At 41.3% G+C, this 129,162-nt stretch overlaps 1 protein-coding gene across 4 annotated transcripts; it reads left to right on the forward strand.

Annotated features, from left to right (window-relative positions):
• The first annotated feature begins 62,578 nt into the window (after positions 1–62,578).
• On the forward strand, positions 62,579–119,360 carry LOC134207624 (uncharacterized). Of its 4 annotated transcripts, none has more exons than XM_062683357.1 (7): positions 62,579–62,737; positions 62,839–62,920; positions 109,650–109,766; positions 109,833–110,024; positions 110,109–110,184; positions 117,766–117,798; positions 118,272–119,360. In XM_062683357.1, exons 3-7 carry the CDS (start codon positions 109,676–109,678, stop codon positions 118,378–118,380), a joined length of 501 nt encoding a protein of 166 aa, XP_062539341.1. In that variant the 5' UTR covers positions 62,579–62,737; positions 62,839–62,920; positions 109,650–109,675; the 3' UTR covers positions 118,381–119,360. The 4 variants fall into 4 exon arrangements, with proteins under 4 accessions (XP_062539341.1, XP_062539345.1, XP_062539343.1 ...); XM_062683359.1 differs by lacking the exon at positions 62,579–62,737 and adding an exon at positions 62,743–62,761; XM_062683361.1 differs by lacking the exon at positions 117,766–117,798.
• The last annotated feature ends 9,802 nt before the right edge of the window (positions 119,361–129,162 follow it).

A 129,162-nucleotide genomic window follows, 5' to 3' on the forward strand; every position in this document is an offset into this window, starting at 1 on the left:
TGGGAGTCAGATAGATGTTGATAGTATGCTCGTTGACGGCTGCTTCGTGTGGACTGGCAATGTTCTGTCCAAGATTGTGCGTGCTGACGAAATGACGACCTATTTTTTCTAGATATCAGTAAGAGAGCTGTCAAGCGATTTATTGTCTAATGGGATCAAAGGTGGAATATGCCGAGGCATGGATTTTAGAATTTTGATCAGTATCCAGAACGGCTTAGCATAGAAAACGAATATTTTATTGATCCTCTAGACCGATTTAACTTAATTTGGTACACAAATTCTTTATCCGAAGGACACGATTTTATTGATTCTAAGGGTCATTTATAGAAAGAAGAGATTAAGGGTGGAATAATATACTTTAAGAAACGAACAATTCTCTAACCAGTTTTCTGCGAGCGGCAATGGTCGCCAGCTTGCCTGCGGGTTAGTATCTGATTTGACGTTTGTGGAGATCAACTGCACCCATAATTCCGAGCATTTGGATCAATGTGGTATATAAGAAGGCTTGAATTTACTTAACCAGCACCTTCTTATATGCCACATTGGTCAGAATACTCGGAACGGTAGGTGCAGTTGACCTCTACAAACGTCAAATCAGAGACTAACCCGCAGGCAAGCTGGCGGCCATTACCGCTCGCCGAAAACTGGATATTAAACAGCTTGTCCGATTTCAACCAAAGTCGATAATCGTCGCATTCGGTGTTTTGAACTGCCTTGACCGATTTCCACCTAATTTATGAAACAAACAGTTTTGTACAACTTTTTAAAGCATGGATCTATTTCAAACAATATTGGAACACGTATTCTCTTTCATAAAGAAATGATTATAGTGGTGGTGAGACGGCCATTGGAAAAAGGGCTAGATAAATGCATGGAAGGTATAGAGTGCGAGGCTATGCATAAGTATGTCATAGGAGAAAGGGTCATTTGGCCGAAAAGGTCATTTGGGCGAAAGGGTTATTAGGCTAAAAGGGTCGATGGGCGAAAGGGTCATTGGGCCGAAAGGGTTATTTGGCCGGAAGGGTCGTTTGGCCGAATAGGACATTTGGCCAAATAGGTCATTTGAAAAGTGAGAAATTAGAAGTAAGAAGAGAAACGTCTCAAGTCTCATTCCTCATTCCTCACTTCTCACTTTTTACAGCGAGAAGTGAGAAATTAGGAGTGAGAAGTGAGACGTCTCACTACTCATTTCGAGCTCCAATTTTTTAACAGTTAGAAGTGAGAAATAAGGAGAGACGTCTCAAGTTTCATTTCTCACTTCCCACTTTTTACAGCGAGAAGTGAGAAATGAGGAGTGAGAAGTGAGACGTCTCACTTCACACTCCTTATTTCTCACCTCACTGTAAAAAAATTGGAGCTCAAAGTGAGTAGTGAAACGTCTCACTACTCATTTTGCGCTACTCACTTCGCGCTCTTCTTTTTTACAGTGAAAAGTGAGAAATGTGGAGTGAGAAGCGAGACGTCTCACCACTCACTTCGCGCATCTCACTTTTTACAGTGAAAAAAGAAAAATGAAAAGAGAGAAGCGAGACGTCTCACTTCTCATTCCTCATTTATCACTTCTCACTTTTTACAGCATAAAGTGATAAATAAGGAGTAAGAACTGAGACATCTGTCTCCTTACTCCTAGTTGCTCACTTTTCAAATAACCTATTCGGCCAATAGTCCTATCCTATTCGGCCAAATGACCTTTTCGGTCAAACGACCCTTCTGGCCTAATGACCCTTTCGGCCAAATGACCCCTTCGGCCAAATGACCCATTCGGCCAAATGACTTTCGACCTAATGGTCTGTTTGGCCAAATGGTACAAAAATCCCACATTCTTTAGTTCATGTCGAAGTTTTTTGAGATTGTACAATTCTTCAAAAATAGCATTTATCCGAATATTACATTTTCCCGAAATGGACACTTCCACGGAAATACGATTTCCGAGAAAACGGGTTATTTCATACAGCTGTGTAGATACAAAATACAACCATGTATTGTTGAAAATTTTCAAATGATTCATGATTCAAATGGGGCCCTGTCTAAATAAGTAATGGTGACTGGAAAGCAAGTGACTTCTGCCCAACTTTAAACAATAAAGTTATGTTTAGAATCGAATCAAATTCAAATCACCAATTTTTAGAATTTTGAATCGAATCAAATTCAAATCACCGGCAAATGAATGCTTCGTAACCCGAGAACACAAATTGACGCAACGCAGTACAGGATTACATATGTTCATGGTCACAACACGATTAGTCCGCATTCAAGACTCAATGTGTTAAAAGTGAGCGATTATTTAATTGAAAATTTGAATAAAACGCCAAGACAATCATTTCTTCAACGCGATGTGCACTGCTAAGTAATGAACTTTGAACATATCTAAATAATCTCTATAATATACTTAAAAAATGCATTGTTCGCAGTTGAGGGGCGGTAAGTTAAATGTTCTTTGTAAGCCCTTGCTTGCTCACTCAAACCTCAGCCGGATGAGCACATACATATGCAAAATAGGAAAAAATGGGCTCCAGGTTGCATACGGTACTGGTCATCATGAAACAACGCAGTACATGACATGCTTTTTCCAGTTAAAAAGCAAAACTAAAACCATACATTTTGAGTTCGTGGAAGATGTCTGTTCTGCATGGAATAATATAGAATGGGAACGCATTTGGATTCCCTGGAATAAAATGGAGTTTTGGAGATTGAATGAATTACGTATTAATTTGGTTTCCAGTAAAATTTCTGTAAGTTGCGCATAAAAGGATATAATACTGATTCTGAACAATTTGGAAACTCTCTCACTTGACTTGTAGATTCTCATCGTGTACTTTGTTTGGCAAAATTATGTCAATTTATTCATATGGAAATATGTTTTGTGCATATGTGCACACAAATTGGCATCGCAGCATCGGTATGACCTTTTCTGTAAGCTGATAGGTTTTCGGTTAAAAAAATAAACAATTTCAAATAGAACGTATTTAAAATTTCATGATGAATTTCAATGAAAGATATTAAGGACATAGTTGGAAGAGTACCACGTTGGCAGTCAATAATCAGTCAAAATATTTTCACACTTCACCGTACATGAGCAGCCCGGAATATTGATAGAATGCAAATTAAATATCACTTTTTGAAATTAGTCACTTGTTTGAAGCAAAAACTTATTAAAACCTGCTATTTTTGCCCGAAAAAAACGACTAAAAACGGATCGCGGAGCGAATGTAAACACCGGGACCGGCTGCGGCAAACTAATATTTGGGGTGGCTCAAAAATTATTTTGCTCCGCCACGCTCAGTCGAATATGTTTCATATTCTGGGTGTCTTCCGATGGTTTGGGCTGGTTTGAATAGGGGCTTACCGTGCACAGGTCATTTCAGGTTTGTATGAGAGTTGATATGGCGAGGTTGCATTTTACATTATTCTGATTGTGGCGCTTCGTCATTGGGCCATGGCGAGGGGGCAGACCATATGACTGGATGAAATATTCAAGAGCTTTGACTCCATAGACAATGTATATTGAATTGTCGTTCCGATAGTTGGGAGTCGATTCTAATCGAGGTTGCGAATCCTTAGTATGATAAATTAGGCTTCTCAGAAGCATCAGTGAAACGTGTAATTCAACAAAATAGCCAGAAATTGTCTGTGATATCTATCGCACCAGGAGCAGATACTTCATACCAAAAGTGTGACATGGGAGTGAGCGGGGTATAAAAAGCTATTTTCGCGTTACGTAATCAACTTTAACCGGCTTGTGCTTAATCAGTTTTTGTTCAAATCGACTTTTAGAGGACACTCGGGGAATGGGACGGAATCGATTGAGCGTGGTGGAGCTGGGTCGTTTTTTGAACCACCCTACTAATATTCTTTGTTTTTTTTTTATAAATACGACACCAATACTACTACAGAATATGACAGTTTTTGTTGTACCTTTCAAGACTTTGTTTTGGTACTCAACCCACCTTCACCTTAAAACACCCTCAAATCATTTTCCTGATGCTCTCAGCTATCTTTTCGTGCGAAAATCTCGGAAATTCATGAAAGTTTTAACAAAAATATTTGTGGTGCCATTTTGACGCAATATAAACAGGTCACCGGGAGTGTTTTCATTGATGATAGCCGCCTGTATCAGCTGTATCAGGTTGCTTCTGATGAATGATGACGGACGACTACTACAGCAACGAATGTTTTAAATTTCGCCGGACGAACGCCGGATGGAAAGCCATTCACATTATTGCACAATGTCATACTAGGTATTTCAGGTGCAGTGCTGACCAAATTTCGTTGAATTGAGAAAAAAAAATGATTCCGGTTTTCCGTTGCATTAATAAAGGAGTTTAATTTGAATTGAATTGGAGTTGTATTATGATGGGATTGGGATTGGATTATGGTTGGGTTGGAAGAAGATAGAAATAGGATTGTATTTTCCTAGCCTAGAGTTTATCACTGGATTGGATTGGGATTGAGATTGGATTGGATTGGGATTTGATTGGGATTGTTTTGGGATTGGATTGGGATTGGATTGCGATTGGATTGGGATTGGATTGGGATTGGATTGGGATTGAATTGGGATTGGATTGGGATTGGATTGGGATTGGATTCGGATTGGGATTGAGATTGGATTGGATTGGGATTGGATTGGGATTGGATTGGGATTGGATTGGGATTGGATTGGGATTGGATTGGGATTGGATTGGGATTGGATTGGGATTGGATTGGATTGGGTTTGGATTGGGATTGGATTGGGATTGGTTGGGGTTGGTTGGGATTGGTTGGGTTGGGTTGAGTTGGTTGGATTGGTTGGGATTGGTTGGGGTTGGTTGGGTTGGTTGCGATTGGATTGGTGTTGGATTAGGTTGGTTGAAGTTGGATTGGGATTGTGTTGGGATTGGTTGGGTTGGGATGTGATTGGTTGTGATTGGGTTAGGTTGGTTGGGTTGGTTGGGTTGGTTGGGATTGGATTGGGTTGGTTGGGATTGGTTGGGTTGGTTGGGATTGGATTGGGATTGGATTGGATTGGATTGGGATTGGGATTGGATTGGGATTGGGATTGGATTGGGATTGGATTGGGATTGGATTGGATTGGGATTGGGATTGGGATTGGATTGGGATTGGATTGGGATTGGATTGAGATTAGATTGGATTGGATTGGGATTGGGATTGGATTGGGATTGGATTGGGATTGGATTGGATTGGGATTGGGATTGGGATTGGATTGAAATTGGATTGGGATTGGATTAGGATTGGGATTGGGATTGGGATTGGATTGAAATTGGGTTGGGGTTGGATTGGGATTGGATTGGGATTGGGATTGGATTGGATTGGATTGAGATTGGATTGGGATTGGATTGCGATTGGATTGGTATTGGATTAGGATTGGATTGAGATTGGATTGGGATTGGATTGGGATTGGATTGGGATTGGATTGGGATTGGATTGGGATTGGATTGGGATGGTTGGGTTGGTTGGGATTGGTTGGGATTGGGTTGGGATTGGATTGGGTTGGTTGGGATTGGTTGGGATTGGTTGGGTTGGTTGGGATTGGTTGGGTTGGATTGGGATTGGTTGGGTTGGTTGGTTGGGGTTGGATTGGGTTGGTTGGGATTGGTTGGGTTGGTTGGTTGGGGTTGGTTAGGTTGGATTGGGATTGGTTGGGATTGGATTGGATTGGTTGGGTTGGGTTGGGATTGGTTGGGATTGGTTGGGATTGGATTGCGGTTGGTTGGTGTTGGATTAGGTTGGTTGAAGTTGGTTGGGATTGTGTTGGGATTGGATTGGGTTGGTTGAGTTGGATTGTGATTGGGTTAGGATTGGTTGGGATTGGATTGGGTTGGTTGGGATTGGTTGGGTTGGTTGAGGATTAGGTTGGATTGGATGTGGGTTGGGGTTGGATTGGGTTGGGTTGGTTGGGATTGTATTGGGATTGGGTTGGATTGGGTTGGGTTGGGTTGGATTGGGGTTGGTTGGGATTGGTTGGGTTGGATTGGGATTGGTTAGGTTGGTTGGGATTGGTTAGGATTGGATTGGGATTGGTTGGGATTGGTTGGGTTGGTTGGGTTGGTTGGGTTGGTTGGGGTTGGTTGGGATTGGTTGGGTTGGTTGGGTTGGTTGGGATTGGTTGGGGTTGGTTGGGATTGGATTGGGTTGGTTGGGTTGGTTGGGATTGGTTGGGTTGGTTGGGGTTGGTTGGGTTGGTTGGGATTGGTTGGGGATTGGTTGGGATTGGTTGGGGTTGGATTGGGGTTGGATTGGGATTGGTTGGGTTGGATTGGGATTGGTTGGGATTGGTTGGGGATTGGATTGGGATTGGATTGGGATTGGTTGGGATTGGTTGGGTTGGGTTGGTTGGGTTGGATTGGTTGGAGGTTGGGATTGGTTGGGATTGGTTGGGATTGGTTGGGTTGGTTGGGTTGGTTGGGTTGGTTGGGATTGGGTTGGGTTGGTTGGGTTGGATTGGGTTGGTTGGGATTGGTTGGGTTGGTTGGGGTTGGTTAGGTTGGTTGGGTTGGATTGGGATTGGTTGGGATTGGTTGGGATTGGTTGGGTTGGTTTGGGTTGTGTTGGGATTGGTTGGGGTTGGATTGGGGTTGGATTGGGATTGGTTGGGTTGGTTGAAGTTGGTTGGGTTGGGATTGGTTGGGTTGGGTTGGATTGGGATTGTGTTGAGTTGGATTGGGATTGGGATTGGATTGGGGTTGGTTGGGATTGGTTGGGTTGGTTGGGGATTGGTTGTGAGTTGGATTGGGATTAGGATTGGGATTGGGATTGGGATTGGATTGAAATTGGATTGGGGTTGGATTGGGTTTGGATTGGGATTGGGATTGGATTGGATTGAGATTGGATTGGATTGGGATTGGATTGGTATTGGATTGGTATTGGATTGGGATTGGATTGAGATTAGATTGGATTGGATTGGGATTGGGATTGGATTGGGATTGGGATTGGATTGGGATTGTATTGGGATTGGATTGGATTGGGATTGGGATTGGGATTGGATTGGGATTGGATTGGGATTGGATTGGGATTGGGTTGGGATTGGATTGGGATTGGATTGAGTTAAGTTGGTTTGGTTGGGTTAGGTTGGGTTGGTTGGGATTAGGTTGGTTGGGTTGTGTTGGGGTTGGTTGGGATTGGGATTGGGATTGGATTGGGTTGGTTGGGTTGGTTGGGATTGGGTTGGGATTGGATTGGGATTGGATTGGGATTGGTTGGGATTGGTTGGGATTGGTTGGGGATTGGTTAGGTTGGATTGGGATTGGATTGGGATTGGATTGGGATTGGTTGGGTTGGATTGGTTGGGATTGGTTAGGTTGGTTAGGTTGGATTGGGTTGGTTGGGATTGGTTTGGGTTGGATTGGGTTGGTTGGGTTGGTTGGGTTGGATTGGGTTGGTTGGGATTGGATTGGGATTGGTTGGGGTTGGTTGGGATTGGTTGGGTTGGTTGGGATTGGTTGGGTTGGTTGGGATTGGATTGGGTTGGTTGGGGTTGGTTGGGGTTGGATTGGGATTGGTTGGGGTTGGTTGGGTTGGATTGGGTTGGGTTGGGATTGGATTGGGATTGGATTGGGGTTGGTTGGGTTGGATTGGGTTGGTTGGGTTGGATTGGGATTGGTTGGGGTTGGTTGGGATTGGTTGGGATTGGTTGGGATTGGATTGGGATTGGGTTGGGTTGGGATTGGATTGGAGTTGGATTGGGGTTGGGTTAGGTTGGGATTGGGTTGGGTTGGTTGGAGTTGGGTTTGGGGTTGGTTGGGATTGGATTGGGTTGGGATTGGATTGGTTGGATTGAGTTGGATTGGGTTGGTTGCGGTTGGATTGGTGTTGGATTAGGTTGGTTGAAGTTGGTTGGGATTGGTTGGGTTGGTTGGGTTGGATTGGGTTGGTTGGGTTGGGTTGGGATTGGATTGGGATTGGATTGGGTTGGTTGGGATTGGTTGGGTTGGTTGGGTTGGTTGGGATTGGATTGGGTTGGTTGGGATTGGTTGGGATTGGTTGGGATTGGTTGGGATTGGTTGGGATTGGATTGGGTTGGTTGGGATTGGTTGGGATTGGTTGGGATTGGTTGGGATTGGTTGGGTTGGTTGGGATTGGATTGGGTTGGGTTGGATTGGTTGGATTGGGATTGGTTAGGTTGGGATTGGGTTGGGATTGGATTGGGTGGGTTGGGGTTGGATTGGGATTGGTTGGGATTGGGATTGGATTGGTTGGTTGAGTTGGTTGGGTTGGATTGCGATTGGTTGGTGTTGGTTAGGATTGGATTGGGGTTGGTTGGGTTGGTTGGGATTGGGTTGGTTGGATTGGGTTGGTTGGGTTGGTTGAGTTGGTTGGATTGGTTGGGATTGGTTGGTGTTGGATTAGGTTGGTTGAGTTGGTTGTGATTGTATTGGGATTGGTTGGGTTGGTTGTGATTGGATTGTGATTGGGTTTGGGATTGGATTGGGATTGGATTGGGATTGGTTGGGTTGGTTGGGATTGGTTGGGATTGGTTGAGTTAGGTTGGATTGGTTGGGTTGGGATTGGTTGGGTTGTGTTGGGTTGGGATTGGATTAGGTTGGGTTGGATTGGTTGGGTTGGGTTGGGATTGGTTGGGATTGGTTGGGATTGGGTTGGGGTTGGTTGGGATTGGTTAGGTTGGTTGGGTTGGTTAGGTTGGGTTGGATTGGGATTGGTTGGGATTGGATTGGGTTGGTTGGGATTGGTTGGGTTGGTTGGGTTGGTTGGGATTGGTTGGGGTTGGATTGGGATTGGTTGGGATTGGTTGGGTTGGATTGGGGTTGGTTGGGTTGGTTGGGGTTGGTTGGGGTTGGTTGGGGTTGGTTGGGATTGGATTGGGATTGGTTGGGTTGGTTGGGATTGGATTGGTTGGTTGGGTTGGTTGGGATTGGTTGGGATTGGTTGGGGTTGGTTGGGATTGGTTAGGTTGGTTGGGGTTGGTTGGGTTGGTTGGGATTGGTTGGGTTGGATTGGGATTGGTTGGGATTGGATTGGGATTGGATTGGGATTGGTTAGGTTGGTTGGGTTGGTTGGTTGGTTGGGGTTGGGTTGGGATTGGTTGGGTTGGTTGGGTTGGTTGGGATTGGATTGGGTTGGGTTGGGTTGGTTGGGTTGGGTTGGGATTGGTATGGATTGGTTGGGATTGGATTGGGATTGGTTAGGTTGGTTGGGATTGGATTGGGTTGGGTTGGGTTGGTTGGGGTTGGATTGGGATTGGGTTGGTTGGGTTGGGATTGGTTGGGTTAGGTTGTTGGGTTGAAGTTGGTTGGGTTAGGTTGGTTGGGGTTGGTTGGGATTGGATTAGGTTGGATTGAGTTGGTTGTGATTGGTTGGGTTGGTTAGGTTGGGTTGGGTTGGTTGGATTGAGTTGGATTGGGGTTGGATTGGGTTTGGATTGGGTTGGGTTGGTTGGATTGAGTTGGTTGGATTGGTTGGGATTGGTATTGGATTGGTATTGGATTGGGATTGGATTGAGATTAGATTGGATTGGATTGGGATTGGATTGGGATTGGGATTGGATTGGGATTGTATTGGGATTGGATTGGATTGGGATTGGGATTGGGATTGGATTGGGATTGGGTTGGGATTGGATTGGGATTGGGTTGGGATTGGATTGGGATTGGATTGAGATTAGATTGGATTGGATTGGGATTGGGATTGGATTGGGATTGGGATTGGATTGGGATTGTATTGGGATTGGATTGGGATTGGGATTGGGATTGGATTGGGATTGGATTTGGATTGGGTTGGTTGGGTTGGGTTGGTTGGGTTGGTTGGGTTGGTTGGGATTGGTTGGGTTGGTTGGGGTTGGTTGGGATTGGTTGGGTTTGGGTTGGGATTGGAGGGGGATTGGTTGGGGATTGGGTTGGGATTGGTTGGGTTGGTTGGGATTGGATTGGGATTGGTTGGGATTGGTTGGGATTGGTTGGGATTGGATTGGGTTGGTTGGGATTGGATTGGGATTGGTTGGGATTGGATTGGGATTGGTTGGGATTGGTTGGGGTTGGTTGGGTTGGTTGGGATTGGTTGGGATTGGTTGGGTTGGATTGGGATTGGATTGGGATTGGTTGGGATTGGTTGGGATTGGTTGGGTTGGTTGGGTTGGTTGGGATTGGTTGGGATTGGTTAGGTTGGATTGGGTTGGTTGGGATTGGTTGGGTTGGTTGGGGTTGGTTGGGATTGGTTGGGTTGGTTGGGATTGGTTGGGTTGGTTGGGTTGGTTGGGTTGGTTGGGTTGGTTGGGTTGGTTGGGTTGGTTGGGGTTGGTTGGGTTGGTTGGGTTGGTTGGGATTGGTTGGGTTGGTTGGGTTGGTTGGGATTGGATTGGGTTGGATTGGGTTGGTTGGGTTGGATTGGGATTGGTTGGGGTTGGTTGGGTTGGTTGGGGTTGGTTGGGTTGGTTGGGTTGGTTGGGTTGGTTGGGTTGGTTGGGATTGGATTGGGTTGGATTGGGATTGGTTGGGGTTGGATTGGGATTGGTTGGGATTGGTTGGGTTGGTTGGGTTGGATTGGGTTGGTTGGGTTGATTGGGATTGGATTGGGATTGGATTGGGATTGGATTGGGATTGGGTTGGGATTGGATTGGGATTGGATTGGGATTGGATTGGGATTGGATTGGGATTGGATTGGGATTGGATTGGGATTGGATTGGGATTGGATTGGGATTGGATTGGGATTGGGATAGGGATTGGGATTGGATTGGGTTTGTGATTTGTTTGTTATGGGTATAGGATTGGATAAGTGATGCAGATATAGATATTTTGATATGTTGATGCATGATAAGTAGTTAATCCTCATTTTCAAGTATTTTAAGATGTTCGAAAACCTCCTGAAACTTGGTCCTGTGTTTTGTGTTTTATGGGGTAAGGTCTTAGGATCTACACGCGTAATAAAAGATCCATTGATTTTTTTCAAAATTGGTTCATGCCTTCTATGGAATACAGAATAGGACATTCGTGGTATATTTTTATGGCCATCTAAGAAAACCCTGAAGATTGGCCTTAAGGTCTACGTTCGTAACAAAAGTTTTAGTTCTTCAATAAATGGCTCCGTTCCGGAGCTTGATCGTCAGATCTTGACTCTATGGAATTCGTAAACTACCTAGAACCAATAACCAAAACAAGAACTACTTGAAATGCAAACTTATACCAAAATTTTAGTTCTGCCTGCGTAACGGAGGATGGCCGACAATTGTTTTCTCCATGGAGTTCTTAAAATAATTTTCTTAAAAAAACACCTGATTTTTTTTCGTCCTAAACGACGAGGAAGATAGAATGAGCAGCAAAAGAATCATTTCCTTCCGAATTTTGTGACTAATTAGAAACTCACCGAAACAACATGAATGGTCCAAGTAATAAGAATGTACAAAATAGTACACAAATAATACGTAGCAAAAGTTTTACCTTATTGTTTTAAAAGGCGACTAAGCTTACAACGATGCCGAATAAACAATCACTTCATCATATCTTCTGATGAACTGCTGCTCTTGTTCAAAGACCGCGCTCATATTTGATTTTCCCAAAAACCTCAAAAGTTCCGAAAGTCTTCAAATATGATAAAAATTGATTTTGGTAAGATTTGGTTTAACCCGTCTGTGTTAAGGACCTTCTGTTGAATTCCGTAGCTACCAAGCTCCAACGACACGTGACTTGTTTTTGGATTATTTTAAACCGTCAATTTTTTACCTCAACAGATCCCACTCGAGTCAAACCAGTTGTAGCCGCTTACACCGAAAGTGGTAGCAAACTGTCCGCTCTAAAAGTTCCTATATCGTAGAACGCACCTTATAGGGCCAAAACAGATTTGTTTATTCCGACACGGGGTTTGGATCGGCATCATCGCTGACAGAACGTCTGATGTCCCAAAAACAAAACAAGCGAGCAAAGCCAATTTACCGCGTACCAACCGAAACGAAAATAGCCATCGCCACTACAATTGCTGCCGTCATCACCATCATCGTTAACTTTCACAGAACATTGCCTTTTTCAGAAACGCTGGTACTGGTTGGCCACCTGATGTGAAATAAACCAACAACCTGCCAACGGAAAACAATCCTAAGCGGTTTCATGTGGGATGAAATGTATTCGCTCCTGCCATGTAAGGAAGGAACGTTTCACCGGAACTTTATATCGGACAAATGGGCTGATATGTACATTGTACATGGGTATACCCCGTTAGGCATAAGTACGTTAGGCATAATGGACGCTAGGCATAAGTACGTTAGGCATAACGGACGTTAGGCATAACGGACGATAGGCATAATGTACGTTTGGCATAATGGACGTTAGGCAGAAAATGACCCAAAGAACAGCCTATGACATAAAGAAGGCAGAATTATGCCAAACGTCCATTATGCCTAACGTCGCGGACCCATTGTACATACGTCACTGGAACTGGACGAAGGCATCTACTCAAATGAATGTTTTGACTATTGAGTGAGCTTCTTTGCCAATATTTCAATTTAACTTATTCTACGAATTAGGATAATTATTTTGTATTTCCCTTATTTTTAACGTAGATTTAGTTGCCCGTAGTTTTTTTATGCGGTCAGTTGCATCCAACAATTACAATTGAGTGACAACATGTCACATCTCGTTGCAGTTTATTTCTCTCGTGGTTCTTCGAAATTGAACATCCAAGTTATTTTTCTTTTTGTTTCGCTCTAGGATACGTACCTTTTGCATTAATCCGACCACCCTCTTGATCTAATTCAGTGACCTTCGCACATTCCTTTCGCGTTTGTGGCATGGGGCGAATCGTGTGAAAACGAAAGCAAACCTCCAATGCCCATCAGTTGTCGTTTTAGAAGAAGATTTCTGCCCCACCGTACAAATCTGGCCGTTCGTCCCTGACCGGAACGATTTTCACGTTTCTGCTGCTTGTCCAAGTTGGTCTTCGCCTGAATGGATATTGGCCAGTTGGCTGATGTGGCGCACACACTCTCTCTCGCCGGTTCTGTTCAAGCGTGGGCCGTTGAATGGAATGAAAAGTTATTTTTAGCATGCTTCGACGTCGATTAGGCAGTAACGCTGAACGTCGTCTTCGTCAAGAAAAAGGGTGGTCGGGAGCGGTACGCTATGCGATGAATCTGATCCTGTGGGAACCACTTCTTCAAGCACTTTCATGGTCGGTTCACGTGTTCGATTTGAGTGGAATATGCAATGGAATAAGATATGCAAAGATGAGGTTTTTCGCAGAATAACTTGTTCCTTCGGGATGTATTGCGCAGTTCTGTCGGCATGTGTGATAGAATTATTTAACCAACCAGACAGGAACTTCATTATTAATGTAGAGTATGCAATGGTTTATAACTGATATTGGATGGATGCACTTGAAATATGTATTTATTTGCAATATGCGATTCGATAGCTTTTCTGCGTATGAATAAATTCCTATAAAACCTACTTCCATACTAAACTATAGTGAAAACCCAAGTTAAAACCCAAGAAACAAAATTTAAAATGTATATAAAAAAAAGTGACCATTAATGTTTGAAAATGGAAAACATAAAATTCAAGCACTAAAATAAAAACTCAGAAATAATAATCTACTGGAACTCATATATGACCATATTCAGTCACAATCAAGTTGCTGCAACCATTTTTGACTGACTTGTGCTGCTCGGGGAACAGTAATAAAAAAATGACACAGAAAACAAGACGCAATATAGAAGTTTTGAGCCATTGGATGATAGATACTTCTCTATACAGAATCAAATATCCAATGAAAATCAGAATCCAGAACTCTGGCAGCGATTCGCTTGAAATCCTGTCGAGGATTCTTATCAAATCCTCACAAGGAGTCGCCTAGAACTCTAAATTTGTCTTGATCCTTGAATTCGTCTCGTATCCTGAAAAGAATTCAACTCCAATCCAGACCAGGATTCATTTCACATGCTGAACCCTGACAAGGATTTGTCTCGAATACTTACAAAAACTCACCCTACATTGATTTGCCTCGACTTTAGAAGAGAAATCAACTCAAATGCTAAGAAGGATTCACTTTGAATCCGGAAAGGTATTCACTTAAAATCCTTAAAAATAATTCGCCTCGAACCCTGACAAGTTTCTGCCTCAAAATAAAAAAACTCCAATCAAATTTAAAAAATAAAATACACCTCATATTCTATCAAGGATTTTCCTCAAATCCTGACGAGGGTTCGTCTCGAAATTTTAATCCATTACGTATCAAGGTATTGTGGCAAACCATTGCAAGGAACCCTGACACGGATTCGTTTCGAATGTTGACAATGATTCGCCTCGAATTCGGAAAATAATAAGCCACAAATTTTGACAAGGACATTTCTGGTATGCCGAAAATTGATCGCGTATCATCTAAAGGATTTGTCACGAATTCTAAAAATGATTTGCATAGAGTCCGGATTCAAAAGGATTCGCTGCAAAACTTGATGTGTATTCGATTCGATTCCTAGCATGGACGCGCCTCGAATCCTCAGAACGATTCACCTCGAATTGCGAGCAGAATTCACCTTGAACCTTGAATCTCGTAACTTGACAAGGATTTGTCGCGAATTCTAACAAAAGATTTGCCACGAACCCTGACATGGATACGCCTGGATCGCTGACAAATCCTGACAATCACTCGTCAAAAATCCTGACAAGAATAATTCGCCTCGAGCCCTAACGAAATTTGCTTCGAATCTTAAAAGGTGTTCGCTTCGACTCCTGACGAGATTTAGCTTCGAACCTTGACAAAGCTTTTACTCGAATCTAGAAAAGAACTCTTTTCGTATCCTTGAATGAATTCGACTCAAATTCTTTAAAAGATTTACCTCGAATCCTGGGAAGGAAACAGCTCGAATCCTGATAAAACTCGCCATGCATCCTGTTGAAAATTCCCCTCAAATTCTTTCAACGAACCTTAAGTTCGTTTCCTTACGTGTATTCCAGATTCACTAGATTTCATGTCTAATTCGGAATAAAATTAGCCACGAATTCTGACAAGGATTCTTCTGGTTTTTGAAAGATGTTGGCCTCAAACCCTGACAAATCGAATTATGACGATGATGTCTATATTCCTGACAAGGATTCGCCTCAAATCTTGATAAGAATTTTTTTTCTGACCAGGGATGTTAAAATTTGAAATGAAATTTTCAAATGATCGAGAATAAACAACATAGGTCTGTGCGCCACCGCCACCGTAAAAAAAGAGTCAGCGCGCTGCCGTTCAAAAATTTTCCACGCCGCGTATTTTTTTTACCACGCTGAAGGATTATTAAACCAGCACCTAGTTTAATGGATTTCGTACATTTTGTTGAAAGATCGTTTTACAAAGGAGCTGGAATTTCGATTTCCGTGCCCAAATTCCTTAAATCCCGCCCCTTTCAAAATGCATGGGGACCAACTACCGTGACACGTTTTCCAAACTGAAAACTAGTCTTTAACGCTATTCACACAACAAGATTACTTTTGACTACTTTATTATTTGACTTTTGAAATTGCCCAAGGGTCTTCCGGAAGAACTCACTGAGTAAGTTCGAATGGAATTCCTGGAGAAATTTCCGAAGAAAGCTTTGAAAAAAATTCCCGACGAATTTCAATGGAGCTTTTGAAGAAATTTTAAGAAGAATTCTCAGAGGAACTTTCCAAGGATTTCCTGGAGAAGCTTCCAGAAAAATGTATGGTAAAATATCGCTACTAATGTCTGATGGAACCTTCGAAAGAATTTTCATCCTGAAGAGGATTTGTGTCGAATCCTGACACCGATTCGCCTCAATTCCTGACACTGATTCGCCTCGATTCATGACAAGAAATTCTCTTGAATCTTAACAATGGTTCGCCTCGAAGCGAAGAATTTGCCTTGTATCCGGGCAAAGATTTGCCTCGATTCCTGACAAGGACTCGCTTCAAATTCTCATAAGGATTCGCCTTAAACCCTGACAACGATTTATCTCGAATTCCAACAAGGATTTGCCTATAATCCCTGTAAAGATTCACCTCGAATCCATAAAATTCGTCTTGATTCCTTCCAAATAGTCGCCTCGGATTCTGAAAAAAATAGACTCGAATGCTCGCTGGGATCCTCCTTGAATGGGAATAAGGATTCGTTGCGTATCGTGATACAGATACGTCTCGAATCTTGACTGGCTGTCTCGGTAACAGTGGCTTTCATTCAGTGCCCGAGCCATCCCCAGAAAGGATGCACTCAAATGGCCCTCGTGTACTTCAACACCTTTTTCACGCTTGTCGCAGCTTAGCTATATATTTCGGATTCCATTTCTTTCCCATCTGCTTTCGCACACGCTGCTCCCTTCCTCTATACGAGCAGCATCGAGACCGATATGCCAATAAAATTGAATTTAAAAAAGTTATAATAGTATTTATGGATGTTTTAGGCATATTTGATATAACTGCAACTTGACAAGGAGCAAATTGTGGCAAATCTCATGTGCATACGAACAGAGTAAGAGTAATTGACTTTTGATATTTGATTTGAATTTGATACCTAAACTGTCGAGTTGTTACCCGAGCAAAGGCAGATAACTGAAATGATAGCAAACTGATAACATGCTAAGTTATCCTTATTATCATTTTGATATTCAGTTATCAATCATGTGATTAACTGATAACTGAATAATAACAAATTTTGTTATCAATACAAATTTGCCATTTTCTTTAAATTTTCGCGTCGTTCAAATATCGTACTAAACATTCTATTCTTTCAAACAAACTAACTTGTGGGAGCAACTTCCCTATGGACATATTGCGAATCTTTCTTTAATCAGATTTACCATACAGATTAGGATTAAGGTTTATCCAGCTTTCCATTCTCACCATAATGGCGGACGCTAAAAAAGTGTGACAAGAACTGTTTCTTAACACTGAGCTGAAATGTTCGTCTAAGCAGACGATGATTTTCCCTGTTACCAACGATATCTATAGATTCTTTTATTTTCTGGAATTTGCGCAAGAGTTCAAGTTTTCTTATTTGTTTTATACTATGCTTATTGACTTTACTTTCATTTCAGGTGTCGTTGAATAATGAAGTATATATGTATCTGAGAACCATACGATGTAGGAGTTGAATTAAAACTTAACGTGGACTTTCAACTCCCGAAACATATGATCCAAGGGCATGTGCTCATTCAGGAATGGTGAATACTCTTGACCGCCTACTTTGCAGGACAACGTCTATATATAAAATGAGTTTGCATTTGTTTGAGGCAATATAATTCACTAACGGCAATATAATTCATCTTGAAATCCGCAGTGTTCAAATATATTGGGAAGCGAAGAATTTAACTGTCGGATAATCAAGAAATTGCAACGATCTGGTGTGATTTGGAGAAAACAATCATGATCGCACTGACGTCGATCTAAGTGCAGCGCTGCAATATGCTCAACTATTGACAGTTTTGAACTTAGGTTTGAACGTAAAATACGAATCCGGGCAAAATCGTTATATGCAGTCAAACCTCCACGATAGTTATGGGTCGGTCGACTCATGGAAATATCGAGATGTAGAATGGAAGATTATTAAGAAGGTGTACTGTCATCATAGTAACCCATAAAACAATTTTTAGTATTGAAAAATTTGCTTTTATGAGTCGATATTAAGTCATAGAACATCGACTCCTGATCCTTCACTGCATATAAATAAGAATGAGTTGAGATTTCTGTTGTCTACAAATAACAACATTTTTTCATGGATTAATTCTTTTTGGGATCAGCAGAGTTCAAACATGCATATGAAAACACAAACTTTAGACAGTATGCATAAATACTTAAAAATATTAGCGAAAAGCTACGTCGTATCTATGATGAAGTGATCAAACAGCCCTGATTGGGAAAGCATGAAATACAGTCAATACAGTCCACCCCATCTTAGGCAACACATGATTTCTGTCTTATTTAAATTCTTAAAAAAAATGATTGTTCAGTTTTTCTATTATTAATAGTTTTGGGCCCCCGTTTTGGTTTGTTGGCATTAGAATGTTATATGGTTTAAAAGTTTTCTAGAATCTGTAAAAAGTACAAATCAGATGTTCCCAAAACGGGGGAGCACTGTGTTTCAAAAACTAACAGACAAATGCCATAACAACCAAACTAGCAACCGCATCTTTGTTTGAGGAATATCATGGATACTAGAAATACCACACGAACACTATTGCTGGTCAATGATTAATACTATCGCGAAGTTTAGAGTTGCTTGCCCCTTGAGAAAACAAGTAACTCACTGCGACATACAAGATTTTGGTTTTGTTTGAATAAATCTTAGCACTGAAATCGATTTACAGTGTTGCACTGATAGCAACCTAATGATTGACAATAAGTGAGAAAAACTAACCTGAGGAAGATCGGGAACGATTGCCTAGTATTTATATATTTATTTAATTGGTCACAACTGACAAAAAGTGTTCAATAAAAGGACGATGAACTGTATTTATCCTAATTTATTGTCGACTTTCAATTTTGAATTAAATTCGGTTTTCATTTTTGTTATGTTAAATGGTAATTCAACCAAAATGATAACAATTCTAGTTATCAATATAATTTGATAATAAAGTTTGTTATTAATAAGTTATTCTGCTTTGCACTATGTCCAGCCAACTGTTATGGTCATGGCATCATGATTTGATTATAAATAGTCTTCAGTAAATACAAGAATGTAGGAAGCGTAGTGCTCTTCTCTTTTGCTCCACCAGAAAGCGTAATTGGGTGAGTGCCCAGAGATGTCGCCGTACAATCACGTGATTCGAGTTCGAACCCCAGTGAATGCCAACATTTTTTTCAATGCATAACGAAGTCGGCAAAGAAGATTTAACTATTTTGGTCGATAAAACAGTGATGAGTGATAACTGATTGATAACTAAGTTAGTTATTTGAGTCAATAATATGTATAACAAAATGTGTTATCAACTTGGTATCAGTGATAACTTAATTTGTTTTCATTTAGTTATTTCAGGAGCAAAATTCTGGTATCATTTTTGTTATGTTGGCTGTTAATTCAGCCAAAATGAAAACAAATTCAGTTATCAAAATGTCCGATAACCGGATAATAGAATTTGTTATCAATAAGTTATTCATTTTTGCTCGGGTAGTGAATGTAAGGTATGTTTAATCAAAAACCATTTCCTGCCGCTCAAAGCAGAAATCCTTATTCTTCTTCTTCTTATTGTCATTACATCCCCACACTGGGACAGAGCCGCCTCACAGCTTAGTGTTCATTAGGCACAATTATTAACTGCGAGGTTTGTAAGCCAGTTTACCATTTATGCATTCGTATATCATGATGATAACGCAATGATACTTTTATGCCCAAGGAAGTCGAGACAATTTCCAATCCGAAAATTGCCGAGACAGGCACCGGGAATTGAACCTAGCCACCCTCAGCATGGTCTTGCTTAGTAGCCGCGCGTCTTACCGCACGGCTAAGGAGGGCCCAAAGCAGAAATCCACTCTTCCGTATTCTGCCATTACCCCTGTTCAACTTCATGTACACCATAACCTCAGGTCAGGTCATTTTTGATCATAACTTGATACAAATGTGCTCTTACTGATATGCAGGATATTATCAAGCTTTCATTTTTTGCACAAAAAGTTTAATAACAAGTTGATAAAACGATGCACCTTGTGGTCGCAGAAGATCAGCATACTGGAGCGTGCGCTGACCACCAATCAACGCATGAAGAGTTTGTTGTAGAAGTCCGTACGCATCACGTACTCTGGAGCATTCAAAAAATGTGTGTTGAATCGTTTCTATGGGCATGCCACAGTGAATGCATTGTTCTCCGTCCGTCCGCCTCATGATAAACAGAAGCCGTCGATGTGGCATCTTCTGATTAACCCACATATATAAATCACTTCGCTGTTTGGGAGATAGATTACGTTCGGCGATATTCCTCCACACACCTTTTCAGTTGGTGTTATTGTTTGCTGTTTCCACTTTCGGTTTGTCTGTACCTCTTACGTAGAGACGATAGATGGCATCATCCGTAGGATGCTGGCGAATTTGAAAAGGGAGAATTGCTAAATTACTTAAAATTTGTTTCAGGCACGGGAGATCTGCAGTGGTATTCGCTGGAGTAGGATTGCCTCGGCTGAGGTAGGAGCTGTAAAACGGCATAACATTGTGTTCCCGAAGATGAGAGTTTAGTAGAAGGGCGCGGCATTTGAATATAGGAAGATGCAGATTTATTCCACCGTCTTCCTTGCGACGCGCTAGTTGAGGCATTGGGACAGTGCACTCATTCCACGAAATAGGTAGTTCCGCATGCTGCCCGTTATGTTGGGATATGGATACTTGGAAGTAGTGTGTAACGGTGTAAATCCGGCCATATCTTCAGGCTCAGTACAACACTAATAGGCGTCCCTAACCCCGAATCCCAAGGTGTCAGGTGGCCCATGCCGAGGGGATGAATGACCTGGGGAGTGAAACAATTAGCCAGGTCGTTAACGGAGCCTGTGGAGGTTCCACAGAGTGAGGGCTGCTTCGGCGGCAAGCGGGTGGCAGTGGGTGGTATCCACACACCCCCAAGTGGTGCAAGCGAATGAGAGTTGGGGGTATTACTCGTAATACTCCAACAGAGTGAGGGACCGAGTGTATGGGTGAGCAGACAAGTAAGACTCGCATGGTACGCATGGTTGGTGGTGTTAGAATGACTGAAGTCTGGTGAGGCCTGGCAAGAGTGTAGGGGGCAGATACCTCTGTAGGCAGGGGACAGACAAGTAGGGGACACGAAAGTCTCGCTACGACTGGCAGGAGTGTCGGGGGGTTGATGCTTCTGCGGCACCTCAGAAATCGGAGACTTGTAAGGTAAGTGGTGCTACCCCGTTGCAGGATGGGGAGACCACCATACTGACTGAGGATTATCTGGGCTTCGAAATATCAATAGGTGGGTGCTGCCTGCAAAGTACCTGACGGGTACCTATTAGCAGTATCACGGCCTGGGTAGGTGTGTGTTAGGCACGCGTGACGTGCTGGGTGTTCAACGCCCAAACGATGCACAGGTGGTGCACAGAGTGGATATAAATGGGAGATGGGGGTATTACAACTTCCAATGAGTGCGTGCCTGAATGGATTCATTCAAACGAGCGCCTGATATTCGTCCAAAGTCATTGAACAAACTCCGCATTGTGTTCAGCTTGTTGCCGTCGGTGATGATTGCACTGATGTCATCCGCATAGGCGACGATTAGGTCAGCACCACACACTTGTTCTAACCGCTTTATACTATGGGCAGACATACCGTTGTAAATGCATTGTACGCCTCAAATTGTTTGTCTGTCACCATTTACAACGCTGGAACCACGGAAGCAACGCGATACCTGTGTGGTTTCTGTACCATCATCGTACAGCTTTGTATGTCTCTCACCATTCTCAACGATAAAATCGTATAGGAATCATGCGCTACAACCGTTGTACCCGTACCAACCTCGATGTGCGTTGTACCAGCGTTGTTCTGCTTGAATCTCGCATTTTCCGGAGAAAATAAGCTTTCTTTCTCATTTGATTGTTGTTGGTTGGATACAAATTTGATTCATTGGATTTTAAAATATACAAGTTTATTTTGAAAATGTTCGATTCGCGTATATATTCATTTATATTTCATACGAACTTGGGGAACATGTATTCATGCACATATGTGCTGATAGGGAGCTTTGCACTCGTTTCAAAACTAAACAAAACTATAATTATTATATACCATATTATAAGTGGAAGATGTAGAGAATAGTATAATAATATAGTAATTCAGTTCAGTATAATACCCGAGAAAAGATTCTTTATCTATAATCCAAATTAATGACTATGTATCTATGTATTTTCAAGTAGAGAAAAAGAAAAGGACAAGAAATATGGACGATTTAAATGGCCTGAGTTTTTCTGACTTTCCAGACCATTCCTAGAAAAATTCCATGCATGAAAATATGATGATTCCAAAATATAGAAAGTATCATTACTTACAGAACAATATTTCTATTTTTTCATTTTCTTTTTGTAAGGCGGTCATAGAATCGAGACATATTTTTAACTCAAGCATGTAGGGTAGAATACGGCTTTGGCAGGGTGCGACAGTTGTTGGCACCCTCAACAATATTTGCGTTTTCCAGCAAACATACACTATTTATGAACATAATTTTGATTCAATCACACATTTTCAAGTCTAAGCTTTCATTTAAATAAGTTGTTTGTGTAGAAGTAGCAAGATTTGATGTGTTAATCACCGAAACAAATTTGCACCTACGAAATCCTTGCCATTATTGCATTGCCAAAGAAAGCAGCGCATGAAAAGCAAACTGTTACTTACTTTTTTGGATCGCCTGTTTCTCCTCTTTATTGCGTATGACACGACAAATTAGGTACGTAAACTACTTTTTACACTTTATCACCACTTGATTATCACAACAAAGAGCTAATTTATGCAATATTTGCTCTATGTTTCACTAAATAAAATCGAGACTGTTCGTTTTCTTTGGCAGCAGCACACTTCGGAATAAAGCGGGAGAATGTGTTTGTGAGCATATCAAACACACGCTCAAAAGATACCACGCACAATTCTTTGTGATTTGATTTTAGGAAAAATACGAACAAAAAATCCGGCAATGGCATTTATTAAAAAAAAAAAGTGTTAACATACAAATGCTTCTATTCAGATTTTTACGCAGACCATGAATTATATCAAAAGTGATAGCAACACCGTAGTATTTTTACCCTTATGTGGCTGACAGGACCGTTTTCCTTTTGCAAATTCAATACTTTCCAAGCTCATCAAAAAAATCATAACCATCCCCGTTCCTAAATAGCGCATTCCAATCATAAATAATTGCCTACTTTTAGGGTATTATCTATTATTCAACTGTGAAACGTAGTGTAAGAATGGGGTGGCTCCAGCGGCTGGATAGGACAGTGCTGCCCATTATTCAACATATGAAGACTCACGAGGTGGAATATATTGTTAATATACTATACTATTAGAACCGACGAGCTTCGTTACACCTAAAACTGATTAATCATATATTTGTTACATTATTTAAAAGACGGTTAAATATTCGAAATTCGGATTCCATTTTGGATTCCATTTTTTAGATTAATTTTCGATTAAAGCAGAAATTTGTACTTCATTTGTATGGGAGTCCCCCTTCCAGAAGAGTAGGGGTCTAATACCATCATAAGAATCTTCATCGTTTCCAAAAACCTTTACATACAAATGTTCATGCCGTTTTCTAGTCTATAAGGGCAGACAGACAAAAATTAATTCTTATGTGTATAGATTTGGCTTTACGTAGTTATGTCGAGCGGTCGTGTCTTGTATACAACCACCATGATTTTTTTTGATGAAACAGACATATCATGTAAGGACCGCAAAGAGCAAGTTGTTTATTTGAAACTGGCATTACAAAACTCTAAGACTCTAAGTCTCTAAGGCATTACAAAAGACAAAAAATGTAAATCTTGGCAGCGAACAAAAAGCATATAAGTTCCCTTCTCTAAAATGGCCAACAATATTCAAATAGGTTGAAAATGGTAAAAGTTATGAAACGGTCAATATCTGGGTACACGGGTGCCCTATGGGGCGATTCAAATATGACGTCCACCACTTTTTGGGATTTCTAGACCCCCTCCCCCCCCCCTTACACGCTTTTTTGTATACCTAGTACATGTACTGTCACAAAATCTTAGACCCCCTCCCCCCCTAAAACCTGTGACATCATTTTTGAACGACCCCTATCTGCCATTCACGTCTGTTTTTTGCTGGCCGCATAAGGGTTGAATTTGTTTTACAATGTGTTTAAATGCTTTTGCCTATCTGTCTACATGACATAAAATTGATGCCAAGGCTAAAAATTCATGTTTTGCTTTAAACCAGTTTTGATAAACAATAAAGTTTGTTCCAAAATTGAGTGAAGCGAGATGAGCGTGCGGCCGATTAATATGAATGAATTTTACTACTGGAGAATATAAACAACCAGCATTTGGCACCAATCCATTACCAGTTTTCTACTTCCATGTCTAGTTGCTAAAGGGAGCAAACTCATTGCTGATAATAGAAATTGCTATGCCAACAGAAGAAACGTTAACCTGTTACTTTATATTAAATTGACGGAGTTTGTGGTAAAAGCTGTTATATTTAGTGAACACCAACCATCAAAGAAAGAGCATACAAATGTATACCAGTTAAACTGGACCTGTGTTTTAGTGTAATTATTCATTATTTTTATCATTCAATTTGGCGAATGTCTTAGACTGCCAAGAATAGGTATTTTCCCCTACTATTAGTACTCATGAACACTTTTGAACACTTTTGGATCTCGTGAAATTCCTGAATTTTCAAAATTATTCTATGCGGAAGGGAAAATTAAATGTTAAAATAACTGGAACGAGATATAAACAAGATCCCAGTTATTACTCTCAAGCGTCCACAATGTAAGTTGGACTGAAAGTCAATAAATATGTTGTATAGCCTGATATAACGATCCTTGCCACTGATATAATTTCGCATCTAAAATATATGTGCACTGCACAGTGCACATATATTTTTGCAATCAAGCTTTGCATATGTACTTTATTAATGCTGCACATAAAATTAGAAATTCTGCTACCCTTATATTTTATGTGCAAGCATAAATATAATTTAAATGCATGTGAAATATTTTTCATTGGCTCCTTTTAATATATTTTATGTGCGGCAGCCAATATTAATCATTAGACCTGTTATAAAAACCGTTTCAAGCTGACTTAGTTTTTTTTCTCGAATTTTACAAAAATAGGAATTGCGCAAAGATGAAAATATTTATTTTAGATATTCGCAAATGTTGCAGTTTGGGAAACAAGATGTTTTTAACCAATTTTAATTTATACCACTCTCGGGAACCTTCCATTTACTGGGCGAAATACGACAAGCAAACCTTCTGGCTCAACGAGATAGTTGATGATTTTTCCGCTGCAGGAACCCGATGAATTCGAAGATGCTGCGCGATTATTCGCGTTTTTTTTAATTATGTTGCAAAAACCAGCCAATTTGTTGCTATTTTCAGTGATGGCCATCGTAGAAACATGCCCCTTTACTCTTGATATTGGCAACGTTTTTGGGCACCAAACACTATTTCGAATACTTTAAACTGAACCTATTCCACGGCTTCCGGAGATCCGAAGCTTCAAGCAGTAATTTCGAATCGGACCAACCACGATCGTGAAGCTTCAATATGATTCTTCAACTCATCTCGAATTATTTAGTTTGTTCTCACGATTCGGTGTTGATAATCCGAGAGCGCAAGTTAGCGAAGCGACAACAGCTGCCGGAGGAGGATAACTCTTTACTTTGTATAGAAACCTAGCTTATTTTAAGAAAAATGTAGAGAAAATTTAGTTTACGAAGTGCAGCATAGGCGTTTTGGGGCCTCTTCCCCTACCTGTGCTGAAGATGTGCGAAAAAAAAACCTGTACACTATAATGACAAATGAGAAAGAACGAAGTATTTTATCATAGCATGTGGGTGAGGTCTGCATATATTTCGAGAAAATTTTAATTTGGATTTGGATCAGGAAAAAAATCACAAAACCCAGAATTGAAAATTTATTGCTTTTTTGCACACTTTGTTCACAGTTTTAATGTCCCAAAATAAATTGGGTTTGCATATAAGTACAAAATATGCACTACTGAATTGAAGTTTATATTAGATTTTAAAGTGAATTAGAAATATCCAAAAGTGCCTGTAAAAGCTTGTTTCTAGGGTTAGAGAGTCTAAAAAATATTTATTATATCGTTCAGGTGTTGGCAGCATTTATTTCAATTTAAAATTTTTCACGTCAATGATTTTTCCACAATCTTCACGCAATATTTGTGGAGTTTATTCAAAAGTTTCTTATTCAATGTCTTCAACGATCCCATAAAACTTTCTGCTAAATATAAACAATCATCCTAACCCACAAGAAATTTACGAGTGCTTTCTCGATAGTTTTTTTCCAGAAGTGCTCAATGAATTTGTCTAGAAGATTGTTTCCGAAACTCCAGGAATTTCTTTGAAAATATATCTATCTTCCTGTTTCTCAAATTACAATATTAGATAATAATTCTTGAAAGCCCATAACACCATGACATAACATCGATGACTCAAACTTGCAAGTTTAAGCAAACAATATAATCCTATAGGATTATATTGTCTATGCGAGTCATCGCTGGAACGTCGCTGAACCGTCGCGTCGCTCAACCAGCGAGCGCTTTCCAGTTTGGTGCTGCGGCGACGCATTAAATTTGCCTGCGTCGCTGGAGCACTTACTGGAAAGGGTCACCAGCGAACAGCGACGTTTCAGTCGAGCGACGTAGTTGAGACAAGTTCATACATGTTATTGATTAAATCATCTTTTTCATCTGTATCGACAATATTGTTGGCACGGCAAACGCTGGTGTACCATTGGTTCTTCGCGTACCTGAAGGAATAAAATAGACCCCATCTCGCGGTCCTTAGCCTCTTACCCAGCAACTCCTATCCCTACCTCCCCGCGGTGCTGGCCGGGATACGAGCAGCCTTAGGGAAGATCGGGTAACCAACCCTGGTGGGAACTATGGTCGTATGCTGACAGGGAGGGGGGGGGGGGTTTGCAAATCTTATTGAGCGTCTGTTCACAACAGCGTCTGTTCTCCATGTTAGGGGCGGCTGATCATCGTCCGAGTGCCAGCGAGGGACTCTCAGTGAAACTGTGCACCATGGTCCACCGGAAATATGGAGGAATGGTCCTCCGGAAATTTAGGGGGTTTGGCAAGCCAGCCAAAAAAAACTCACGCAACGAACAATCAACAAGAGAGTACGGACCGGAACCATCGGCGAAGACCACTGCGACGAAAAGGGACTAGCGATTGGAAACTCGGTTCGTGGAACTGCAAATCTCTCAACATCATCGGGAGCACACGCATACACGCCGATGTGCTCAAGGACCGTGGATTCGGCATCGTAGCGCTGCAGGAGGTTTGTTGGAAGGGATCAATGGTGCGAACGTTTAGAGGTAATCATACCATCTACCAGAGCTGCGGCAACACACACGAGCTGGGAACAGCTTTCATAGTGATGGGCGATATGCAAAGGCGCGTGATCGGGTGGTGGCCGATCAATGAAAGAATGTGCAGGTTGAGGATCAAAGGCCGGTTCTTCAACTTCAGCATAATCAACGTCCATAGCCCACACTCCGGAAGCACTGATGATGATAAGGACGCATTCTACGCGCAGCTGGAACGTGAGTACGACAGCTGCCCAAGACACGACGTCAAAATCATCATAGGAGATTTGAACGCTCAGGTTGGCCAAGAGGAGGAGTTTAGACCGACTATTGGAAAGTTCAGCACTCACCGGCTGACGAACGAAAACGGCCTACGACTAATTGATTTCGCCGCCTCCAAGAATATGGCCATTCGTAGCACCTACTTCCAACACAGCCTCCCGTATCGGTACACCTGGAGATCACCACTGCAGACAGAATCACAAATCGACCACGTTCTGATTGATGGACGGCACTTCACCGACATTATCGACGTCAGGACATATCGTGGGGCTAACATCGGCTCTGACCACTATCTGGTGATGGTTAAACTGCGCCCAAAACTATCCGTCATCAACAATGTTCGGTACCGACGACCGCCGCGGTACGACCTAGAGCGACTGAAGCAACCTGATGTCGCCAATGCATACGCGGAGCATCTCGAGGCAGCGTTGCCGGAAGAGTGTGAGCTCGATGGGGCCCCTCTTGAGGAATGCTGGAATACAGTCAAACCAGCCATTAACGACGCAGCGGAGAACAACGTCGGGTATATGGGACGAAGTCGACGGAACGATTAGTTCGACGAAGAGTGCAGACAGATTCTGGAGGAGAAGGACGCGAATCTGTGTCAAAAGGTCGAAGGTCAAAAAATCTAAGGTCAATAGGTCGAAGGTCAATAGGTCGAAAGGACAAAAGGTCGAAGGGTCAAAAGGTCGAAAATGTGTCATAACGTCGAAGGTCAAAAGGTCGAAGGACAAAAGGTTGAAAGAACAAAAAGACAAAAAATGAGATGAGAGTTGTGAATAGTGACAATTGAGATGCAAGATGGAAGTAGTAAGCATAGATAAATGAGAAGTGAGAAGTAAAAAGGGGAAAGGAAGAAATAAGAAGTGACAAGTGAGAAATGTGATGTGAGAAGTTAGAAACGAAGAAGTATAAAGTGAGATGTAAATAAGAAGTGGAAAAGAAGAAAGAGGAAAGTGGGAAACATATATAGTAAAAAAGAGAAAGGAAGAAACAAAAAAACAGAAGAGGAAAAAACAGTAAAGAAAGAAGGAAAAAGGAAGATGGAAGAAGGAAAAAACAAGGAAGGAAGAAAAAAGGAAAATAGAAAAAGGAAGCAAGAAGGAAGGAAGAAGAAGGAGAGAAGACAACTGGAAACAAGAAGGAAGCAGAAAGAAAGAAGAGAGAACGAGAGAAGGAAGAAAGAAGGTAGAAAAGAGGAAAAAAGAAAGTAGGAAGAAAGAAGGAATAAAGAAGGAAGAAAGAAGGAAGAAAAGAGGGAAGAAAAGATAGAAAGTTGGAAGAAAGAAGAAAAAAAAAGAAAGAAGTAAGAATGTGGAAAGAAGGAAGGAAGAAAGAAAAAAGAAAGATAAAAAGAAAGAAGAAAAAAAAGAAAGTAGGAAAAAAGATAAAAGAAAAACGAAAGAAAGGAAGAAAGGAGGAAGAAAAAATGGAAGAGAGAAGCAAATAAGAAGGAATAAAGAAGGAAAAAAGGAAGAAAGTAAAAATAAAGAAAGAAAAAAAACAGGAAACAAAAAGGAAGAAAAAAGGAGGGAGAGAGAAAGAAGAAAGAGAGAAGAAATAAGGAAGAAGAAGGAAAAAAAGAAGAAAGAAAGAAGAAAGAACGAAAAAAGAAGGAAGAAATAAGGAAGAAAAATGTGGAAAGAAGGAAGACAGATGAAGGAAAAAAAAGTAGTTAGAAATAAAGAAGATGAAATATGGAAAGAAGAAGGAAGAAAGAAGAAAGGAGGAAGAAGAGTTGAAGGAAGGAAACATATGAAGTAAGAACGAAAAAGGAAGGAGGAGAATGGAAGGGAAAAGGAAGAAGAAATAAGAAAGAAGGAAGAAAAAAGAAAGACCTTTCGTCCTTTCAACCTTTTGTCCTTTGACCTTTCTGCACAGTTTTTTTGTTTCGACCTTTTGACCTTTCGACCTTTTGACCTTCAACCTTTTGACCTTCAACCTTTTGTCCTTCGACCTTTTGACCTTTCGACCTTTTGTCCTTCGACCTTTTGATCTTCTACCTTTTGACCTTCGACCTTTTGTCCTACAACCGAAGGACGCAGCGCGGGCGATCGCGCTGCAGCAAGGTACCCGGCAGAACGAAGAACGTTATAGACGGAAGCGGAGACAGAAGACCCGCCTTTTTCAGGAGAAGAAACGTCACCTGGAAGAAGCGGAGTGCGAGGAGATGGAACAGCTGTGCTGTTCTCAAGAAACACGCAAGTTCCATCAGAAGCTCAACGCATCCCGCAAAGGCTTCGTGCCGCGAGCCGAAATGTGCCGGGATAAGGATGGGAGCATCTTGACGGACGAACGTGTGGTGATCGAAAGGTGGAAGCAGCATTACGAAGAACATTTGAATGGCGCTGAGAGTACAGGCAGTGAAAGTCAAGGCAATGGAGGAGATGACTACGTCAGTTCAGCGGACGATGGAAGCCCCCACCTTGAGGGAAGTTAAGGATGCCATCCAACAGCTAAAGACCAAAAAAGCAGCTGGTAAGGATGGTATCGGAGCTGAGCTCATCAAGATGGGCCCGGAAAAGCTAGCCACTTGCCTGCACAAACTGATAGTCAGAATCTGGGAAACTGAACAGCTACCGGAGGATCGGACGGAAGGGGTTATATGCCCCATCTACAAGAAAGGCGACAAGCTGGAGTGTGAGAACTTTCGAGCGATCATCATCCTTAATGCCACCTATAAGGTGATATACCAGAACATCTTCCGTCATCTGTCACCATTAGTGAATGAGTTCGTGGGAAGTTATCAAGCCGGCTTCGTCGACGGCCGCTCGACAACGGACCAGATCTTTACTGTACGGAAAATCCTTCAAAAATGTCGTGAATACCAGGTCCCAACGCACCATCTGTTCGTTGATTTCAAGGCGGCATACGCCAGTATAGACCGCGTAGAGCTATGGAAAATTATGAACGAGAACAGCTTCCATGAGAATCTTAACCAGAATGATCAAAGACTTGGTAGATGGTGGGCAAAACTATGTGAGGATTTCGGGCGAACACTCCAGTTCGTTCAAATCACGCCGGGGACTAAGACAAGGTGATGGACTTTCGTGCCTGTTGTTCAACATTGCGCTAGAAGGTGTCATGCGGAGATCCGGGTGTAACAGCCGGGGTACGATTTTCAACAGATCCAGTCAATTTATTTGTTTCGCGGATGACATGGTGGTACACCAGCCTGAAGCGTGAAGCAACAAAAGTTGGACTGGTGGTGGATGCGTCAAAGACATAATACATGCTTATGGGCGAAACCGAGCGCGACAGGGCCCGCCTGGCCAGCAGTGTTACGTTAGACGGGGATAACTTCGAGGTGGTCGAGGAATTCGTCTACCTCGGATCCTTGCTAACGGCTGATAACAATGTTAGTCGTGAAATACGAAGGCGCATCATCTGTGGAAGTCGGGCCTACTACGGCCTCCAGAAGAAACTGCGGTCAAAACGATCAGTAGGTAATGTCTGTGACATAACCGCTAAGTGAACGTAGGACTCGACTTGACCATGCCTTTAAGATACATAATATGTCCGAATTTCTCACATCAACTATTTTGGATAAATAATCGGCGTTGCATACCATTCCTTGGCAAAATCTTCTAATCAAACCGACACAGAAAACAAATCTACCTCGAACAAGAATCATCAAAAACAATTCAGGAAGTACCTGTCCGGTCACGGAATATTAGCTTCGACAGTGGCAACATTCCTACTGAAGGACTGCCTGAAATAAGCCACAAGTTGGCCCAGCAGGGGATGTAGGGCCTCCTAATCCGTGTGATAGCGACTGAAGGAGAACATTATTTTTAACTCTTAGAGCCTTGAAAAAGGCTGTTTGCTTCGGCTAAGTCCAAAAAGTAAGGAAACGATCTTTTCAAATAACCGCGAATTTCTAGTGGTGGTATAAAAAAGACTGAATGCTCTGCGAGCGAATGCACTTTTCTTTTATAATTTATTTTGAATCTTCTCTACTTCCCAATTGGTGGGCCAATCAGCCAGTGTCTTGTATCCCGCTTCTTTGTCAGCCAAAGCGTCATCATCATCAACGCGTTCGAGAAGGGCTTCTTCTTTTTTACGCTTGTTGCTCGCTGCTGGCGTCTATTTCCTAACGGGACTTTTCGCTTGATACAGGCCAATAAGTCGGGCAAGCGAGCTTAGAATTGCAGTTCAGGTGAGAAGTACGTGTTCTTTTCTGAGACAACATTGTTAGTAGTAGATGGAAGGAAACACCGGGACATGGGATTTCGGGTGATAAGATTTAGAATTGGTAACATGAGACGATCATTCAGTCACGTTCGCTTTGTGTGCGGTCAGTATCAAACAATGTTTATCTAGATATTTCTTGATCAATGCCAAAAAATCCAACATTTGATAAAAAATCGATTGATAGTTTATTAATGTTTGAGCTGTTATCGGTGTTTTTTTAATCCAATTATCCAAATATTATGTGAGAGATTTGGACATCTTATGTTTTTTTTGGCATGGTCAAGTCCTTCGTCCACTTCGCGGTTAAATCAGAAAAATTATCTACTGTTAGTTTTGACGCTATTTATGAAAATCACGCATCAATTTTTATCACTAGAATATTGGATTTGGCACCCAAGTACAATTTCTATCCCGAAGGGTATTGAAAGCTTTGATATTGATCTCTATCATTGGCTCTCTGAAGAACCGTTTGTTTTTTGGACATACATGCTGCATCATGTTGCTTTTCTTCAGCCTGTCTCGGCTCATCACCGATGCCGGCCGGTCTCAGCTCGATTCTGCAGACCAGGTGCAAAACGACTTGGCGAGCGTGGGGCGTATTCGAGGATGGAGAGATGCGGCCTCGAACCATATTGTGGCGTCAAATTGTTGATTCAGTGTTATCTGTTTAGATTTAGACTAAATAAATGAAATGAATCAATGAATATACATAAGCAAAGCTCGAGAGAACAACCCATGCTTGAAAGAAGTAAAAATTCAATTATGACATGTTATCAGGTGAAACACAAATAAATATATACATGCGAAACTCGAAAGAAATGCCTACGATTAAAAGAAGAAAGAATGCGCATTAAAATATTATAAGACGTGAAACACGAATAAATATAAATGTGCCAACTCCGATATAACAGCCTATGACTAAAAGAAGGAAAAATTTACAAATTTAATATTATCATGTGAAACACAAATAAACATAAATGTTCACAAGAGTGGATTATAAACGCTCGACGTTTTTTTTTTGTGTAATTTCGACCTTTCATCTCATATCACCTAGTGATTGTTCGACCTTTTGACCCTTGGACCTTTCGATCTTAGACCTTCGACCTTTTGTCCTACAACCTAAGTAATATGTTTTGTGTTTTCGACCTTTCGATCTTTTGTCCTTACAACCTTTTGTTCTTTTGACCTTTCATCCTTTCGACCTTTGGTCCGTCAACATTTTGTGCTTCGACGTTTTGACACAAGTTGTTTGATTCAACCTTTCAATCTTTTGTCCTCTCGACCTTCTGTCCCTTCCGTCCTTTTGTCATAGATTCGATTTTCAATCAGGGGGGCACATTATACATTATACATTATACCATATGTGTAATTTTTGTTTTCTTTGTTATTTTGACATCACTTTTATCTACTCAGTGACTGAGTAAAATTGTATTGCCGTCTCTTTTCTGGCTACGGAAATTTTACTCAATTTCCGTCAAAAGCAGCACTACTCAGTTTGTTAAAGTAGAATTTGAGTAAATTTCCGTGAGGAAAAAAGAGAATTTAGAATTTTGCCCAGTCACTGAGTAGGTGAATGTTAGCGTGATCACAAATAAGTCATTTGTTTTGCATTTATAGTCACTCCGATTTATGTTGTTTCGTTTCTAGTTCTAGCAAACCATGGTAAAGATAGTTTGGTTCGAAATCCGATTCGACCTAAACAAATTTCGGGTGAAAACTTTGTCTGCTTCCTAATATAAATGCATTCGTGCTAGGCACGGATGCACAATTGATAAATCGGCTTAAAAACCTCGCAATCAATATTTATGGAAGTGCTAATAAATACTGAACAATGAGGGGACAATGCTTCAATTGCGTAATACGATGCCAATAAAGAGAGCTACTAGCCTCCAGCAGAGTGCTTCCTGCTGCTCGTTCTGCAGAAGTACCGATATTTGTCAGCCAATCAAGTTGCATGTCATTTGCTTTGTGAGAATTCATGTATCTTGGTTCCATGAAATCAAAAATGTTGGACAGACAAATTTTATTGGAATTGTTGTGAACACAGGATGAGGTTATTCATTTCAGCATTCTGAGAAATATCTCAGAGAAATGTTTTCTTGCATTCATATATGTGCAGCAGATTTGATTACATGCTTCGAATCTTTTCCCAATTTTCCGCCTTGCATCTCCCACAAAGTTCTAAGGCAGACTACACAGCCATTCAGCCGTTCTTATATTCATACCCAATTAGATTTCCATAAAACTAAATTTATTGCCCCGAATCTCAGCAGGGCAGTTTTGCTAGATTTATTGTTGGCTGTGGAGGACACCCCAATAGTTTGGAAATAAAAAAAAAATCGTCGCTCCAACAGTCACACTACAACCGAGAGGTAAATTGGAAATATATTTGAAGAGGTTGTCATCATTCAGTAATTGCTGTTGAATTGTTCGTAATTAGTTGTGTAGTTCATCATATCATGAAAAAGCCAAAAAGCATGCTATTTATCGACAGTATCATAACGTTCTCAAAAATTCACTAAAAAAGTTGCATCTTCAAACTAAGGCAATCGATGGCTACACGGCATAGATTGTAAGGATGGATAATTAGCACATTACGAACATACCTATAAACTGGATTTATAGACAGCAGATAAATTATTTCAAACTGTTCATCCATGAACTCATCTAGAAGATTCTTTTCTAAAAATACCCAAAGGTCAACCGTAAATTAATCAACCAACTCGTTCGAAAATCATCACCTTCAAAATAATTTTCCTAAAACCTCGTCATCGCTTTCACTAGAAACACCTGAATACAGAGCTTCGCCTTGTTCATCGATCACCATAAATGTGTGCAGGAATATAGGGAGGCCAAAAATTACGCCACACTTACGAAATTTTAGAAGCATAAAGAACCAAACAAACTTTCCAGATACTACAAGAACGTGCTAAAAGAGCAAGATTGAATTGCAAATTTGAGGATGACTTACTATTATCTAAATATTGGAACTCCCCATGGAGTTTTCGGAGCAACCCACTTTCCATACAGATCTCCATTGAAATAATTCCACACACAGTTACACAGATCCCCGAACGATCCCAACATTTCCCCTGCCCACCGACCACCACCCGCTTCATCGACGATCGCGTCTCCACCACGGAACACATCTGGTCCCTGCGCGCGTCTCCCGTTTCGCCTGCTGCCAGGCCGTCGATTGCCGCGCACTGCATCTGGGGCTTCCAAAGCGAGGGCAAATAAAATAAATAAACGAATCTTGTAATATAAGCAAATCGTTTGGGAAAACTCGCACACTACATGGGGCGATGATCGTGCCACAGCACAGGCCAGGCCGCCCACCTTCACCGGCACTGTGTCCATCAGCTCGGCGATGGATGATGGTTCGTTGGAGTCTGGCCAAGTTTGCGTCAATTCCAAGCCGTGGCATCCCGAGGAAAAGTATGTGGTTTGAACATGTTCTATTTTGCTAAGAATCATACATTTTTTATTAGGAAACAGTTTAACCTTTAGCTGGTGTACTTTCTTGTACTGATTGAAAAAGAGAAGGTACGCTTAAAACCCATTTATTTCCACCATTTGATTGTAACTTTAACAGATACGTATTACGACCTCAACAGTAAGGCCGTCGTTCCATATGTGACAGTTTAAGTTTATAAGTCTCAAGTGGCTGATCTGGAAATGGTCCCCGGGACACTCCTCCGGACCATGGTTAGATTTGACAGTTCGATAGTTAAACTTTGTTCGCGAGAAAATTGGCGCCAAATCCATTTCGCTCCAAATAACTTTCAATCTGTCAAAACTCAAATGGGTCGGCTTCGGAGTAAAATTTTAACCACGATGGGAAAATAACCATTGAACTGTCAAATTTTAACTAAAAGTTTAACGAATCGGTGGAATGGTTCACAGCCTCAATATCAGGTATTCGTGAGGGCCCATCAACGATGGATCAAAGGTTTATCATTTGCTCCTGGGATTTGCGGACGAAATCGATATTATCGGGATTGATCGTCGTGCCGTGAAAGAAGCTATTGTGCCTTTTAAGAGGGAGACAGCAAAAATTGAAGTCACGATCAATACCAGCAAAACGATGTATGTGGTCGCTGGCAATCAACGTGGGTTCATTAGTGGTGGTGGTAGCGAAATGGTGCTGGATGGTGAAAAGTTTGACGTGGTGGAAGAATTTGTGTATCTTGGAACACTAGTGACGTGCGAGGTGAAAAGGCGTATTGCAGCTGCAAATAGGGCTTATTATGGACTTTCTAACCAGCTTAAGTCCCGTAGTCTGCAAACGAAAACAAAATTCGCGCTGTTTACTACTCTGATTCTTCAGGTGGCTTTATAAGGCCATGAAACATGGACGTTAAATGAGGCTGATTGGAGAGCTTTCGGAGTGTTTGAGGGTAAGGTGCTGCGGACATTACTCGGCAGTAAACAGGAGAACGGTATCTGGCGGCGTCGCATGAACCACGAGTTGTACCAGGTGAATAAAGGGCTGGATATTGTTAAGCTTATACAACACGGCAAACTACGGTGGGCTGGACACGTTGTTTGTATGCCGGAAGAACGTCAAGCGAAGATAATATTTAGTAGAGAACCTGGAAGACACCGCAGGCTTCGTGGAAGGCCGCGTACAAGATGGCTTTTTGCAGTTGAAAAGGACCTGAGGGCGCTCAATGTTCAGGGGGACTGGAAGCGATTGGTCAAGGATCGAGTCCAGTGGAGGAAGATACTCCATTCGGCGTAGGTTCATCGAAGAGCTGTAGCCCATCAAGTATCAAGTAAGTATCTCAATATCGACAACGAGCATGATCTGTTGCTTTCTGGATTGCATGGCAATTGATCGGATGTCCTTCTGCACGGTTGGCCCAACCATGAGTGCGTCGTTCAATGATGGGCCTAACGGAGTCTTGCAAGAGTCATCCAAAACAGCTCTATAATGCTGCCATCCTTGCGGAATACACGTCTGTAAAACGTCTGTTTTAAACGTGAGACGAACAACATGGCGACCCTCTGGTGTACGTGATACAGTTTTCTTGGAATGCTCTTCACAAGCTTGTACCTTGTGCTGATGCGACAGTACTTTGAGGCTCTGTAACATGAGGGGTGATGAAATGACCCGACTGCTATGTATGTATGGGCTTGGAGGTTGATGAATTCGGTGACTCAGTATGCCAAAGTTGGCTGTGAAGTCGTCCGCGACACTTGCGGCAGTTGGTAGAACAGGAATACTCCTTTAACTGGTGATCTTTCCGAAGACAATTTCGACAAAGTTGGTGACGACGAACTTTCTTTTCCTTCTCATCGTAAGACAACTTCGCCCCTGAATAATTAAATCGAATGCCGAAAGACGCAATCATTAGCGCAACGGGTGAATTTCCGGGACACCTTCTTGCCCAATCTTCGGACCGCTGATGGATGCATTGCATAAATTGGAAGATATCGAAGAAGGTAAGGTTCTGTTTACAAATTTCGTAGTAAATATAAAGACGCGTGAGAATTTTTACGAATAATTTACATGCCTTATCTTCCATAACTAAAATAAACATTTTTTCCTCGTTTGTCGGGTGAAGATCACTGCGTCCAGATTTTAGGACTATTGTGATATACCCTTTTACTGTGAAATACGCAAGTTATCTCAGTAACATGTTTGTCACTGAGATACCTTGGTATCGACTGAACTCAAGACCATCTATTATTGATGAATAGAGATCCTGAGTTACAGTATGTGACTCCCCCATTCTGGCGAGACTAGCTTTATGAAGCCAACCACGTCCTTGGGGGATAAGATCCATATGTCAGCAGGCCCTAAAAAGGGCTTGCTGAGAACTTTGAACCTACGTTGGGTGAGTGCACTGCAATAGCAGAGGATGTGTTCTGATGTTTCTCTCTCCTCGTCACAGAAGCGGCAATTTGAGGTTTGGATTGCTCCGATCTTTTGTAGATGGTATCTGCAGGGGCAGTGTCCAGTTATTAGACCGGTGTAGATGTTGAGATCCCTTTTGTTGAGACCTAATAGTTGTTGGGTTTTCTTGGGGTTAATCGTTACGAGCCTTTTGGATTGGCTCGTATGGGAAGTGCATTCCAGTTTGATGTGATTTGACTGACCATATATTTGTTCAGTTCCATTTTACAGAGCAGTCTGAGATCCCGCAGAAGGGCTCAGGGCCAATGAACCTTTCATTAGATCCATTCCTGGCTAGCTCATCAGCAATCTCGTTTCCCTCTAGACCCGTATGTCCTGGGATCCAATATAGGTAGACTCGATTGCGTATGGATTTTCAAAGCCAGAATGCATTCCCACACTAGCTTTGAGTTACAAGTGTAGTTATTAAGCGACTTAAGTGCCGCTTGGCTGTCAGAGAAAATACATATTTTTGCAAATCTATACTTTCTCCTCAGGCATAATAACACGCATTCTAATATTGCATATATTTCCGCCTGAAATACTGTGGGCCACTGTCCTAAGTGGACAGAAATTTTTGTTGTAGGGCCATAGATTCCGGATCCTGTCAGATTATTCATTTTCGAACCATCTGTGAAGAAATTTATAGAGCCTGTTGGAACGCTGGGTCCACCTCCTTCCCACTCCTGGCGGGAAGGAATGAACACATCGTAAGGTAAGTCATAATTGACTACCGTTTCCATCCAGTCACTACAAATTCCTATTGCGGGATTTATGGCAAATTCATTTAATATGCTGAGGTGACCCGTAAGGTCTCCTGACAGCAGTGTTTTTGTTCTCTTTAACCTTAGAGCACTTTTTTCCGCTTCCAGCTTTATGAATTGATCTAACCGGGGCAGGTGAAGCATTGCGTCGAGGGCCAAAGTGGGTGTACTACGAACTGCACCAGTGATGGCTATGCAAGCGGTGCGTTGGATTTTGTTGAGCTTAGCCCTTGCAGCAGCCTCATTAGTTTTAGGCCACCAGACAAGGGAAGCGTAAGTTGTCCTGGGACGGACAATGGTTTTATATATCCACATGATCATACTTGGTTTTAGGCCCCATCTTTACCAAGGGTTTTTGAACAAACCCAAAGTATATTGAGACCTTTCTGCACAACTGATTGGAGATGAGAGTTCCAATTAAGCTTTGCGTCGAGTATGACACCTAGATATTTTACTTCACTTGAATAAACTAATTGTGTTTGATTCAAGAAAAGGGGTTTCAGTTGTACCTTTCTCCGTTTGGTGAAAGGGATAATGGAAGTTTTGTAGGATTTATGCCTAGTTGATACTTTTGACACCATGAAAAAGTGTGATTTAGGGCAGATTGCATTCTTTCCACGATAACACTTTCGAATTTGCCTCGTACAATAATGACAACGTCATCAGCATATCCAACCACTTCGAAGCCTCTTCTCTCTAAGCTGTCTAGAAGCTCATCCACCACCAGTGACCACAACAAAGGAGAAAGCACTCCGCCTTGCGGACACCCCTTGTTGCTTTAACAGTGATGTATGAACCGCTAAGCTCAGAGGAGATTTTCCGATTAGCTAGCATAGCATGTACCCAGGTAACAATGCATGGGTCGAATTTTCTCCTCAACATTGCTGACCCTATAGACGAATAAGAAGCGTTATCGAATGCGCCCTCAATATCAAGAAATGCTTCAAGAGCAATTTCTTTTGCATTAAGTGTTTTTTCGATTTTTTGAACTACCGTATGTAGTGCCGAGATCGTAGATTTTCCACTTTGATAAGCGAATTGGTTTTTTTGACAAAGGCTTTGCTTTCTTAAATTTGTGATTTATGTACTCGCATAGTACCTTTTCCATAATTTTGAGCATTACAGAGGATAAACTTATCGGCCTGAATGCTTTGGGGTTGGTTTTATCTCTCTTGCCTGCCTTCGGAATGAAGACAGCCTGGATTTGACGCCAATCGTTAGGTATGTGCCCCAAAATCAGACTCGCCTTAAAAATCTCAACCAAGGGTGGAACCAGTGTTTTCTCCTCTTTTTGGATCAACGCTGGAAATATTCCATCTATGCCAGGAGACTTAAATGGCTCGAAAGATCTCACAGCCCTCTCAACCCTGGCCCGAGTGAAAGCTTCCTTTGGAACCTTTATTGCGTCTTTTTTAGACCCAGAAACCCATGATTGGATCTCTTGTGGATCTGAGACAGCAATTCCAGTGCCTTGGTCGCCGATGCTCGACTCAGGGATTGAATCAGGGAAGTGGATCTTTAACAATTCGCTCAGTGTATCGCTAGGCTCTACAGTGAGCGAACCATCCGTCTTTCGGAGGCTACCCACACCATTGGAGTGGTCTTTTGAAAGAGTTTTGGAGTCTGGCCACTACGGGTGTATTCTCTATGCTTTCACACATTAGAATCCACGATTTCCGTTTGGCTGACCTTATTTCTTTGTTGTAGTTTGTCAGGGCCTTTCTGTATAGGCTCCAATCGCCGGTTCGCTTAGCACGATTGAACTCCCTACGCGCAGTTTTCCTAAGCTTCTCAAGAGTTTTATTCCACCATGGAACGTCTCTACTCGAACTAGTTGATTTAGTTGGACAGCTCTCTTGGTAGGCGTTAAGGATTTTGTTTTTAATGGATTTGGACGCATCTTCCAATTGTGTTATGGACTTGATGTGACTTTCTATGATGTACTCTTCGGATCGTAGGATAGCTGAGTAGGATTCCCAATCAGTTTTCTTAGGATCTTTAAACGTTTTTTCCATCGTTAGACCCCTTCCCATTCGAAGATGATGTGTTTATGGTCTGACATTGATATTTCTTCAGAAACATGCCAGTTTTTATTTTATCAGAGATAGACCGACTACATAGAGTCAAGTCCAAAACTTCCTGACGAATGGAGTTTTCAAACGTGGGCTTGTCACCAACATTACAAATGTCAATGTTCTTGGAAGAGAGAAACTGTAACAGGTACTCACCTCTGGTGTTTATATTGGTACTTCCCCATACGGTGTGATGTGCATTTGCGTCGCACCCTATGACGAAGGGGATGTTGTGTCGGTGGCTGTAGGCTACGAGCGCAGCTATTTCTGGAGGAGGGATTTCGTCCACGTCACCTGGGAAGTATGCCGAGACCACCAAGATCTCTCTACTCCCTCTGGCGGAAGGTACCTCCATCCTGACCGCTACGATGTCCCTTTATGAATTCTGAAATTGGAAAGTATTTACAGTTGTTATGTAATAAAATAGCCGCTCTAGGAGAAAGCTGGCTGTCATCATATACCAACTTACATGAGTGTTGTGGAATACCTTGTATTCTGGATTTATTGACCCATGGCTCTTGAATGAGGGCCACGGTTAAATTCTCTTTGGTGAACCTCCGACAGAGCACACCCGTGGCGCTCTCAGCATGGTGGAGGTTCACTTGCAGAACTTTAGTCGCCATTTCCGGGGTTCCCGCTTTTTTCCGGACGACGACTGTCCGGCTTTGGATGTTTCGGATCATCAGGATGTCGTTTGGTATTACAGTCTGGGTTTTCTCTCTTCCCTGTAGCAACCTGGCCCGCCAGTTTCGCCTCTGTGGTCAAACTGTCGCTTTTTGCACCCCCTTTGCCCTGTTTAGATACCTTTAGTTTGGTACCACTAGAGCAGGGGGTCGCATGTAAGCTTCGAGCTTTTCCTTTAGAGGCGGACAGACTAGCCTTTATGGTGCTTTTGGGGTGAGATTTACTAACCTCGCCCGAACCGGAGGCTTCCTCAGATTTCTCTTGGGTCGGCCTTCCAGTTAGCCGAACCTCGCCCGAACAGGAGGCCTCCTCAGATTGCTCTTGGGTCGGCCTTCCAGTCGGATTGGCGGTAGCGGCAGTCGGTTGATCTGTAATCTTCCTTAGTTGGATTTCACCAAATCGGTAGTTGAGGGTGTATTTGGACTTCTTCAACTTTTCCATCGACGCACCCTCTACTGTGAAGATCCATTCAACATGAATATCTTTCAGAATGGATCGTTTCACAATACGCCAATTAGTTGTTGTGATGTCATTTTGGCTTTCTATGAGAGCCTTTATTCGGTCGTCATCATAGCTGGAGCTTTGTGGGAAGAATGCTCGGATCATCTCTGGACGTGGAATCGCCACTTCGTCCATTGCCATCAGCTCTGCACCTTCCCAGGGTTTCATGGATGGGGATATTCTCTTTAACCACTCAGCAGTCTCTTGATCCTTACAGATTAGAACCATGTAACCGGACTTGTAGATGAGGTTGTTGAATTTGGGTTTTATTGGCTCGTTTCGCTGTTGAACTACTCTGAGCAGGAGTGCTTCTTGTAGAAGGTCTAGCTGGGCTGTAGTGAGTTGGACGGTGGGAAAGTCTTTGGGTATTATCCCGACCTTCACGCTTTTGGCCATATCACTGTAGCTGATACCAGCTGTTTTCCTCATGGGTGGGTTTTGTTGTCCAGACACGTTTTTCTGAGGCGCGCGGTTTGAGGACTGTTGGGCGCGCTCTCTCGGATCCAGATGGTGCTTCACCCTTTTTGTTTGGGGTCCTCTGTGGCGGATTTGTCTAGGTCGTTTCTCGAGCGTTTTGAGGAAGTGGGCTCGCTCTCCTTATTCAGGATTATGGACAAGGCCTCATTCCGGTCTTTTCCCTTCTCCCGGAGAGTTCTAAGCTGCTTCCTCTGCGAGCGTGTGAGTGTGGGGATTTTCTTTCTCAGAGCACCCTTGGCTTCCGTAGAACCCTTGTTATCTTCGGATCCTTTGCTACTTGCTAAAGATTTTTGGGGTTGATGATGATCCTTATACCATCATCTTCGTTATCTTCCATGTCCAACAGGTTGGAGTCGGTCGATGAGGGGGGTTGTAGATCTGGATCAGCTTTGTCGAAACATGTGCTGCTCCGGGAGATAGGCGTTGAGAGGCAGGATATTTCCATCTTCTCCTGCGAACTACTGAGTAGCTGGTCTTCGGTAAGGCCAAGCTGACTCAGAGTATTCTCCACTTCGCTCTCACACGACTGAGAGAGGCAGTCGTCACCTTGAGGGTTGTTTGTAGAATTTGTACTCATTTTTGGACCCACGAGTAGCTAGGGGAATAAATGTCCGCTGCACCAGTGCCCCGCCGTAGTGCAGTAAGGGCTGCTTACTGGGGTGTTCGCCCTGGTGCACCCCAGGCTCCGTTCGCGGTTGAGCATGTTTAGAACCCCCTCAACCATTCAGCCCTCGACACGGGTCGCATGACACCTTGGCATTGGGGTTTATCCATTTTTGCTTTACACGATGGCCATGAATAACAGCCATCGCAACCTTCCTCCTTTACCAGGGCTTAGGACCTAAATAAACATACAAAGAAATGGAAGTGGATGTAAAATTGACAAATTTTGAGTTACGTAATTTGTGAACAGACACCTATTTTGACCCAACATTTTAACAACAAGGTAAGCAAAAATACTTCATTAGTTCTATTCAAACATCAAAAGACGTTACAGCATTCTACTACTGCCTACTGCTACGTACACACCAGTCAAGCAGTTTGACGAACATTGACTCCGCCCCCAAGAAATCGCTTCGGTTGCTGCTTTGCTTGAACGTGTGTGAAGTTGTTCGAACAACCATTTGACAGTTGGCGGCTCGGTTGGAAAAAATTAAAACGGTTTGATTTTGGTTTGAGTTGTCGGGGGTGGAGTCAAGGTTCGCCGAACATGTTTGAGCATTTGTAGTGAAGTTGCACAAACCCCCATATATTTTTTGATGGTTGATGCTCAAGTTGGCGCTTTGGTCGTTCGTGTGTGATATTGTTGGTCGAATAAATTGATTGTTCGTGCCGCTGTTGGTAAAACTTGATGGATGTTTGAATAAACGAGAGGTGGAGTCAATGTTGGTCGAACTGCTTGACCGTGTGTACGTTCCATAACATCTTTCTTACTTTGTATCCCACATAATCTGCCCGCTACACTGGGAATATAGATACTTTTGAGCAGTGTATAGCGGTGTAAATCTGGTCATATTATCAGGAGCACTTCAGTGCAGCTAATAATATGACGTCCCCTAACCCCTAATCCTACGGTATCAAGCGACCCGTGCCAAGCGGTATCAAGCGACCCGTGCCCTAATCCTACGCTTGATACCGTAGGATTAGGGGTTAGGGGACGTCATATTATTAGCTGCACTGAAATGCTCCTGATAATATGACTCTGAGGGGTGAAATAAATAGCAGGCCGCTAACGGAGCCTGTGGGATACCTGGGCACCCCCCACAGTATAGCGTTCCATTACCGCGATAGTAAAATGATACCGGAGCGAGCAAGTCTCCGAGGCATTTTTTGTTTATTCCGGAGCGAGCAGGTCCTCGAGGCATTTTTTTTTTGTTTATTCCGGTGCGAGCAAGTCTCCGAGTCATTTTTTGTTTATTCCGGAGCGAGCAGGTCTCTGAGGCATTTTTTTTTTGTTTATTCCGGAGCGAGCAAGTCTCCGAGGCATTTTTTTCTGTTTTTTTTCCGGAGCGAGCAGTTCTCCGAGGCATTTTTTGTTTATTCCGGAGCGAGCAGTTCTCCGAGGCATGTTTTGTTTATCCCGGAGCGAGCAGGTCTCCGAGGCATTTTTTTGTTTATTCCGGAGCGAGCAGTTCTCCGAGGCATTTTTTGTTTATTCCGGAGCGAGCAGGTCTCCGAGGCATTTTTTTTTTGTTTATTCCGGAGCGAGCAAGTCTGCGAGCCATTTTTGCCTTTCTCGTACACTAAGTGTACGTAAAGGCTATAATACTGCTTCAAAAACAAAATTTTGATAGGAGGCCCGGAGGGCCGATTTTTATATACCGATCGACTCAGCTCGACGAATTGAGGTGATGTCTGTATGTGTGGATGTATGTGTGTGTGTGTGTATGTGTGTATGTGTGTATGTGTGTATGTGTACAAATTTTGTAGACACACTTTTTTGAACTTCCCATTGTCCGATTTGCTCGCAACAAGTTGCAGTCGACGCGGAATTCAGTCCCATTGTTTGAGTTATGGCCAAAAAACTGTTTTTGCGTATAAAAAAACAGCAAAATGTTCTACACTGAATTTTCCAAGATTCGAACTGCTGACCTTTGGGGTGGAAAGCGCTTACTATACCACTAAACCATCGGGACACACATGGTATGAGTAAATATAAGTTGTACAGTATTCACCAAATTGGTATACATTCATTTCTTTTCAAAGCCACAGAGTTCACTCTGCTAGGGTAACGATTCCAATATTGGAAGTATTATTGCATCAATGAAAGAAAATATATTTGATAAAATCAATAGTGGTTCTAAATTGATAGTTTTAATGCATTAACTGATAGACAAACTTTGAATTTGCTAGACATGAAATTGGATTCATTCGCCTTGATAATTAATCTAATTTTCTTGGAGGTAAAATGAGCTCCATTATACTGCCGTCGCAAGCATAATCGTCCAATATTGATTTTGCATGGCGGCAGTATATAGGGGAACTGTTCCGATCTCCATCTCAATGTACATATATCCATCTCATCGCTAAACAAAGAAATACGGCACCAAATTCGTCGCTTCTTTTTGTCAACATGCGTGCTCACTACTGAAAAAAATCACAAAAATAATAATCAAACCAAATTCCTTTCCATTGCTTTGTTTTTGATGGGATGGAAATAGGAGCTATGAGATGAAGTGGCGAACCGTTCCCCTAGGTAGGAAAGCCAATTTGTTGGGGAAATTATTGTTTTCAGTTAGTATTCATAATGGCATAATTACAACGTGTCGCTAAGTAAAGCAAGTAAAGCAAACGTTAAGAAATGCAATGATGAACAATATTATTAAGAACCCATTGTCTTCACTGAAGGCATGATCGCCCTATAAGTGTTTATTTGGGTTACCTCTAACGAAGAGAAAACTGTTCAATAATTAATAACGTTTCTTTTTACTAAACGTAGTCAGGCCCATTTTTTCTATTATTTTGCTATCATGCGCTCGCATACCCTATATACGAGTGAACTTCTCACGTGGCATCTATTTTTGTAGCGTTCAATCAGCGTATGGGAGCGCAACTGGTGTACGTGAGGACGCTATGCAAGCACATTTCGGCGGGAGCGAACGGCACTGCATTCGCTTCAGTCGCTTGCCGTCGGATGAATATTGCAGAAGGAAGCATCACCAACACACCGCTTTGGCCCTGACGGAAGCGAGTAAACAAAACGGGGGCCGGGTGATGCTTTTTTATTTCACCCGGTAAGGGATATAAGGCGACATTTTTAAAATAATTGTTGAAACGTTAAAACACATTTTAGCCGAAAATAGTTAGATTTTTCGGGTTCGAAATTTAATTTACTTTTAGATTGGCAACATGAAAGTCTAATTATTTCGATTAAAAACATCTGTAAATATGTAGCCTAACATATAGGTGAAGATTTCGGCTAACTGTTGCTGGTGTTGGATTGCGTGGGAGTGCTCTCGGCTCTCAAATTTGACAAATCGATGTTTCAATCTTTAACGCAGAGAAGTCGTTTTAAAAATTTGGTATTGAGTTATAGAAAAGAAAAATTGTTTATAAATATGTTTTCGACAAAAAAAGAGAACCAAACGAGCGTCGAACATAGATTCTCTGAGTGAGAGGCTAGAACGTTCCCCTCAGCTATCTTTACTTCTTGGATGAGTGGTGATCGAAGTATAACAGGTTATACGCAATTTGCACTGATCATCGGCTGCTTGTGCATTCGTGCGGCAACGCACCGGATGCTGTGTTTAGGTTCCGTGGCATATTTAAAACATCTGACGTTGAAGAACATATACGATTGAGTCTACGTCATGTGCTTTTGTGTCAATTCATTCAAATATGTCACCTAATATTCATAGTGTTTTGATGTGCAGGGAAGCAACATCAATTTCAACGTTTAATTTGAATCCTCTGTAATGCATTCTTCCTGGCGTTACAGCAAATAATCTTTATTGGCACAGTATATGTAGAACATGGCTTTTCTAACAATTAGTTTGTAAAAAAAAACAATTTATTTTAGTAAATGGTTTTGATTTTCTACAAATATTAACTTACTATATTCCTACCTTTTCGCTTGCATATCTTCTGGGTGGTTTTTATAGTTAATTAATTCATGCTATACATAAGTCCTAAATCTTGGACTTCGCTAGACCAATTAATTGGAACCCCATTCATAGTGATAACATATATGTTTGATGTTTTTAAATATCACTCGGATTATGTGGGAGAAGCTGAGTTTCGGAAGGATTCGGAGAAAATGTTCCATTCTTGCAAGTCAACGGAAAATGTATCCAAACTTTTCTACAATCCAAGCATGTTTTGGATCATGTAGTAATCTCAGTTCGATCATTTAGGTTGTCGATGACTCATCCCGGAGGTTAAATTTCAAAACGTGTTTTATGGTGGACTTCTGGTGCGAAAATTTTTCGACAGCTCTGCCCTACAGTTTGTTGTTTTAATTTAACTAATAATCGATTTAAAGCACTAGTTTGTAATAACTTATACTGAATGATAACAAAAAAAATTTTTTTTTGTTAGTTATTATTAGTCAGTATAAGTTACTGCAACTAGCGCTATCATTTTGTTATTAGTGCAAAAGAAATAACAATAAGGCAGAGTTGTATAAACCTTCGCACTAGAAATGGTGGACATCACGTTTGAAATTCAACCTTTGGAATGAGTTATTGACAAACTACTAAATGTATAGGTTTGATAATTATTAAATTAATTAAGTATAATATTAGGTATGCAATCAGTATGATATAAAGTATTACACATTATTGGCCCAAGTATGCTGATTAAGGTAACACCAGCTCTGTCACGAGTAATCTATATCAGATTGTGTACATGGATAGTTTACCTGTATGGAGTGAACTGAAAAATAATTTTGGATCTTTTGGATTTTGGATACAAAAGCAAATTAAAATTAATTAGTTCTAATTCAACCTTCGTACCATCACTGTGAAATGCTCTCCATATGAAAAAAAGCAACCATAGTAGAATTATCTTCAGATTTTATAAGGTCGGATCTAATTCGTTAATTTTAGTTGAAAGTGGTTGAATGTCTATGACAAAAACGAAGCTGCTATCAACAAAAAATGAATTCTTACCAATATGAAGAATCATACTATTCAAAACAATAGTTTTAAAAAGGCTAGCTTATTGATTGGGTGACAGAAGCCTAAGCTGGATTCTGACTTCAAACTGGGAAGCACTCTCGAATGTTTGCCAACTGGAAACATTTTTTGTTCTATATCCCGGGATTTTTTTCTAATACCGTCAACTGGGGGGAAGATGATCATTTTTAAGACAAAACATGCAATAACGATGTGTGTTTACATTTTAAATCGAAACAAATATTTTCAAAACATGTACTGCTATAAGTTGCAATATTCAACAACTTTAGTTTTCTGAAATGCGTTCGCATTTATTAAAATAAATTAAATTATCACACATTTTTTGAGTAATCTGGTTTTGGGGTGAAGTTGATCAAGACAGCTCTACTAAAATCATTATGACCTAGTAGTCAAAATACACTAGGTTATTTGTATGAATGTTGAATTTACTACGCAAAGAAGTCTACGAAGTCAATATTTGAAACGAAAATAGCGTCATTTATGACTATCTCTCTCCTTCTTCCACAAAATACATTTTCATGATTATAATCGAAAACTCAGATTTCTACCTAGCGGTAACATTACTTGGACGGAGAATATTGTTGGCTACCGTTTCTTAAAAAATTTGGCACTTTGACTGACACATCAAATGATCATCTTCACCTCAATGATCATCTTCCCCCCAGTTGACGGTACTAAAATAAATGCTAATACTAAAATAAAACGTCACTGCATTCGCTTCAGTCGCTTGCCGTTGGATGAATATTGCAGAAGGAAGCATCACCAACACGCCCCATTGGCCCATCACCCCGGCAAGGGTGAAGGGCGTCAATTTTAAAATGATTGTTCAAATGTTAAAACACATTTTACCCGAAAATAGATTTTTCGGGTTTGAAATTTAATTTTCTTTTAGATTGGCAACATGAAAGTCTAATTATTTCGAAAAAGAAATTAAAAGACATGTGTAGATATGTAGTCTAACATATATATGTTATACTTCGGCTACCTGTTGGTGGTGTTGGATTGCATGGGAGTGCTCTCGCCTCTCAGATTTGACGAATCGATGTTTTAATGTTAACGATGTTAAAAATGTGGTATTGAGTTATAGAAAATAAAAATTGTTTATATATATGTTTTTGAAAAAAAAAAAATTAGAATCGAACGAGCGTCGAACACAGATTCTCTGAGTGAGAGGCTAGAACGTTACCCCTCAGCTATCTTTTCCTCTTGGATAAGTGGTGATCGAAGTATAACAGGTTATATGCAATTTGCACTTATCATCGGCTGCTTGTGCATTCGTGCGGCAACGCACCTGGTGCTATGTTTTAGGTTCCGTGGCATATTTAAATCATCTGACGTTGAAAAACATATACGGTTGAGTTTACGTCATGTGCTTTTGTGTCAATTCATTCAAATATGTCACCTAATATTCATAATGTTTTGGTATGCAGGAAAGCAACATCAGAATCAATTTCAACATTTATTTTGAATCCACTATAATGCATTTTTCCTGGCGTTGCAGCAAATAATTTATATTGGCACAATATATGTAAAACATGGCTGGTCTAACAATTAGTTTGTAAATAAAACAATTTATTTTAGTAAATGGTTTTGATTTTCTTTAAATACTTACTATATTCGTACTTTTTCGCTTGCATACCTTCGGTGTGGTTTTTGATAGTTAATAAATTCATGCTATACATAAGTCCTAAATCTTGAACTTCACTAGACCAATTGGAACCCCATTCATAGTGACAACACATCTGTTTGAAGATTTCAAATAGCACTCGGATTATGTGGGAGAAGCTGAGATTCGGTAGGATTTGAAGAAAAATTTTCTTTTTGGCAAGTCAATGGATAATGTATCCAAACTTTTCTACAATCCAAGCATGTTTTGGATCATGTAGTAATCTAAGTTCGATCATTTAGTTTGTCGATTACTCATACCAGAACTTAAATTTTAAACGTGTTTTATGGTGGACTTCTGGTGCGAATATTTTTCAACATTTATTCTCTGGAATGAGTTATTGACAAACTACTAAATTATCGAACCTATATTACTAAATGATCGAAAACATCCTTGCTATAATCCATAACAAATTACTCTAAGGCAATCAACGATTTTTGATTTCGTGATAGAATAATATCAGGTATGCAATCAGTATGATATAAAGTATTAGACATTATTGGCCCAAGTATGCTGATTTCGGTAACAACATCTCTGTCACGAGTAATCTATCAGATTTTGTACAGTGATAGTTTACTTGTACAGAGTGATCTGATAAATAATTTTAGATCAGTTTATTATAATATATACAAAAACAAATTAATATGAGGTTAAAAGACTATTATTCTTCCATTTACTTCCACTATTAACTTTTTTATGTATCAACAATCAGATACGCATTTCGTTTCCTACTTGGAAACTTCTTCAGTGTTTGTTATCGACTAATATGAATCAATTTCAATAAAACCTTCCGTTAATCACTCCGAAATGCTCTGCATATGAAGAAAAGCAACCATAGTAGAATTCCCTTCAAATTTTATTAAGTCGGATCAAATTCGTAAATCTTAGTTAAAAGTGGTTGAATGTCAATGACAAAAACGGAACTGCTATCAGCAAAAAATGAATTCTTATCTATATGAAGAATCATACTATTCAAAACAATAATTTTAAAAAGGCTAACTTATTGATGGGTGCCAGAAGCCTAAGCTGGATTCTGACTGGAAGAAACACTCGAAAGTTTGTCAAATGACCAACATTATGGATCATATATCCAAAACTATGGATCATATTACCGAAGTTTTGGATCATAATCACGATAAAAATTGCGCAAAATTGTATTTTTATGGATCAAAATGTAGTTTTCTATGGATCATTTCCAAATGGATGATGGGAAAATAGCAGGAATGATATTGTTTTTCTTGATCATGTTTGAAGGTACATACTTATTTTCCAATTATTTGGTTTATTTTTTTAGCTTAGTTATGCTTAGTTATGGATCTTGAAATTAATCTTTATGGATACGCCTGAGCTATTTTTTGGATTTAAGGTAGCTTTTTATGGAACATTCAGATGCTATTTATGGACCGTTTTTCATTTTTCTGGATCGTTTTTGTGCATTTAACGGTACAAAGTAAGGCTGCCATAAACAAATGTGAAAAATATGTTTGTCAACCCTTTTGAACGAGCGAGAAAGGCATCATCACCGCTAGGTGGATTAATCAGGGTTTTTTTTTGTTTGTTTCGGTGCGAGCAAGTCTCCGAGGCATTTTTTGTTTATTCCGGAGCGAGCAGGTCTCTGAGGCATTTTTTGTTTATTCCGGAGCGAGCAGTTCTCCGAGGCATGTTTTTGTTTATTCCGGAACGAGCAGGTCTCCTAGGCATTTTTTTTGTTTATTTCGGAGCGACTTCGGTAATATGATCCATAGTTTTGGATATATGATCCATAATGTTGGTCATTTGACAAACTTTCGAGTGTTTCTTCCAGTCAGAATCCAGCTTAGGCTTCTGGCACCCATCAATAAGTTAGCCTTTTTAAAATTATTGTTTTGAATAGTATGATTCTTCATATAGATAAGAATTCATTTTTTGCTGATAGCAGTTCCGTTTTTGTCATTGACATTCAACCACTTTTAACTAAGATTTACGAATTTGATCCGACTTAATAAAATTTGAAGGGAATTCTACTATGGTTGCTTTTCTTCATATGCAGAGCATTTCGGAGTGATTAACGGAAGGTTTTATTGAAATTGATTCATATTAGTCGATAACAAACACTGAAGAAGTTTCCAAGTAGGAAACGAAATGCGTATCTGATTGTTGATACATAAAAAAGTTAATAGTGGAAGTAAATGGAAGAATAATAGTCTTTTAACCTCATATTAATTTGTTTTTGTATATATTATAATAAACTGATCTAAAATTATTTATCAGATCACTCTGTACAAGTAAACTATCACTGTACAAAATCTGATAGATTACTCGTGACAGAGATGTTGTTACCGAAATCAGCATACTTGGGCCAATAATGTCTAATACTTTATATCATACTGATTGCATACCTGATATTATTCTATCACGAAATCAAAAATCGTTGATTGCCTTAGAGTAATTTGTTATGGATTATAGCAAGGATGTTTTCGATCATTTAGTAATATAGGTTCGATAATTTAGTAGTTTGTCAATAACTCATTCCAGAGAATAAATGTTGAAAAATATTCGCACCAGAAGTCCACCATAAAACACGTTTAAAATTTAACTTCTGGTATGAGTAATCGGCAAACTAAATGATCGAACTTAGATTACTACATGATCCAAAACATGCTTGGATTGTAGAAAAGTTTGGATACATTATCCATTGACTTGCCAAAAAGAAAATTTTTCTTCAAATCCTACCGAATCTCAGCTTCTCCCACATAATCCGAGTGCTATTTGAAATCTTCAAACAGATGTGTTGTCACTATGAATGGGGTTCCAATTGGTCTAGTGAAGTTCAAGATTTAGGACTTATGTATAGCATGAATTTATTAACTATCAAAAACCACACCGAAGGTATGCAAGCGAAAAAGTACGAATATAGTAAGTATTTAAAGAAAATCAAAACCATTTACTAAAATAAATTGTTTTATTTACAAACTAATTGTTAGACCAGCCATGTTTTACATATATTGTGCCAATATAAATTATTTGCTGCAACGCCAGGAAAAATGCATTATAGTGGATTCAAAATAAATGTTGAAATTGATTCTGATGTTGCTTTCCTGCATACCAAAACATTATGAATATTAGGTGACATATTTGAATGAATTGACACAAAAGCACATGACGTAAACTCAACCGTATATGTTTTTCAACGTCAGATGATTTAAATATGCCACGGAACCTAAAACATAGCACCAGGTGCGTTGCCGCACGAATGCACAAGCAGCCGATGATAAGTGCAAATTGCATATAACCTGTTATACTTCGATCACCACTTATCCAAGAGGAAAAGATAGCTGAGGGGTAACGTTCTAGCCTCTCACCAGAGAATCTGTGTTCGACGCTCGTTCGGTTCTCAATATTTTTTCAAAAACATATATATAAACAATTTTTATTTTCTATAACTCAATACCACATTTTTAACATCGTTAACATTAAAACATCGATTCGTCAAATCTGAGAGGCGAGAGCACTCCCATGCAATCCAACACCACCAACAGGTAGCCGAAGTATAACATATATATGTTAGACTACATATCTACACATGTCTTTTAATTTCTTTTTCGAAATAATTAGACTTTCATGTTGCCAATCTAAAAGAAAATTAAATTTCAAACCCGAAAAATCTATTTTCGGGTAAAATGTGTTTTAACATTTGAACAATCATTTTAAAATTGACGCCCTTCACCCTTGCCGGGGTGATGGGCCAATGGGGCGTGTTGGTGATGCTTCCTTCTGCAATATTCATCCAACGGCAAGCGACTGAAGCGAATGCAGTGACGTTTTATTTTAGTATTAGCATTTATTTTAGTACCGTCAACTGGGGGGAAGATGATCATTGAGGTGAAGATGATCATTTGATGTGTCAGTCAAAAGTGCCAAATTTTTTTATGAAACGGTAGCCAACAATATTCTCCGTCCAAGTAATGTTACCGCTAGGTAGAAATCCGAGTTTTTCGATTATAATCATGAAAATGTATTTTGTGGAAGAAGGAGAGAGATAGTCATAAATGACGCTATTTTCGTTTCAAATATTGACTTCGTAGACTTCTTTGCGTAGTAAATTCAACATTCATACAAATAACCTAGTGTATTTTGACTACTAGGTCATAATGATTTTAGTAGAGCTGTCTTGATCAACTTCACCCCAAACCAGATTACTCAAAAAATGTGTGATAATTTAATTTATTTTAATAAATGCGAACGCATTTCAGAAAACTAAAGTTGTTGAATATTGCAACTTATAGCAGTACATGTTTTGAAAATATTTGTTTCGTTTTAAAATGTAAACACACATTGTTATTGCATGTTTTGTCTTAAAAATGATCATCTTCCCCCCAGTTGACGGTATTACAAAAAAATCCCGGGATATAGAACAAAAAATGTTTCCAGTTGGCAAACATTCGAGTGCTTCCCAGTTTGAAGTCAGAATCCAGCTTAGGCTTCTGTCACCCAATCAATAAGCTAGCCTTTTTAAAACTATTGTTTTGAATAGTATGATTCTTCATATTGGTAAGAATTCATTTTTTGTTGATAGCAGCTTGGTTTTTGTCATAGACATTCAACCACTTTCAACTAAAATTAACGAATTAGATCCGACCTTATAAAATCTGAAGATAATTCTACTATGGTTGCTTTTTTTCATATGGAGAGCATTTCACAGTGATGGTACGAAGGTTGAATTAGAACTAATTAATTTTAATTTGCTTTTGTATCCAAAATCCAAAAGATCCAAAATTATTTTTCAGTTCACTCCATACAGGTAAACTATCCATGTACACAATCTGATATAGATTACTCGTGACAGAGCTGGTGTTACCTTAATCAGCATACTTGGGCCAATAATGTGTAATACTTTATATCATACTGATTGCATACCTAATATTATACTTAATTAATTTAATAATTATCAAACCTATACATTTAGTAGTTTGTCAATAACTCATTCCAAAGGTTGAATTTCAAACGTGATGTCCACCATTTCTAGTGCGAAGGTTTATACAACTCTGCCTTATTGTTATTTCTTTTGCACTAATAACAAAATGATAGCGCTAGTTGCAGTAACTTATACTGACTAATAATAACTAATAAAAAAAAATTTTTGTTATCATTCAGTATAAGTTATTACAAACTAGTGCTTTAAATCGATTATTAGTTAAATTAAAACAACAAACTGTAGGGCAGAGCTGTCGAAAAATTTTCGCACCAGAAGTCCACCATAAAACACGTTTTGAAATTTAACCTCCGGGATGAGTCATCGACAACCTAAATGATCGAACTGAGATTACTACATGATCCAAAACATGCTTGGATTGTAGAAAAGTTTGGATACATTTTCCGTTGACTTGCAAGAATGGAACATTTTCTCCGAATCCTTCCGAAACTCAGCTTCTCCCATAATCCGAGTGATATTTAAAACATCAAACATATATGTTATCACTATGAATGGGGTTCCAATTAATTGGTCTAGCGAAGTCCAAGATTTAGGACTTATGTATAGCATGAATTAATTAACTATAAAAACCACCCAGAAGATATGCAAGCGAAAAGGTAGGAATATAGTAAGTTAATATTTGTAGAAAATCAAAACCATTTACTAAAATAAATTGTTTTTTTTTACAAACTAATTGTTAGAAAAGCCATGTTCTACATATACTGTGCCAATAAAGATTATTTGCTGTAACGCCAGGAAGAATGCATTACAGAGGATTCAAATTAAACGTTGAAATTGATGTTGCTTCCCTGCACATCAAAACACTATGAATATTAGGTGACATATTTGAATGAATTGACACAAAAGCACATGACGTAGACTCAATCGTATATGTTCTTCAACGTCAGATGTTTTAAATATGCCACGGAACCTAAACACAGCATCCGGTGCGTTGCCGCACGAATGCACAAGCAGCCGATGATCAGTGCAAATTGCGTATAACCTGTTATACTTCGATCACCACTCATCCAAGAAGTAAAGATAGCTGAGGGGAACGTTCTAGCCTCTCACTCAGAGAATCTATGTTCGACGCTCGTTTGGTTCTCTTTTTTTGTCGAAAACATATTTATAAACAATTTTTCTTTTCTATAACTCAATACCAAATTTTTAAAACGACTTCTCTGCGTTAAAGATTGAAACATCGATTTGTCAAATTTGAGAGCCGAGAGCACTCCCACGCAATCCAACACCAGCAACAGTTAGCCGAAATCTTCACCTATATGTTAGGCTACATATTTACACATGTTTTAATCGAAATAATTAGACTTTCATGTTGCCAATCTAAAAGTAAATTAAATTTCGAACCCGAAAAAGCTAACTCGTTTCGGCTAAAATGTGTTTTAACGTTTCAACAATTATTTTAAAATGTCGCCTTATATCCCTTACCGGGTGAAATAAAAAAGCATCACCCGGCCCCCGTTTTGTTTACTCGCTTCCGTCAGGGCCAAAGCGGTGTGTTGGTGATGCTTCCTTCTGCAATATTCATCCGACGGCAAGCGACTGAAGCGAATGCAGTGCCGTTCGCTCCCGCCGAAATGTGCTTGCATAGCGTCCTCACGTACACCAGTTGCGCTCCCATACGCTGATTGAACGCTACAAAAATAGATGCCACGTGAGAAGTTCACTCGTATATAGGGTATGCGAGCGCATGATAGCAAAATAATAGAAAAAATGGGCCTGACTACGTTTAGTAAAAAGAAACGTTATTAATTATTGAACAGTTTTCTCTTCGTTAGAGGTAACCCAAATAAACACTTATAGGGCGATCATGCCTTCAGTGAAGACAATGGGTTCTTAATAATATTGTTCATCATTGCATTTCTTAACGTTTGCTTTACTTGCTTTACTTAGCGACACGTTGTAATTATGCCATTATGAATACTAACTGAAAACAATAATTTCCCCAACAAATTGGCTTTCCTACCTAGGGAACGGTTCGCCACTTCATCTCATAGCTCCTATTTCCATCCCATCAAAAACAAAGCAATGGAAAGGAATTTGGTTTGATTATTATTTTTGTGATTTTTTCAGCAGTGAGCACGCATGTTGACAAAAAGAAGCGACGAATTCGGTGCCGTATTTCTTTGTTTAACGATGAGATGAATATATGTACATTGAGATGGAGATCGGAGCAGCTCCCCTATATACTGCCGCCATGCAAAATCAATATTGGACGATTATGCTTGCGACGGCAGTATAATGGAGCTCATTTTACCTCCAAGAAAATTAGATTAATTATCAAGGCGAATGAATCCAATTTCATGTCTAGCAAATTCAAAGTTTGTCTATCAGTTAATGCATTAAAACTATCAATTTAGAACCACTATTGATTTTATCAAATATATTTTCTTTCATTGATGCAATAATACTTCCAATATTGGTATCGTTACCCTAGCAGAGTGAACTCTGTGGCTTTGAAAAGAAATGAATGTATACCAATTTGGTGAATACTGTACAACTTATATTTACTAATACCATGTGTGTCCCGATGGTTTAGTGGTATAGTAAGCGCTTTCCACCCCAAAGGTCAGCAGTTCGAATCTTGGAAAATTCAGTGTAGAACATTTTGCTGTTTTTTTATACGCAAAAACAGTTTTTTGGCCATAACTCCAGATTGCGATGAGCTATTGATCTAATTTTCAATAGCAAACAATGGGACTGAATTCCGCGTCGACTGCAACTTGTTGCGAGCAAATCGGACAATGGGAAGTTCAAAAAAGTGTGTCTACAAAATTTGTACACATACACACATACACACATACACACATACACACACACACATACATCCACACATACAGACATCACCTCAATTCGTCGAGCTGAGTCGATCGGTATATAAAAATCGGCCCTCCGGGCCTCCTATCAAAATTTTGTTTTTGAAGCAGTATTATAGCCTTTACGTACACTTAGTGTACGAGAAAGGCAAAAATGATAATAAAATAATAAATACTGTAAATCTGGATTTTCAAAACAATATTTTCTCCGTGTTCCTATTTCCTATTTTGTACAAATGTCAAAACAAAAAAAGGAGGGAAAACCATACGACAGATACAAATGTCGCATGCATGTGCGACGCTACAAATTTTGCAGACAGGGGGTATAAATAGAAGTGCCCATGCCATACTTCGTTCACTTTTTCGACGGACGCGCAAGCAGACGGAAGCAGTCAGTAGCCCAGCGGATAATCGGCAGCATCGGAAAGAGACGGCACTCCAGGCTCGAAGTAGCCTCGCTCTCTCTGTGGAACAATTCGGGCAGCACCGGAAGAGACGGCACTCCAGGCCCGCAGTGGCCTCGCTCTCTCTGTGGATCACCAGCACCGGCAAGAGACGGCTCTCCAGGCTCGCAGTTGCCTCGCTCTCTCTGTGGAATAATTCGGACAGCATCGGCAAGAGACGGCACTCCAGGCCCGCAGCGGGCTCGCTCTCTCTGTAAATTACCAGCAGTATAGGAAAGAGACGGCACTCCAGGCTCGCAGTAGCCTCGCTCTCTATGTGGAATAATTCGGACAGCATCGGCAAGAGACGGTACTCCAGGCCCGCAGCGGGCTCGCTCTCTCTGTAAATTACACAGGGGAACAAAATTTAACCTTTTGCGGGTCCTCAGAACCAATTGATGTGTCTTCAGTAGATTTTGGCTCGCTGAATCCGAATATGTCCTCAGATGTGCTCTAACACGTCCAAATTTTGAGATATAGCTAGATTAATATCGCTAATTTGATAAAATTGGCATTTTTCGAAGGACTTTCATGAAGTATATAAACATAATTTTAGGTCAATCAATACCCGAAACGGTATTAGCACATTTTATCTAATGAATTTTCATCAGATTTGCACGTTACAATTGTTTTCTATTCGGTTTTCCTTGAATTTAAGTTCAGTGAATTTAATTTAAAAATATTCCATGCAAGTCCGTTTCAAAAACTTGCATGCAAACGCCATCACTACCAGTTCGAAGCCGCCAAAAATTCAACAACATGCGGCCAGAGGAACTGGGATATGAAAGTGTTGAATGAAGTATAGAGATAGTCAGTTTGTAAATATATGTTTCATTCGGCTTTTAATAAAATATCCATTTTTTTTTTCATTTTATGCTCAACATTTCTCCTCCTCCTAAAATGTTATTCTGCTCGATTTCCAGTTAATTTTTTTTTTTTCAATCTATAAACTTCCAATAACCACACGTAATCTGTTATCATGTTGCAATTGTGTTGTGCTACACACTTAAATCTAGAATTTCACCTCGGTAATATTTTTTACTGATTTTATCCTGTAAAAAAATATTTATTCCGAAAGCTCGGTTATTAGTTGGGAAAATACTGACATCTGTAATATGCTTTACCGATCTCTCTGTAAAATGAAATGTCAAAAAATGTTCACACTTAAATCTAGAATTTCACCTCGGTAATATTTTTTACTGATTTTATCCTGTAAAAAAATATTCATTCCGAAAGCTCGGTTATTAGTTGGGAAAATACTGACATCTGTAATATGCTTTACCGATCTCTCTGTAAAATGAAATGTCAAAAAATGTTAACTACCGAGCTTCTCGATTTCTATAGATTTTTCTATATTTTTACCGTGTTCTGTAATTAGGCTTACCGACATTGTTAAATTTTTAACCGAGTTCTCAGTTAGCACTCGTCTTATACGTAATGGTTCAGAAAGTGGTTTTTTATTCAATAAGTTTGCGTTTGCAAAACGCCTGGGTGGCGGAAAAAAATTAGTCCAAATAAAGTGCGAAATTAATATCTGAGTTATCAACGTTATTTGTGGTAAGTAATGTATAATTAGACTCTAAATTTGTTTTAAATACATAGTTTTCATAATATTTCCAGAAGTTTCCTCTCAGACAATGTGGTCTCGATTTCATAGCGACGAAGGGCGCTACGCCCCACTGCGGTGCACCGCTACACATAATTTTCAGCTTTTCGCCTATATCACGTGGCATCTACACTCTATTCGTTGTGTTTTTCCGCAAAATGTTGCCCTAAATGATCGAATTTCGTGCTGAAGGAACGGGATTTACGAGACTCTGGGAGAAACGTTTTCCTTATGTGAAGGAACATGTACCTACATGTGCACGAACAAATATGCCCATATAAATTACTCTTATTGTATAATAAAAAAATAGTTTGTTTTGTGTTTCAAATAAAACTACGACTGGAAAACCGATAAAAATAATATTACAAATCACTCGTTTTTTTTACAGATGCACCGCAAAAAAGTACCGAATTACTGTTCAAAAAGTACTGAGAAATCAGTGAAACTAATTTTTTCCCACGTGCAAGTTACCGGAATGTTCGGTATTATTTTACCGAGTGCTCAGTTGATTTTACAGATCATTTCAGTAAAATTTGACATTTAATCAGATAGAATGCAGTACCGAGGGCTCGGTTGTCGATTTAGTTTACCGAGCTGACTACCGAGAGCTCAGCTGTTGAGAATTCGGTAATTTGATAACCGAGCCCGTTAATAAAAATTAAGTGTGTAGAATATAGTGCGAACATGGTGATCCGGAAAGTTCCTGAAGGAGTTCGGTCGTAGTAACCAAAGCAATCGGTTGTGTTTTTTTGACGTTACTCTTGATTTTTTCGCGGATTTTCAGCTGAAAATTTTCAAATAGATTAAGTATACACTATTATATTGTTTGATGTTCTTTAGCTAAAGAAACGGTCTGTGATCTTCAGTTCGCACACTTAGCACATCCTAGCGTTAGTTTATCTTGTCCTGTTCATAGTGAGTAAAACCGATACTCAGCGAATTGGTAGTGTCACTGTGGTGTTGGTAGTGAAAAAAAGGTGCAGAAGATTTAATTCACGACCCAAACTATGGGCCGGCATTGGTGTAAATTTTGACTGCTGCAAAATCTGGGCTCCAGGAACGCCGTCGGATGCGACTGTGTCCGTGGACTGACAATACCTAGGGAAACAAAATAAACGGCCTTCAATTAGTAAGATGATAGCGATGTCCAGTAATTACTCCCGAATCGGAATGGGATATGAACAGCAAAACGGCAGATAAAATCGGTGAGAATGTTCCAGTTATCTACTTCAATGCTTAATTATTGATATTATTGAAAACTAAATACGTGCAGGACATCGTGGGAGTCCCAGGTATCCGGTTCAAGCTTTAGTTAGCAACGGTGGCTCTTCTCGACCTTCTATTCCCTGAGTAGTCAGTACGAATAAGGGCGTCCTTGTGATGTTTTGCTGCGCCTGTTGTGAATAGCTAGTACATCCCCATTCCCTGCACTTCATGAGAACAACTTTTTAGCTTCAGAAGTGAGTCCTTTTTTACAGTGCTAGTATTCATAATAAAAAGGGCACCATTACGGAGTATGAGATAAGATCAAATTAATCGTAATGCTACTTGATCAACGCCTCCGGATGGGTGAGGGATAGAGGATGGCACACACACACACACAACATGATGATCCGGAAAGTTCCTTTCTTTTAATCAACAAGGAAACAGATCGAATTGCAATTTGAAAAAAAATAAATCCTCCCCTACCCAGAACATTCAAGCCACATTGACTAATAAAATACATTCCAGCACTCGGAAAATAAGTTGAAACTTAAACATTTTGTAACTACATTGTAAATTTTCTTATTCATGCCGTTGTTTTGTTGAATTAGAGAAATATCAGAGTGCAGAATTGGCGGATCATCCAACCATATGCTCGGGTAACTGTAACATGCTGAACAGCACACAAGTTGAGCGGAGCCCAAGTTTTTTTTTCTGGCCCAAAACTTTACGTTTTAGCACAAAACAAAGCTTGATAAAACTAGTGAACTTTTTCCCGTTTCACTGTTATAAACTGACCATAGATAAAAGAAATTGCTTTGGGATTATTGCAACATCCATGCAGCATTTTCAACGCGAATCAAAAGTCCCCCGCGCCCGTGCACGAGTAGGTTGTTGACGTTTTCCGGTTTCTGTTGCGTAGCCGTCATCGTCGTTTCAGCTTGTATGCAATCATACACAAGAACGATCGAGTGCAACTTATCGATTCGTTGATTGATTTTGCTAATTGAGGCTTGTATACAAGTCTTCGAAGGTGGCTTGCATAAAACATATTTTTAAATAACTTTCACTTACTAAAATTGTAGATAAATCACACTTAAATTGTTCAAAATGCACCACATTTCGAAAGATTAGATGTTTGTGATCCATTTTGGACCTTGATTGACTAGTAATTCTTTTTATATGGTTAACGATGGCTGTTCCAAAATGCTCAAAATCATTGATTTTACGACATTTATTGAGGTATATCTCAAAATCTCGACGTGTTAGAGAAAATCTGAAGTCAGATTCGGATTCAGCGAGCAAAAATCTACTAGGGACACATTATTTGGTGTTAGGGACAAAATCTTGTTGAGCTGTGTTATGTATCAATAGCAACAACAATTCACAGACTGTCAAACATCAGGAAAGTTAAATTATATATTTAACCGCGCAAGTTTATTTATGTTTAGCTGTGAGAAATAAGAAAAGGTGATCAAGTCTCCGCAGTCTTCCCTACTTTTTAAGTATTATTATGATAAAATTCATCAATCATTTGTTTACGTAGTATATTATTGGGTTATTATTATACCTATGGTGAAGGTTGAAAACTCTATACACCCAGATTTTTTTTAAGCGGTTTGAATTCATTAATTTCTTGGTTAACCTAAACTTTCATAGCTTTTTAAATACCCCCTGAATTTTTTTTTTGAGATTTTTTCCGTGGGATTAACTCATTGTTTCATTGACGCTGAACGTCTTAAACGACCAAAACCAAACAATGTAAAAAAAACTGGGTGTACAGTATTGTATGGTAAATAGCATCTCACTCACTGGTCATTATCAAACTGTACAAAAAAACCATTTCCACGAACGTTCCTGATTTGCGGAGAGGCCATCTGGTAGTATGGAAAGGCCATCTGGTAGTAATGACCTGCGGTCATTGCAGAGTAAGAACTATGAATTAACACTAAGATCTTCGTCTTAGGCTTAGAATGGCTTAGAAAAAAAGCCACTCTAGGACAAACTATTCAAAATCACCATTTTTACGGACGTTCTGGATTATTCGGAAGACCGTCTGGTGGCCACCTGTGGTCGTAGCAGTGTAAGATCTATGCATAAGCTCATATATCACCATCAGAAATGGTTTAGAAAAGGTTTTGTTTGGTTTCGTTCCGGATTATCCGGAAGGCCATCTCTTGATCATCTGCGGTTATAGCAGAGTAAGAACTGTGTATTAACTCAAAGGTTAGTGGTCCCGCTAATGTGGATGCACATTTTTCTTACCCGGGCTCTCACCGCCTCCCGAGCGAAGGGCGTGTGGGCGTTTTCAACCCCCAGTTAAATAATAATGCACACAAATGTTCCGTGATCGCGTCCCGAATGTAGCCGGTCCTGCAAAGCGCGAATGTATGCGTTGCCCCGCGATAGTTGCGATTTGAATTTTCATAAACTTTTCATTGGCCAGATCGTGAAAGGGGGCCAGAATCGCGATTCAGTACTGCGATAGAATCCGTTTGTGTCTGGCCAGCCAGTGAGCACAGCCATCGTGAAGGAAAGAGGCGGTCAGTCGGTTTAGTACGAGCCAACACCCAGCGAAAGAAGAAGATCGATTGTTAGTGACCTTTCAGTAATTGAAGTGGGAACGCGCGCGCGGGTTTCTGCTGTCCGGCCGAAATCGAGTGATTCCAAAATTTTGATTTTTTTTATCCCCAGGAGCTGTGAAGTGATTGCGTGGAGTGACGACCCCCCTCGGAGCTTGATTCGGGATCGTATCCTTCTGTTATCTGATAACACGGTAAGTGGGCGTATGGACTGATATTTGGGACGTGATTCAATTCTGGTGAAGAACCAAAAAACTGGGACTGTGGAGTGCGCTGATTTACGGGACGCACCTTGATGGAACAAACTGACGGTGAAAATGACCGAATGCCCGTAATAAGTCGTCAGAGGCTATTTTCGGAAGATCTCGTCGAGTGGGAAATCCAGCCGCGCAGTGAATCTCTCAAGTTCAAGACTGGGACTCGGCAATTGTGTGTGAATGAAAATTTTCCTCCAAACGATTTATAACAACAGTGAGTGCGAGTCTTTCTTCTTCTCGGAGCCGTGCGCAGTGAATAGTTTTTCGTTCTAAAATTAGATCTGCAGAGAGGTGCACTAATTGTGATTTTTTTTCTCTGTTGGCTGGCGGAATTTTGAATCGGTGAACGTAGGTGTTTGTGGCGTAATAATTTAAAACAATCCGATGATGAAATGTGCCGTGCGAAAAATCAAACGCTCGTTTTGGGTATCGTTGTTGACCAGTAATGGGCTTTACCACAGCAATGAAAAAAATATGACAAGCAAATACATTTATGGATGTCGATGGGTGGAGCTGAAAAGGTGTCACCATGTTTTAATCCCGGATTAAACGCATGCACATAAACTCTTTGATGTAGTCAATAAATTCGATATTATGCACTGCTGACGCTGGATAAGATATTGATATTTTATTTGATTAATGTCCGATTCGATTTCAATTTAATTCTCAATTACAACCAAAAATATATTCCTGTGATCTGTTTTGAAGCAGCTCAGAAACAGTTTCATTTGGAAACAAATATGTGTGATCGTTGATAAATTAACTCCGAACTATATGATTTTCAATAAAATCATACTTACGATGTATGTATCCTATTCTTACAATTCTTTGTAAGTACCTACCGAAATCTGTAGACTATGTCGAGTTCATATGCGACAAAGTAATAGTCTCATACAAATACTGTATAAGAATTATTTTTCATGTTTTTTACACCATACCTGTACCATTTTGACCCATATTCCGAGCACTTTAGCACATTTTTGACTTCGGAGTTGTTTATGGCACATGAATTGAAATATTTTAATAGATTAATCGTTTCCATTGGGTAGCGAAAGAATAGAACTGTCATATAAGTGCTAGATAATCATATTTTATTGATTATAACTATCAATACTAAATGTTTTCATTCTGTCAAACGTTGTCTTAAATGGTAAAGAATCAGATGAGCACTGTGGAGCAAAAACGATTTTTTGAACCACCCTAATGACTACATGTATGACTGTTTAAACAGTTTCCTAATGCCGACATTTGAGAGGTGTCGAATTTATTAAAAAAAAACGAATCATCTCAAGATTATATGCAAGAAAAAGATGGATGTAGAATTAAAGACTTTTCTCTGAATAACTAATGTTTAATAGAAAGCGTTGTTTAATCTTTTGTTTGGTTCTCTTGAACTGAAAAGAAAAATTAAATATCAGTCACGACAAGTGTTCAATTAATTTGAAGGCAGACAATAATGTATGAAAATTAATAATTTACACATAAAAAATAAATATAAAGTTTGTTTTGCATGTTTATTCTCTAATCATTATTCGGTTTAAATGGCAACGATTTTTGGAATGATTCTATTTCTATTGCAATGAAGTTGATGCAAACAAATTCAAATCCAAAATCCATAGAAATGTAAAGAAACATCTTATCATGGATTCGCATACGTTTATTCTTTATATTAAAAACCTCAAGAAAGTAGACATTTATTATTTAGACTTAACAAGAAGCACTTCAATCCAATGAAAAATAATTTTCCAAGACATTCAGATACACCTTGAATTAATTTAACAATAACTCTGTTTTGTTCAATATCTTATCCTCTGAATAAAGGGGCTTGCAAGCAAATTAATCAGATTCAATGTGATATTTGCAACAAAGATTTCGCTCGTTGCGCAGAAATCACAAATGAATTACCACAACATTGAGTAACCCTACGTTACACGAAGCAATGTGTTAAAATCCATTTAAGTTCATACAAAATTAGAGAGCATTAATTAAATGCGGCAGGCAAGCAAATCCAAGAATATCTACGGTTATCTTCATAATCCTGAAAAATTGAGAAAACATGACAATTTTAGAAAACAACGTCCTGTTCGGGCAAGACCTACTTCAAAGCTTGTAGGTCAATTTAAAATGCTTTTGAAAGTCACAAACCCAGTTATTGCTTTTCTCACCGCAGAATAGACTACCAAGCACCAAAACAAATGCTAAGACATCATCTTTTTTTACACCCCAAAAATAACTTTCTTACAGTTGAGACGTCATCCATATATGGATGAAACGGATGGGAACATATTCCGATGAGACAATATTTTTTTTAACGAGAGTTGAACACGGCGCAAAATTGTTTGTATATGGTATGGTGGTGAAGGGTCGTTTGGCCGAAACCCATCTGGCCGAATGTCATTTGGCCGAACGATATTTGACCGAAAGTCATTTGGCCGAACGACATTTGGTCGAATAGGTCATTTGGCCGAATGAGAAATTTGGCCGGATAGGTTATTTGGCCGAATAAGATATTTGGCCGAATAGGACATTTTGCCCAATGAGACATTTGGCCGAATGATACATTTGGCCGAATAGGACATTTGGCCGAATATGACATTTGACCGAATAGGACATTTGACCGGGCCGAATAGGAAATTTGGCCGAACATAACTTTTGGCCGAATAGGTCATATGGTCGAATAGGACAAATTGGACAAATTGGACATGACCTATTCGGCTATGTGATCTTTTCGGCCAAATGACTTTCGGTCTAATGATCTATTCGACCAAATGGTCTTCTTCTTCAATGGATCTACATTTCAACTGGAACTTGGCCTGCTTTTCAACTTTTCCAACCCGAAAACATCCTAAACCGAACCGAGAATCGAACAAATTTTCTCGGCAGGCGTACAGATCAAAGACATTAGAATTCTATCATAAATTTTGTATGATTTGGCATTATTTAACAATGAAGGGTAATTAATTTACATAGAATGCATTAATACATATTAGACGATTTTTGGAAGTATTTATGGACAATATTTTTCATTCATATTTGTCTAATACCAAACAAAATGTTACCGAATGGATATCATAAAGGGTGTACGGAATCAAATTGCATCACTTTCAAAGGTCGATAACTTTCCGCCTCCTGGGTTGATTATAATAAAATTTTGTGTACGACCGCTTGTGCTATTTGCACTGCGTGAGTTTCATTGCGAAATTACTAGTAGTTTCGAAATTACAGTCGATTTAACAGGACGTGTGCGATTTATTCTTGTGCAGTCACCTCAGCAATCCAAACCTTCAGAAAAGATGCTAGTAATCCAATTTTGTGCCAATGGACCGAAAATCACCGGAGCTGCGGCCGATCGAAAGATACAGGGCTGAAATAAAAATTAGATCTTTGAAGGTATCCAAAATGTTGCATTATGGAACTAAAGTACTGTATTAGTCTCGCGCGGTAACATTTTCTATTGGCTAATAATACAAGTGTCAACATTTTCAATTGACCTTTCCCGTCTAAAGTTTTTATTCACTCAATTGATTGTTTATTTTATAAATGTGCTGTTTTTCAAGATTTGCATAACATCCGCCCGATTTTGAAAGAACATTGGGTGAATTTTTCAGACAGGTTCAAACGTGCAGCAATTTTTCCGATTATATTTTTGATATTTGATCCTTTCGGCCAAATGATCCTTTCGACCAAACGACTCTTTCGGCCAAACGACCCTTTCGGCCAAACGATCCTTTCGGCCAAATGACCCTTCCGGCCAAATGACCCGTTCGGCCAAATGACCCTTTCGGCCAAATGACTTTCGGTCAGATGGGTTTCGGCCTAATGGTTTGTTCGGCCGAAAGGATTTCTGCCGAATGGGTTTCGGCCAATCGACCCTTCCCCAGCATAGACAGCAAAACAGCAATCACTGCTTCCATACAGTACATTTTTTTAAATTATAAAAGTAGCCTTGTCCGGAAACATTGATTCTCTATGCGATTATCTTGCGACTACTGTTTCAACGATTCCAAATTAATTGTACAAATGTTTAGTTTTCACACTGCGCAATTTAAAGGAATTGTAAATTTAGTTTTTGAAACCGTATTCACGCCACGTACTTGAGAAACTGTGCCTCAATCAATTTAATCGAAACAAATTATACTCAATTCTGTCGATGCATCACCACATTTAAAATTTCATTTTTCCCCCAGAACACTTCTGGCACTGGAGAATACTCTCGCATCCACGAGGCCAATCACTTCCCTTCTCCCAATCCTCCACGTCACGCTTCAATAACGCCGACACAAATTAATCAAAAGCTCGCAATTTGAAACGCAAATTGCGTTCTTGAAATGCCTACCATGCGGCTACTCGTTTACGTTCAAGTTGTTCGAAAGCATTCAGTCAGAGTCAGGCAAATACTGGTTGATATTCAACACGTTGCTAATAATGACGCACGCACGGAAATTTGCGGCCTTCCCGCACACTACAGTTCAAGTTAATGAAAATGATTTTTTTTCCGCGAATTTTAAAATAATAATGAAAAATGCTGGTTTTTGTCACAGTATTTTTTTAAGCCTATTAGAGAACATGACCCAATAGTGGAGGAACTAAACACTTTCCCTCAATGTTTGAGCTCTGATACATATTTTGTTCCGCTTACCTTGTGGATACACAAAAGCGGTTGAGCTAAGTTTTGACGTAGGACTTACGTCTCTCTTTACTATACCGGGTGTCATTTCAAAATTTCTAAATCGGCCGCGTTACGCTGTGTTGAAAGATTTCAAACGTTAATAGCTTTTACCCTAGTGAACAGATTTCTGCAGTTAACCCCTCAATCGACAGCTTTCAAGTATGCCTTTCATATTAATGCTTGATAATATCCGATAACTTGTTTCAATAGGCCTAAAACTGTTTTCAAAGCAAAACATTGAATTCACGAAAACCTATAAATATGGGTACCGCATCATTCTTGCATCATTCCATTGCCACGTTCTGATTGGTGCAGACGTCAACGAATGAGCTCACGCTAGGTCTGCTAAGAAGGCATAAAATAGCGCAGCACGAATTTTTCCTCTCAATCTGACCGAAACAGGCAAAGCAATAACAGCATCGCATCGTCGGAATTTTTGAACGGTTGCATCATCGTCTCAGCCACACATTCGCAAACCTAAGCCTTTTTATGAGCAAAGGCAGAATCGTCAGCATTCTCAGGTCAGCATCATCGGCATTTTCAGCCCGGCATTGTCGAGAAGCCAACAGTAAGCGCGGCACGGCGGTGTGTGACGATAGAGTGTCGACGACAACACTACTGATCAAGTTTTCTCGGCGGATCGCAGCAGCGGTTAAGCGATTGGTATTCCTGCAGACATCGATTCATAATGTTTTAAACAATCATAAACTCCCAATTGAACCGCTCAAGAGGAAATTTACATCTAACATTGTGAATGGATCTTTTCAGAACCACTAATATACTTACTAAAGAGTTTTTCGCAATAGAATCATTTTGAAAATGTAGTACAATCAACTAGTTAGAGAGCGTTTGCGTGACAATTTAATTAATTTGCGTTCATGGCGATGAATTTTTACAAAATTCTGTCTTCTCCGCTCACGACAAAAGAAAATGCGTTTCTTATTCTAAGATTTCAACGAAAATTTTTGAAATTTCTCCATTAGAATTCCAAAAATTGTCACTGTTTTGAGTCTAAATATTTCAATTTAAAATTTGATCTATTTGTTGATGTGAATAGGTAAATAGCTACTGAATTTTGTGTATTTTTCAAACGTTGGTATAAAGCTTTTGAATATTCTTGGTTAACGTTATTTTGTGTTTCAGCAAGTATACTCTATTACCACTATTACCACTGAAAATCCATTCTGCGCCAAATCCACGCGACCCAAAACTAAATTCTAAGCAAATACACGTTAAATATCAATGTTAAATATTACGCTGAACATTACAACAATTTAGTGAACGTCTTTTTTCGAGTTCGTTTTTATAATATTACTGATTTTAAGTATATGTTTTAACTTCAACGTTACACATGTTTGTACAAAATTGAAAATAGGATTAAGGAAAAAGCAGTTGATATAACAACTCATCTAGATGGTCCTTCTTGGAATTTCTGAAGAAGTCGCTCCAAAATTGTCTGCAGGTGTTTCTCCGAGAACATCTGTGTAAATTTCTTCATTCTTGCAAAAGGTTCCCGGAAATTTATGCAGAATTTTATTTTTCCATAAATTTTTGTGAATTCCTCAAAAACAACATGCAGGAAATTTTCGGAAACTGTATGTGGACACCCTTAATTAATTCCAACAGAAATCGCTTGTGAAATTCTAACAGAAATTGGTTGGTGACTTCCTGCTGGAAAACTTCCGAAAAATCTGTTGTTAAATTTTCAGGATTTTTCACAGAAATTCTTGTGATCATAGCTAAATAAACTTCGAAGGAAATCGCAACGTGAATTCTTGCGGGAGTTTCTCGGGAATCTCTGCAAAAACTCTTCCGGGAAAACATTTTCAAAAATTTTCAACAAATTTTTTTTCAAAGTCAACATCAAAAACAATTTCTGCGGAAGCACTTAAAAGACGGGTGTTCATGTCCTTCAACAGACATGTTTTTAATACGCCATGCTTCAGAATGGTTTAAAAATGACAACAAGTGGCGCCCCTCTCCTCATAACATTTGTTTAATCAATGCTCAAGAGTGTAACCATGGAATTCAAACAGGGTTTGTTAATATCCGAAAATTGATGTTAGTAAATAACTACAAACGTTAATTTTGTTCTCGAAAACATTTGCTAACGAGAATAAAGCCCATCTAGATAGACATAAAACTAGTTTTCAAATAAACGTCCTTAGATATAGAATTTCATTTGTTTAAATACTCCTGAAACTAAATCCGCACAAAGTCCTAAAATCGTTATGTAAATCCGCGCCGAGTCCGCGAAAACGGCAAAATCCGCGAAAATCGCGAAATCCGCTTAGTCGTAACAACCCTGAAATTGTACTTGGGTGCCAAATCCAATATTCTAGAGATAAAAGTCCCCCGTGGCTGGGGACTGACATTCTAGATGAATTGAAAACGCTTTCAACTAACATCATGGGATGCCACAACGAGAGCCCACTGCAATCGCTCGAAACGGAATTGGCTGCCGAACCTAAAAACACTAATGGTCTACAGTCCCTCGAATCAAATAATCAACCTGATTTGAATCTGCCTCGCCCCATTCCAGAAAAGACACGTGACGAATTAAATTTCCACGCAAAGTACAAGGAACCGCGCGATTATGACCCACTATGGCGCTGGAAAGGGAGGTGGATATGGAAACGGGACTGGTCGAAGTTTGATGCATGCATTCGTCGACAGAAGCAGAAAAAACAGACAGATCGCGTGATAAGCAGAAACATAAACGGAATTATTGTAACAATAAGACTGATCAACACCACCATACTACCCACCGTGGCGCAGTGACAAACAAAAACAGCCATACACCTATACTTCCGCGCGATAGAGAGCTGCTCGCGGCGGCTAAGGAACACTTTTCGCGACCGCCACCACCATCAAGCCAACACCCGTACCGCCCAACCATCGCTTTTCGGAGAGGAGAGGTGTTAAATCCATACTTTGCTGCTAACCATTCAAGAACAACCAACGCAATATCTCCATCGCCGAGGCCCTGTGTCTGTCAGTGTTTTTGCCAGAATTGACGAACTCCTTAGAGGAAAGCAATGGATGTACACGTTTAAATTGTAATATTCTTAGCATAAGTGACGATGGCAAAAATACTGATGTGGATGAAACTACGGAACTGATGCACTCGGAGAATAGCAATAATCTGAATATATCAAGTTTCCACAACGGAGAGGTACCTAATAGTAGTGAAGGAAATGAAAAACTAACTTTTGAGGATAATAGTGTTAATAACAATCAGTTACAAGCTCAATTGAATCATAACCAAAATAGTTCTTCGCAAAATTTGCATGCATCAAAAGAAATATCAATCTATTTTCAAAACTTTAATCGCATGCGAAGTGCTTCTAAAATTAAGGAAATACAAAATAATATTTTGAGCTGCTCTTATTCAATAATTCTAGCAAACGAGACAAGCTGGGATATGAGTGTAAGAAGTGAGGAAGTTTTTGGTAACAGTTATAATGTCTTTAGAGATGACAGAGATTGCGAATGGTCCGAAAAGAAATCAGGTGGTGGTGTTCTGGTGGCAGTTTCCACAAGTTATAATTCAGAAATCATTGCAGTAACGAAATTTAAAGAATTCGAGCACGTGTGGGTGAAAGTTCAAATGGCAAATGAGAATCATATTTTCGCTTCGGTATACTTTCCTCCAAACAGAGCCAATAAAGATCTATATGATAAGTTTTTGACGTAGGACTTACGTCTCTCTTTACTATACCGGATGTCATTTTAAAATATTCAAATCGACCGCGTTACGCTGTGTTAAAAGATTTTAAACGTTAATAGCGTTCGTCTCAGTGGACGAATTTCTGCGGTAAGCCCTCAATCGACAGATTTCAAGTATGCCTTTCATGTCCATTCTTGATAAGACCCGAAACACTTGTTTCAATAGGCCAGAAACTGTTTTCAATGGAAAACATTGAGCTCAAGGGAACCTATAAATATGGGTACCGCATAATTCTTGCATCATTCCATTACCACGTTCTGATTGGTGCAGACACCAGCGAATGAGCAGCCGCTGGGTCTGCCGAGAAGCCATAAAATAGCGCAACGCGATTTTTTCCTTTCATTCTGACCGGGACAAGCGAAGCAACTGCATCATTGATTGAACAGCACTTTTAATAGGGAATGAAGTCTGCACCGACCGCTTTTTCGGCTCGTCACCATCGAAGCGACCATCATCATCCGAAACCTAGCCAGCACATCAGCAGTCCACCCTACAGACCCGACAAAGCAGCAATGCTGAGCAGATACCGGCAGCAGCAGCAGAGTCGAGCCGAGACCGGCCGGCATCGGTGCTGAGCCGAGACAGGCTGAAGAAAAGCCACATGATGCAGCATGTATGTCCAAAAACAAACGGTTCTTCAGAGAGCCAATAATAGAGATCAATATCAATGCTTTCAATACCCTTCGGGATAGAAATTGTACTTGGGTGCCAAATCCAATATTCTAGAGATAAAATTTTATGCGTGATTTTCATAAATAGCGTCAAAACTAACAGTAGATAATTTTTCTGATTTAACCGCGAAGTGGACGAAGGACTTCGCTTGACCATGCCTTTAAAGATTCATAAGATGTCCAAATCTCTCACATAATCTTATTTGGATAAAGAAAACACCGATTACAGCTAAAACATTAATAAACTATCAATCGATTTTTCATCAAATGTTGGATTTTTTGGCATTGATCAAGAAATATCTAGATAAACATTGTTTGATACTGACCGCACACAAAGCGAACGTGACTGAATGATCGTCCAATGTTACCAATTCTAAATCTTATCACCCGAAATCCCATGTCCGGGTGTTTCCTTCCATCTACTACTAACAATGTTGTCTCAGAAAAGAACACCCTACTTCCCACCTGAACTGCAATTCTCGCTCGCTTGCCCGGCTTATTGGCCTGTATCAAGCGAAAAGTCCCGTTAAGAAATAGACGCCAGCAGCGAGCAATAAGCGTAAAAAAAGAAGAAGCCCTTCTCGAACGCGTTGATGATGATGACGCTTTGGCTGACAAAGAAGCGGGATACAAGACACTAGCTGATTGGCCCACCAATTGGGAAGCAGAGAAGATTCAAAATAAGGTATAAAAGAAAAGTGCATTCGCTCGCAGAGCATTCAGTCTTTTTTATACCATCACTAGAAATTCGCGGTTATTTGAAAAGGTCGTTTTCTTACTTTTTGCACTTAGCCGAAGCAAACAGCCTTTTTCAAGGCTCTAAGCGTTAAAAATAATGTTCTCCTCCAGTCGCTATCGTACGGATTAGAGGGCCCTTCAGTGGAAGGGCTGAGATACAGTCTACATCCCCTGCTGAGCCAACTTGTGGTTTATTTCAGGCAGTCCTGAGTAGGTTGCCAGATACTTCCTGATTTTTTTTTTGATGATTCTTGTTCGAGGTAGATTTGATTTCTGTGTCGGTTTGATGAGAAGATTTTGCCAAGGAATGGTATGCAACGCCGATTATTCATCCAAAATAGTTGATGTGATAAATTTGGACATATTATGTATCTTAAAGGCATGGTCAAGTCAAGTCCTACGTCCACTTAGCGGTTATGTCATAGACATTACCCACTGTTCGTTTTTTCTGTAGCTGATCAAATTTTGTCAGGCCAAACTCCTGAAACAAAAATTCACATTTTCGGTGATTTCAACCAACGCAATGTAGATTTCATACCAGATATTGATAATGAAAACATTTTGCTTCCAATAGTTGGAGAAAGTGAAATTCTGCACTTTATTTTTGACAAAATCTCAAGCTTGGAACTTAATCAGGTCAACCATGTAAAAAATCAACAGAACTGTCATTTGGACCTATTGCTAACTAACATTTATGATGACTTTAGTGTGAACGAATCACTCACACCATTATGGAGAAATGAAGTGTTTCACACGGCAATCGAATACTCTTTGTTTTTACACGATGTTTCCCCACCTAATGACTATCAAATTGAGGAAGTTCTGGATTATCAAGCAGCTAATTACGAGAACATTAGAAATAAATTAAACATTATTGATTGGCAAACAACTTTGAGGAATCAAGATAATATCGAAAATGCTGCTAATTTATTCTACAGTAAATTGTTCAAAATAATAAAAGAAGAAGTTCCAGTTAAAAGACGTAGACGCTCTTTTTCTACAAAAGAACCAATTTGGTTCAATAGGCAAATAAAGAACTTGAAAAATCGAAAGCAAAAAGCGCATAGAAATCACAAAAAAATAATAATTCAAGTAGTATGGAAAATTATTTGAACATTTGCGATCAACTTAATACGGCTATGCACACAGCATTTGATGAGTATAATGCAAAAACTGAAGCGGAAATTAAATCTTGTCCCAAAATATTTTTCCAATATGTAAACACCAAACTAAAGACTGACAATTTTCCCTCAATAATGTACATAGACAGCAAAGTGGGTACTAATTCTGATGAGATTTGCAATTTGTTTGCTGAGTATTTCCGTGAAATTTACTCTGAACACTCAGAGGAGGACCGTGATCGCGCGTTTTTTGATTTCTATCCTGAGTTCTCAAACGATATAAGCGTCGACCAAATTAATGTTCTTGACATCTTGGACGCGTTAAAACAATTGGACGTAACCAAGAGTACCGGTCCAGATGGTGTTCCCCGTATTTTTGAAAACTATGGCAGCTGAGCTCACTGCTCCTTTGTTTTGGCTTTTCAATATGTCACTAAAATCTGGAGAATTTCCTAAACCGTGGAAAACTTCCTTTCTGGTGCCGATTTTCAAGTCTGGCAAAAATCCGACATCCGCAATTACCGCGGAATCGCTCTTCTCTCCACCATTCTAAAATTATTCGAAACAATTGTCAATGAGAAAATATTCAACCAAATAAAACTAGGATCACTACAAGCCAGCACGGATTCTTTAAAGGTCGGTCGACAGCTACGAACTTACTGGAATTTGTGAATTATTCTCTTGAAGCCATGGACAGAGGAAATCACGTTGAAGTTTTATATACGGATTTTAGTAAAGCATTCGATAGAGTTGATATACCAATGCTTCTCTTTAAACTGCAAAAAATGGGAATCCAGCCTGGACTCCTTAAATGGCTTGAAGCATATCTGACCAGTCGCAATCAAATAGTTAGGTTCAAAGGAAAGCAATCTGTAGCTATTCATTCCACATCAGGAGTCCCTGCAAGGCTCTCATTTAGGTCCGCTATTGTTTATTTTGTTTGTAAACGACTTGTCCTTCATTCTAAAGCATCTAAAAGTATTGATTTACGCTGACGATATGAAACTTTTATTGAGATCAAAGACGCTGAAGACATGAACACATTCAAACACGAGATCCAGATATTTCATAACTGGTGTATAAAAAGTTTGTTACAGCTCAATATAAAGAAATGCAACTTAATTACTATAAGCAGAAAACGAAGTATTCCAAATATGACAATCACTTTAGGTAGCCAAAGGTGACAAGATGTGATAGAGTTAGGGATCTTGGCATAATTATAGACTCTAAGCTTACGTTCATTGACCATTATAATACTATTATAAACAAAGCTAATAATATGTTAGGATTCATAAAAAGGTTTGGCTACAACTTCCACGATCCATACACTATAAAAACATTATATATTGCTTATGTCAGATCGATACTTGAATATTGCAGCATAGTTTGGTCACCTTACACAGTCACGCATGACACAAGAATTGAGTCGGTACAAAAGCAATTTTTATTATATTCACTACGCAAGTTGGGGTGGACTCAACTTCCACTCCCGTCTTATAAAGCACGATGCATGCTAATTAGTATACAAACATTGAAGGAACGACGGGAATATGCGATGCTATCTTTCATTAATGATGTTATCTCGAACAAGGTCGACTCAGAGGCAATATTATCTAAATTAAATTTTTATATCCCACAAAGACCTTTGCGAAATCGAGCTTTATTTGCCTGTAGTAGTCATCGTACAAACTATGCGAAATTCGGACCCATAAATCAAATGATGGCTGCTTATAATAAACATTGGAATGCTATTGATTTCAATACATCTAAGACTAAATTGAAACAATACTTGCGTACTCAGTAAATGCTTGGTGTGTATAATTTTCATATCGGATAAAAGTGTTTAGTAATTTTAAGTAACGGAGAACTATATTATAAGACTAAATCTGTATCAAACGGTCTACAAACATGATTGACGACAATAAATAAATAAATAAATTTGAAAGATCGTTTTCTTACTTTTTGGACTTAGCCGAAGCAAACAGCCTTTATCAAGGCTCTAAGAGTTAAAAATAATGTTCTCCTTCAGTCGCTATCGCACGGATTAGAAGGCCCTACATCCCCTGCTGGGCCAACTTGTGGCTTATTTCAGGCAGTCCTTCAGTGGGAAGGTTGCCTCTGTCGAGGCTAATATTCCGTGACCGGACAGATACTTCCTGAATTGTTTTTGATGATTCTTGTTCGAGGTAGATTTGATTTCTATGTCGGTTTGATGAGAAGATTTTGCCAAGGAATGGTATGCAACGCCGATTATTTATCCAAAATAGTTGATGTGAGAAATTTGGACATATTATGTATCTTAAAGGCATGGTCAAGTCAAGTCCTACGTCCACTTAGCGGTTATGTCACAGACATTACCCACTGTTCGTTTTTTGCAGAATAAAACCACCAATTATTGGTTACAGTGTTTCAATTGTTGCGGTATTTTTTATTTGTGTTCTTATAATTGCGAATTCCATTGTTTTTCTATAGTTCCTACCGCAACTATTGGTGCAATGACGGAAAATATTAGTTTGTTTCTAATAAAAATTATCTATGGCGGATGAATTCGGTGGCTGTTTCTCTTTGGACATAACATGGACTACCGCAACTTTTGGTACACCCACAACCAGCGGATCAATTGCCCTAGCGCAGTATTGCAGCCACCGAAGGTTTTTCATTTGCCATCGACCATGAATAGTACCACAAGAAGCGGCAGGATGCAAATGAAAATGTAAACTGCTCTTAAACCTGATACCCTCATCTACCTATTAAATAACCTGTTATTGCTCTCCTGTGGAATGAAGAAACAAACAATCATCAACACATACCTAGGGGGTTGTACATTAATTACGTAAGCACTTGTGGGGGAGGGGGATCTGCTATTTTCTTACATAGAATAAATTATTAGTATGAGAGAAATCTTACATGGGGGGAGGTGGGTTTGACAAACCTAGAAAAAATGCCTACGTAAATAGCTAGTTTTCAGAATTCCACACAGGAGTTTTTACACAACTAACTCTTTAACACAACTTAACGGCTTATGAGTTTCGACTCAGTTTTTCGACGGGTTTTTTTTAAATAATTTAATATGCTACGCGAGAAACGGCAAACCACATAACAGCTAGACATCATAGAACAAAATGCAAAGTTCAAAATAGAATGTTTAAAGCAAAATCAGCATATTTCAAATTGTTCGACGCTGTCATTTTGAATATGAATCTGAAACATTCATTTTCCCAGCAGCTGTTCTAGATTCATTTTTTATACCAGTCAATTGTCACAAACTAAAACTTGTATAACGCTCTGTTGTATTTTCTGCAGATTTGAACCACGATTGAATCACGTGATTAAATTTTCTAATTGTTTTGGTGCATTAATGCGTAATTTTATCTTCGGATCAATCTACTTTGCAATTACGGTGGCTTTTTTGGCAGCAAGATCATTATTTCATTTTATTGAAAATTTTAAAATCAAACAAGATTTCATTTCATTTATTTAGTTTACATCTAAACAGATAACACCGAATCAACAATTTGACGCCACAATACACGGTTCGAGGCCGCATCTCTCCATCCTCGGATACGCCCCACGCTCGCCAAGTCGTTTTGCACCTGGTCTGCCCATCTCGCTCGCTGCGCCTCGTACCCGTCTCGTACCTGCCGGATCGGAAGCGAACACCATCTTTGCAGGGTTGTTGTCCGGCATTCTTGCAACATGCCCTGCCCATCGTACCCTTCCGGCTTTAGCTACCTTCTGGATACTGGGTTCGCCGTAGAGCTGGGCGAGCTCATGGTTCATTCTTCGCCGCCACATACCGTCTTCTTGCACACCGCCAAAGATGGTCCTAAGCACCCGTCTCTCGAATACTCCGAGTGCTTGCAAGTCCTCCTCGAGCATTGTCCATGTTTCATGTCCGTAGAGAACAACCGGTCTTATAAGCGTCTTGTACATGACACATTTGGTGCGGTGGCGAATCTTTTTCGACCGCAGTTTCTTCTGGGGCCCGTAGCAGGCCCGATTTCCACAGATGATGCGCCTTCGTATTTCACGACTTACGTTGTTGTCAGCCGTTAGCAAGGAGCCGAGGTAGACGAATTCCTCGACCACCTCGAAGGTTTCCCCGTCTATCGTAACACTGCTTCAAGAATAGTTACCGAAAATTTGAAATTAGTCTTTGTGTATCAACAATCGACGATCGGCCTTCGCGTATACACGCTAACTTTCACCTACTCAGTGACTGAGTAAAATTGTATTGCTCTCTCTTTCTATCCCACGGAAATTTTACTCGATTTCTGTCAAAAGCAGGACAACTCAAAATTATGAGTAATCCAGCTTTTGACGGAAATTGAGTAAAAATTCCGTTCGAAGAAAATAGATGGCAATACAATTTTAATCAGTCACTGAGAAGGTGAAAATTAGAGTATATCTATGACGAAAGAAAGAGACAGAAAAGCATTCGCTGATGCTCTGCCTCGTGCTCGTTCTTCTGTAAATCTTGACTTCCACTTCCACCGCCAGGTTCGCTAGCGTTACAAAATCATGAAAAGACCACATTCCACAGCAAAGATGCCTGTATATGTTATGCCGGCAAACTATCAACAAAACATGTTTGTTCTAATCTTCACCGTCTTCGACCAAAGGTCAGCCGGATTAAAAACTTCAAACTTTCAATTAAACTTTAGACAACGGACGAGACATTTACACAACACCCAGGTTACATAGGACGATTTTTCTGAGCTATGAGAAGTTTCTCTTTTACTATGGCGAAAATCGAACACACTCCACTCCTAATCCAGTCACATGTTTTGAGGATCATTCGTCACCTCTACAGCGGATCTATAGGAAATTGTGGGTTGTATACTATTGCGCCGAAAAACATTTCGCGGATTTTTTTTTCGCGGTGCGACATCCCGCGGAATGTACCAAATCTCCGAAACATGTTTCGCATGGACGAAACACCTGGATGAGATCACCGAAGTCGAAGAGCTCGTCACGGCACTGCGGCGACAGTGTGAAGTGGAGACGCCCACCGCAGCTGTTCGGCTACGGAAAGGTCCGGCAAGGACACAGGTAGCATTGGTTCGGCTATCTGCAGCGGATGCCTCCAAGGTAGTCTAGTTAGGGAGCGTCAAGGTGGGATGGTCGGTGTGCCCTGTGAGCATATACGAGCAACCCGAAGTTTGCTTCAAGTGCCTGGAACCGGGGCACAAGCAATGGGACTGCAAAGGCCCTGACAGAAGCAAGCTCTGTCGACGCTGCGGATTGGAGGGACATAAGGCACAATGCTGCACGAACCCTCCCAATTGTTTGATTTGTTCCAGCAAAGCTGTGAACAGCAAGCACCCCATGGGGGGTTCGATGTGCCCGGCGTTTAAGCGTGCTGCAAAATCACAGTGCAGGTAACGCAGCTGGCTTGCTCGGCCTCGCCCGAGTGTTTGGTGTGCGCAGGTTTAGAGGAAACGGCGGAACACGTCTTGTTCGTGTGCCCGCGTTTTCGCACAATGCGTGACCACATGCTTGCCACATGTGTTCTGGACACTACCCCGGACAATCTAGTCCGGAGGATGTGTAAAGATGAAGTTGGCTGGAACGCCGTTTTATCGGCTATCGTCCAAATCGTCTCGGAGCTACACAGAAGGTGGCGCGTGGACTCGAGGAATGTCTAGTTCAGGCGCAAATAAGAGGTGGTCCAAGGGTTCGGAGTCGGCTTCATGGGTCATACCGGTGGTCATGCCCTGTGGTCGAATTCGATCCTTTTATCGAACAAGTGGCCGCGCGGAGAACAACATGGTATCGTCGCTTTCACGGCATCGGTCAACCGGGCGGGCTCCGAGCCCGAGGGCGGAAAGGGGTCCTCGTTAAGGCTGGGACAGGCGTAGGCACCGCGTCGGCAAGTCCCCCTGTGTTTTGGCGAACAGACCCTATCGCAGAGAGGTCAATTTGGGGTGCACGCGGCATCATCATTCTTGATACCGGTCGACCCTTCCCACCCTCCGAGGACATAGGGCGTGGTAAGGCCACCTTGAAAGCCGGCAATGCGCTGGCACGATACCATGGTGTTCTTCTAAAAAAGCGAGTCACGATGTTCGATGCTGCAAGGACACGCAGCTAACCTCGAGGGTGCGTCGTGCACTACCCCCTCCCTTTAAAGCATTACTTTCTGGTTGTACCGAAGGGACTATGGGCTTGGCGGCAATGGAAACGGATTGGCGGGTCGGGGATGTAGTCCTGCCTCCCTCGCAAGAGGTGGGTTGTTCAGATCTCCGCCTTGGAGGCCAGAGGCAATAGTCGACAGCTCAGTGCGCAGCGCCAGTGTGGGTCACTTAACCTTCCTCTCGGCTAAAAAAACGCCGGTAGAGGTTATTGACGGCCCATGGCTTGTGGAGGCAATGAACCGCAAACGCGATGGGCTTTCGACCTTCGAGGTGACGACGGAACAGCTGGACGCCATCATCGACTTTGCGTCATCGAAGCATAATATCAGTAAGGACCTCAATGCACTGGCCCCCCTTTGAAGCATTACTCTCTGGTTGTACCGAAGGGACGATGGGCTTGGCGGCAATGGAAACGGTTTAGCGGGTCGGGGATGCAGTCCTGCCTCGTTGGAGGTGGCCCCTAACCCCGCACTTCCTGGTCAACCCAGGATGTCTGTTGAGCAGATTCCCCCTCCATTGTTTAGGAAGAAAAAAAACACACACACACACACACACACACACACACACACACACACAAGTTGAAAAAAGCTCCGGGTCCGGATGGAATTCCAAATGTTGCTCTAAAATCCGCGATTTTGGCGTTCCCGGATCTGTTCAGGATGGTGCTGCAGAAGTGTTTAGTAGACGGTAATTTTCCGGACACGTGGAAGATCCAGAAACTGGTGCTGCTGCCGAAACCAGGAAAACCGCCGGGGAATCCAGCATCGTATAGGCCCATATGTCTGCTGGATACACTGGGGAAGCTTCTGGAAAGGGTTATCCTTAATAGGCTTACACAGTTCACGGAGGGTGAGACTGGCTTATCGGAAAAACGAACAGTGGGTAATGTCTATGACATAACCGCTAAGTGGACGTAGGACTTGACTTGACCATGCCTTTAAGATACATAATATGTCCAAATTTATCACATCAACTATTTTGGATGAATAATCGGCGTTGCATACCATTCCTTGGCAAAATCTTCTCATCAAACCGACACAGAAATCAAATCTACCTCGAACAAGAATCATCAAAAAAAAAATCAGGAAGTATCTGGCAACCTACTCAGGACTGCCTGAAATAAACCACAAGTTGGCTCAGCAGGGGATGTAGACTGTATCTCAGCCCTTCCACTGAAGGGCCCTCTAATCCGTACGATAGCGACTGGAGGAGAACATTATTTTTAACGCTTAGAGCCTTGAAAAAGGCTGTTTGCTTCGGCTAAGTGCAAAAAGTAAGAAAACGACCTTTTCAAATAACCGCGAATTTCTAGTGATGGTATAAAAAAGACTGAATGCTCTGCGAGCGAATGCACTTTTCTTTTATACCTTATTTTGAATCTTCTCTGCTTCCCAATTGGTGGGCCAATCAGCTAGTGTCTTGTATCCCGCTTCTTTGTCAGCCAAAGCGTCATCATCATCAACGCGTTCGAGAAGGGCTTCTTCTTTTTTACGCTTATTGCTCGCTGCTGGCGTCTATTTCTTAACGGGACTTTTCGCTTGATACAGGCCAATAAGCCGGGCAAGCGAGCGAGAATTGCAGTTCAGGTGGGAAGTAGGGTGTTCTTTTCTGAGACAACATTGTTAGTAGTAGATGGAAGGAAACACCCGGACATGGGATTTCGGGTGATAAGATTTAGAATTGGTAACATTGGACGATCATTCAGTCACGTTCGCTTTGTGTGCGGTCAGTATCAAACAATGTTTATCTAGATATTTCTTGATCAATGCCAAAAAATCCAACATTTGATGAAAAATCGATTGATAGTTTATTAATGTTTTAGCTGTAATCGGTGTTTTCTTTATCCAAATAAGATTATGTGAGAGATTTGGACATCTTATGAATCTTTAAAGGCATGGTCAAGCGAAGTCCTTCGTCCACTTCGCGGTTAAATCAGAAAAATTATCTACTGTTAGTTTTGACGCTATTTATGAAAATCACGCATAAAATTTTATCTCTAGAATATTGGATTTGGCACCCAAGTACAATTTCTATCCCGAAAGAGAAAGCATTGATATTGATCTCTATTATTGGCTCTCTGAAGAACCGTTTGTTTTAGGACATACATGCTGCATCATGTGGCTTTTCTTCAGCCTGTCTCGACTCAGCACCGATGCCGGCCGGTCTCGGCTCGACTCTGCTGCTGCTGCCGGTATCTGCTCAGCATTGCTGCTTTGTCGGGTCTGTAGGGTGGACTGCTGATGTGCTGGCTAGGTTTCGGATGATGATGGTCGCTTCGATGGTGACGAGCCGAAAAAGCGGTCGGTGCAGACTTCATTCCTATTAAAAGTGCTGTTCAATCAATGATGCAGTTGCTTCGCTTGTCCCGGTCAGAATGAAAGGAAAAATCGCGTTGCGCTATTTTATGGCTTCTCGGCAGACCCAGCGGCTGCTCATTCGCTGGTGTCTGCACCAATCAGAACGTGGTAATGGAATGATGCAAGAATTATGCGGTACCCATATTTATAGGTTCCCTTGAGCTCAATGTTTTTCATTGAAAACAGTTTCATGCCTATTGAAACAAGTTTTTCGGGTCTTATCAAGCATGGACATGAAAGGCATACTTGAAATCTGTCGATTGAGGGGCTTACCGCAGAAATTCGTCCACTGAGACGAACGCTATTAACGTTTAAAATCTTTTAACACAGCGTAACGCGGTCGATTTGAATATTTTAAAATGACATCCGGTATAGTAAAGAGAGACGTAAGTCCTACGTCAAAAACTTATCATATAGATCTTTATTGGCTCTGTTTGGAGGAAAGTATACCGAAGCGAAAATATGATTCTCATTTGCCATTTGAACTTTCACCCACACGTGCTCGAATTCTTTAAATTTCGTTACTGCAATGATTTCTGAATTATAACTTGTGGAAACTGCCACCAGAACACCACCACCTGATTTCTTTTCGGACCATTCGCAATCTCTGTCATCTCTAAAGACATTATAACTGTTACCAAAAACTTCCTCACTTCTTACACTCATATCCCAGCTTGTCTCGTTTGCTAGAATTATTGAATAAGAGCAGCTCAAAATATTATTTTGTATTTCCTTAATTTTAGAAGCACTTCGCATGCGATTAAAGTTTTGAAAATAGATTGATATTTCTTTTGATGCATGCAAATTTTGCGAAGAACTATTTTGGTTATGATTCAATTGAGCTTGTAACTGATTGTTATTAACACTATTATCCTCAAAAGTTAGTTTTTCATTTCCTTCACTACTATTAGGTACCTCTCCGTTGTGGAAACTTGATATATTCAGATTATTGCTATTCTCCGAGTGCATCAGTTCCGTAGTTTCATCCACATCAGTATTTTTGCCATCGTCACTTATGCTAAGAATATTACAATTTAAACGTGTACATCCATTGCTTTCCTCTAAGGAGTTCGTCAATTCTGGCAAAACACTGACAGACACAGGGCCTCGGCGATGGAGATATTGCGTTGGTTGTTCTTGAATGGTTAGCAGCAAAGTATGGATTTAACACCTCTCCTCTCCGAAAAGCGATGGTTGGGCGGTACGGGTGTTGGCTTGATGGTGGTGGCGGTCGCGAAAAGTGTTCCTTAGCCGCCGCGAGCAGCTCTCTATCGCGCGGAAGTATAGGTGTATGGCTGTTTTTGTTTGTCACTGCGCCACGGTGGGTAGTATGGTGGTGTTGATCAGTCTTATTGTTACAATAATTCCGTTTATGTTTCTGCTTATCACGCGATCTGTCTGTTTTTTTCTGCTTCTGTCGACGAATGCATGCATCAAACTTCGACCAGTCCCGTTTCCATATCCACCTCCCTTTCCAGCGCCATAGTGGGTCATAATCGCGCGGTTCCTTGTACTTTGCGTGGAAATTTAATTCGTCACGTGTCTTTTCTGGAATGGGGCGAGGCAGATTCAAATCAGGTTGATTATTTGATTCAAGGGACTGTAGACCATTAGTGTTTTTAGGTTCGGCAGCCAATTCCGTTTCGTTGTGGCATCCCATGATGTTAGTTGAAAGCGTTTTCAATTCATCTAGAATGTCAGTCCCCAGCCACGGGGACTTTTATCTCTAGAATATTGGATTTGGCACCCAAGTACAATTTCAGGGTTGTTACGACTAAGCGGATTTCGCGATTTTCGCGGATTTTGCCGTTTTCGCGGACTCGGCGCGGATTTACATAACGATTTTAGGACTTTGTGCGGATTTAGTTTCAGGAGTATTTAAACAAATGAAATTCTATATCTAAGGACGTTTATTTGAAAACTAGTTTTATGTCTATCTAGATGGGCTTTATTCTCGTTAGCAAATGTTTTCGAGAACAAAATTAACGTTTGTAGTTATTTACTAACATCAATTTTCGGATATTAACAAACCCTGTTTGAATTCCATGGTTACACTCTTGAGCATTGATTAAACAAATGTTATGAGGAGAGGGGCGCCACTTGTTGTCATTTTTAAACCATTCTGAAGCATGGCGTATTAAAACATGTCTGTTGAAGGACATGAACACCCGTCTTTTAAGTGCTTCCGCAGAAATTGTTTTGATGTTGACTTTGAAAAAAATTTGTTGAAAATTTTTGAAAATGTTTTCCCGGAAGAGTTTTTGCAGAGATTCCCGAGAAACTCCCGCAAGAATTCACGTTGCGATTTCCTTCGAAGTTTATTTAGCTATGATCACAAGAATTTCTGTGAAAAATCCTGAAAATTTAACAACAGATTTTTCGGAAGTTTTCCAGCAGGAAGTCACCAACCAATTTCTGTTAGAATTTCACAAGCGATTTCTGTTGGAATTAATTAAGGGTGTCCACATACAGTTTCCGAAAATTTCCTGCATGTTGTTTTTGAGGAATTCACAAAAATTTATGGAAAAATAAAATTCTGCATAAATTTCCGGGGAACCTTTTGCAAGAATGGAGAAATTTCCACAGATGTTCTCGGAGAAACACCTGCAGACAATTTTGGAGCGACTTCTTCAGAAATTCCAAGAAGGACCATCTAGATGAGTTGTTATATCAACTGCTTTTTCCTTAATCCTATTTTCAATTTTGTACAAACATGTGTAACGTTGAAGTTAAAACATATACTTAAAATCAGTAATATTATAAAAACGAACTCGAAAAAAGACGTTCACTAAATTGTTGTAATGTTCAGCGTAATATTTAACATTGATATTTAACGTGTATTTGCTTAGAATTTAGTTTTGGGTCGCGTGGATTTGGCGCAGAATGGATTTTCAGTGGTAATAGTGGTAATAGAGTATACTTGCTGAAACACAAAATAACGTTAACCAAGAATATTCAAAAGCTTTATACCAACGTTTGAAAAATACACAAAATTCAGTAGCTATTTACCTATTCACATCAACAAATAGATCAAATTTTAAATTGAAATATTTAGACTCAAAACAGTGACAATTTTGGAATTCTAATGGAGAAATTTCAAAAATTTTCGTTGAAATCTTAGAATAAGAAACGCATTTTCTTTTGTCGTGAGCGGAGAAGACAGAATTTTGTAAAAATTCATCGCCATGAACGCAAATTAATTAAATTGTCACGCAAACGCTCTCTAACTAGTTGATTGTACTACATTTTCAAAATGATTCTATTGCGAAAAACTCTTTAGTAAGTATATTAGTGGTTCTGAAAAGATCCATTCACAATGTTAGATGTAAATTTCCTCTTGAGCGGTTCAATTGGGAGTTTATGATTGTTTAAAACATTATGAATCGATGTCTGCAGGAATACCAATCGCTTAACCGCTGCTGCGATCCGCCGAGAAAACTTGATCAGTAGTGTTGTCGTCGACACTCTATCGTCACACACCGCCGTGCCGCGCTTACTGTTGGCTTCTCGACAATGCCGGGCTGAAAATGCCGATGATGCTGACCTGAGAATGCTGACGATTCTGCCTTGCTCATAAAAAGGCTTAGGTTTGCGAATGTGTGGCTGAGACGATGATGCAACCGTTCAAAAATTCCGACGATGCGATGCTGTTATTGCTTTGCCTGTTTCGGTCAGATTGAGAGGAAAAATTCGTGCTGCGCTATTTTATGCCTTCTTAGCAGACCTAGCGTGAGCTCATTCGTTGACGTCTGCACCGATCAGAACGTGGCAATGGAATGATGCAAGAATGATGCGGTACCCATATTTATAGGTTTTCGTGAATTCAATGTTTTGCTTTGAAAACAGTTTTAGGCCTATTGAAACAAGTTATCGGATATTATCAAGCATTAATATGAAAGGCATACTTGAAAGCTGTCGATTGAGGGGTTAACTGCAGAAATCTGTTCACTAGGGTAAAAGCTATTAACGTTTGAAATCTTTCAACACAGCGTAACGCGGCCGATTTAGAAATTTTGAAATGACACCCGGTATAGTAAAGAGAGACGTAAGTCCTACGTCAAAACAGTTCGGATTCCGTAAAGGCAGATCGACTGTGGATGCAATCAGGACAGTCATTGAAGATGCAGAGAGGGCGTCCAAGAAGAAGAGGAGCGGCAATCGGTTCTGCGCGGTAGTGACGATTGACGTCAAAAACGCGTTCAATAGTGCCAGCTGGGAGGCCATCGCCGCAGCGCTGCATGGAATGCGAATCCCCGACTTCCTGTGTAAGATCCTTAGGAGCTACTTCCTGAACCGGATTCTGGTTTACGACACGAACTCGGGGCAGAAGTCGATCAGGGTTACGGCGGGCGTTCCACAAGGTTCCATACTAGGCCCGACGTTATGGAATGTGATGCTGATGCTGAAGTTGCCCAAAGGTGTAAAGATTTACGGATTCGCAGATGATGTCGTCCTAACGATAATCGGTGAGTCACTGGAGGAGGTGGAAATGCTGGTGGCGGAAGCGACCGACGCTGTAGAAACCTGGATGAATGGAGTCAAGCTGCAGCTGGCTCATCACAAAACGGAAGTGATGCTGGTCAGCAACTGCAAAGTAATCCAGCGGATGCAGATTACCATCGGAGGGCACGACATCCCGTCGGTGCGGACTCTGAGACATCTAGGTGTGATGATTGATGACCGGTTGAACTTCAACACCCACGTGGACTATTCCTGTGAAAAGGCGGCTCAAATGATCAGTGCGTTAAAAAGGATCATGCCGAACGTCGGCGGTCCGAAAGGCAGCAGTAGGCGTCTTATTGCGTCAGTATCATCCTCGATACTAAGGTACGGAGTTCCAGCCTGGGGAGCTGCGCTCAAGACGAAACGTAACCAGAGGAAGCTGAATAGCGTGTTTCGTCTAATGGCCATTCGAGTCGCGAGTGCGTACCGAACTATTTCGTCGGAGGCAGTTTGCGTTATCGCAGGGATGATTCCAGTCTGCATAACCCTAGCAGAGGACATCGAGTGCTACCAACGGAGGGATACCAGAAATGTGAGGAAGGCGGTGAGACTGGACTCTATGGTGAAGTGGCAGCAGGAGTGGGACAATGCGGATAATGGAAGGTGGACCCATCGGCTCATCCCCAATGTGTCGACGTGGGTGAACAGGGAGCATGGTGAGGTGAACTTTACCTCACACAGTTCCTGTCCGGACACGGCTGTTTCCGCCAATATTTGCACCGGTGTGGCCATGCGTCATCGCCATTCTGCCCGGCGTGTATCGACGTAGAGGAGACTCCAGAGCACGTGATATTCGACTGCCCGAGGTTTGCGGAGGCACGTAGGAGAATGCCTGCCATAAGGGCGGACAACATCGCAGAGCGAATGTGTCACGATGAAGGTACGTGGCATGCGGTAACCAGAGTCGTGACACAAATAATGTCAGAGCTGCAGCGTCGATGGAGAAGGGACCAGCAAGTAAGCGTCGGTTTGGAGCAAAATCCAGCACAGTGAGCAGTGTTGGGTCTCGAGTCGTCGGGGCGCCAGCGAACCGGAAGTCTTCTGCCAACCGGAATCGTCGGACCGACCTCGGCACTCGAACCGTCAACCTGCTGAAGACAGAAGAAAGAAGAAGAAAGTGCTTCGGGTATGTAGGGCACCGCCAGTGCGGACGTTATCCACCACCGGAACTGTCGGACCACCTCTGCAACCCGAAGACGAAGTCGGCGCAATGCGCGAAAGCGTCCCCTGCGATAGCCGCCGGTAGTCGGGGCACCATCAGTGCGGAAGTTTCCTTCACCGGAACTGGTGGACCACCCTCGACGCCGGGGGAAGTCAGGAGGATTCGAGTGAGGAAGTTTGTGGCACAACCGCCGAGGGATCGAGACAACGTAGCAGTGGATCTCAGCAAGCCAGTCGGCGAACTAGCCTAAGCTAGGGGCCGCAATTCTAGAAGAAGTGCATGAGCACAGCCCCCCCCCCCCCGAAGTAGTCGCAGCATCCAGTGGTCCCGGGGGGATCGAGGCAAGGAGGATAAGGGACCCGGTTTATCCGGGAGGCACATTTTTAGCAGGTCGGGAGGAGCCCATCCCTGTTCGCCTTCGAGCATAGTGTGTGTGCTCGAGGTGTCTGTCGCGCAGATTTTTGATGGCCTTTAACCCTAGTAAAAAAAAAAAAAACACACACACACACACACACACACACACACACAGCCACGTTGACTACGCCTGTGAAAAGTCGGCGAAGGCAATGAACGCAATAGCGAGGATCATGCCAAACGTAGGCGGTCCAAGAAGCAGCACGAGGCGTCTGCTAGCTAGTGTCTCGTCATCGATACTGCGATATGGGGTTCCTGCCTGGGGGCAATGCACTGCAAACCAAGCGGAACCGGGAAAAGCTGAAAAGCGTGTTCCGGCTGATGGCCATTCGAGTCGCATATAGAACGATATCGTCAGAGGCTGTTTGCGTTATTGCTGGGATGCTACCCATCTGCATCACCCTGGAGGAAGACATCGAGTGTTATCGGCGAAGAGACACCAGCAACGTAAGGAAGGAGGTGAGAATCCGATCGATGGCGAGATGGCAACAAGAGTGGGACAGTGCGGAGAAAGGGAGGTGGGCCCACCGGCTCATCCCAAACCTGTCGGTGTGGATGAACAGAAAGCATGGTGAAGTGAACATTCACCTGACGCAGTTTCTGTCGGGTCACGGATGCTTCCGGAAGTACTTACATCGGTTTGGACATACTAATTCACCGTTATGTCCAGAGTGTGAGAATGTCGAGAGACTCCAGAACACGTGGTATTCGATTGCCCAAGGTTTGCGGAAGTACGTAGAGGAATGCCTGCCCTACGGGCAGACAACACAGCAGGGCGAATGTGTCACGAAGAAGGCACGTGAAATGTGGTCAGCAGAGTCGTGACGCAAATACTGTCAGAGCTACAGCGTAGATGGAGGAGTGAACAGCGAATAAGCGTAGTCTCGGGGGGGAAATTTAGTGTGAGTCCAGTGAGCAGTGTCTGGCCTTGGGTCGTCGAGGCGCTGGCGAACCGGAAGTCTTTTGCCAACCGGAATCGTCGGACCGACCTTGGCACTCGAACAGCCAACCTGCTGAAGAAAGAAGAAGAAAGCGCTTCGGGTATGTAGGGCACCGCCAGTGCGGACACCACCGGAACTGTCAGACCACCTCTGCAACCCGATGACGAAGACGGCGCAATGCGCGAAAGCGTCCCCTGCAATAGCCGCCGGTAGTCGGGGCACCATCAGTGCGGAAGTTTCCTTCGCCGGAACTGGTGGACCACCCTCGACGCCGGGGGAGTCAGAAGGATTCGAGATAGGAAGTTTGTGGCACGACCGCCGAGGGATCGAGTAGCAGTGGATTAGCCAGTCAGTCGACAAACTAGCATAAGCTACGGGCCGGAATTTCAGAAGACGTGCATGAGCACAGCCGATCCTCCCCGTTTTAGCAGCATCCCGTGGTCCCGGGGGGATTGAGGCAAGGAGGATAAGGGACCCGGAATCATCCGGGAGGCACATTTTTAGCAGGTCGGGAGGAGCCCAGCCCTGTTCGCCTTTAAGGTGTCTGTCGCGCAGATTTTTGATGGCCTTTAACCCTTGTAAAAAAACACGCACACACACACACACCACACGGGCTGCGAAATGGTGAGCTGACATCTGGGAAGGAGCGACCTACACAGCTCTGGTCCTCACAAGTTCCAATCTCACGCTTCCACGGGTCTTCCGATGACAATCGACCGCCAGCTAAGGGTTTTGTACTTAGCTGGTAGTGCAGCCTGGGCACTGTTGTCCTTCTGACATCCGCTAGAGTGAGTGGGTGCGATCAAGGGGACCATCGTCCCTAACCCCTAATCCCATGGCATTAAGCGACCCGTGCGATGGCCAGGGGAGGGGGTGAAATAATGAGCTAGGCCTTTAACGGAGCCTGTGGGGTACCTGAGCACCCTCTACAGTAATTGTCCCTTACCGCGTCATGCTGGGCTCTGGCGTGGTGGACCTCTTTTCCCGAGCAACTCGTGGGATCAAAACGGAAAACCAAGTCAATTCTTCTTCAATTAGTGATAGTAGTGTAGGTGACAACCCCTTCGCAAGAGGTGGGTTGTTCAGGTCTCCGCCTATCAGGTCAGAGGAAATAGTCGGCAGCTCGGTGCGCAGCCCCAACGTGGGTCATTTAACCTTCTCCCCGGCTACGCCGGTAGTGGTTACGGACGTTAAGGCTTGTGGCTTGTGGAGGCGATGAACCGCAAACGCGATGGGCTTTCGGCCTTCGAGGTGGCGACGGAACAGCTGGACGTCATCATCGACTTTGCGTCATCAAGCATAATATCAGTAAGGACCTCAAGAGGAGCTTGCTGAAACTTCGAAAGTCGATGTTGGACGCCAAGCTGGAATAGGCGGTCGTGACGGCTATAGTGCGAACCCGTGAAATCTGTGGAGTCGAGGTCTATTCAGACTGAGGTCCAAGGATTAGCGGACTTGCTGAACCCCAGCCAGGTACCTCCAAAACCGGGGGAGGAAGGACCTGGAAAGCAGTTGTTTTTTAAAGGCACATGATTGCCCGTTAAATAGGTTAATGCCGCGGCGGTACGTTCGCTGATTTTGTTGCTAATTTATTATTCAATAATATTCGGAATTATCTCAATGTTCCAGCGGGGGATGTAATGCGAAAAAGTAAAAGAAGAAATAGAAGAAGGAAAAGTAGCGGAAGGTCCGGTCTACCTTATTTAAATGTGATGATTTTCCCAATTTTACCGTAACCGTATTGTTCCCCTTTTTTAATTTGGATGTAGCTTTTAGCTGAAGCACTGGTTAGCCACATAGCAGATGCATCCCCTTGCTCTTCAGTATGAGTTCAATGTTTGTGCAAATAATACGAAAATGAAGCTGACCGCACAATAAAAACGATAGCTCAACTATGAGCTTCCGTGTTCCAACCCATCACCACCAGATGTTTGTGTTGCAATCTCAAATAATTGATTGTAAGCACCACCAATGGCCACGCGGTATTTAAAGCATTGTGACCATCACAAGCTGAGAACGATTATTTTTGTATGCTTTTAATTTTTTGCCCCTTCAATCTATTTAATGAGTACATCTTTAAATTAAAATTGCAAAATGTGAAATTAACAGGGTGTACCAATACAACAATGAGTGAAACTAAAACTGCCTTTCTCGCATTTAGTAGAGACACCATCTTTACAAGACGCTTATATAGTTTGATGAACCATTTTCTTTATTACTTTAAAACGCAACAATGGATCGTTATAAAATTCAATAGTAATCAACAAGGCTTTGCATCCTGTAGAATAAAACTTATTGCAAGAAAATCGGTTGAGGATATCCATATGGAAAATTGTCTCATGTTTTTCTTAGCTTCCACGCGCACACAAACACACGGACAGACAGACATTTGCTTAATTCGTCGAGCTGAGTCCATCGGTATTAAACACTATGGGTCTCCGAGCCTTCTATTTAAAATTCGTTTTTGGAGTGAAATGATAGCCCTTTGGTACAACTTTGTTGTACGAGAAAGACAAAAAAATCTGAAATGTTTGTTTAGAGAAAAACAAAATTCTTGAATAATAATAACGAACAAATCATTATTGCATTTTTGTAATGTCCAAAAATGCATAAGTCAAATTCCAAGAATTCTCGTCGGTTCTAAAGTTTTACTTTCCAGGGTAGTGTTGAATTGCTATTGAGTAACATGAGTTTTGAAACACTTTTTTTTTTGGAATTCCCTAACATATCTGGACCAACATTTGAAAAGGGCGTAACAGCCAAAATTTATTCCTTCTGATTCTTTGTCCCCATATATAGCTTTATATGTAGACGAAGCAGTGGGGCCCTCCTTAGCCGTGCGGTAAGACGCGCGGCTACAAAGCAAGACCATGCTGAGGGTGGCTGGGTTCGATTCCCGGTGCCGGTCTAGGCAATTTTCGAATTGGAAATTGTCTCGACTTCCCTAGGCATAAAAGTATTATCGTGCTAGCCTCATGATATACGAATGCGCAAATGGTAACTTGGCTTAGAAACCTCGCAGTGAATAACTGTGGAAGTGCTAAATGAACTCTAAGCTGCGAGGCGGCTCTGTCCCAGTATGGGGATGTAACGCCAATAAAAAGAAGAAGAAAGAAAGAAGAATGTAGACGAAGAATCAGAAGGAATAAATTTTGGCTGTTACGCCCTTTTCAAATGTTGGTCTAGATATTACTATTGAGAGGTGATCCAATCGCCCAAAAATTCCACCGAGAAAAACCCGAAACGTGTGACTGATGAGCCATGCAAATAAATTTTCCGCCCGTTGATCTCCGTGCGAGTGACTTCATTCACGTGAGAGAGGGGGGAGGGTACGACGACGACGGTGCGGATCACCGCACGCGCCGCCACCACGCTGATCCGAGTGGGCGGAAAAATCACCTTGAAGTCGTCGACGCGGCCGCCTCTCGATTGGATAAACAACTCAACCGCCAGGAAAGCAGCACGGGGTCTGGATCAACGCCACCGGCGGAAAATCTGTGCGATCCACCACGACGATGATCGCAGCAACGTTCAGTGCGAATTCGAACGTTCCCAGCCCTAGAGCTCTGCGAGCGTGCTACGACCCTAGCGCGAAACGGTCAGACGACTGAAACGAAAAATTCAACAACGGTCAGTGATTGTGGTTCAACAAACGAGTGCTATTTATAGCGGAAAAGTGATTTTCGTGCGTCTTGTTGTGTAGTGCATCACACGGGAAGCGTAACCAATCAGATACCTGCCCTGCGAACTGCCCTTGAAAGTGTATTTTCCATGATGAAAATAATGAGGGGGGCCAAAATAAAATGTTACATAATTCCGAATATAGCAATGAGTCCATAAAAGTGATTGAAGTGTACGAACTAGGTGACGCTCACCTGCCTCACCAAATGTTCAAACAAATTAGAAATTGTTTTGATGTGTTAGGTTCTCACATGCGTTGATAACTTCGTATCAATTTCGGAGGATTATTACTCTGGTTGACCAAATCATAATGCTTTAAATAAAATCGAGCAGACGAGAACATATTTGGGAATTATTTAAAATGACTATAAATGAACCGTTTGTTTAAGAAACTGCATATGTAACATTTTTGGCCAAAATTTTTATATATTCTGAATCCTCGTCCAAAAATACGTATTCTGGCAAGAAATACGAAAACAAATTTTTGTTCAGGAATATATGAAATTTTTTTCGTATGTTTGAGAAACATATGTCCACGTCCTTTGAAGAGCAATTGTGAAGTACTGCTTACAGTTTTTGCACTGAAAATGCCCAGGGTGTTGAGTTTTGCCAAAAACTATTTATCTGTACCGAAGAAATCGAAAGATTCGGTGCAAATTTGTTCGAAAACAGTTTTTTGTTGTTTTCTCGAAATAGTGTAAAATGGACTTTTGCAGTTTCTCAAACAAATGACTCAAATGTGAACTTACTCGTCACCGTGTGTTAGGATTTGTCATGTTCCAAAGCAGCCTCTTAGGTGAATAGCTGTTGATGCAGGATTATTTTGTTGAATAATTCTGACTTATGGAGAGTGCTCCAAATACAATTGAAACAAACACAATACAAATTCCATTGGAATCCATCAAAATACAATTCAGAAGAATTTCAAGCCCTTTCAATTTTCGAATTCAAAATCAAATCAAATCCAGCAATATGTATTCAAAGTCAAGTCCAATTCAAAGTTCAATCGACCCAATCGGAATGTCCAATACAAATTCAATCCAGATGGGAAACCTATAAAAAATTAAATTTAATTCAATCCCAATCAACCACAAATTCTAGTCCAATTCATAATAACTTCAAACCCAATTTAATCTCAATCCCATTTTATCTAAACCCTAATCAAATCCGCCAATTTACTTCAAACCTCTGTTCCATTTCGGTTTATAGTGCTGAAGCAGACATTGCTATCGAATTTACCTGCTCTGGCATCAGTTCTAAAACCTGAAATAAGTTTCAATTCAGTTTCATTAATTCAAGACCAATCACGGTGCCGACCATGTCCTTTCATTCAATTTACGATTACGAAAGGAAGATTAGTTCGACACTCATTGCTACAAGACACTGAGGAATCCTCTGCATATCCGTGAGCGCCACGAGAAAAAGATTGTTGGTTAGCTGAAAAGGTGATCTTTTTTGCCTTTCTCGTATACTAAGTATACGTAAAGGCAATATGATCGCTCCAAAAACAAACTTTTTATAGAAGGCTCGGAGACCCATAGTGTTATATACCGATCGACTCAGTTCACCGAATTGAGGTGATGTCTGTATGCATGTGTGTGTGTGTGTGTCTGTGCGCACCAACGTACCAAAATCCTCAACCGATTTGTTCGCGACAAGTTGCATTCGACGCAGACTTCTATCCTATTGTTTCCTATTGAAAACTGGCGAGATAGGACTATGGAATCAAAAGTTATGACCAAAAAACTATTTTTTAAATGCACGTGAAAGGCGCCATCACCGTTAAGTGGATTAATCTGAGTTTTTGTATGCAGTTATGTCAAAGTAATTTACTGACCCGCACAAGCAGAATCAAGTATTTCGAGCATTTCTACGCCCAAAACATTTTTTTTTACTTTATTACCGTGCGCGTCAGCTGTAAAACACGATCGATCGCGCAGTGATTGATTTACTTTCCGGCCGGACAAAACAGAACTTATCGCCCGGATCTCGAAAATGTACTGTTAAAGGAGTTGAGTGATTGACCAAATATAAAATCAATGAAATGAAATCGATCGATAAGGTTACGCTCTTGCTCTTGATTCTAAGTGCGAGAGGCGAAGCTTAATGCTCCCGCATCTTTATCAAAACATAGAACGAAATGATTCCAGAATACTTAAGTTAAAAAAATAACTGCTCCAGTATCAATTTCTGAATCACACAATTCTTTCTGATCAATATCAATTTAAGTGCCTCAAAGCAGTTCTACTCTCCTTCAACAATTCTAAACAATATAGCTCCTTTTGCTCCTCCTCCATCAAATCTAGTACCTCGGAGTCTTTACGCACCGGCATCTGCTTCTTGGAGCTCTTTTTCTCATTCAGCATTTCCAAAACTCCAACGTCGTTCTGCTCCTTATCAGTTCTAAAAACTCAAAGCCCTCTCGCTTGTCTCACATTAAATTCAATAAATTCTTGGAAACCAATTATTCTTAATGGCATATTTGAAGAATATCGTAGTTACCCATGAATTTGAAAACTAAATAATTATTATTCTGTTACTAAAGAGTCTATCAAACAGTCATGTTTTATTAGGTTATGAGCCCAGTCAGGCTTCCATAGTAACCGAGAAAACAAGTAAAAAAATGTTCAACTGTAGCCTAGAAGCAAGACGAAATGAGTCAATTAGATCAAAGCGAAGTTTCAGAACCTAGAAGTGGATCCAGGAATTTAGGATCCAGCGGAAGTATTTCACTCCCTATGGTGGAACGTCTCAAAGGCCGAGAGAACTATTCGTCGTGGGCTTTCGCTACCAAGTGATGTTAACCCGAGAAGGTACTTGGGATACCGTTGACAGAGATGGTCAGGATCCGGCTGATGCGTCGTCGCTGAGGGCATTAGCCACAATCTGCCTGAGCATCGAACCCGTCAATTACAGTTTGGTGCAGGCAGCAAAAACGGCAAAAGAAGCATGGTGTAATTTGAAAGCAGCATTTCAAGATGATGGCATGACAAGACGGATTGGCCTGTTGCGGAAATTAACAAATATTCGGCTGACAGAATGTTCATCCGTGGAGCAGTATGTTAACGAGTTAATGTCAACTAGTCGCAAGTTGTCTGAGGTCGGCTTCAAAGTCGACGACACTTGGCTGGCTAGTCTCCTGTTGATGGGACTTCCCGAGACATACGAGCCTATGATCATGGGCCTTGAGGCGTCGAATGACGACGGATGCAGTGGAAGCTAAAATTTTCCAAGATGTGAAAACTACTAGTATCTCTAGATCAAGTACAAGCGATGGTGCGTTTGTCAGTCAGCAGCGTAAAAAGCAGACTGACAAATCCAGCGTCAAGTGTTTCAAGTGTCAACGTTTGGGTCATTATGTCGCAGAATGCTTCAAAAAGGAATCAAAGGTCAAGCATGAAAGAAAAGGCGGTCGTCAAGCAGCATTTAGTGTATTCCTGAAAAACGGTGAGTTACATCAGGACTGGATATTTGATTCTGGTGCAACCTCTCATATGTGCAACGGTGATGTGGTACTGGAAGATACGAAGGAAGTTTCGCAAAGGATAAATGTGGCAAACAATGGTGTGTCATGCGTTGTTGCCACTGAAAATGCAAAGCTAAAAGCGGCAGTGGATAAAAATGTATGTGGGTTGACAATTTCTAACGATCTTCAAGTTCCTGAATTAGTTATCAACCTTCTATCCGTGAGCAAGATCTGCAAAAACGGATATAGTGTGATGTTTACAACTGATGCGTGTGAAGTTAAGTCTATGTCAAATGATCTGGTAGCAATAGGAAAGGAGAACATGGGAGAGCATGAACATGAACAGTAGGGGAGACTGGGTAGACTTGATCCCCTTTTCTGATTTCCGATATATCTAAACCAAAAATGAATAAACATACGCGATTTCCACACAGACTCTCTAAGAAATATAGTATTTAACTTTACTGATGTATGACAGTCCTTAAATTATTGTTGTTATTGATACACAATCGATTTTTTGGAGTGCTGTCAAAAATCGACTTTGAAAATATTTGGGGGAAATTGATCCCTCTCCAAGAACTTGCTTTTATAAAATTAGAAAGGTGCCCTCAGATTTTTTTAATATTTTCCCTTCAAAATACGCAGAATTATCGATTTGCTGTGCGTATACATGAACGATTTTTGTTATTGAATTCGATAGCACATGCTATTTTAAAATTTGGGGAGACTTGATCCACTTTCTATGAGATCTACGCAATAAATATTTTTTCCTGCCAAACCTGCATCAAATCCGTCAAATCTACAAAAAATTAGAAGCCTAAGAACGGTTTTTATTTTTTTTGAATTTTTTCGCCAAATTTTTGTATGGGTGACTAACGGGGGATCAAGTGTCCCCATATTGAGGTAATAACTTCAAATCCTATTATCCTAAAACTTTGATGGAATGTTGACATTTTCAACAGTACCGATCAATAAGCATATTTATAGCTTGTTGCTGTGAAAAAACGAAAGACTTTGGTCATTCATATGAAAAGTTATTCAAATTTTGCTTGGCCAATAAAAAAATCTTTGGGAAGGTCAAAACATACAAAACGCCCTGCAGAATAAATAAGGTTGTCAATCCAAAAAATAACTCACTACATAAAGGTCATTTTTCTAGAGGATCTATACTAAAAAATACGCTAGAACAAAACTACTTTAGTTCTCGATAAAACAGGGGGTGATCAAGTCTCCCCGGGGATCAAGTCTACCCACCTTCCCCTAAAATTTTGAAGCGGTTACGTTAGGGACGTTCCGATACTTCCGATATATCGGAATATCGATAATTTTGTTTCGATATCCGATATTTTACTTGCAATATATCGGTCATATCGATATTTTTGCTTTCGATATCGATATATTGAATCAGAACAAAGTAACAGAAACATAATAATTGCATTTTATTTTGTGAATAGAAATACTTCAAAATGGGTCAAAATTAATAGTTAAGATGATTTTTTTTCTGTAACGCGGATGGTGTGCGCTGCCATTACAAATAATTTTGGCAACTCGGACACTGTGCATTGACGTGCCGTTGTGTGACATTTGTCATGCCACTGGTCCTTGAATCCTTACACGAATTCAATTATATATTTGACGTGTTCCTATGATAAATAAGCTACCGCCATCAGGGGTGACAATGGGTCTGGGGGGTGAGAATGGGTCATCGCTCTTACCGGCAGTCTGAAGGTCGTAGAGCAAAATCGTTCAAAAAGGTCTCTTATATTTTAGTCTTGTTGCCCACATATACATTCAATCTTTTCTACAAGTATTCTAAGTAGTTGAAACAGTGACCCATTCTCACCCCCATTTGACCCATTGTCACCCCCGATGACGGTAAATTAACTTCAGAAATTAGGAAGAGATTTTTTTGGAAATGGGAATATAGAAGAATTGGAAACCATATGAAAATTGCCTTCCAATATTGAAAAGAATGCTCCGTAGGAATTAAAGAGAATTTTTTATAAATATTTCTACGGGTTCTCTGATGAAAATAAAAATAAATCTGGTTGTAATTTTTGAGGTAATTTTGAAGCACGTCCCTTTATAATCGAAGAGAATTTCCTGCCGAAATTCAGAAAAACAAAAAGATGGTATCGATTTTGTGGATTCAAGCATTCCTGCATGCGTAACGTGCATAGTCGTCAGCCATTCAAGATAAAAGGTTCCAGGGCGTTTGATGTACTTGAATTGGTCCACACTGATCTTTGTGGTCCTATGGAGAACGTGTCAATTGGAGGAAGCAGGAAGTTTTTTGTGTATTTTTTTAAGTCAAAAAGATGTGCTGCATTGTTTTCAAGATTTCAAAGCGTTTGCAGAAACCCAGACTGAAAAGCGTATCAAACGATTACGTTCGAACAACGGTTTAGAATACGTGAACCAGGAAATGCATAAGTTCCTTCGAGAATCTGGAATTCATCATGAGAAGACTGTTCCATACAATCCAGAACAAAATGGTCTTGCGGAAAGGATGAACCGCACGGTGGTGGAGAAAGCCCGTTGCTTTTTGTTCGATGGTGGCCTAGAAAAGCGTTTCTGCGCAGAAGCAGTAGCCACAGCTGTATTTCTAGTGAACCGATCACCTACCAAAGGCTTGAGTATAACCCCATTCATTTATTTAGTCTACATCTATACAGATAACACTGAATCAACAATTTGACGCCACAATACACGGTTCGAGGCCGCATCTCTCCATCCTCGAATACGCCCCACGCTCGCCAAGTCGTTCTGCACCTGGTCTGCCCATCTCGCTCGCTGCGCTCCACGTCGTCTCGTACCTGCCGGATCGGAAGCGAACACCATCTTTGCAGGGTTGCTGTCCGGCATTCTTGCAACATGCCCTGCCCATCGTACCCTTCCGGCTTTAGCTACCTTCTGGATACTGGGTTCGCCGTAGAGCTTCATTCTTCGCCGCCACACACCATCTTCTTGTACACCGCCAAAGATGGTCCTAAGCACCCGTCTCTCGAATACTCCGAGTGCTTGCAAGTCCTCCTCGAGCATTGTCCATGTTTCATGTCCGTAGAGGACTACCGGTCTTATTAACGTCTTGTACATGACACATTTGGTGCGATGGCGAATCTTTTTCGACCGCAGTTTCTTCTGGAGCCCGTAGTAGGCCCGAGTTCCACAGATGATGCGCCTTCGTATTTCACGACTAACGTTGTTGTCAGCCGTTAGCAAGGATCCGAGGTAGACGAATCCCTCGACCACCTCGAAGGTATCCCCGTCTATCGTAACACTGCTTCCCAGGCGGACCCTGTCGCGCTCGGTTCCGCCCACAAGCATGTACTTTGTCTTTGACGCATTCACCACCAGTCCAACTTTTGTTGCTTCACGTTTCAGGCGGGTGTACAGTTCTGCCACCTTTGCAAATGTTCGGCCGACAATGTCCATGTCATCCGCGAAGCAAATAAATTGACTGGATCTGTTGAAAATCGTACCCCGGCTGTTACACCCGGCTCTCCGCATGACACCTTCTAGCGCAATGTTGAACAACAGGCACGAAAGTCCATCACCTTGTCTTAGTCCCCGGCGCGATTCGAACGAACTGGAGTGTTCGCCCGAGATCTTCACACAGTTTTGCACACCATCCACCGTTGCTTTGATCAGTCTGGTAAGCTTTCCAGGGAAACTGTTCTCGTCCATAATTTTCCATAGCTCTACGCGGTCTATACTGTCGTATGCCGCCTTGAAATCAACGAACAGGTGATGCGTTGGGACCTGGTATTCACGGCATTTTTGAAGGATTTGCCGTACCGTAAAGATCTGGTCCGTTGTCGAGCGGCCGTCAACGAAGCCGGCTTGATAACTTCCCACGAACTCGTTCACTAATGGTGACAGACGACGGAAGATGATCTGGGATATCACTTTGTAGGCGGCATTAAGGATGGTGATCGCTCGAAAGTTCTCACACTCCAGTTTGTCGCCTTTCTTGTAGATGGGGCATATAACCCCTTCCTTCCACTCCTCCGGTAGCTGTTCGTTTTCCCAGATTCTGACTATCAGTTTGTGCAGGCAAGTGGCCAGCTTTTCCGGGGCCATCTTGATGAGCTCAGCTCCGATACCATCCTTACCAGCTGCTTTATTGGTCTTTAGCTGTTGAATGGCATCCTTAACTTCCCTCAAGGTGGGGGCTGGTTGGCTTCCATCGTCCGCTGAACTGACGTAGTCATCTCCTCCGCTGCCTTGACTTTCACTGCCTGTACTCTCAGCGCCATTCAGATGTTCCTCGTAGTGCTGCTTCCACCTTTCGATCACCACACGTTCGTCCGTCAAGATGCTCCCATCCTTATCCCGGCACATTTCGGCTCGCGGCACGAAGCCTTTGCGGGATGCGTTGAGCTTCTGATAGAACTTGCGTGTATCTTGAGAACGGCACAGCTGTTCCATCTCCTCGCACTCCGCTTCTTCCAGGCGGCGTTTCTTCTCCTGAAAAAGGCGGGTCTGCTGTCTCCGCTTCCGTCTATAACGTTCCACGTTCTGCCGGGTACCTTGCTGCAGCGCGACCGCCCGTGCTGCGTCCTTCTCCTCCAGAATCTGTCTGCACTCTTCGTCGAACCAATCGTTCCGTCGACTTCGACCCATATACCCGATGTTGTTCTCCGCTGCGTCGTTAATGGCTGCTTTGACTGTATTCCAGCAGTCCTCAAGAGGAGCCCCATCGAGCTCACCCTCTTCCGGCAACGCTGCCTCGAGATGCTGCGCGTATGCAGTGGCGACATCAGGTTGCTTCAGTCGCTCTAGGTCGTACCGCGGCGGTCGTCGGTACCGAACATTGTTGATGACGGATAGTTTTGGGCGCAGTTTAACCATCACCAGATAGTGGTCAGAGCCGATGTTAGCGCCACGATATGTCCTGACGTCGATAATGTCGGAGAAGAGCCGTCCATCAATCAGAACGTGGTCGATTTGTGATTCTGTCTGCAGTGGTGATCTCCAGGTGTACCGATACGGGAGGCTGTGTTGGAAGTAGGTGCTGCGAATGGCCATATTCTTGGAGGCGGCGAAATCAATTAGTCGTAGGCCGTTTTCGTTCGTCAGCCGGTGAGCGCTGAACTTTCCAATTGTCGGTCTAAACTCCTCCTCTTGGCCAACCTGAGCGTTCAAATCTCCTATGATGATTTTGACGTCGTGGCTTGGGCAGCTGTCGTACTCACGTTCCAGCTGCGCGTAGAATGCGTCCTTATCATCATCAGTGCTTCCGGAGTGTGGGCTATGGACGTTGATTATGCTGAAGTTGAAGAACCGGCCTTTGATCCTCAACCTGCACATTCTCTCGTTGATCGGCCACCACCCGATCACGCGCCTTTGCATATCGCCCATCACTATGAAAGCTGTTCCCAGCTCGTGTGTGTGTTGCCGCAGCTCTGGTAGATGGTATGATTACCTCTAAACGTTCGCACCATTGATCCCTTCCAACAAACCTCCTGCAGCGCTACGATGCCGAATCCACGGTCCTTGAGCACATCGGCGAGTATGCGTGTGCTCCCGATGAAGTTGAGAGATTTGCAGTTCCACGAACCGAGTTTCCAATCGCTAGTCCCTTTTCGTCGCAGTGGTCTTCGCCGATGGTTCCGGTCCGTACTCTCTTGTTGATTGTTCGTTGCGTGAGTTTTTTTTGGCTGGCTTGCAGGGCCTGACACCAAACCCCCTAAATTTCCGGAGGACCATTCCTCCTTATTTCCGGTGGACCATGGTGCACAGTTTCACTTAGAGTCCCTCGCTGGCACTCGGACGATGATCAGCCGCCCCTAACATGGAGAACAGACGCTGTTGTGAGCCGATCCTGACATGGAGAACAGACGCTCAATAAGATTTGCACCTCCGGAGAGGAGCAAACCCCCCCTTCCCTGTCAGCATACGACCATAGTTCCCACCGGGGTTGGTTACCCGATCTTCCCTAAGGTTGCTCGTATCCCGGCCAGCACCGCGGGGAGGTAGGGATAGGAGTTGCTGGGTAAGAGGCTAAGGACCGCAAGATGGGGTCTATTTTATTCCTTCAGGTACGCGAAGTACCAATGGTACGCTTTACCCAGCATTTGTCGTGCCAAACCCAGTATAACCCCAGAGGAGCAATTTACCGGGAAGAAACCGGAATTGACAAATTTGCGAGTATTCGCTTCCAAAGTGATGTGTCACATTCCCAAGGTGCAACGTCGTAAGTTGGATCCTAAGTCTGAAGTTGAAGTCTTCGTCGGATACAGCGGGCAGTCTACAGGATATCGAGTATTTAATCGCAATGAAAAAGTGGTGGTAAGTCAGGGGCAGCAGGGACTATGTCCAAGGGCTTGACGACCCCTCCCCATGGCCACTGCGAGTTAGGGGGCCTGCCTAGGATGTGGTGGGGTTTGACAGTGGGCTCTGTTAAACCTATACAAAAAGCTGCATGTGTCCATAAGCAGGCCCTATCAAACCCAGTCAACACATGAACGTATATGGTGTCGTGTAGGATGCTGAAGTGCAGGTGATAGAGGTACTTTTCCACACAACATGTATGTATATCGTCTCCAATTTAGCATCTTTTATTGCACCATGTGCGATTTTATGTAGACTGGGAAGCGAACGTGTGCCGCTCAAAGCGCACAAGCCCAACACGAGTGCCAACCGGCACATCAGGATTAATACCAGTGAGATCCTGATTACGGTATACTGGTCAATGCAAGTGACACACACACGCGCGCGAAAGTAATGCAAAATAAACGACATGTAAAATGAACGTAAATTTACATTCTTACTTAACGTCAAATAGAGATAAAATAAGGGTTGCTGAATAACATTAGCTTTCCGATTACTATCAATTATTTTCAATTTAAATCCTGTTTCTTTTTTACTTTTCTTACGTTAATGAAATGATAACGCGGGCGCCTAATCCGAAATTCAAATGAACAATCGCTCACTTTGAGCGATTGATTGTTTATTCTCGCGAAGAATGAACAATTGAACAAATTAAGGAAATGCTAATACTGCTGTGTAGAAGTTTCATAGGTCACATCACTTTCCATGGTGAATCCCGATCTATGTTACTGATTACCCTACCCAACTAACACTACTTCCTTCCCGTGGTAAATGTGGAGATGCAGAGGTATTCTCGGTCTCTAGTAGCCACAATTACCACACACTCACATTCCCTCCCTTTCCCAACTGACTGTAAGGACTTGGCCGGCGCCGTTATTGATCAACATTTGCGAGCTGCTGAAACGTGCACTTCGAGAATAGTTGGTAAATCCCAACCACTATTCACTTGGATCGTAGTGCAATTTGCACCAGTTCTGATCAATCACGGAGTAGCAACCATTGATATGTACAGTCAGTCTAAGCTAAGCTAAGCTAAGCTAAGCAATGAAAAAGTGGTGGTAAGTCGTGATGTCGTTTTTTTTAATAAGGAAGTTCTCCAGAAAGAGCGCCAAGTATCACCTGTGAAAGAAAAGCCAACAATGCAGCTACATAACAATGAGCCGAATGTTATTGATGCAGACAGTCAAGAAACAGAAGTTAAAATTCAGTCTGCAGACGAAATTAGAATTGCGAACGAAACAACTGACGACGAGATAAGCTTTCCCCAACCCAGGCCCGTTTATGTGAACCGGAAACGTACCAAGAAGCCATGCGCCGTGATGATCGCGAACTATGGCATGGGGCTATGAGTGCGGAGTATGAAGCATTGAAATCAAATGACACGTGGGAAATGGTGGATTTACCTGCGGGACGACGAGCCTTGAAATGTAAATGGGTTTACAAAATCAAGACGAAATCAGAACAGTTGATCGTTATAAAGCTCGCCTTGTTATAAAGAGATTTTCGCAACAGAAAGGAGTGGATTATGATCAACTAAGCTTGGATGTTTTCCAAATGGACGTTGTGACTGCTTTTCTTCAAGGCGAACTGACAGAAGAAGACATATATATGGAACAGCCCGAAGGATACGAAGATGCTACAGCTTCAAGAAAAGTTTGTCGGCTACGCAAGGCACTATACGGGTTGAAGCAGGCCAGTCGTGTTTGGAACAAGAAGCTTGATGCGGAACTGAAGGCGATTGGCCTCAAGCGATCCAGTTCAGATCCCTGCGTGTACTATCATATGGATGGTTAACGAATAATTATCATAGCAGTATACGTAGATGATTTTTTGCTGTTTTTCGAACGACCAAGAACGGGTAACGTATGTTAAGGATCGGTTAATGGCAACATTTCAAATGAAAGATCTAGGAAAAGCTGAACAAATTTTAGGAATAAGGATTACACCAAAAACTAATGTTAAAATGCTGGACCAAGAAAGGTATATCGAGGAATTGTTGAATCGATTTCGGATGGCCGATTGTAATACAAGCACAAGTCCATCTGATCTCGCTGTTAAGTTAACCAGGTCGATGAGTCCAAGGACAACCACGGAAGAAGAACGTATGAAAACAGTACCATTTCGAGAACTTGTTGGCAGTCATTAATTTTTGTCACAATGTACGCGACTGAATATGGCATATGCAGTCAACATTGTCAGCAGCTTCAACAGTAACCCTGGAAAAGCTTACTGGACAGCAGCGAAGCGCATTTTATGTTACCTCAAAGGAACACGAACTATGAAGTTGGTATATCGAAAGAAGAAGGACTGTATATTCGAAGGCTTCAGTGATGCGGATTGGGGCAATGACGCGGTAACAAGACGATCAATTACAGGATGTGCCAATGCGTGTTCCAATGTACAGGTGGATCAGTGTCATGGAGTTGTAAGAAGCAACCAACTGTGGCTTTATCCACCATGGAAGCGGAATATACGGCGCTGTCAGCTGCAACACAAGAAGCAGTATGGTGGCGAGGACTGCGCCAAGAACTATTCGATGGTCAAGATGTTATAACCATATCCTGCGATAACCGAAGTGCTTTGTGCCTTGCTAAAAAAGAAATTGGATATTCACCCCGTACAAAGCACATTGACATGCGACATCACTTTGTGCGTGAGAAGTTGAATAATGGTACAATACAGCTACATCACGTCAGATCAGGTTTCCAAAAAACGGATGTTCTAAAAAAGGTGGTCTCAATAAGATGATGGCTTCTCCGCAAACGTGACCTTTAAGTGGTATTGCTGTGTAGTCGTTGAGGGTTCGAGTCGCTCCAAGACACATTCAAGGAGTGGAGTCCAATAAGCGTTTTGTAGGTAGTCAATTTGGTACGGCGGCGAACTCTATTCGATCGGAGCGTTTTGCGGAGTCCAAGGTACGTACGATTTCCTCCCACGATGCGTCTCCGAATTTCTCTACTGGTAACGTTATCGACGGTCACCAGTGAGCCCAAGTACACAAATTCTTCAACCACCTCCATTTCGTCACCACTGATAGAAACTCGTAGTGGGTGGCTCACATTGACCTCTCTTGAGCCTCTTCCTATCATGTTCTTTGTCTTCGACTTGTTGATGACTAGTCCAATCCGTTTAGCTTCGCTTTTCAGTTCATGTCGTCGGCGAAACCAAATAACTGGACGGAATTCGTGAAAATCGTACCACTCGTGTCAATCCCTGCCCTTCGTATTACTCCCTACAAAACGATGTTGAATAGCAGATACGAAAGACCATCACCTTGCCGTAACCCTCCGCGCGTTTCGAAGGGACTCGAGAATGCCCCTGAAACTCGAACTACGCACATCACGCACATGGAACTACGCACATCACCGAACTACGCACATCGTCGCCTTGATCAACCGTATCAGTTTATCTGGAAATCCGTTTTCGTGCATAAGCTGCCATAGCTGATCCCGATTGTATCATATGCAGCTTTGAAGTCGATAAATAGGTGATGTGTGGTCACATCAGGTCAAGAAGGAAGAAGAAAGATGCAGAAGGAAGAAGAAAGATAAGGAAGGAGGAAGAAGGAAGGAAGAAGGAAAAAGGAGAGAAGAATCAAGAATCAAGAAGCTAGAAAGAAGAAGGAATGAGTAAGAAAGAAGAAGGAAGGAGTAAAAAAGAAGAAGGAAGAAGGAAGATGAAGGAAGAAGGAAGAAGAATTAAGAAAGAAGAAAGAAGGAAGAACGAGGAAGGAAGAAGGGAGAAGGAAGAAGGAAGAAAGAAGAAAGATAGAAGTTGAATGAAGGATGAAGAAAGAAGGAAGAAGAAAGAAGGTAAGAAAAGATGGAGGAAGGAAGAAAAAAGGCGGATAAAAAAGAAGACGGAAGAAAGAAAAAAGAAAAGGAACAAGGAACAAGGAAGAAGGAAGAAGGAAGAGGGAGTAGGAGAACGGAAATAGCAATAAGGAAGAAGGAATAAAAAAGAAAGGAGGAAGAAGGAGAATGAAGAAGGAAGAAGGAAGAAGGAATAAGCAATAAAGAAGAAGGAAGAAGGAATAAGGAATAAGGAAGAAGAAAGAAGGAAGAAGAGAGAACGAAGGAGGAAGAAGGGAGAAGGAAAAGAAAAACGGAAGAAAGAAGAAGGAAGAAGAAAGAGGAAGAAGAAAGAAGGAACAAGGAAGAAGGAAGAAAGAACGAAGAAAAAATGAAAAAGGAGAAAGACGGAAAAAGGAAGAAAGACGAAGGAAGATATAAGAAAGAAAAAAGGAAGAAGGAAGAAAGAAGAAGGAAGAAGGTAAAAGATAGAAGGAAGAATGAAGAAGGAAGAAGAAAGAAAAAATAAGGTGAAGGAAAAAGGAAGAAGAAGAAGGATGAAGAAATAAGAAAAAAGGAAGAAGTAAGATGGACGAAGGACGAAAGAAGAAGCTCTCTGTTCTCAGTTCTCTGTTCACTTTTCTCTTTTAATATTTCACTTATCACTTCCTACTCACTATTCAATTTTTAAAACTTTTCGGCTAAACGGCATTCGGCCAAATGGCCTGACACCATCGTCGGGAGTGACAATGGGTCAAATGGGGTTGAGAATGGGTCGCTGTATCAACTACATAGAATGCTTGTAGAATAGATTAAATGTATCTGAGAAGACTAGAAGACTAAAATATAAGAGACTTTTTGAACGATTTTGTTATCCAACCTCTAGACTGTCGGTGGGGGTGTTGACCCATTCACACCGGCTCCCCAGATCCATCATCACCCGCAGTACGACAGTACGTACTTTTGTCTTCCAGGTTGTGTCTGTTTTTTTACTTAGTAACCAATATTCTAACAAGGTAAAAGCTTCTTTCAGTGGGACACTGGGGAACAGTGCAGCCACATCAAACGAAACCATTGTCATCTTCTCCAATATTACCTGAATTTCCAACAAACTGTTTTGTATTTTGTTCTTGTCTAGCGTCTGCGTAAAGTGTTGAAAATTCTTTTACGAACCATTTTGCTATTTTATAAGTTGGCGATCCTCCGGCAGATATTATTTTTCTGATTTCATTTCATGGTTTGTAAATTTTGGATCGTCCTTAAATTCGAGGTAAAGTTGGGTTAAAAATTTTAAGCCAGGGCAAATTTTCTGATATATATTAACATTCTTTGCTGGTTTTGTCTACTTTTTTCACAATATAATGATTTGGTTTTAATCAGGCTCTGAGGTCAAAGCGTAATTTAAACCGTTTTATAATACCTATAATTGTTCCGACGAAAATTCCGGCGATGATCTTTTGACGACGAATCCTTCCAAGAGCTGCACTTTCACTATTTTACTTTTTATCTTATCACTCCAGGATTTTAAAAAAATATTATTTTTAAACATGTAACAATCTTTTGCGCTTTTGAGCTGAATGTCTATTTAGGCCACATTGGTTCGGGGCCTCCAGTAGCCTTGTGAGCAAAGGCGTAGGATTGCCGATCCGGAAATGGCGAGTTCGATTCTTGGTCCGGTCTAGGGTGTTTTTGGGTTGGAAACATTTTCGATTCCCTGAGCATAGTGTATCCATTGTATTTTGCCACACAAGGTACATACTCATGCAATGGCGGGCATAGAAAAACTTTCAATTAATTACTGAGGAAATGCTAATAGAATGATAAGTTGAAAAAGCTAGGCCAAGAAGAAGGGTTTCGGCCTACTGGTTTGTTGGGTCAAGTTTTCGCATGATTATTTTGCAGAATTATGCTGCTGATTGTGTATAAAAATTCTAATCCGTGTGGTATCCATTGACAGAGCACAGCCTACTACGACTGAGTCTTGTAGTAAAAGAAAACAATAACCTGCTAAAGTATTCAAACTTTCGCACTAAAAATCGTAGGGGCGTAACTTTCTTTTCATTGATTGCATATTTATAAATTCTGGTTAATTACTCAACTGCTCCAAAAGGTACAACGATGATAACTGCTTATGGTGCAAGATGGTGCAGTTTTTATCACACCATTTTATCAACCATTAAACCTAAAAAAAACTACCGCAATCAGCTGCATTGATAAGAAGAAAACATCAACGAAGAGAAATCAATCCATGCAGTTACCCCACTATGAATCTAAGCGCGAGAGCTTGCCTTAAAAAGACTACGTTTACAATCTTTCCATTCATAAATAGTATTCGTTTTCCTTTAAACCATCTACCTACTTATACCCATTTCTATTCTGTACAACAATTTTGCAATACTCTGTGGAGCAGGAAATTCTCCTTTCCATGATTTCAGTTTGTTTGCACGTCCATTTCTTGCATTTGGGCGCAGGAATAGATTGAAATCGAGCCGCATCATTCTGCGTAAGAGTGCGGTATCGAAATTTCCGTGTTTTCGTGCCGCTTGTTGAATAATTCATGAATCTGATCCACGAACGTAAACATAAATAAAGGAAGCAAACTCCTGTGGCAAGGCTACACCACAGATGACTGAAATAATCACAGAAGGGTTGGGTTGAATTTTGAAATTGCGTTGGAAAGATGGTTTATGTTTTGCAGGATTAGACAAGCAATGCCAAGTAGAGATCAAGAATACTAGAGCACGTATTTGAAACGGTTATTGTAATTGCCAAAGATTTCTCTTTGGAAAGTAGAATAAGTACAAAATGGAAAAATGTAACTCTACATCTATGATTAACGTGTTTATCCCATTGTATAATTATTTTCGCCTTATTTTAGGATTTTTAACAGTGAACTTTTAACAGTGAGCCACTACAATTAAATTCTTTACATCTTCCATTTACTTACAGCGAACGACACAACAACCTTAGCCAAAATGTTTAAGAATCACCTTGCGATGATTGGCATGAACGAAACGCCAAACAAGAAAGCCAGATTCTGGCAGTCATACATCAGATCACTAAAAGGTAAGTGAGAGGCATCATCCATAAAAAAAATTCCATTTCCTACAACTTCCCTCCATGCGTTGGCAGGATCCGATGACATCCGTGCACATGACGGACCAACCTGGCGGAACCGACCGATCCTGCTGCTGAACGAACTGGATACCCCGGCCGGCCGCGTCCAGTCGCCCGGATACCATTACTCGCCCGTGCACCGGGAGACGTACGGCTACTCACCCCGACCGATCTACGACCACCAGTATCCACGCCACCGCCGGGCAGGTAAGATACATTGCATTCTATTCACCGGCTGATTGACTGAAATCGGACGTGGTTTTCCTTTTTTTTTTTCTCTGCGATTTTCAGCCAGCGTAGGCAGATTGGCCGATTCCGAGAGAGCCTGGGCCGACCATCTGGAACGGATGAGAGATATCGACCGCAGGTAAGGTTTCCAATGGAATTGCCGTGCTATTCTAGCTCCCTTAGTTGGGTGTTATCTAGAAACCACGTAGTGTTCCAGAAAACATGGCAGGTATTGTCAGTAGTAAACAATATGGTGGGAGGGGCTGTCAGCCAAATAACGTGTTTTTTTTTGTTGCGAGATAGAGCTCTTAATGTAACATGATTTGTAATGGTATGAAAAACACACTTAAGTCTACTAAACGCAAGTTGGTTTTCTTTATTCAGAAAAGAATCTGGGTTTCAGAGATGCATACGGACATTTTTTTTTAAATCTTGGTTTATTCAAAAAGTTTTCATCCTAATCCGGAAAAGATTTCTTCCGAATCCTGAAAGAATTCCATCCGAATCCTGAAAGAATTCCATCCGAATCCTGAAAGGATTCTCTTCGAATCCTGAAAGGATTCTCTTCGAATCCTGAAAGGATTCCATCCGAATCCTGAAAGGATTCCATCCGAATCCTGAAAGGATTCCATCCGAATCCTGAAAGGATTCCATCCGAATCCTGAAAGGATTCCATCCGAATCCTGAAAGGATTCCATCCGAATCCTGGAAGGATTCCATCCGAATCCTGGAAGGATTCCATCCGAATCCTGAAAGGATTCCATCCGAATCCTGAAAGGATTCCATCCGAATCCTGAAAGGATTCCATCCGAATCCTGAAAGGATTCCATCCGAATCCTGAAAGGATTCCATCCGAATCCTGAAAGGATTCCATCCGAATCCTGGAAGGATTCCATCCGAATCCTGAAAGGATTCCATCCGAATCCTGAAAGGATTCCATCCGAATCCTGAAAGGATTCCATCCGAATCCTGAAAGGATTCCATCCGAATCCTGAAAGGATTCTGTCCGAATCCTGAAAGGATTCTGTCCGAATCCTGAAAGGATTCTGTCCGAATCCTAAAGGATTCTGTCCGAATCCTGAAAGGATTCTGTCCGAATCCTGAAAGGATTCTGTCCGAATCCTGAAAGGATTCTGTCCGAATCCTGAAAGGATTCTGTCCGAATCCTGAAAGGATTCTGTCCGAATCCTGAAAGGATTCTGTCCGAATCCTGAAAGGATTCTGTCCGAATCCTGAAAGGATTCTGTCCGAATCCTGAAAGGATTCTGTCCGAATCCTGAAAGGATTCTGTCCGAATCCTGAAAGGATTCTGTCCGAATCCTGAAAGGATTCTGTCCGAATCCTGAAAGGATTCTGTCCGAATCCTGAAAGGATTCTGTCCGAATCCTGAAAGGATTCTGTCCGAATCCTGAAAGGATTCTGTCCGAATCCTGAAAGGATTCTGTCTGAATCCTGAAAGGATTCTGTCCGAATCCTGAAAGGATTCTGTCCGAATCCTGAAAGGATTCTGTCCGAATCCTGAAAGGATTCTGTCCGAATCCTGAAAGGATTCTGTCCGAATCCTGAAAGGATTCTGTCCGAATCCTGAAAGGATTCTGTCCGAATCCTGAAAGGATTCTGTCCGAATCCTGAAAGGATTCTGTCCGAATCCTGAAAGGATTCTGTCCGAATCCTGAAAGGATTCTGTCCGAATCCTGAAAGGATTCTGTCCGAATCCTGAAAGGGTTCTGTCCGAATCCTGAAAGGATTCTGTCCGAATCCTGAAAGGATTCTGTCCGAATCCTGAAAGGATTCTGTCCGAATCCTGAAAGGATTCTGTCCGAATCCTGAAAGGATTCTGTCCGAATCCTGAAAGGATTCTGTCCGAATCCTGAAAGGATTCTGTCCGAATCCTGAAAGGATTCTGTCCGAATCCTGAAAGGATTCTGTCCGAATCCTGAAAGGATTCTGTCCGAATCCTGAAAGGATTCTGTCCGAATCCTGAAAGGATTCTGTCCGAATCCTGAAAGGATTCTGTCCGAATCCTGAAAGGATTCTGTCCGAATCCTGAAAGGATTCTGTCCGAATCCCGAAAGTTCTGTCCGAATCCTGAAAGGATTCTGTCCGAATCCTGAAAGGATTCTGTCCGAATCCTGAAAGGATTCTGTCCGAATCCTGAAAGGATTCTGTCCGAATCCTGAAAGGATTCTGTCCGAATCCTGAAAGGATTCTGTCCGAATCCTGAAAGGATTCTGTCCGAATCCTGAAAGGATTCTGTCCGAATCCTGAAAGGATTCTGTCCGAATCCTGAAAGGATTCTGTCCGAATCCTGAAAGGATTCTGTCCGAATCCTGAAAGGATTCTGTCCGAATCCTGAAAGGATTCTGTCCGAATCCTGAAAGGATTCTGTCCGAATCCTGAAAGGATTCTGTCCGAATCCTGAAAGGATTCTGTCCGAATCCTGAAAGGATTCTGTCCGAATCCTGAAAGGATTCTGTCCGAATCCTGAAAGGATTCTGTCCGAATCCTGAAAGGATTCTGTCCGAATCCTGAAAGGATTCTGTCCGAATCCTGAAAGGATTCTGTCCGAATCCTGAAAGGATTCTGTCCGAATCCTGAAAGGATTCTGTCCGAATCCTGAAAGGATTCTGTCCGAATCCTGAAAGGATTCTGTCCGAATCCTGGAAGGATTCTGTCCGAATCCTGGAAGGATTCTGTCCGAATCCTGAAAAGGATTCTGTCCGAATCCTGAAAAGGATTCTGTCCGAATCCTGAAAAGGATTCTGTCCGAATCCTGAAAAGGATTCTGTCCGAATCCTGAAAAGGATTCTGTCCGAATCCTGAAAAGGATTCTGTCCGAATCCTGAAAAGGATTCTGTCCGAATCCTGAAAGGATTCTGTCCGAATCCTGAAAGGATTCTGTCCGAATCCTGAAAGGATTCTGTCCGAATCCTGAAAGGATTCTGTCCGAATCCTGAAAGGATTCTGTCCGAATCCTGAAAGGATTCTGTCCGAATCCTGAAAGGATTCTGTCCGAATCCTGAAAGGATTCTGTCCGAATCCTGAAAGGATTCTGTCCGAATCCTGAAAGGATTCTGTCCGAATCCTGAAAGGATTCTGTCCGAATCCTGAAAGGATTCTGTCCGAATCCTGAAAGGATTCTGTCCGAATCCTGAAAGGATTCTGTCCGAATCCTGAAGGATTCTGTCCGAATCCTGAAAGGATTCTGTCCGAATCCTGAAAGGATTCTGTCCGAATCCTGAAAGGATTCTGTCCGAATCCTGAAAGGATTCTGTCCGAATCCTGAAAGGATTCTGTCCGAATCCTGAAAGGATTCTGTCCGAATCCTGAAAGGATTCTGTCCGAATCCTGAAAGGATTCTGTCCGAATCCTGAAAGGATTCTGTCCGAATCCTGAAAGGATTCTGTCCGAATCCTGAAAGGATTCTGTCCGAATCCTGAAAGGATTCTGTCCGAATCCTGAAAGGATTCTGTCCGAATCCTGAAAGGATTCTGTCCGAATCCTGAAAGGATTCTGTCCGAATCCTGAAAGGATTCTGTCCGAATCCTGAAAGGATTCTGTCCGAATCCTGAAAGGATTCTGTCCGAATCCTGAAAGGATTCTGTCCGAATCCTGAAAGGATTCTGTCCGAATCCTGAAAGGATTCTGTCCGAATCCTGAAAGGATTCTGTCCGAATCCTGAAGGATTCTGTCCGAATCCTGAAAGGATTCTGTCCGAATCCTGAAGGATTCTGTCCGAATCCTGAAAGGATTCTGTCCGAATCCTGAAAGGATTCTGTCCGAATCCTGAAAGGATTCTGTCCGAATCCTGAAAGGATTCTGTCCGAATCCTGAAAGGATTCTGTCCGAATCCTGAAAGGATTCTGTCCGAATCCTGAAAGGATTCTGTCCGAATCCTGAAAGGATTCTGTCCGAATCCTGAAAGGATTCTGTCCGAATCCTGAAAGGATTCTGTCCGAATCCTGAAAGGATTCTGTCCGAATCATGAAAGGATTCTGTCCGAATCCTGAAAGGATTCTGTCCGAATCCTGAAAGGATTCTGTCCGAATCCTGAAAGGATTCTGTCCGAATCCTGAAAGGATTCTGTCCGAATCCTGAAAGGATTCTGTCCGAATCCTGAAAGGATTCTGTCCGAATCCTGAAAGGATTCTGTCCGAATCCTGAAAGGATTCTGTCCGAATCCTGAAAGGATTCTGTCCGAATCCTGAAAGGATTCTGTCCGAATCCTGAAAGGATTCTGTCCGAATCCTGAAAGGATTCTGTCCGAATCCTGAAAGGATTCTGTCCGAATCCTGAAAGGATTCTGTCCGAATCCTGAAAGGATTCTGTCCGAATCCTGAAAGGATTCTGTCCGAATCCTGAAAGGATTCTGTCCGAATCCTGAAAGGATTCTGTCCGAATCCTGAAAGGATTCTGTCCGAATCCTGAAAGGATTCTGTCCGAATCCTGAAAGGATTCTGTCCGAATCCTGAAAGGATTCTGTCCGAATCCTGAAAGGATTCTGTCCGAATCCTGAAAGGATTCTGTCCGAATCCTGAAACGGTAGTGTGCCATGCCGGAAAAGATTGTGTCCGAATCCTGAAAGGATTCTGTCCGAATCCTGAAAGGATTCTGTCCGAATCCTGAAAGGATTCTGTCCGAATCCTGAAAGGATTCTGTCCGAATCCTGAAAGGATTCTGTCCGAATCCTGAAAGGATTCTGTCCGAATCCTGAAAGGATTCTGTCCGAATCCTGAAAGGATTCTGTCCGAATCCTGAAAGAAGGTTCTGTCCGAATCCTGAAAGGATTCTGTCCGAATCCTGAAAGGATTCTGTCCGAATCCTGAAAGGATTCTGTCCGAATCCTGAAAGGATTCTGTCCGAATCCTGAAAGGATTCTGTCCGAATCCTGAAAGGATTCTGTCCGAATCCTGAAAGGATTCTGTCCGAATCCTGAAAGGATTCTGTCCGAATCCTGAAAGGATTCTGTCCGAATCCTGAAAGGATTCTGTCCGAATCCTGAAAGGATTCTGTCCGAATCCTGAAAGGATTCTGTCCGAATCCTGAAAGGATTCTGTCCGAATCCTGAAAGGATTCTGTCCGAATCCTGAAAGGATTCTGTCCGAATCCTGAAAGGATTCTGTCCGAATCCTGAAAGGATTCTGTCCGAATCCTGAAAGGATTCTGTCCGAATCCTGAAAGGATTCTGTCCGAATCCTGAAAGGATTCTGTCCGAATCCTGAAAGGATTCTGTCCGAATCCTGAAAGGATTCTGTCCGAATCCTGAAAGGATTCTGTCCGAATCCTGAAAGGATTCTGTCCGAATCCTGAAAGGATTCTGTCCGAATCCTGAAAGGATTCTGTCCGAATCCTGAAAGGATTCTGTCCGAATCCTGAAAGGATTCTGTCCGAATCCTGAAAGGATTCTGTCCGAATCCTGAAAGGATTCTGTCCGAATCCTGAAAGGATTCTGTCCGAATCCTGAAAGGATTCTGTCCGAATCCTGAAAGGATTCTGTCCGAATCCTGAAAGGATTCTGTCCGAATCCTGAAAGGATTCTGTCCGAATCCTGAAAGGATTCTGTCCGAATCCTGAAAGGATTCTGTCCGAATCCTGAAAGGATTCTGTCCGAATCCTGAAAGGATTCTGTCCGAATCCTGAAAGGATTCTGTCCGAATCCTGAAAGGATTCTGTCCGAATCCTGAAAGGATTCTGTCCGAATCCTGAAAGGATTCCATCCGAATCCTGAAAGGATTCTGTCCGAATCCTGAAAGGATTCTGTCCGAATCATGAAAGGATTCTGTCCGAATCATGAAAGGATTCTGTCCCAATCATGAAAGGATTCTGTCCGAATCCTGAAAGGATTCTGTCCGAATCATGAAAGGATTCTGTCCGAATCCTGAAAGGATTCTGTTCGAATCCTGAAAGGATTCTGTCCGAATCCTGAAAGGATTCTGTCCGAATCCTGAAAGGATTCTGTCCGAATCCTGAAAGGATGCTGCCCGAATCCTGAAAGGATTCTGTCCGAATCCTGAAAGGATTCTGTCCGAATCCTGAAAGGATTCCATCCGAATCTTCATTTATGATAGGGGAGGGGTGGGCATTATGCCCTAGCTAAGCAAACACTGCGTTATTGTCTTATTTGTAACGCTATTCATCGGTATTTTTACATCATGCAACAGTTAAACAAGATAGCTAGTTGATGCCAATCAGAAATTGACAAAAATTTCAATCATATTAATAATATTCAGATTTTGAAAAAGTGGTGAGGCAAAACGCCTTTTAGCTGGCAGCTCCTAGGGAACAAAGCACCATGAGTCGGCGCATCAGCATTCTGGTATGGACAGTGCGTGGAGACGCAAGTACATTGTAGGTTAGTGCCACTAGGGCGTTTTGCCTCGCCAAAAGGGGTCGTACACTTATTACGTAAGCCATTTTTCTGGATTTTTGACCCCCCTCCCCCCCTGTAAGATATTTATCATACAAATGATTTTTTATTTATATGGAGCGTAAGATATTGGCCGACCCGCCCTCCCCCATAAGTGCTTACGTAATATATGTACGGCCCCTTAATGTTAGATGTTTCTTCAAAATGTGGAAATTTTTCGGTTTTTCCGACCTTAACATACACTATTTTGAAACTTTTTTTGCCTGACCTACATAATTTTAGATCTAGTTTTGTTACGGCCGTTTCAATGACGGTAAATATGAGGGAAACCACAAAAGGCGTTTTGCCTCGGGGGCGTTTTGGGGCCTCTTCCCCTACACAAAGTTGGGTGGAGAGAAAAGATTTGGAATGTTGCCAAAGCGGATTCGATGTATACGGGGAATTGACTGATATCTCATCGTTATTAGCTGGTTATTGAACAATTTCTCGCATGGGTAGCTGTTGTATAATTCGTAACACGTCCGTGTACTCAATGGAATAGTGTGGGTTCAAGTCCCACCGGCAGTCCAATCTTTTTTCGCAATATCTCATAAAAACGCCTTTAAATGGCAAGCTTAACTTTGTGTACCAAAATTAAACATCTTTTTCAAAAAGGGAAAATCTCACTTCCCTCACAAGTAATTAATTAACAAAAACTTAAACTATTTTATGAAAAATTCTCTCACAATCTCATTATTTTTCAAAGATTGACTTGATTCACAAAGTTCAAGCATTTGTTTTCCTTTTTTGGCAAATTTTATAAATTCATATTCGAAAAATCTTCCTATGACACGTCATTCCCGAGAAACACATTGTATGCGATACATGTGCGACCGAGTGAAGTCATATTAGAGCTGCTGCAATCAAATAAGCTTAAAAAGAGCATGCACTTTCGGTTGAATGTTGGTTCTTATTCTCGTTAACGCCAACAAAATCAAACGAGGAAAACGATTTGAACGAATAGAATTCGTACGAAAGTGTTGGCCAATCGTTGACAACAATACAATATGTATGACTAATTCTTTCTGACGACTGTGAACGGTTGTGGGATCTGTTTTTTTCGCGGATTTGGTAGGTTTCGTTGAAAAAGAAATTTGATCTGAAAATTATTTACATCTTGTGAAAGGTTTTCATAAAGTTCGGTTATATGTTTAGGTGTTAATAAAATTAAAAATCAGAAAACCGGTTTTACATTCACCAGCAACTGCTAATAAGTTAGTTTTTGATTTTGTGACAATATGAGTTACGAGCTTCAATTTGAAATCCCTATTACTAAAAATGTGAGTAATGATGCCGTACTTGTTCTACTTTCAGCGTTTATAACGTACTGAAGAAACTACTCGAACGGTAAATAATTTCTAGAGTTTTCCTTCTCGTTAGAAGTCGTTTATTGTTCCCCTTCCCAATCATTAGAACGATGACAACCGATTGATCGTCTACTTTTCATTTATATAATCTGGCTCCGTCACCATCAGATAAAATATACAAAAGCCACAACTTCAACAAAACAGACATCCACTTTATGTCGCTGAATACACCTTGATTAGAAAAGGACATCTTTCAATATGGCACCACAAGAGCATCAGATTCACTTAAGTCGAATAAACAGTATCATGTGAAGAGGAGAAAATACGTAAAAGTTTTGACAAGCTAGTCCCTTCCGGGAAAGGACGCATACTTCTTTTGCCCCAGTAGTGGTATTTCGTATTTTCTCCCATTTCCCTTCTTATTCACAAAATGTTGAACCATAGTTAGCTTTCAGTCGGTTGATGTCTCACGTATCTTATTCCTTTGCTCGCTATCCATATTCCCACCCACAGATACCCATCACGTTACGGACTGTACCTGCGGGACAAGCCAAGCCAGGTTGTGCTGCCACAGGAGCTGGAGTACGAACCGGACACAAAGCCAATCTTCTCACTGCATTAGGACTTTCGTTCAAACACACAAAAATAAATACTAATGAGCCCCAGTGTAGAGACAGTTAGCCAACCAGGTAATAATACTATTGATAGAGAACAAATATTATAAACATCGATAATCGCAAACTGATGCAGAACCCAAACAAAAAACAGGAACTCTTCCGATAGTGAACGAAAATGTTTATTATTTCTAATTAAAATATCTAATATTAAGAGAGAAAGAAGTGTAACATATTTCTATAAACGTGAAAACAGAAGGAGAATTTTCTATTAACCCGCTTATTCAACGTTCAGTCTGAAATGAACATAAATGCGCAAAAAAATCGAAAACAATATGAGTGACAGGGTATTGTAAAGAAAAAATCCGTCGATCAAGTTAGATCGACAAACAAAAAAAGTGACAATCATTCGATGTATTTCAACACAATCACAATGTATTATTTTTCCCAATCATACACAAAAAACATGTCGACGAATGAAGCGTAACCCTTCCCGAATTGAAATAGGTACCGGGACGACATGCTAGCGCTTTTCCATCACGTTTTGATGGCGATTCCAATGGTGTCAGGCGTTCCTATCTAGCTGGCTTATTATGCGGGAAAAACGACCGATGAAAAACCAGCTCCATCGGCATCTGGAAAACAACAACTGGGTAGTCCTACACAACATAAAAAGCAATCAAGTCCTGCAGGCATATTTATCTGAAATACGCAACGGCGAACGCGCGCGCGTCATTGTTGCGATGGAGCCACATCGCTTGCTTTTCTCGCAAAATTATTCGTTGGAAAATAAATAGCCGCGAACCCATGTCCCCACATACCCGGTAAATATTATTGTATTTATCGAACGATGTGCCGTGCCTGTTCCGATGAGATACGGTCGGGTACACTCGAACCTACAGGAAATTAAATGACCCTCGGTGGAACAAACAGATCAAAGCTGAATGGAAATAAAGTAAAGAAGTGCTCTTATTTCGAGTGTTGAAAATGGCTCTATGCTAATGAGTTCAAATCAATTGGAAGCGGAAAGAAAAGCCTTGTTCATTAAAGTATTTCCTGTTAATGTAGAAATATAAGCGATATTGCAACCCGGGGTAAAACACCTTGCCTTATTCTTACACTTTTGAGGGGGTCAAATGCGGAGGGGTGTAGCAACAAAAACTTATATTTAATATTAAAATAATATTAAATAATAAACTATTATATAATACAGTCGAGTCTCCACATCTCGATGTTCTATATCTCGATATCTCTCCCTATGTCGATGGTTTCCTCAGTCCCTTCAATCTACATACATTTGGGCTTTCTACATCTCGATAACCTCCCTATCTCGATATCTCTCTATCTCGATGGGTTCTGATCATATTTTGTTCAGGATTCACTCTCCTTATGTCGATATGGTCAAATTTTTAGGCTACTACACCATCTTTGGACAATAACAAGCACATCAACAACAGGAAATGGCATTTGTTTTTCATAGCAACGAGCATATGTGGATCTAGTACCCATTTCAATTTTCCTTCCATTCCTCGATCTCTCCCTATCTCGATGTTCTCTTCAATATTCATTAATTCAATAATTAATTAATAATTCCAATATTGCCGCAAAACTCTAAACCCAAAGTATTTGACAAAAATGTATCTTAAATTTTACTGCTTCCAATCCCATCATTGATTATTTATTTTATTTTAGTTAGATTTTGCAATAACATTCGTACACCCAACCAGAGAATGAATGATTTTAAGTCATTCTTTTTTCCAAATACGTTTATTTGAGATTCTTTATGACATTTACAAATTATATCTGTTAGGACCCTCTATTATCATTCTAAACCCCACGCACTCCCGAGACAAGGTTCTTTCGCATCCACTTTTAATCTTCTCAGAAATAGCGGAATAGAATCACGGAAAATGGCTAATTCACCATTTTAGGTGGCATTAAGGTGGTTATACAACAAAGCCACAAATCGGCCATCTTGGAAACCACGTGTTTTTTCTAGTGATTTTTCAAGAGCACGAATTGAGAAAACCTCAATGCCCATGGGTATGAAACATCCGTAGATCGTTTGCTTACTCATGCTTAACAATCGACTTTAATTTCAGCATTGTACGAAAATTATTACGCTAGATTTGAACTTTTGACAATAGGAGTAGAAAATCGTGTGGTGAATTTGAAATTCACCACATGACTTGATTGTATAATCACCTTAACCTTTGCATCCCCAACCTCTTTTGTGCATCATAATTTTGGTAATGTTTTTGCTCAAATTCATTCAATTTTTGACCGATTTGGTTGAAATTTTCAGACATGAACCAGAAATTATCATAGATTCAGAGGATCAATCGATTGTACATATCGGTCCACCGGTTCCGGGTTTATACGGAATCCCAGTGGGGTCTGTCGGGTGGCCATTTAGGACATTTTTGACTTTTATGTTTGTTATTCGTACCAATATCGTCTATTTATACCCGTATCATGAAGAAAACTTATTTGCTATGCATCTGAACGAATTTGGATGCATGATGGCCATACTGGAACCGGTTCCGGGACTCTAACTGGGGACATATATCAGAATACTTCGAAATGTATCATGAGGCATATCAATCATCGGTATTTTTTCTACTATCAATTTTGATCCTTTTGATCCAGTTGATCCAAATATCCCGGGACACCTGGAACCAATTCCAGGGACCCTGTGGAAGACTTGAATCCGGTTTTTGAAAAAAAAAAAAACATAGCATGCGTCATATCAAACTTCATGATTCACCATGAAAAAAATGTAGGATAACATTTTTCAGATCTTGATTCTACTTCTGGCCACTTCCGGGAAAATCCGGAAGTCGAAGGAAGCGGTTTTGAAGTTTGTTTCATTCAAGTTGAAGTTCGTTACCAAAGCTGTTAGTTGTACGCACTTTTCAATTTTTCGAAATCAGATCAAGAAAAAACAAACATAGGTTTGCCTCTAATATAAATTTGAACCTTATTGGTCATGTTTCAGGCACCCGGAACCGGATCCGGGATAGACCTGTGCGCCGATTGCAATTTAATTGGCGGCGGCGTGATGAATAATTTTGAGTAAGCGGTGGCGGCGTGCCGACTTCCCACCATTGGTGATCGGAGAAAGTGGTGCGGAATTTACTGCATCATTTCGTTCGGAAGTTCCTTCAAGAATTCCACCCGAATTTATTTTAGTAAGTTCTTTCAGGAATATCTTCGGAAGTTCGTTCAGAAATTCCTCCTGATGGTCCGTCAGAAATTCCTCCAGAAGGTCCTTCAGCAATTCCTTCAGAAATTCCTTCAGCAATTCCTCTGCAAGTTCCTTCAGCAATTCCTCCAGAAGTTCCTTCAGCAACTCCTGCGGAAGTTCCTCCAGGAATTCCTCCGGAAAATCCTTTAGTAATTCCTCTGGAATCTCCTTCAGGAATACCTCCAAAAATTTCTCCAGCAATTGATCCAAAAATACCTTCAAGAACTCCTCCGGAGTTCCTTCATTATTTCTTCCGAAAGTTTCTTTAGGAATACCCCCCGACAGTTCCATCTAAATAACACCGGAAGTTCCTCCAGGAATTCTTCCGAAAATTCCACCAGCAGTTCTTTCAACCACTTACCCGAATGTTCCTGCAGTAATTCTTCGGAGAGTTCCTTCAACAGTTCCTCCGGAAGTTCATTCAGGGATATCTCCGGAAGTTCCTTCAAGAATACCTCCGGACGTTCCTTCAAGAATACTTTCGGAATTTCCTTCAGGAATTCCTCCGGAAGTTCCTTCAGGTGTTCCTCCGGATGTTCTATCAGGAATTCTACTGGATCTTCCTTCTAGAAGCCAATTCAGGAATTGCTCTGGAAGATCCCTCAGGAATTCCTCTGGAAGTTCCTTCAAGAATTTCTCCCAGACGTTACTTCAAAAATTTCTTTAAAAGTTCCTTCAGAAAATCACCCGAAAGTTCATTTAGCAAATCCTCCGGAAGTTCCTTAAGCAAATTTTACGGAAGTTCCTACAGCAGTTACTGCCAGAAGAACTCCTGAAGGAACTTCCGGAGAAATTCTGGAAAGATCCTCAGGAAAAAATCTTGAAGGAACTTCCGCTGAAATTCCCGAAGAAACTTCAGGAGGAATTGCTCGGGGATTTTCCGGAGGAATTCCTGAAGGAACTGCTGAAGGTATTCCTGAAAGAAGGAGGAATTCCTGAATTTCAGAAGGATCTTCCGTAGAAAATTCTGAAGGAAGTTCCGAAAGAATTCCTGAAGGAACTTCCTAAGGAATTCCTGAAGAAACTTCCTAAGGAATTCCTGCATAAACTTCCTAAAGAACTCCTAAAGGAAATTCCAGCGGAATTGCTGAAGGAACATCCAAAGGAATTCTTGAAGGAACTTCCGAAGAAAATCCTGAAGTAACTTCCAGAGACATTTTTTAAAGAACATTCGGAGGAATTCCTAAAAGATCTTTTGGATGAATTGCTGAAGGAACTTCCAGAGGAATTCCTGGAGGAACTTCAGGAGGAATTCCTGGAGGAACTTCAGGAGGAATTCCTGGAGGAACTTCCGGAGGAATTCCTGGAGGAACTTCCGGAGCAATTCCTGGAGGAACTTCCGGAGCAATTCCTGGAGGAACTTCCAGAGGAATTCCTGGAGGAACTTCCGGAGGAACTCCTGGAGGAACTTCCGGAGGAACTTCCGGAGAAATTCCTGGAGGAGCCTGGAGGAACTTCCGGAGGAATTCCTGGAGGAACCTGGAAGAACCTGGAATTCCTGGAAAGTTAATTCTTCTAATTCTGGAAATCAATTCTCTCCTTGGCTGCTTACCTTACTCCTATTAGCCGTGGATAATATCTTTAGGAAAACTTCTCTGGGGGCTTCGGAAAAACTATGAGGGAAATTCCGAGTTGATTGGATGCAACGCCAGTCCAGCCAGTGAGGTCGAGGTCAGTGGATATTAATGAAAATATTGCGAATTATTCAATTTTTGCCTCGGCTGCCCACTTCGCACCTATTAGCCGTGAAAAATCTCTTCAGGAAAACTTCACTGGGGGCTCTGGGAAAACTCTGAGGGAAATTCCTAGTTGATTGGATGCAACGCCAGTCCAGCTAGTGAGGTCGAGGTCACTGGATATTAATAAAAATATTGCGAATTAAACAATTTTTGCCTCGGTTGCCCACTTCGCACCTATTAGCCGTGTAAGATCTCTTCAGGAAAACTTCACTGGGGGCTCTGGGAAAACTCTGAGGGAAATTCCGAGTTGATTGGATGCAACGCCAGTCCAGCCAGTAAGGTTAAGGCCACTGGATATTAATGAAAATTATTCGAAATAATCAATTCTTGCCTCGGCTGTCCACCTCGTACATATAAGCCGTGGAAAATATCTTCAGGAAAACTTCACTGGGGGCTCTGGGAAAACTTCGAGGAAATTTTCACTCCAGCCAGTGTGATCATATGCTTACTGGCTGGTATGGCGCTGGATATCTTCCTGTACTAAAATGATTTTAGAACAATAAATTTACTGGCTGGTATGGTACTGGATAACTTCTTTGAGCTATCAAAGTGAGCGAAAAATGGTTATCATATGGTTATCAAAGTTAGCGAAAATAGTGATTTCTCCCCGAAAGTTTTCGTGAAGGAGCATCATGTGCTCCTGAGATTGAGTGAGCATTATGAACCCTGTGTGTGGTAGATTGCATGAGGTACCTATATAACCGAAATTCGTTTTGCCTAAATTAACCTAATACCACATAACATATGTGTAACTCGGGTTGTAAAAGTTGTACCCTTATAACACTTTTTATTTGTTATACGGAACATCGAAACGTCAAAAGATAGTATAACAGTATTTGATCTAGCAAGGGGTCACGCGACTTATATTGTATATCTGAATACGATTCGCACCGGAATTATAAAAAAGATTTTCCCTAGTGGCGTTGGGTGTTTAGGAGCAGAAATTGTTTTTTTGACGTAGGACTTACGTCTCTCTTTACTATACCGGGTGTCATTTCAAAATATTCAAATCGACCGCGTTACGCTGGGTTGAAAGATTTTAAACGTTAATAGCGTTCGTCTCAGTGGACGAATTTCTGCGGTAAGCCCCTCAATCGACAGATTTCAAGTATGCCTTTCATGTCCGACCCGACAGACCCGAAAAACTTGATTCAATAGGCATGAAACTGTTTTCAATGAAAAACATTGAGATCAAGGGAACCTATAAATATGAGTACCGCATAATTCTTGCATCATTCCATTACCACGTTCTGATTGGTGCAGACACCAGCGAATGAGCAGCCGCTGGGTCTGCCGAGAAGCCATAAAATAGCGCAACGCGATTTTTTCCTTTCATTCTGACCGGGACAAGCGAAGCAACTGCATCATCGATGGAACAGCACTTTTAGTAGGGAATGAAGTCTGCACCGACCGCTTTTTCGGCTCGTCACCATCGAAGCGACCATCATCATCCGAAACCTAGCCAGCACATCAGCAGTCCACCCTACAGACCCGACAAAGCAGCAATGCTGAGCAGATACCGGCAGCAGCAGCAGAGTCGAGCCGAGACCGGCCGGCATCGGTGCTGAGCCGAGACAGGCTGAAGAAAAGCCACATGATGCAGCATGTATGTCCAAAAAACAGACGGTTCTTCCGAGAGCCAATAATAGAGATCAATATCAATGCTTTCAATACCCTTCGGGATAGAAATTGTACTTGGGTGCCAAATCCAATATTCTAGAGATAAAATTTTATGCGTGATTTTCATAAATAGCGTCAAAACTAACAGTAGATATTTTTTTTCTGATTTAACCGCGAAGTGGACGAAGGACTTCGCTTGACCATGCCTTTAAAGATTCATATGATGTCCAAATCTCTCACTTAATCTTATTTGGATAAAGAAAACACCGATTACAGCTAAAACATTAATAAACTATCAATCGATTTTTCATCAAATGTTGGATTTTTTGGCATTGATCAAGAAATATCTAGATAAACATTGTTTGCTACTGACCGCACACAAAGCGAACGTGACTGAATGATCGTCCCATGTTACCAATTCTAAATCTTATCACCCGAAATCCCATGTCCGGGTGTTTCCTTCCTTCTACTTCTAACAATGTTGTCTCAGAAAAGAACACGTACTTCCCACCTGAACTGCAATTCTAAGCTCGCTTGCCCGGCTTATTGGCCTGTATCTAGCGAAAGGTCCCGTTAGGAAATAGACGCCAGCAGCGAGCAACAAGCGTAAAAAAGAAGAAGCCCTTCTCGAACGCGTTGATGATGATGACGCTTTGGCTGACAAAGAAGCGGGATACAAGACACTAGCTGATTGGCCCACCAATTGGGAAGCAGAGAAGATTCAAAATAAGGTATAAAAGAAAAGTGCATTCGCTCGCAGAGCATTCAGTCTTTTTTATACCATCACTAGAAATTCGCGGTTATTTGAAAAGATCGTTTTCTTACTTTTTGGACTTAGCCGAAGCAAACAGCCTTTTTCAAGGCTCTAAGAGTTAAAAATAATGTTCTCCTTCAGTCGCTATCGCACAGATTAGAAGGCTCTTCAGTGGAAAAGTTGAGATACAGTCTACATCCCCTGCTGAGCCAACTTGTAGTTTATTTCAGGCAGTCCTTCAGTGGGAAGGTTGCCACTGTCGAGGCTAATATTTCGTGACCGGACAGATACTTCCTGAATTTTTTTTTATGATTCTTGTTCGAGGTAGATTTGATTTCTGTGTCGGTTTGATGAGAAGATTTTACCAAGGAATGGTATGCAACGCCGATTATTTAGCCAAAATAGTTGATGTGAGAAATTTGGACATATTATGTATCTTAAAGGCATGGTCAAGTCAAGTCCTACGTCCACTTAGCGGTTATGTCACAGACATTACCCACTGTTCGTTTTTTTTGATGATTTTTGTTCGAGGTAGATTTGATTTCTGTGTCGGTTTGATGAGAAGATTTTGCCAAGGAATGGTATGCAACGCCGATTATTTATCCAAAATAGTTGATGTGAGAAATTTGGACATATTATGTATCTTAAAGGCATGGTCAAGTCAAGTCCTACGTCCACTTCGCGGTTATGTCACAGACATTACCCACTGTTCGTTTTTTACGCTTGTTGCTCGCTGCTGGCGTCTATTTCCTAACGGGACTTCGTTTGATACAGCCAATAAGCCGTGTGCGGGTTCTTTTCTGAGACAACATTGTTAGTAGTAGAAGGAAGGAAACACCCGGACATGGGATTTCGGGTGATAAGATTTAGAATTGGTAACATGGGACCAAGGATGTTAACGATCATTCAGTAATTTGCGTTCGATCATTTAGTAGTTTGTCAATAACACATTCTAGAAGCTGAATCTCAAAATATGTTGTATGGTGGACTTCTAGTGCGAAGGTTTCTCTACAACTCTGCCTAATGGTTCGTTGCTTGATTTCCACTAGTAACGGAGTTATAGCTATAGTTTCAGTAACTTAGACTAAATGATAACAAATTTCCAATCATTTAGTTTAAGTTACTGCAACTAGCGCTCTAACTCCGTTATTAGTTGAATTCTAATAACAAACCATTAGGCAAAGTTGTAGAAAAACCTTCACACTAGAAGTCCACCATACAACCTATTTTGAAATTCAGTCTCAGGAATGTGTTATTGACAAACTACTAAATGATCGAACGCAAATTACTGAATGATCGTTAACATCCTTGCATGGGACGATCATTCGCTATTTATGAAAATCACGCATAAAATTTTATCACTATAATGTTGGATTTGGCACCCAATTACAATTTCTATCCCGAAGGGTATTGAAAGCTTTGATATTGATCTCTATCATTGGTTCTCTGAAGAACCGTTTGCTTTTTGGACATACATGCTGCATCATGTGGCTTTTCTTCAGCCTGTCTCGGCTCATCACCGATGCCGGCCGGTCTCGGCTCGACTCTGCTGATGCTGCTGCCGGTATCTGCTCAGCATTGCTGCTTTGTCGCGTCTGTAGGGTGGACTGCTGCTGTACTGGCTAGGTTTCGGCTGACGATGGTGGCTTCGATGACTTCATTCCCTGCTAAAAGGTGTGAGTGCTGTTCAATCGATGATGCGGTTGCTTCGCTTGTCCCGGTCAGAATGAAAGGAAAAAATCGCGTTGCGCTATTTTATGGCTTCTCGGCAGACCCAGCGGCTGCTCATTCGCTGGTGTCTGCACCAATCAGAACGTGGTAATGGAATGATGCAAGAATTATGCGGTACCCATATTTATAGGTTCCCTTGATCTCAATGTTTTTCATTGAAAACAGTTTCATGCCTATTGAAACAAGTTTTTCGGGTCTTATCAAGCATGAACATGAAAGGCATACTTGACATCTGTCGATTGAGGGGCTTACCGCAGAAATTCGTCCACTGAGACGAACGCTATTAACGTTTAAAATCTTTCAACACAGCGTAACGCGGTCGATTTTAATATTTTGAAATGACACCCGGTATAGTAAAGAGAGACGTAAGTCCTACGTCAAAAATATTTGGTAGGCGTACTAGCGAACACCATCCATCATAACCGGTACCATATAGTTTTTCATGAAAAGTTCCTAATTTTGAGAAATCCCGCGTTAGATGTCTTTCGCCATATACTTTTCTGGAGGTTAACTCATGCCGTCTATTTGCGCATATACGATAGTGCCTGGCTGTGGAAGTGGCGGGTAGAAAATCAGCCACTGTCAATAATTTGACGAGTCTGATAGCTCTCCCACGTAAACCAACATCATCAATAGGTAGTGGAAACCTTCACCTACCTATTGATGGTGTTGGTTTGCGTGGGAGAGCTATCAGATTCGTCAAATCGTCGTTTGAATCTATGTTTACAAAAGCAGATAAGTCGTTTTGAAAATTTTGTCTTGACTTGATCAGTGTTGTCATTGACAGTCTATCGTCACACCGCCCGCCGCCGAGCCGCGCTTACTGTCCGGTAGGCTTCTCCTTTGTGCGGTGGCCTCGACGTCGACAATTCCGGACCGAAAATGCCGATGATGCTGACGATTCTGCCTTGCTCTTGAGAAAACTTAAGTTTGCGATAGCGTGGTTGAGACGATGGAGCAACACTTCGAAAGTTCTGGCGATGCTGTGGTTGCTTTGCCTGTTCTTGTCAGATCTCAGGGTTAGATTGAGAGGAAAAAAATCGTGCTGCGCTTTTTTATGCCTTCCTGACCAAGCGAGAGCTCATTCGCTGACGTCTGCACCAATCAGAGCGTGGCAATGGAATGATGCAAGAATGATGCGGTACTCATATTTATAGGGTCTCGTGAATTCAATATTTTGCTTTGAAAACAGTTTTGGGCCTATTGAAACAAGTTTTCGGATATTATCAAGCATGAATATGAAAGGCAGACTTGAAAGCTGTTGATTGAGTGGTTAACTGCAGAAAACTGTTCAATAGGGCAAAAGCTATTAACGTTTGAAATCTTTCAACACAGCGTAACGCGGTCGATTTAAAAAATTTGAAATGACACCCGGTATAGTAAAGAGAGACGTAAGTCCTACGTCAAAACATATCAAATGCTCATTTATTGCCATGAGAATATTTATTAATCGCATTTCTCAAACAATTCCCATATGTGGCGTTTCTCACAGTGGTGTGGCATCGCACCCGAATTTGACTTTTTTTTCTAACATGTATTTAACCGACTTTTTGTCTTTCAAAAGTCTTCTACACTATGTATCCTTAAACTATCAATAACAACAAGTAGAGTTTCGTTTATCGGATTATTTTTAAGAAATATTGATTTTTAAAAAGGTGATGCCTCACCTGGATTCACCCTCAGTTAAATGTTCAATGCA

This window comes from Armigeres subalbatus, chromosome 1, assembly GCF_024139115.2.
Source record: "Armigeres subalbatus isolate Guangzhou_Male chromosome 1, GZ_Asu_2, whole genome shotgun sequence".
NCBI classification, from domain to species: Eukaryota; Metazoa; Arthropoda; class Insecta; order Diptera; family Culicidae; genus Armigeres; species Armigeres subalbatus.

Bases quoted from the DNA above. Each gene is read 5' to 3' on its own strand.
- LOC134207624 (XM_062683357.1), top strand. From the start codon at position 109,676: ATGTTTAAGAATCACCTTGCGATGATTGGCATGAACGAAACGCCAAAC. The intron at 109,767-109,832 runs GTAAGTGAGAGG...ATGCGTTGGCAG, and splicing joins ATACATCAGATCACTAAAAG to GATCCGATGACATCCGTGCA. The intron at 117,799-118,271 runs GTAAATAATTTC...TCCCACCCACAG, and splicing joins CTGAAGAAACTACTCGAACG to ATACCCATCACGTTACGGAC.